This window comes from Dermacentor variabilis, chromosome 11 (assembly GCF_050947875.1).
Source record: "Dermacentor variabilis isolate Ectoservices chromosome 11, ASM5094787v1, whole genome shotgun sequence".
Lineage (NCBI taxonomy): Eukaryota > Metazoa > Arthropoda > Arachnida > Ixodida > Ixodidae > Dermacentor > Dermacentor variabilis.
In genome coordinates this window covers 90,277,943-90,402,684 of record NC_134578.1, presented here as the reverse complement: position 1 = coordinate 90,402,684, position 124,742 = coordinate 90,277,943, and the positions used below count along the sequence as shown (strand labels likewise).

At 46.5% G+C, this 124,742-nt stretch overlaps 2 protein-coding genes and 1 non-coding gene across 3 annotated transcripts; 1 reads left to right on the top strand and 2 right to left on the bottom strand.

The window, feature by feature from the left end:
• Positions 1-33,353: 33,353 nt before the first annotated feature.
• Positions 33,354-93,932, bottom strand: Tudor-SN (Staphylococcal nuclease domain-containing protein 1). Its single transcript, XM_075674493.1, has 17 exons — positions 93,582-93,932; positions 83,497-83,637; positions 80,711-80,828; positions 78,877-78,952; positions 72,114-72,369; positions 70,981-71,234; positions 69,542-69,632; positions 67,219-67,310; positions 63,422-63,640; positions 61,642-61,825; positions 60,531-60,672; positions 58,024-58,322; positions 56,577-56,712; positions 55,374-55,570; positions 49,992-50,102; positions 43,123-43,371; positions 33,354-34,512 (listed from the first exon to the last, which is right to left on the bottom strand). Exons 1-17 carry the CDS (start codon positions 93,645-93,647, stop codon positions 34,447-34,449), a joined length of 2,697 nt encoding a protein of 898 aa, XP_075530608.1. The 5' UTR covers positions 93,648-93,932; the 3' UTR covers positions 33,354-34,446.
• TRNAS-UGA (transfer RNA serine (anticodon UGA)) lies at positions 48,006-48,078 on the bottom strand. The gene has a single exon. It is a non-coding gene; the product is annotated as a tRNA-Ser (tRNA).
• Positions 93,933-94,135: 203 nt separating the features above from the next.
• LOC142563839 (transmembrane protein 216-like) lies at positions 94,136-113,943 on the top strand. Its single transcript, XM_075674494.1, has 5 exons — positions 94,136-94,201; positions 94,341-94,360; positions 102,740-102,833; positions 107,533-107,625; positions 110,376-113,943. The coding sequence occupies exons 1-5, from the start codon at positions 94,192-94,194 to the stop codon at positions 110,576-110,578; spliced, it is 420 nt and encodes a 139-aa protein (XP_075530609.1). The 5' UTR covers positions 94,136-94,191; the 3' UTR covers positions 110,579-113,943.
• The last annotated feature ends 10,799 nt before the right edge of the window (positions 113,944-124,742 follow it).

Here is a 124,742-nt window from a genome sequence, read left to right as displayed (position 1 = left end):
CTACCCGTGTTAAACAGCTGCAGAACCGTGTAATTGCGGAAAGCCGGTGGGAATCTGCGACGCAGAAGCTCGCCGTACTCAACACATTGCAATTCGGAGGAGAACAACACGAAATAACAGTATACGTGATGCATGAGCCGGACAACGCAAGGGACGTAGTTAAAGGGCTCCCACTTGACGTCTCGGACGATGAAATGAAAAAAGTCATAACGCTTGAATATCGGGAACTTCCAGCAGCGAGAAGGCTCGATCGATAAACAGTCACACTCATCACGGTCAAGGGATCAGAGCTACCCAAGAGAGCCCTACTTGGGAGATAAGCCACCAAAATACAGCCATTCCGTCCCAAGGCGATCCAGTGTACAACATGCTTCACCATTGGGCATCGAGCCGACGCCTGCCCCAATGCGCGGAATTTTGTGTGCTGTGAACAATGCGGGAATCAGTTCCCACAGGACGAAAGACCGGGCAGAACACTGCGCGAGTGCGAAATGAAGTGTGCGAACTGCGGCGGGCCTCATGGGGCAAGAGATCCCGATCGTCCAAAGACAAGCAGACCGCATGGCCTGATTGGCAGCCGAAAAACGAAAGAAACACCCGTATAGGAAAGAAAACACCAGCAATCGACACCCGAAAGCATACCGCAATAAGCCACCACCGAAAAACGACACGAACTACCCAACGCTGAAGAGACAGAATCGCTTCGACTGCCTAAGACAACCAACACCTAAGAACGAGCTGAGGCGCTCCAAAACCTACGGCAGCCTAACTGACCTCAGTAGGCGACAGCCACACAAGGGCACTATACCACCAACGAACAACGCCAACAACAAGGCAAACTAGAAGCCTCAACAAGGCGGTGCAGAAGGCAAAGGAGCATGGAGGCCACGGGCCCTGGTAAGTCCGACAGCTCCCGCTCCTCGGGGTCATACTGATGACAAAAACAAAACTAACCCTCCTCATAACCCCACCCAGTCGCATGCACCACCAGAATCATGGTCAGGAAACCTGCATACAGGATCACCAGCAAAACCCAACCCACGAAACAACCAAGGACAGACAGACAGCACGCTTGTCTACATACTCAAAGAAATTGCAGAAATTCGATAATAACAAGTGGATGTTAGGAAAGAAATGTATAACGTGACAGAATAGCAGCGGAAATGCAAAAACAACTCGTTGCTATTGCACAACTTGCCGCTCTAACGCAAAGCGTGGAACCTTTACAACCAACCTTTAGAAAACGACTTCCCACGAGGGAGGAAGCGCACCCCTATAAACAAGGCCTCTCTAACAGTTATGGAGATTAATGACAGCAAACGTAACTCCCGACACGAAACGGCAGTTACCAAATGGCAATGGAATTGTAAAGGAATACGCCGTAAAAAGAACTCTCTAATACAATACCTAACACACACTACGCATAACCCGGACGTAATAACTCTTCAGGAACCCAATGCACCGGTGTCCCTACCGAGGTACACGGCCTACCACAACCCAAGTATTACCCACCGGCCCCGAAGGCGAACCAATGATGATCAGATTAGTTATCCTACAATGACGATGACACTGGTAGTGAACCAACACACAGTCATATGAACAACGGAGATGAGGAAAGCGTATTGGTTATATGCCGTTTCTTCAAACGATACGACGTAACCATTATTAACAACTACCGTACTCCTAAAGGAGGGGCTTATCCCAAAGCATGGACGAGCTTGCTCAAAAATCAGAGCAAGAAGGACTTGCTATGTGTAGGCCACTTGAACAGCCACCATGAGGCGTGGGGCTACAATCATAGTACACCAAATGGAAGGCAGCTCCTACAAAACGCAAGTGATGCCCACCTAACGCTTCTGAATGACATAGAAACTCCCACCCCCATTGGAAATTCAGTGGAAAGAGACACAAACCCTGACCGGACCTGGGGCCGCACAGCTAAGGAAGTGGAGTGGAAAAACAACGAGAACACGTTGGGTAGTGATCACAGCATCAAAGAAATAATCATTCTCACACTACAGAAGCAATACACGACTAAAATAAATCGCACTACAGCCACAAATATCACATGGTGGGATGCTATCAGGACTCTTCTCCAAGGAGGGCGTACTGATAACCCAGAAGAATGGGCGGAAAACTACGCACCGTACAAAAGGCACAACCAAGACCGTACAAAGAACTGAAGACCACCCGCAAATAAACAAACACCTACTTAACCTGCCGGACAATAGGCACAAGCTACTCAGAAAATGGCGAAAGAACAAGTTGAACAAACGCCTAAAAGCCCGTATAGATAGCGTCAACAAGGAGGCGCAAGAATACACTGACCAACTCGCAACTGGCAACTGGATGCAGATATGCGAGCAAGCCGGAAACAACATGTACACAAGCTTAGCCTGGTCGCTTTTTCGGGTGCTTCTTGGGCAACTCAGAAGAAAGAACCACCTGGAAGCAATCCAACTCATGGAGGAAATCGGAGCGTATGATCTCGCAGAACAAATAGCCAACCATTCCTTCCCCTGGGCAACCTTACAGAAAGATCAGCGACAACTACCATCCACACAAGATTGCGGCGAGCTTCTGCAGACGAGCCATTTACGATTGGGGAGCTTAAAGCAGCCATCAATGCAAGCAAACAATACACGGCACATCGACCGGACTTCATTACAAAGAAGATACTACGCAATATGCCAGACACACAATTGGAACAGCTCTTGGTTATCATAAACCAAGCTTGGGAGAGCGGTGACATACCGGAGACCTGCAAAATGGCTACTAGGATCCCAATACCAAAGCCCAGTAAGACCCCAAGCGCCATTAGCCACCTGCGACCCATTCTTTAACATCATGTGCGGGAAAGATTGTGTAACGAATGGCCCTTACACCGACTCCTATGGCAGCAGGAATCTTGCACTTCTGTCGATCCTCGAGTCCTTGGTTTTCGGAAGCCCATGTGCACACAGGATGTGATGCTTGTCATAAAAGAAATTTATAGAGCACATAGTAGCCGCCAACTCAGAGCCATAGTGGGGTTGGATATCAAAGCAGCCTTTGATAACGTTACCCACCAAGCGGTACTCGAAGGACTGCAAACCATGCAACCAAGTCAAAAATTTTACAGCTACGTAAAAGGGTTTTCTACAAACCGCACAGTTACCGTGAACGTAAAAGAGAAAGAGTCCGAAAAAAGGTACCTGACAAAAGTTCAGGTACCTTTTGTCAGGTACCTGATCCCCACGCGTGACACCCCGCCACAGTGACAACTTTCGTATGTTGGGCAACGTGAAATGTTGGCGAAACCATAGGCCGTCAATGGCGGGGTTTGCGGTCGAACACACAGCCTGAGCCATCAACCATTTCCAGTTGGGCTTATGCCATTGGGTCTGAAATGGCAACTTCGGAATTTTGATGTGCCCACATTCATCGGTCTTCGTAATTAGTCAGCGTCGTTCCACCGTCTCGTCACTGCGTTGCCCTCACCCGTTTGTCACGCCGTTGACGTCAGTGTGTGGTGTCTTCATGGTATTCATTAAGTCGTCAGTATGACGCTGGTATTTTCACAGTCTTTAGTAACCGTGATGCAGTAAGATAGGCCAAAATGTAAACAAGTAAGCGACGCAGATCCGTTCACATCGGCAATGTAGGCGTTCATTGTAGGTTTGTTTACATTGAATGTGGATTTAAATCGTCCTTTAAAAAAGGTTCCCAAGTTGTGTCACTGCAGGTCAGTGTAGTAAAGGTTAAGCGGCGGCTCTCTCAGGTCTCGTGCGAAACGTGGAGTTGTGATTACGCCACAATGCAATTATATTACAAGAATGGGCGGCGTTGTGGAATTCCCGATTGCCAGTACCGTGAACATTCACATGGTAAGCACACTATACGGGCCCCGAGGGTTACCACTACAGCATAGCCTACTTCCCCTACGCGTTGAAGCCCAACTATACGTACATTTCAGACGACAGGTTTCTACGTCGGGTGATTGGCGACAGCAACCGATGCCACGGCTGATGTGCCCCCACCTGTGCAACTGTAAACGGAACGCGTGCCCTGATTGGCCAGTGTGCCATAACAGCTCAGCCAACACGGGCCACTCTTACCCATCGGCAGTGTGCTAGAATACGAAGCCAACGCCGACCGCCTACCATTATCGAAGCAGGGACACACTGTGTATGTGTCGCCACGAGAACGGTGAGTGTTGCGGGCGTCGAGCCGTTAATAAAGCTAGTGTTCCTTTCTATGGGGGACACTTCACATCAGCATTCACTTATTCATTCACTTGACTTTTAAGCATTCTTAGTAAACTAATTCACGCACTTTGTGGACTGCCTCTAACAACTATACCGCCCACCAGGTCACCAGGTCCGTGGTTTCAACGAGCCGCTGAGCATGTCATGTAGTAGACGACATCGATATTTTCGCATTCTTAGCGAAACCCCTTCAATCGATTTTCCAAGATGACCCGAAAGAAAGGCCCGAATAACTTAACGATTTACGAAACAACTCCACGAAGTATCCACAAGCAGCTACACACATTAAGGGAAGAGAGGCGCTACTATGGAGGCGTGCACAGACGCACTTTCTCTTGTCCCCACACTTCAAACACTACATACTAGCTTTGCCTTGTAAACCTGCTATTATGGCATGTGGCTGCTTCCCGGATAATGCTCACATTCTGTGGCATTGTCCGGGGAGCCGTCCTGCTATTCAGGCTAGCCTTGCCAAGCTCTCAGCCACGCGTAGACATGTGACACTTGAGAAGTGGCTGGCGGACTCCTCCGACTACGTACGTGCCATGATCGAGCTCATCACGACGCTCGTCTTGGCAGACAACTAGAACAAAGCGGGCGAACCCGGACAGGGGTTCCTGAACTAAGTTTATTCTCTCTCTCTTTCTCTCTCTCTCTCTCTCTCTCTCGCGCGCGCGCAGCCGCTTCAACTCTCGCCAGCGTTAGTCATCAAGAGAAGGAGGATCAAACAGAAAAGCAGGAGTCGCTCCCGCTCGAGGAGGCCGCAGGTGCGCTTCTCTTCTGGTGCAGGCGCTGACTCATGAGTTGGCAAGGTAAAAGGCAAAGAGAAGGGCGCCGCCCAGCTGTCGGAAAGCGAGATTCGCAGTCCAGAGAGAGCTAGAATTGTATCGTTAGAAAAAGATAATAACAGACTCATGGTGGCTGCCGATAGGCTTACACTAGAGCTAGTTGACCTCCACAGAGAAATCACTCGCAACACGTCCGCTTCGTCTGAGCGTCTGTCTGTCGGCTAATGAGGTTCCAAAGTCTATGGAGGTGGTAACGCAGCAAAAGTAGTATCATGTTGTTGGGCGTGAGTAAGTCGTGCTAAAGTGGACTTTTTGCTGAAACCGGCGGCAGTTGGTTGACTTTTTTTGAGCAACGATGAACTGATAGCTTGCCGTGTCGTTGCTTGTTGTTTCCGGGCGCCGGTACTTGAAAAAAAGCATTAACATTTTTGTCGATGACTAGCTCAAGAATAAAAACTCTTAAAGCAGCGGAATGCGGTGAAGCTCGAAACACAACTTCTTCTGAATGGAGACTGGTGCGGAGAACGAAATATTAGATGTTTCTGAGTACTGTTAGTTGCGTATTTTTATTTACCTGCTGACTGCGATGCGTAACTACGCGTCTTTTTATACGTGTTTCTAAAAGGCAAATATTGCAAAATCAAATACCTACGTACCAGATGATTACGATAAATCTTTGAAACCGCAATATTTTACCCTTTATGAGATTATATCTTATTTGCATGTCCTATTTATTGCTCGTGCGGCAATAACTTCTTCATGTAATTTCGCTTCACTGCTGCCACAGACATAAAAGGCGCAGCGCTGGTTATATGCTCTTCCGCTATATGAAAGTGCCGGAAGTCTTCTCTTGCCCACCTAAATAATAACCCTGCAGCTTCGTAGTCTGAATTTCCGCGCTTGAGGCTTGTTCTTAGCTACTTTAGCTGAAATATTTTATCACTTCGTTACATCATACAAGGTTAGGACCGAGATAGCTTCACAACAAAGTTCAGCTCTTCGTGCCCGCTATATTGGTGTTCTTCAGCGTTCCAAGAACTTTTTGTATACCCCACCCCCGTAATTTTATAATTACATGCGCGCGTACAAGGGTAAACACATTGCTGGCGTAATAAACTTGTTTGTAGATTATATATCTTGATGGTCACACGTTTCTGAAAGCTCCGCGCCTAATTTTCGAAAAGCTGGGCGTTTCGAACTTCTCTTCAAATGGCTGAAGCAGGCGTAGTTTATGCGCGCTCATCATTGGAAACCAACTAACACAAACTGCACGGGGACACAAAGACACCTGAAGTGCTTTTCGCATCCTATATATAAACCACATACATCCAAACTGAAATGCAATAAAGACAGAACCTCAATAATACGCCTACAATGCACATTAGCTTATCAGACAGAGCCCATGTCCAAAAGACCACAGAACGGCCCTGCAGAAGCTAAAATCCGTAAGTATACACCAGACCGGGACAGGATATTTGCCATCTACTATCACCACAGAATGCTCGCTTCCCCGCAAGCGTAATTATAAGTGTTGTCGCTTCTTATCTTTCCACCTTGTTAAAAAGCTGGTTTTAACTGCTGTGTTTGCTTTACGCAATGTCACCGATGCAAGGAGTGCCTATATCTAGTGACTTATCTTGGACCCATAATATCAATCAGTCAACTAATTCCTGCAACCGATTACTAGGTTATCTACGCCGTAATTTGTCCTCAGCATCTCCCTCAGTCAAACTACTTGCATATAAAACCTTAATCCGAACTAAACTAGAATATTCTCGTGCTATTTATGACAACCATCAGGCTAATATGATTACAAAGACGGCGGCAAATAAAACAACAACAGTTGTGTGTTGTTTTATTCGGCGCCGTCTTTGTAATCATGCTTAACCAACTAGCCCACCAACACATGCTCAGGCTAATATGATTAACACCATTGAATCGGTTCAGAACCGAGCTGCCAATTCACTCTTTCTCACTACTCCTATGATACTAGTGTTTCAGCCTTAAAATCCAAGTTGCGTTTTCCCTCGCTCACCTCTCGCCGCAAAAGTGCTCGTCTTCTTTTATTTTTTAGGTTCTTTCATTTACAGCCCTCAGGTAAACAAATCATCATTCCAGCCCATCGTCTTTTCCCGCCACACACATCCTAATGCTGTGTATCTACCACACGCCCATTCCACTACGTATCAACGTTCTTTTTTTTTATATACACAGCCCGCGAATGGAATACCCTTCCTTCTGACATCGCCCTCATCACTGACATTTCTCGTTTCAAAGCTGCCATCGAAGACCATCTTTCAAGTCACATTATCTAACCTGACCCGCAGTTTTCTTTTTAATATGCGCCCACCCCTCATGTCATGTCCTGTTCAGGGGCCTTCGATGTACAATAAATAAAGAAATAAAATAAACAAATCCTCCATTTTCTAACGCTTAAAACTGGGGGAAGCCCATTGTTAGCTTCAAACGAAGAGGGCACACATTGCTGGGCATTATGCTTGTTGCTCTGTTACTCACCAGGAGGCAGTATGACTCAATGGACAACTATCGCATAACCAACTGAATGTCGGCCGAGCGAACTAACGCTCAGTGGAATCGACTCTCAATTGAGCGAGTGTGGAGTGTGAATGACGAAGCATTTTGTCAGCCATGTTATTCCGCTGCTGTAACGCCTTCGGGCAAAGCGGCGGAAGTGTCTGAATACAATAAAGCATAGACGTGGCTTTTAACTAACCAAGATGCAAACCACTGGGTAGGGACTAGTTTAAAGGGACTGACAACCAATTTTTAAGGGCCTAATTTTTATGGCGCAAAGCAAAGCCCACTTTTGGTAGTATTTACACCTGCAGCGGTTACTTCTAAAGGCGCGTGGATATTTAGTAAGCAGAATTTTCTGACCTGAGCAGCGCCAAGAAAATTAAGAGTCCCTCCTCCAGCAACGCTGAGAAGTGAGAGCGATGTCGATAGCCGGTCTCGCACATTGTGAAAGCCGCCCATCGTTCTGCTTTCACACGAGTGAGCGTAACTGTGGTTAACCACCTACATTTCTACCTTTTCAGCCACTTTTGAAAACACAAAGCTGGTGCAATAAATTCGCGTCGTTGTACAGACGTTTCTTGTATTCGTCCCGCGTGTTTCCCAAGTACGCGCCTGCGTCATTGCTGGCTGGCGCCCATCGTTGTTCCGTGGATCGACGAGCCGAGCCAACTCATCCAAAACGAAAGCGAAGGCAGCGCCACTTTTCTGCTCACTACAAACGAAGGCTTATCGGTCCATTGTAAGTCGGGAGAAACTTATACGAAGTATACTGCACTTCATTACTAATAAAGAGACCAGGAACCTCGTACATAGTAGAAGGTCGCGTAGTGGGACCTATTATGCAGCTTCATGTTTTTGCTGCATGGGACGCCAAAGGTCATATTTCGCGACCTTTAGGGATGAAATAAAAATATAAATACAAGTTTTTTTTAGAAGAAACACGCCTCGTTTTAGCCTCTACGAAAGGGAATAATTCTATCGGCGGGTTTATCTCGATTCATGTTCTGAGCGGTTGTATGTCCCTTTAGTAGCCCCGAAGTATGCATACGTTACACATATTACTCGCATAGGACCAACGCGCAACACTATGAAGCAATATTTACTCGAGGTAACAGAACACTCCAGCTGATCTGTCTGTTGTTTTTTTTTTTCGTAGGTAAAGTGCTGGAACGAAGAAACCGGATGCGAGGCTGTGATACGTGCTTCCGAGATTGGCGAAAACTTTCGCAAGAAATGCGGACAACATTCAATTTCTTGTCCCAACTGCTCAGCGACAGCTTTGTGCCGAAATGTTTGTGAACACATAGCGTCGCAATGCAGCGCACCATTTTCGGCCACTCAGGAGGAAGAAAAATCGAATATAGCACAAGTCAAAGAATCATTCGACGAGGCAGTGGCTGGAATAAAGACTGAGTTGCAACGAATACTTACTGATAATGAAGCACAAACGGATATGCTCGATGATGTCAGCCACGGAATAAACACTCTGGGAGAAGCAATGAAAGACCAGGTCCCTGAGGCTGATAGACGGAGCTACGCGGATTTTGTGGAAAAGACTGAGATCGTTTGGAATGGCGCGGCGTTATTGAAATCTCGTTGTGCCGCAGTGAGCAGTCAAATTCAGGAAACATTTTTCAGTACGAACACTAACGAAGAAACATTGGAACAGGAAGCTGAAGGCAGTGTTGAAGAAGTACGTGGGAATATGACAGCAAATACAGAGGAAATTTCGAGGTTAACGTTGGACCTGAAAGAAAGCACCCAAAAAACACTGAAACACATTGAAGATGTGCTGCTGCAAATTTCTTTGAATACAAGAAGGTACCATTTCATCATTAGTGATGTGAACTCCCTCAAAGAAACAGTACTGAAGAAAGGCTCGGCGTTGTTCCGCATCAGGCCGTTATGCTTCCGCGGTTACTTCATGGCGCAGGGAGTGGGTTTCAAGAAACACGGTGACTCGGTCTCACTGCATATATTAATTGGCCTGAAGAAAGGTCCATTCGATGAGATAAATTGCTGGCCCTTCGAGTTTAACGTAAAACTCAGCATAGTGCATCCAGATTCGGGGCACGTACGGGCCCATGAATTTAAAAGCAAAAATACTACGTCGAAGCACCTGTCACAGCCAGAAGAGACACGCAAAGAACACGGATTTGTCACGAATGCGTCGTTTTACTTGAAAGACCTTGAGCGTGATGGCTACGTGAAGGATGGTGAGTTGCAAATCATATGGGAAGTTCTTTTATAAGAGAAGCTTGAATGGACACTGATGGTTGTTTTTTCGCTCAGTTATCCCATATCTAGCGAAGAGGGTATTGCAAACTGGAAGTTTCACTAGTCCAGTGCTCTTGAGATGAGTGATATACAAACTAGCTCCGCTGTGCTCTTGAGCTTTTTTTTAAGGGAGATCGTATCACTTGCGTATCTTGAATTTGTGTGTGTGTGTGTGTGTGTGTGTGTGTGTGTGTGTGTGTGTGTGTGTGTGTGTGTGTGTGTGTGTGTGTGTGTGTGTGTGTGTGTGTGTGTGTGTGTGTGTGTGTGTGTGTGTGTGTGTGTGTGTGTGTGTGTGTGTGTGTGTGTGTGTGTGTGTACAATGCAAAATTCGCCCACCAACCATTAGTGCACAACATCAACATTGAATATGCCACACCGAAAAAAAATTCGAGTTGTTCGCTTAAGTGTGCACCAAGCCATAGCGACGGCGCGGAATACCTGATTTGGATCAGCTGTATGCTCTGATGGCTCCATACAAATCTTATACCGGTGTCGCACACACACTTCCGATCGCAATCGGGGCCTATCCGGATCAGATTTCTTGCTCGCAATCAACAATGGTCACTGCTACGCGGTCCAACAATCTGGATCGTGTTATTATCATCTCCTTACCGTTGCCAACTCTCAAAACTGCATAATACCTTCGCTACCAATTCAGATTTGCAAAATATGGCAAAGTTTATACAATATTCAAATTTTACAGCTTACTGTTCCTCATCAAAATGTTATTTAAACGTTCTTTTTTATTGAGGAGCTGCCTTCTTTTGTTCTTAGTGTTTTCAAAATACTGCTCTAAAGGGCACAGACGTCATCATGCGATCGCGATCAAGGGGCCTGATCACGATTCACGGATCGTGATATTCCGGATCCGGATCCTGCGAGATCACGAGCACAAATTAACGTGTAGCAACCTCGATCCTGATCACACTCAATCCGAATCGGCCCCTATCGCGATCAGAAGTGTACGTGGGACAGCGGTATTGCTCTAATGTTGGTAGGACCATATCCTCTAGGTGGGTCGTTCGGCTCTCCCGCGCCATGGTGAATAGCACACACACGCGACCGCTACCACCCATACCCTCATGTTAATATCATTGTTAGTTACGCATAGATTTCTGTAACCCGATTTATATTGAATAAAAGTAAAGCTCATACGAGTGTTTCCATCACTAAAATTACGCACTGTATCTTGGTCCCACAGACACGTTTTTTTTTTAATCGCGTGTTGAAATCACATTGATAGACATATACGTAGCCATATATGAACATGAAGACGTATACGACAACGGCAGCAGTTTCACATACTTTTCAGAAGTGCAGTAAGCTTCTGTTGCTACTCTTCGTTCTCGTGACCACTTTGGGTGTAAGATTCGTGGTTTTGCACAGAGTAAAAGGATTTTAATTAGAATATGTATAATCAATTTCCCAAACCAAGCTGATTGAGCAATATGCTGTCGCGATATGAACGTCATAATCAGCATTACTTTTTTACAGCGAAGCTGTTAGTCTCTCGTTGGTCGGCACTTTTTCGTGTCGTCGTGCGTGGGCAGAGATGTGGGCCGATCCGGGAGGTAATGCAATAGCGGGCCGACCCGCTGCCAAGGTGAACTAGGTTTCCAGCATTCATCAAAGTGAAGCGAAAAGTTCGCACACTCTTTCGAATCAAGCATACAACACAAAGAACAGCATTCGTTTCAGAAAAGAACAAGCACAAAACAAGCATCCGAACCACATAATAGATAATTAGGTGCTCCTGATAACAAAGCGAAGCACGCAGCGCTTCCCGCACACGTTTCCCCGTAAAGATTACTGTTGCGCGAGCTGCCGTGGCGACGGCAGCTTGCGACGTGGGGTGTGACGTCACTAGCCTATCTAATATAAAAGAACCAACCTAGCGACTGATCTGGCTGCTCAGAGACCACGCGATGTGCTGCGCGGGCGACGTGTGTGGGGATGCAGCAGCCCTGTGATGGTGGTACAGGCACCTGTGCCGCTCTGGACAGCGGTTCAGGTACCTGGTCTCACCTTTTCTCGGGATAAGTGTGTGGGGGGGTAGGGAGCCAATGGAGCGATACCTTGGCTAACCGAGCCCCGCGATTGGCGCACGCCTGCCCTTCTACCGCGGTCCGGCACGAGGTCGAGGACACACAAACGATAACCAAGTGTACACTCGGAAAGCATTTGTAGAGTTTGCAACTAAGTCTTTCGAGCAGGCCAGATAGCTATAATTAACATCACTGTGGATCCTCTCAAAGAGAATGATGCGCTAGGTAAAGAAGGGCTTCCGACTTACTAGCTAGGATATGAGCGGCCGCGGCGACTACCACGGCACAAACGCGGGTTTCTGACCACGTACGGGAAAAAATGAGCGGCTGCGGAGACTTCCGCACTCACCGCTTGCTGGTGACCAACAGGGTTGCCAGATTCTAGAAGAGAAAAAGAGCCACAATATTGACCAAAGCAGCCAGAACAGTAGCCAACTGGCAGCAGTTATCTTATTTTGGAGCCAGAAAAGTAGGTAAACGTGATTTCAATTTAGCTGAATTATCACCACGCATTGACACTTAAAAATACAAAACATATATATCAGAACAATGTTTATCACATCATCATCATCAGCCTGTTTTATTTCCACTGCAGGACGAAGGCCTCTCCCTGCGATCTCCAATTACCCCTGTCCTACGCCAACCGAATCCAAATAGCGCCCGTGAATTTACTAATTTCATTGCTCCACCTAGTCTTCTGCCATCCTCGACTGCGTTTCCCTTCTTTTGGTACCACTTCTGTAACCATAATGGTCCAACGGTTATCTAACTGGCGCATTACATGGCCTTCCCAGCTCCATTTTTTTTCTCTTAATGTCAATTAAAATATCGGCTATACCCCTTTGCTCTCTGATCCAAACCGCTCTCTTTTTGCCCTTAACGTTATGCCTAGCATTCTTCGCTCCATCTCTCTTTACGCGGTCTTTAACTTGTTCTCGAGCTTCTTGGTCAGTCGCCTTGTCTCTGCCCAATATGTCAGCACCGGTAAAATGCACTGATTGTATACTTTAATTTTCCATGATACTGGTAAGCTTCCAGTCAGGACCTCAAAATGTCTGCCATATGCGATTCAAGCCATTTATATTCTTCTTTGAATTTCCTTCTCATGATCATGGTTCCCTGTGATTAGTTGACCTAGGTAAACGTACTCCTTTACAGACTCTAGAGGCTGCTTGGCGATCCTGAACTATTGTGCCCTTGCCAGGTGATTCATCATTATCTTAGCCTCTTCTGCATATTAATCTTCGACCCTACTCTTACACTCTCTCGGTTAAGGTCCTCAGTGATTTGTAGTAACTCGTCAGCATTGTTGCCGAATAGAACAAATAGAACTGCTAAGCCTTCCCAGTTTAATAGCTTAAATAGATCTTCCAAGCATGCAGTGAATATCAAAGAAGAGGTTGTGTCTCCCTGTGTGACCTCTTTCTTTGTAGGTATCTTCCTGTTTTTCTTGCATAAAATCAACGTAACTGTGGAACCTCTGTAGACATTTTCCAAGGTATTTACGTAGGCGTTCTGTACTCCTAGATTACCTAATGCCTCTATGACTGCTGGTATCTCTACTGAATGAAATGTTTTTTCATAATCTATGAAAGCCATATAGGGAGGCTTATTGTGCTCTGCGGATTTCTCGATAACCTGATTAATAACATGGATGTCATCCATTGTAGAGTGCCCCTTCCTGAAACCTGCATGTTCCCTTGGTTCATTAAAGTCCAGTGTTGCCCTTATTCTATTGGAGATTATTTTCGTAAATATTTAATATAATACTTGGGGTAAGCTAATGGACCTATAATTTTTCAATTCTTTAACGTCTCCTTTTTTGTGAATTAGTATAATGTTTGCATTCTTCCAGTTTTCTGGGACCCTTGCAGTCGATAGACACTTCGTATAAGGAGCCGCCAGTTTTCCAAGCATTATGTCCCCTCCATCTTTGATTAAATCGAGTGTTATTCCATCTTCTCCTGCCGCTCTTCCTCGTTTCATGTTTTTCAAGACCCTTGTGACCTCTTCGCTAGTTATAAGAGGAGTTTCTGTATACTGTTCATTATTATTTAGAATAGAGTACTCCCGAGTCATCTGGATACTGTACAGGTCAGTATAAAATTCTTCCGCTACTTTTATTACACCTTCGAGATGCTGATGATATTACCCTGCTTATTTTTAAGTGCATACATCTTGGTTTGTCCTATGCCAAGTTTCTTTCTCACTGATTTCAGGCTGCGTCCATTTTTTACGGCTTCTTCAGTCTTTCTCACGTTATAGTTTCGAATATCACTTATTTTCGCCTTGTTGATCAGTTTTGACAGTTCCGCGAATTCTATCTCTTGAGTTGGATGCTTTTATTTTTTGTCGTTTCTTTAAGAGGTCCTTTGCTACTTGAGAGAGCTTGCCTAATGGTTGCCTTGGTGCCTTGCCTCCCACTTCAATTCCTGCCTCTAAAGCCAGCCTATTTGAGGTTTCATTCATTATCTCTAGGTTATCCTCTTCTCTCTGTTCTAAGGCTGCATATTTGTTTGCAAGTACCAGCCTGAATTTCTCTGCTTTTAAACTTACTGCTTCTAAGTTGACCTGTTTTTCTTGACCAATTTTAGCATTTAATAGTAATAATTTTAATAATAATAATAATAATAATAATTTTAATATACATACCAAAATAATCTCCAATACGAAAAATTGGAGGACGCTTAAGCTTCGCCTTCAAGAGTGGAACGCGACAGCGTTCCCGTAGACCCGCCAAGGGGTGTACGACAATGGGCTACGGCGCAGCGACTACGCGCCCCGCATCGGACGCGGTGAGCGTCGAGCAACGCAGCGTTCGGCGCGACAACGAAATGTGCGCCTGAGCAAGCGACGCACGCCTGAGCCTGAGAAACAGCTCGTTTTTAAGGCAACACCGCGTTCACTAGACGCGCTTTTGTACCGCTTTGAAGCATCGAACTCGTGGCTCAGTGGTAACGTCTCCGTCTCACACTCCGGAGCTCCTGGTTCGATTCCCACCCAGCCCATCTTGGAAGTTGCTTTTTATTTATGAAGTGCCTGCCGTGATTTATCGCTCACGGCCAACGCCGCGGACGCCGACGCCGACGACACCGGCTTTTCTGCGACATGAGATCCTTAACGCTATCGCGTTAATAAGGGCCACATTGGATATTTGTCAACCAAGGGAGGCTGGCTTCAGGAAAGGACCCTCTACAGCGGATTACATCCATGCCATTAATCAGTTTATCGAAAAATCCACAGACTACAATAAGCCTCTCTATATGGCTTTCATTGATTACGAAAAAGCATTTGATTCAGTAGAGATACCAGCAGTCATAGAGGCATTGCGTAATCAAAGAGTACAGACCGCTTACATAAATAGCGTGGAAAATATCTACAGAGATTACACAGCCACCTTAATTCTACACATGAAAATAGGAAGATACCTATGAAGAAATGGGTCAGAAAAGGAGACACAACCTCTCCAATGCTATTTATTGCGTGCTTGGAAGAAGTGTTTAAGCTATTAAACTGGCAAGGTTTAGGAGTAAGGGTCGACGGCGAATACCTCTGCAACCTTCGGTTTGCCGATGACATTGTTCTATTCAGCAACACTGCAGAAGAGTTACAAAGAATGATTGAGGACCTTAACCGGGAGAGTGTAAGAGTGGGGCTGAACATTAATATGCAGAAGACAAAAATAATGATACATAACCGAGCAAGAGAACAAGAGTTCAAGATCGCAAGTCAGCCTCTAGAGTCTCTGGAGGAGTACGTTTACCTAGGTCAACTAATCACAGGGAACCCTGACCATGACAAGGAAATTCACAGAATAAAAGTGGGTTGGATCGCATACGGCGGACATCGTGAGCTCCTGACTGGGAGCTTACCGTTATCATTGAAAAGGAAAGTATACAATCAGTGCATTTTACCGGTGCTGACATATGGGGCAGAGACTTGGCGACTGACCAAGAAGCTCTAGAACAAGTTAAGGACCACGCAAAGAGAGATGGAGCGAAGAATGCTAGGCATAACGTTAAGAGACGAAAAGAGAGCGGTTTGGATCAGAAATCAAACGGGTATACACTATATTCTAATAGACATTAGGAGAAAAAATGGCGCTGGGCAGGTCATGTAATGCGCACATTAGATAACCATTCAACCATTAGGGTGACAGGATGGGTACCAAGAGAAGGGAATTGCAGTTGAAGGATGGCAGAAGACTAGGTGGTGCGACGAAGTTAGAAAATTTGTGCTTGCTAGTTGGAATCGGTTGGCGCAGGACAAGGGAGATCGTAGGGAGAGGCCTTCGTCCTGCAGTGGACATAAATAGGATGATGATGATGATGATGATGATGATGATGATGACTCTCTCTCTTCAAATTAAGGTGAATCCTAGCCCTCACTAACCTATGATCACTGAACTCTACGCTACCAGTCACTTCTACATCCTGCACTATGCTGGGATCGGCACAAATTACCAAATAAATTTCATTTCTTGTTTCACCATTAGGGCTTTTCCAGGTCCACTTTCTGTTGCTACGCTTCCTGAAAAAGGTGTTCTTATTCGAATCTTATTCCTTTCTGCGAATTCTACCAGCATCTCTCCTCTAGCGTTCCTAGAATGGACGCCATAGTTGCCAATTGCTTGTTTACCAGCCTGCTTTTTTCCCCACTTTAGCATTGATGTCTCCCATTACTACAGTATAGTGAGTTTGCGCTTTCCTCATCGCTAACTCAACATCTTCATAAAACTGATCTACTGCATCATCATCGTGACTGGCTGTTCGAGCGTAGGCTTGTACTACTTTTAATCTATAACGCTTATTAAGTTTGATTACGACTACAGTTACCCTCTCATTAATGCTGTAGGCTACGAGCATTAAACACCGCAAAACAACAGTACAAGGAGAGGGACACAGACAGCAGCGCTGTTGTCTGTGTCCCTCTCCTTGTCCTGTTGTTTAGCGCTGTTTACTGCTCATAACCATGAAACAACCAGCCCAATGCTGCAGAATTCGTCAATGTTGCCCGCTATGACCTTATGGATTAGGAATCCTACCCCATATTGCTTCTTATCTGGGAGACCTCTATAGCAGAGGACATGGCCGTTATTCAGCAATGTATAAGCCTCACCTGTTCTAATCTCACTAGGGCCGACGATATCCCAAACCATGTCTGATAGTTCCTCAAAGGGTCCTGCCGAGATAGCCTTACTCGACAGAGTTCGGCCTTTAAAGGTTGACAGGGTCAGTTTCCACTGGCGGCCTGTCCAGACCTAGAGATTCTTAGCACCCTTTGCTGCGTTACAGGTCTGACCACCGCTTTAGTCAGATGCTCCGCTGTTTCTGGGGACTGAGGGCCATGGGTTAATTCTAGGCCTCATTTAGGAGGTAGTGGCCGGACACTGCACCAGGGAGGCCAATTCCTGTTCTGGTGAAGGAGTGTCTTTGTTGAAGCTTAGCGGGCCTTCCTAATTTGGTTGTACCTGGATTAGTATAGCCCCACTCGCTCTCGGCATCTTTTGCTGGTGTCAGGCGTCACTCCAAGCCTACAGATGTAGCGCACTGGAGGAGGCGCATTTCAAGCTTACCACCGTAACAAAGTAGAGTAAAATAATGACCAGGTGACTTCCTTAGGGAAGCATTAAGACTAAAAATTACAATTGATGTTGCACTGGTAGTAAAGTGTACATATTCGTGTTCACTTTTGCCAGCATGGCCTGTGGCACTGTACATATAGAGCTCGTAACACCTTTCAGACGTAGTCCAAATTTTATCCTGATGACCGCGAGAAGTTCGTAAGACATTCTACTCCTCAAGTCCCTATTGTGAGAGACACAGCAGAAGACACTCTTTCCACTTCTGCGATAGATATAGGGAGAACAGGATTTTCATTGCACCGTCTGCAATATCTAGTATTGGATTAGCACCTGATGCATCCTAGTAGGTGTATATTTCGGTCCAGAACCCAATTGCTGGCATATCGGCATTCACATCCTCAACTTGACGAAGGTGCCATACTTGCTCCTCAACGCGGTGCTCGGGGCAACCAAATACGCATTTTGGCAAGGTTTTCAAAGCATTCATCGCATTCGGCCCCAAAACAGATGCCGGGCTTATGGCTCTCCAGTTCCGCACCAAAGAAGACGTTTCTTAAGGTCAGATTCCCAAGCCTTAAGAAAAGCAAATAGCTTCGTTTTAGTGAGTGTCGCTCTTCAATGGTGAGGCATATACTGCCGACGTGGCCAGTGAAGCCGCCACCAAAATCTACGTCGTCTAGGCCTAGGAAGATTGATTCAAGGTTCATAAGGTCAAGGTCGCAGATGCTCACTTTATCATGCTGTCGTAGCGCAGATAGCTTTAGTATGCTTGCCGCAACGCGTTTGTAAAGCTTTTGCAGCTCTTTGAAAACGCTCATAGAAAAGCTTCTCATTCTCATTGAGAATCTCCTCATTGGAAAAGCTTGTTCACTTTCTTGAGGTCAGTAAGAAGCAGCTCTAAAAATAGAAGCTATGCGTGGTTCCTCTCCCAACGAAGCATTTCTTTAAGTAGGTGCACACTGCAGGCCTTGTCAGAAGCAGACGCAAAGTGCTTCTTTGGGACATCGCAGTGAGCTAGTATTCTCTCGATACAGTTAGCAATCGCTAGCCACCGTGTGGCAGAGGGCGAAGGAGTCTTTAATGGTTTATTCTTTTCCTGCGCTGTATTGCTGTCGCTGTATAGACTCCTGTAAACAGCCTGCCGTGAGCTTCTGTGTGCAAAATAATTGTGGGTTTCGGGGATCATAAATTCCGAGCTCGCTGGCATCGCCTCCATCGCTTTAGAAGCAACCAGGTCCAATGAGTGACACGGACACTTCACAACTGCAATCGAAGGGTTATCGTCCCTCATTTTCTTCCATAGAGAGTCATTGCGGTCGCACATGGCGTCTGCGCCATCCATTGCAAGTCGAATGCAATGTTTTGGATCTAACTCACTCTTACGAAGCACCCATTGTACTGCATTGTAAATGGTATCTGCTCTTCCATCTTCAGTCTCCACCAAGTGCAGAAAAGTAGCGTGTTTTTTTTCGCAGTTGGACTGTAATACCGTACTGACACGCACACCAGTTTTCTGACTGAGACGTCGGTCGACCAACAGCAAATAAGGCTTCTTTGAAATGTCGTTTCATAGACATTCGGCGAAATATAGTGCGAGGACTCCAGTGATTCGTGCTGTGTACTTTGTTCGGTGCATCACGAAGTCGAACTTGAGCTCTCCTTTGAGTAGATCTGAAAGCTCATACGCACATTTTTATCGGCATGTGGCAAGCGGTGAAAAGAGCGATTTCAAGAGCGCATCTTTTCTTTCTTCGTCAAACGCAAGAGCAGGCGCGAGCACATCTCGCAACCGGAGCTGGTCGCTTGGTGCCAATCCTGTGCGATGCTTTCTTGTTTCGGCATGCTTAGTGAGGTCCGCGTAGTGTGCCCGTACCTCACAGGAGCAAACCTTGCACCTTGCGAAGGCTTGGCCACTTTGTGCAGGGGCAATCCAGTCTGCAGGAAAAATAAATTGCCAAGATTCAACACAATTTTAACACTTAGATTGTCAAGTAATAATTGTGGTTTTACGTCCCAAAATAACGACATGGTTATGAGAGACGTCGCAATGGAGGGCTCCGGAAATGTGAAACACATGTGGTTCTATAACGTGCGCCTAAATCTATGTACACGGGCCTCTAACATTTACCCTCCACGAAAAATGCGACCTTCGAGGCGGGAATTGAACCTGCGGACTTCAGGTCAGCAGACGAGCGCATAACCACTAGAACACCACGGCGGATTTAAATCGTCAAGCTTAGCGTGTAACAAATAATCAGGCTATGCATATGTGCCAATTTTCCCCCTATTATAAAACGAAGCGGCGCGCGCGCTGGCAGGAGCAACCTCGCACCGACGCGTCATCATGCGAGCATATGATGGTGGCTCTCCCTTATCGTGGCTACCGTGTGCTGCTTCGTAGGATCGGAAACCGGGAGGGGCCTCCGCTGCAATATGAGGCCGAGACAGCAGGCAGCGACGTGGACGATGACAGCTACAGCAAGTCCGAGCGGCTTCACTCGTTCTGCCAAGACGCTGGAATGTGTATCCACAAACTCTTAGAATTAAGGCAGTAAGAACCGCCGCGGCGTTTGCTCTCTGACGCGATGCCGAACCACGTGTCTGCCGCATAGTTCTATGCGGCAACGAAAACCAGTCAAGTTCGTGAGAATGAAGTTGCTCGCTTCCACCGAATTTTCCCGGTTCGATGGCAGCATGACAGTGGGCGATGCTTGTCTGAACAAAGCACTCTATGGTCCCCAGAGATCTCTGTTATTCCTATTACAAAATGTTGAGTCCATCTGAACAACTTAAGCTTTCTATTTCGAAGGAATTTTCTTCGAATGCGCTTGCGCCCCTTAAATGTCACGGCATGGCCGGCTTCGGACATGCGACCGGCAGCTGGGAAGGGCCTTAGGCCTAATCGCGTCCATGACGGATACCAATGCCACAAAAGCCCCATAGATTGTTCCAATGAGTATCCGCGAGGGTACAGGCGGTCCCCGCTCGCTGCTCAACATACAGCTTCCGTGCGGACTCTTGGGACTGCGCCCCGCTGACTTCCAAGCCAGCGTTCCCGGCAACCGGTTCCCAGAGCCAAAGATACACCGAGGAGACTATTTACATATGTATACATGGGAAAAATCAGCCACCGCGTCGGCTGCTGCTCTCACTCGCTTCGCGCAGCCTGTGTCTCCCACGCGCCGTAGATTTCTTCGGAGAATACTCGCTGCATATATTAGCGTAATTAGTAAAGGTAAAATGAGACATCCACCCAATCGTGGCAATTGCTACAAAGGAAAGCCATACGAGTTCCTCGAAAGAAAAGGCTTTTCTTTCGAGGAACCTGTATGGGTTCGAGGAACCCGATTGGGTGGATATCTCATTTTTCTTTATTAATTACTTCCCTCTACCTTGCGGATTTCCGCAGAACTATTACGTAATATCTTAGCGTCTACGTGGGTTTCGTGACACAGGCGCAGCGTTAACTAGCACTCAAGAAAGAACATGCCCAACCTAGCTAGCAATCACGCCTTTGGGTAAGGCCTAACGCTGGTCCGGACGAAGCCTTCCTCGCACCGAACTGATCGTCGTTCCGTTTTCGGAGAGCTTGCCCCACGTTGGGAACGCCAAATTTCGGTATAATGAGGAGGGGGGGGGGAGGCAACGGCGCCATGCCTCGGCACACGGAGCCCCTTCGTTGACGCATGCCTGCCCATCAACCGCCGTCCTGTAAAAGTTCGAGACAATGGACAACAACCATGTGTAGATTCGGAAAGTATTTATTGCGTTTGCAACAAAACTCTCCCAACAGACCAGCTAGATGTAGTTGACATCACTGAGGGTTCCCTCGAAGAGAATAATACGCTAGATAAAGAAGGGCTTACAACTTACCAGCTGGGGATACGGGCGACCTCGGTGATTGCCATGGCAAAAATTCACCGACGATTACGATACTACGTAATGCGAAATTTGACCGCAGCTCTATACGTGTTTTCATTTCGCGTGTCAATACTTTGTATTATGATTATAGGTACACTGTTTATATTAAAAAGATAACGCCGTGAGTAGCGTAGCTGGCGCGGACAATCTGCCTCGTGCAGCACATTGCAAACGGAGCAAAGTGTGGCGCAACTGCCCCTCTAATCGGGAGACCGCGGGAGGCAACGCGTGGGTGCGATTCATATCAGCCGCCATGCAGCTCATGCAGCGCTTTGTTTCCACGCAGACGAGGCCCGCTACCCTGGCGCCATATTGTAGCCATCGTCGTCTCACAGTCGACCTTGCGCGGCGCTACGCTTCACTTCACACGCTTTCGTTCCACCAACAAGAGCGGGCCCCTCGTCGGGGGAAATCGTACCGCCAGTGCGAGCGGCGGCAACACCCAAGGGAGCCACACATCGAGCCTTACTCGTAGCCGCTCGCCATGGCCCCTTGTAGGAGCACTGATGTCCGTCACACACACTGGTACCATGGACTCACCTCAGTAGCTGACGCCACAGACGAGCGTAGCCCTCCCCCACAGAATACCTATCCTATAGCGCGAAGATGGGAGGACAGCAGTAGGTAGCTATGGGTGCTTCGCTGCCGAGGCGATTCAGCGCGATATCGGCTGGTCTTCTATTGATGCTAAAGAACCGACCGGCAAGATTTTATTCGACGGTCGTCTCAGGCCAATGAACGATGAGAAGTGGGCCAAACGATGGTTAAGATATTTGCATTAAAGGTGTACAAGCACAATGGACTAGACGGCTATACACTGTTCAGCAGAAGTTTGGCTTCCTCGCTCGTCCCGTGTAGGAGGCCAGCGAACGCAATTGAACGACGGCAGTGGGAGCTCGGATTAGGGGAGAGGAGACCGCACTATGGCAATTCGCAACGCTCTCTAAATGAACGCCGCAATCATACAGGACCCACAAAACAAGCATTGCAATGGAAAGCTATATGACAACAGCAACGGGAGGGGTCTTCTCTGACTTCACAGCAACTTTTCCAGGTGCCCATAATTTTTCCAAAATCGACCTAGCCAAAGCCTACCATCAAATTCCTATGGCTTCAAAGGACATAGCAAAAAATTCCCAGGTGTCCTTAGCGAACACCTAAAATATGCGAAAGTGTAAGCCTTGTAAAGGCTACTGTAATTCACCTTAATCTTCCTTAGTGCAACCTAATCTACATTAATCCATGTTAATCACACTTAATCGACCTTAATTCACCCTAGTCCACCTTAATCTACCATGACCCTTCTTAATACACCTTAACCCACCGTAGTACACCTTAATTCAATCATTGATCAGTCATGAATTAATTTTGCTAATCATTAATCGTCTCTTATACACGGCTGGACATGCTTTGGTTCAGTTCTTACCTGCTTTGGGTCGCGTAATATTTATGTACCTCACAACGCGACCTTGAAACAGTGGTTTAACAGTTTCGTTTTTTAACGCCGTTCACCCTATGAGTTCCTGGGGATGCATTTCGGCCTGAAGAATGCCACGCAGACATTTCAGCGCTTCATTGATTAGGTAATTCACGGATTGCCTTTCGTTTTGGCCTACGTCAAGGACATCCTCGTGCTGTACCTGATTCGAAACGCTCGTTGAGCACTTTCATTCGCCTTCATTGTCAAGGGCTTATCTTCAACGTCGCCAAGTGCAACTTGGATGGTTCTCCGGAACATCGAAGGCATTAGACCACTTCCTTCCAAAGTCGAGGCCATCAGCAACTTTCCTCGCCCCACTTCAATGAAGCAGTTTTGACGTTTCCTCGATTTGGTAAACTTTTTACAGACGTTTTATTCTGTCTTGCGCTGCTACAGTAAAACCTTTGAAGCTCTCCTCAACACCACCGAGCCCACATCACCTTTACTGTGGTCAGAGCCGACAGACAACGCCTTCACGGAGATTAATACGCAACTGGCGAATGGGGTTTTGATTGTTCACTCGGCAACTGAGGCCCCAACTACCATCACGGTCGCACTGCCGTCGGCGCAGTGCTTTAGCAATACATGACTGGCGTTTGGCACCCACTCACTTTCTTGCAAGAAAAAATATCAGAAGCGGAGACAAGGTACAGCGCTTTCGGCCGCGAGCTTTTCGCAGCTTACCTATCCGTCAAGAACTTCCGCTACTTCCTCGAACGCCGCCGTTTCACCCTGTTTACGGACCACAAGCCCCTCCACCATGCTTTCGGCTATGCTAGAATGAGATACTCCTCTCGTGAAATAAGGCTACTGGATTAAGACAGGACAACTTAAATGATTTGGGCAACTGTAATAAGAACTGGAAAACAGTTCTTACAGACAACATATCTGATCATTCGACAAGTGTACTCTGTATATATGTGTGTATGTATGTATGCGTGCGTGTATACATTCATTACTGTGTAGCCATGTTTTATTGTTTTTCTCGATTTATGTTCATAGATTGGCAGCCGTTTGTAAATTAGTTTTGTTGCATTGTTGGATTGCGCACTGTTGTTACATAATCATTATACTCCTATTCAATTACTGTAATGTTCGTACCCTCATGTGTATTTCAAGATAGAATTATTCTTGCTAATTTCTGTGTAATCTTCAATACCAGATGTTTCATTAATTACTTCTAATACGTTGATTGTATTTTCTCGCTGTTCTTACCCTCGTTGCTAATCCTATAATTATATATTTCATACATGTTCTTACAGGAGGTGCCCCTGGCAGTTTTTACTTTAGGACCTCCTTCTGTATTACATTTTCTTTGTAATTGTAACGTATAATAATAAACTGATTGATTGATTGATTGATTGATTGATTGATTGATTGATTGATTGATTGATTGATTGATTGATTGATTGATTGATTGATTGCATCGCCGAGTTCTCGGTGCAATTACAGCACGCCAAGGGAGCATTAAACATTCCAGCAAACGCGCTCTGCCGAGTCGAAACCATTGCAAAGACGGGTGTTTCGCAAGAAGAATTGGCTATCGTGCAGCAAAACGACGAAGAACTTCAGCACCTTCTCTCTTCTGTATAAGACTTGCTTATCTTGTATATAGTTTTTTCAGAAATGTATTGTGCCCTAAAATTCAGCCATGCAAATTTCTTTTCGATAAGCTCTTGATATCAAGTATGTTCTAGTTCACTTATTAAAACCACGGCTTAATTAGTTCTTTTTTTTTTCACTGCGTTTCTGTATTAGAGCAGCAGGCTGAGCGTTCTACAATATTCTTGTTTTGTTTTTTCACTGCATTTATGTATTACATAGAGTGACAGGCTGAATGTTGTGCAACATTGTGGTCTGGGCAGGGATAGGCGTATTGTCAGACATTCAGTTGCCTTTTCGTCACCCCTTCCCGCGGTACCACTGAATAAGATATGTGCACTTGAATTGATGATGAAATAAATCACTTCACTTCACTTCACCTAAGATCAACGCCAAACAGCTTCGGCCTGCGACATTTTCTGTGAAAGAGCTGGGGCCCCGTCTCTCGGTCTGCCGTGACGTCACACGGCCACGTGACGCGCAGTTGTGTAAGGAGGCGCAACGACCACCGATGGGCCGAAAGTGCGAGCAGTATTGCTTTCGCAATAAAAACATTCCACCAAAGGTGCTTACGTGTTCGCATTCCCCCACATGAGCAATCTCAAGCGTCTATGCCGAACTTTTTCATTGTGTTATCCATCATACAGAAAGGACTGTAAAAAAAAGTTGTCTAGCTTGGCTAGTTCACAGTCCTATAGAAAAATTTCGGAGTGGTAAAAGCACTACGGTAATTGAAAATTCGGCAGAAACACTTAAGACTGCTTACGTGTAGGAATGCGAAAGCATTTAATCCCTTTGGTGAAACGTTCTCTTTTTTTTTTCGCACGTTCTTTGTCCGCGAAAGCTCTCCCCTGCGTTGTAACTGCGCCTCGGTAAGGTCAAATGAAACGGCACCAAGCGTCTCAACGCGCTCGCTTGCCCGCGAGGAGTTAATACGAGGTATGAGCTCGAACGACCGCTCAGCGGCGTTCAACTGGACATGAACTTTTTTAGAACGCAGCTTTTAGGCGACCGTTCCTGCGTTGACCATCGGCAGCCCTCGGCGTAACCGAGCAAACCAGCGCCGCGAAAGATGAAAGATGGAACGTGGAGCGCAGCGGGGGATAAAAGACGACGATAGCGAAGAAAGCGCGAAGACGAAATCGGAGGCTACAGTAAAAGCATGAGGCGGAAAGTGGAGGAGAATATGGCGAAAGGGTGGGTAGGAAAGAAGAGTGCCGCACGAGAGCACGATATGGCGCCATAGTATTTGTAATCTCATTGTATGCACGACGCGAATTGTGTCGTACTTTTTGGAAGCCTCGCGAGCACCAGCGATTACACGCGAACCTTCGAGAAGTCGTATAAAAGCTGATGCGCTTGACCCGCAGATAAAATGTTTGATGATCGCCGACTCCGCTCGCCGCTATCGTTGTGCTTGAATGTTACTTTTCGAGCACAGCTCTTAGCGCCCGTTCCTGTTTTGAGCGTCGGCGTGTGTCGGCGTCGCCGGGCGTAACCGAGCGAACGAGCCCTGAGAATGATGAAAGAGCGAATGCAGCATGCAGCGGGGGACGAACGACTGCGATAGCTAAGAGAGCTCGAGCAGGAAAGTGGAGGAAGCCACCCTGAAGCACCAGCAGATGGTGCTCACGTCCGCGCATCCGTGGCAGCGGCGGCACCGACTGTGCAGGGGAAAGAAAGAAAACGCAATTTCGCCCGAAAAGCGAAGCATCCATTGCAATACCAAAGGAAGTACAGCTATACAAATTAAGGATAGTAGTTTTATCGGCTGTATGAACCTGCAAGCATTCGCTAACTAACTTACCAAGCATTGTGTGAGCGCGCGCAGGCAAACATGAGCGCATCACACTCGATGAGCGCGGACACTCTGTCAAAACGCTGGCGTGAGGAAGCGCGGCAGCAGCAGCGAGCGAAGTGACCTTCGGGCTTACTATCACTTCAACGAAACCTGAGCGGCGGGAACGCAGCACACACGAAAATATTGTTACGGGGAGAAAAGACGCTTGACGATACATTTACAACATACATACAACGGGCAGGAGACAGGCATACAATATGGAAGCCGTGCACACGACTATCGGCGATCGTCGTCTTCATCAGTCCTCTCATCATCGTTCGCTTCGGCAGCGCCTCGTAGCATAGCCCCCAGTGCCGAAGGCGCTGTCCCGGCGCTTGGCAGGTTTGAGTGGTAACGCTTCAGACGAGCGACCTGAACGATATCAGAAGAGGATTGTGGTGCGAAGGTATTGAGAGGTTGTAACTCGTAGAGCACGTCAGTCACTTGACGCAATGCACAGTATGGGCCTGAGTAGATTGAAATCAGCTTCTCATAAAGACCAACTCGCCGTGCTTGTTTCCAAAGAAGCACGATGTTATCAGGGTTAAAAGTGGGAATCGCGGTGACGAGCGTCATATATGGGTCGTTGTTTTTCTTGTGAAGATGTAAGACGCAGGTGTGTAATCTCACGTGCCTCGGTCGCTCTAGATATGGCATTTCGGGCATATACAGGGTGTCTCAGCGAACACTTTCAAAAATCTTTAAAAGTTGCCTCTGGCAGATATCACAATTCTAGTACATGAGATGGTCTAATCGAATCGGCGGGCAATACTTGCACAAAAAATTGAGATGCAAAATCGACTAATAAAAATCAACTAATTAAGTTTTTAACTAATTACATTATTGCCCGTATTGCAATTTACAAATTCTAGCCGTGGAGTTCGCAAGGCGGATCCACTTGGAACGAATTTTCAAGATGAGACCAGTTTCGAGATATAAATTGCCGAACTTTGCGGAGAAATGCATTGGCGTTCCAGTTAACTTATTAAAAAAATCGTCGTTTCATGCACTGAAGCATACAAGTAAGTTGCAACATGGGTCATAAGATAATTAGCTAAAAGTTAATTAGTGGACTCTTGTTAATTAGTCGGGTTTGCATTTCAATCTTTTTTGCAAGTAGTGTCCGCCGCTTCGAGTAGACCGGCTCATAAACTAGAATTGAGCTATCTGCCAAAGGCAACCTTTAAACAATTTTGAAAGTGTTCGCTGAAACACCCTGTATATATTATGACGTTGTATCGAGAACGGCTGGGAGGATCGTGGCAAACGGTAGTATAAGGTCTCGTCCATACAAGAGAAAAAATGGAGAGAAACTAGCAGAGTCATGGCGGGACGTATTGTAGGCGAAAGTGACGAACGGCCGAGCGGCATTCCACTCACGGTGGTCGGTAGACACGTACGTAGCGAGAAGGCCGTTGGTCTGAGCGTGATACGCCGTTGTAAACCTGTGCTTTGGAGCGCAGGTGTGCAAGATGTTGTGGACAAATTGTGACAGAAAGTAGCGACCCCGGTCAGTAAGGAGTTGTCGGGGAGCGCCGTGGTGAAGTATCACTGCGTCAGAAGCAAGTCAGCGACGTCGGTTGTACAACTGGTAGGGAGAGCGCGCGTGATCGCGTACCGGGTGGTGTCGACCGTAGCAACTGCTATGCTACGGTCGACACTAAGCGATAGAGGAAAAGGGTGAAGCAGGTCAAGACCAACTCGAAAGAATGGCGAAGATGGTATTTCAAAGCCTGGAGGCGGCCAGCTGGTAGGGCTGCTGGTTTTTTGCGGTGCTGACAAGATTTACAGGAGGCGACGTAACGGCAAACGGAACTGCAAATACCAGGCCAGAAGAAACGACGCCGAACACGGTAATATGTATTTGAGACTCCCAGATGACCAGCGGTTGGGACATCATGCAACTGTGCAAGCAGTCGGAGTTGGAGAGGTCGATCTCGCCGCTGCCACCAATTGAAGGGGTTGTAGGTCGTAGGGAGGAACTTGGAAGGACAGGACTAGGCGAGCAGGATGTATTTACAGCTATTTACATTTGAAGAAGAGATACATTCGACAGTCAAGCGTGGCTCCCAAATGGAGCACGCAAGACGAGCATACAGCACACAGCTTACGAGCACACCGCTCACGAGCACGATGACGAGCACCTTCTCAAGCACGCCTAGCAGCCGACAAACAGCCGCTTATAAACGTTCCGCTCTCCCTAGATCCCTAGGTGAGGGAAAAACGGCAGTTCACCGCCGATTCGCAGCGTCAAACGTCAACGCAGTCGACCCACCGGTTGTCCATTATCTTGAGTCTTGAAAGGCGCGTCAGTTCCCCGAGCTGACCTCCGCAGCACGGCCGCCGGTTGCCCATTGTCTTGCGCCTCTAAATTCCAGAGCTGCCTTTCTCCTGTAGTAGCCACGAGTGTCAGCAGACTGTGACGAGTTCTGAGGCCCACGTACCGCAAAGCACCCTTTTGTTAGGGAAGCTCTTCTTGGTGCTGAGAGAGACCATGAAGACCCGGCAAATCAACCAACAATACGTTGGGCGCCAAACCTGGCCCGCCCTGCTGCCGTCACCGATTCTAGGAACGAGACGCATGGTGGATTAACGCTGCCGTAGTCCGCAGTTCTCTAAAGGAAGTTCATGGTCGGTTAGCGCTGTCGTCCTCGCTGGTTCTCCGAAGGGCGCCACCACCGCGGGTCGATCGAAGCACGTGCAGCGGGCTGAAATAGCTTTGCAGAGCAGTACCCCTGCAGGCCGATCCTAACAGCTCCTCCGTGGCCCGGAAAATCTCGCCTGGCCAGTGCTGACAACCGCTGGGCAGGAAGAGAATGGATGGCGAGCAAGAACATGGCTTTGCTCTCTGCAACCCCTGCGAACTTGGAATGCCTTCAACCATCTTACAACAACTGGCACAGAAGAGTCGATCCCGGCAACACAATACCACTCAGCGTACAAACGCCCGGAATCAGCTGTTAACCCAGCAGGCTCCCTATCAAAATTTCAATGCAAGCCACTAAACTGGGAACCCGTAATTTTGCCCCAAAATTTCGTGCCGCCAAAGCGAGCGTTCACGTTCCCCTTTGAGTTCGACCAAACCTGACCGTCGCGCTGCATAAGAGTAAAGGTATACGCAGAGCTAAACCGAAGGCTCTCAACCACCGTACTGAGTACCCAAACATTACTTAAGCAGCCTAACTTCACCGACAGCCTGTTCTTACCCTATCGCAGTGGCGTACTTATCTCACGGACTGTTGCCACTGAACAGTCTGGTCAACTCCACAGGTACGCAATCACAATCGCGCTAGCTTTGTGGTCCCTATTCCGAACGCGTACTTGCGTCGTACGTAAGCATTTCATCACGCTTACTCACATTTGTACCTTTAGTCCATACAGGACACGTACCTTAAACGAACAACTAAGCTTGTGTAACTTACGCACTCTGCAGAACCCTTTAAAAAAATGCGTCTTCTAACAAGTAGTTCTACGCACGCGTACTAGAGGAGTCAGAACACAGCCGCCCTAAACACACACGAGCAACCCAGTCATAAACCTGCTGCTTCCTTCCGTCCGCACAGGACACGCGCTAATGGAACTAAGAACGCTTTTCAGTGCAAATTACGCACTTACTGAAAATCTACGCGCTTAACTTTAGAAAATTCAAAAACACTTATAAAGAAAAGAAGGTTAACTAATACTCACGCGCGTTACCATAGGCCTACCAACGATAACCTTGACCTTCAGGTTACTCACACACAAAAAAAGAAAGTCTATCTACACAATAATCAACACCTCGCGAAACTAAGGTTTTACATAAAACACCTTTTTCAAACTTCGGAGCTTCTCAAACAAATCATAAGCAGAGCTCATACCTTACTTACTGAAAGAAACTCTAGTCTCACATCGCGAAAATTTTGAAAATGCTCAAAAACAACACAAAATAACACGTTTTACTTCTACGGAAGCTGTCTTGGCCTCCCATTCCAAACGCTTACGACTGACTCATACTTTTGAGCCGTACTCGAGGTGGTCGTGGTTCGAAAGCCATTGCGAAGTGTTTTGTCACTCGCAGAGGCAAAATTTTATTGGCAGTGTTCGCGCAATGCGAAGCAGTGTTGTGCAAAGTTGTTCACATTGCGTTTCTCGACGTGGGTGTGGTCTTCCGAGCGTATACAAGCTGGGGTGCTGGATCTGGGCGGAGCTTAAGTGCCGCTTGCTCCATTCGGATGCGTATACCGTGCCCCGAATCGTCGTATGCGGCATGCCGGACCATGCATCGCCGCGCGTCGGATCGAACCGTGTGTCTCCTGCTTTGACCCGCTCCCCGAAGTTTCGATTTCTGCCGTTATCGGGAAGTGAGCGTTGGGCCGGCGTGGTACAGTTTCATGGTCCTCACTCACTGTGTGCTGGCGCACCGCGATTTCACGGCTAGCACTATTTGTGCATCGTGCTATGGTGCACGAACACTTCAAGAACAAGTCCTTCTTTTAATGTGAACTTACTTTAATTCGATCAAATTTTCGGGCCCCTTCGAGTTCGAATTATCGAGGTTCGACTGTACCACAAGAGCATTTTCTTGCCGGATTTGGAATTGTACACGAAGTTTCCGGTTAAATGTCTCCGGCCGACACTCAATTAACAGGCAGAAAATGTCACTTGTTGGTTTAGGGCAGGAAAACTGGATGAGGAAACAGTCAAAACTAGAAAGCATGGCCAGTGGAGACAAGACAGATGCAAGATGCTGCAGTGGTGTGACACACGTGATTTAAAGAAAATGAAATGTACACCTATGTTTCGCATATGACGAGAGCCGCCTGCACCAATTCCAAACAAATAAGCCATGGGTGGATTGGGGTGAAACCCACTTCCAGTTTTCTGCCAGAGTTTCCCGTTATTGCTCAAAAGTTCCCATAATATTCTTTTTTGTTTTTTATTGATTACGCTTATTCTCTCTTTTGAACATTTAGATATAAAGCAAATCATCAGGCACCATGTAAGCTGCCTTATCGGGAGTTTGGTATTGGTGGTTGTGTAATCTCGAGTTTCCGCTTCCTGCTGCCAGCGCTTTTCCTGATAGCGTCGTCCCTTGCGGGCGACGCCATCAACAGTGGGTGCGGAGTGCACGCGATCGCATGGCTGGGTTCGCTTAATTCGTACAGACTATGTGAAGATATCATCGACGTGGCATGAAACCGTATCATTCGTCGCCAACTCCCAAATTTACCAAAATGAATTTTCTCACTCAACTTTGCGTTTTTAGATTGCCCGATATTTCGGAAATTCTGCGGCCCCTTTCCATGCAAAATCGATTGGCGACTGTACTTATTTGCATAAATGGTCAAATTTCAATAAAACGAAGCAAACTGCGCATTCTACCGGCTTCGTTATATCGAGGTTAAACTATAACGAAATTTCTGGCGGGGCCTGGTGAAGTGCCCTTCAAAGTGCTGCACGAGGCAGCACTTTGAAGGGACACTAAAGGGACACTAAAGGTTACTATGAAGTCAAGTTCAAGTGATAAAGCAATATTCTAGGACGTCTAAGGCGTTCTATAATCGCGAACAGAGCTTTAGTAACCGAGAAATTGAGGTAAATGCATGACATGATTTTATACCCCCCAGCGACATTCCGGTACTAGACCGATGACAAAGGCACTCATCATAAATTGTCACTAGTACTCAACTACTCGTATTAAAAAGATCATTTCGTTAGGTTATAAGACGGAAGAAAATGCTACTTGTCTACTTCTCTTCATTTCTAAGAAAAAATAACATTTTGACGTTACCCTTGAGTAGTACGGGTGGTCGGAAGGTTTCGTTTTCGCTCGACTCTCCGCCGCGCGCGCTTCGGAGTTCCAGTTGTTTCGTTATCGCGTCGTGCTGCGCTGGTTCTGCTGGCTCGTGAAACTTACATTTGGAACAAGCAGCGAGATTGCCACGTCCATGCGATGTCGTGGGATGCGCGAACGGTCCGCGGAACTTGGCCAAGGGTTGTTGCAGCGGAGAATCCAACGTTACTTATCAGTGTGTGCCAACGAGTGAACCTCTCCGTTCGAAGTGGTTAAGTGCCGTACCTCTGCCACAGCGCATTGGCAAAGAGCCGAAAACTCGCATAGTGTGCTCGCTGCACTTTCGTCCAGAGGATTACGAGTTCAACGCCGACTTACTGAAGTCGTGTGGAGTGCCTTTGAAAGCAATGCGTTCCCGTAGCGCTGTTCCGTCGGTCTTGCCTGCATTCTACGAAGCGCAAGAACTGCAAATCGAAGACGGGGCGGTGAGTGCGGCATTGGGTTTTCACGAAGGAAAAGCTACAAATGTGCGAATATGTACAGCCATGAAATACAGTTGCCGTCGTAGTAGTACGCAACGACGCCGGCAGCGCGAGCCTTCAGCAGTCACGTTCATCAGTGCTTAAATCGCTGAAGTCGAGCCCAGCATTGCGAGCCAATGTGTCGTCAGGGTCGTCCACTGCAGCAAGCGTCAAAGTTGGCGCCATAAAATAAAAAACCAGCTTATCGTCGCGCGCTTTCCCTTCCGCTATCCACCATAGTCCTGCTTTCGCGCTGCTGTCGGCTCTGTCTTGGCTGTTTCTGGCCGCACGTTTGCGTTTTGCGCAGAAAAGACATAGCGCCGTCTGCGGGTGCCGTTTTACTCACCGACGGCGCAATGTCACCGCTCCTCGATCGGAGGGCGGGCAATTTGAACTGCACTCGAGGTACGCGTACGCTTCAGAACGCTTTTTCTCTTAAAACAAGTCTCTTCTTCGCATGAAACAAGCGTTTCGAGGTTTCTGGGATGGCATTTCAACATTCCACGTTGACTTAATATCAACCTTTAGTGTCCCTTTAAATAAGAAAACTACCTGTTGCACATACGAATGTCAGATTCTAACCCACACATCCCAAGTGATCTTCCTTAAAAATAAATTTTGTAAACCCTATCATTTTGCTCACGACTGTATCAAACCAGCTGCGAGTTATAAATTTCTGCTTCAGCAGAGGACACAGATCAACAAGAGGAAGAAAAGAACATACCAATACTACAGCATCAAAGTCAACTCCTTTATTTAAAAAAGAAATAAAGGAAAAGAGGGGGCAATGTTTCATTGTCAGGTATAAGTTCAACCAATGTATGAGAGAATAACAAGAGTAACACTATATTTAGAAAAAAGAAACCACGAAAACAAAGAAAGAGATATCGCAATATAACACCATCTGTATGTACTGCCACAAGGCAGCCATTTCTTTAATGTCAAAAGACACTTTTTCGTTGCAGAGAACGCACCATACGAGGGTGGGTCTTTTCAAAGCATACTAAAACCGAGCAAGAGGAGCCATGGTTTTTACCAGACTGCTAGAAAAAAATGCTTGCTCCCATACTGGTGCTTCGTAGGTGGTTCGAGGAGGAAGCCCACGGGCAAATCAAAAGCCAGTGTTGACAAGACTAAAGTTAAGAAGTCACTGCCACTTATGTCACACTTGCATGCATATATTACCCAAAACAGCGCAAGGTTGCGTGACACTGTCTGGTACAGCCGGGACACCCAGCCAGCACTGTTGCATGCTTCGTGTCCAGGCTGTTTTATGAAATCCGCAATGATCGGGAGACCACCACGCACTCAACGATGCCATGAACGTGGTATTGATTACATGATCTCGAAGCCTTTTGCTCCACATAGTGTAAAGAGGTGTAGTGAGAGCCAGTGCTACTGCTATGGGTGGTGAGAGTTCTGTTCTGTGCTTAACATTCCCAAGCTCTCTGTACAATGGGGTATAACACCTGGTACCTGGCACGCTGCCCGACAATTGAGTGACGCAAGGAAAAAAAGAGAGAAAAAAAACGAAGAGCGAGACAGACACATGTCGAGCAGTGCACCTTCCCCTCCCGGGCGAGTGTTCACGAGAGTCTTCACGATAAAATGAGGCGAGGAGGCTGCACCCCTCTCTCCCCCGTGCTTCAGCCGGAGCGCCCCGCCTCCGCCGCGACGGACCTCCTTGACAACGGGCAGAGAGCTGCTCCTCACTCCTCCATCACCAACAACAACCTGAACCCCCTCTCCCACTCCCCAACCCGCCCACACCACGGGTCCCGGGGTGTGCGCGCGCGGGGCAGAAGTTGACTTTGCGGCGACAGGTCCTCCTCAGCGGCCCCAGCCAAACTCCTTGGAGTCGTCCTCCGTTACGTCGCCGTAGCACCAGAGGTTCAGCTGCGCATGGGGAGATGACAGGAACACGGTGAGCACAGGCATACCCGAGTACATTTTTTTCTTAATTGCATCAGCACTGTCAACAGCCATTTTCTGGCAGCCAACATAGGCAGTTTCGAGGGGTATTCGACACAGCAGAAGAATCCAGCGGTTTGCTTGCACTCTCTTACCTGTGCCAACTGAACTCATTTGCCAACAGCAACGTATCGCAAACCTCCACGTCACCCATCCGAATGAAACAGCAGTGGATGTACTTCCACACTGCGTGAAGTCATGCGGAGCTCATAATAGATTTCTCCTTTTTCTGAATACCCCTCCGGTGTTGACACGCAGTATTATACTACACTCAGAACAATATTATGGCCATCTTGGCCCTCAAAAATTATTGCACTATTATAAGCAAACAAATAGGCAGCCTGACATTCATTGGTGAACCATTTCAATCATGCATACAGGTGATGGCAGCAACTGGCAGTAGGCGCGGTATGCGTCGAAGCTTTCTTATGGACACAATCTCGCCTGCACATGCTAGTGCTGTTGGTTCCATAATTCTGAAAATAAATGGTCACGAAAGGTTCCACCACCAAAAAAAAAGGTTCATCATAAAAGGTTCATCATACGTGATGCACGCCAAACAGAACACACAAGGGGGCAGACAACAGCAGTCACATCATGACGGATCTAGAGCTCAGACCATTTGTAGCGTAACCAATTATACGGTCAATAACAAATTTTTCAGATTCCATCGCAGCATCACCACGTATCCCACATAGCCAATGGATAACAATGTCTGACAGTTTGGATGCTAAAGCTGCTCGCCATCCGATTTTCCGGCCTTCCTGCAATGACTGCAGGTGCGAAACAGCGTTAATCGAAGTCACCACTGCAGCCATTTTGATTGGGTCGCAGCCCAAAACCATCGCTCTCGCACGCAGATCCGCAGGAAGCCGTGGCCACCACGGCAATGCTAGGACAGGCTGCTTCGACGTTTTCTACCATAGTTCCTGCTGTTCGCTGCCGTGGTTTTCATTGACAGAATTCGTCTCTGTCAGCAACGGCACCAACTCTGTCTTTGTCATCCTCACCGATGGCTTTGAAGCACGGAAAGCACGGCAAGAATTAAGCATTGCATAATGCAGATTCTCACATCAGCTTTGCTGCAGTACAGCCATGTTACGCAGTGAAGCATATGCAATGCATTGCGGTAAGCACATGCCAAGGTTGCAAAAATGACGCAGATCCCATGCAGTGTGGGAATCGATGTAAGCGAAGCTTCCCATGCTGGATGATTTGATTGACGATAATTAGTGATGATGTGAACGGCTAAAGGTTAATTTCTTTAATGCTTAGGCTAACACGAGAGTGGTGAGTTGATGTTAAACATTATCTTGTGCGCACCACTGCTGTTTCTCTGCGTAGTACACTGAACACACGGGGAGAGGTGTTTGCTTCAGGCATTGTTGAGCGCCATATTTTATAACCTCTGAGAGGGTTGAGCATTGTCATTTTCTCATATGGCACATCACATTGTGGCAGAAGTATTAAACTTGAATTGGATTATGGGGCTTTACGTGCCAAAACCACACTCAGATTACGAGGCAAGCTGTAGTGGCGGACTCCGGATTAATTTTGACACCATAATGCCCTTTAACGTGTCCCAAATCTAAGCGCACGTGCGCTTTATATTTCACCCCTGTCGAAATGCGGCAGCCACGACTGGGATCAAATCCCCGACCTCTAGCAATGCCAAAGCCGCAAAGCTAATGCGGCAGGCACAGAAATGTTGATTCGACGGCCGGACGCTTCTGCAGTGTCTCCTGGACCCTGCGGTGCGTTTTAATTAATGCGGCTCTGCTTTTGCACACTGTGCGTAAGTTGCCTGGCATGACATATTTGCATGGTGATTATTTTTCAGAAATAGCAACAACAACTGTATCGTACCTTGAACTTAAGCTTATCCTGCTTCCCTGCAACCGCTGCTGTATAGTAGTGGGGTTTCCTTGCCTTCTCACGTAACCTCCCCCCTCTCTTATATGAAAAATGCCCTTCTCCCTTCCTTCTCCTCTTCTCCTCTCTACAGTTCTAGCTGTGTCCCCTCTGGCCTGGCAGGTTAGTAGAAAGGGAAGCGCTGCAGTTTCTGCGATGCTTCTGAGGGGAGTCACGGATAATTACAGCTGTCAAGCGGCTAATGTGGCAACGGCCAGGGAGCTCCAGAGGGCATTGTGCACATTCAATATGGTGGGGTGAAAACGAGTTTCTCCCGCCGCCTTTCCTCTCTTACTCGCGCTTGTCATCTATATACACGCTTGTCATCTACAGTGGAACCCCGTTCATACGTTTTTCACCGGACCGGGGAAAAAAAACGTAACAGCCGGGAAAACGCAACAGTGAGGAAAGCTCCGAAAATGAATGAAAAAAAGGGCAGCTTCAACTATAGACAATTTATTTCCACAGAGTGCGCTTAGGACTTAAAAAAGTCTAGAATGATGGCTTGCCGTTTCTTTCGCTCGCTAGAAATCGCCACACGTTTCTCAATAGCCTGGAAGGCCGCATTGCTGTCAGCGTCGCTGTGAGGTGCGACGTACCTGCGGAGGAGGTCAAGAGCCGCGACGGCTTCTCCAAAGCTAGGATTTGGCCACTCCCCGGCATCATGCGGCTCGTGCTCCTCGTCGTCACCGCGCCACGGCAATGGCAACGGACAAAGGAATATCCGCGGGAAATTTTGCCCTCTTTGGCGTAATCATGCTAACCTGCTAACGATTGTTTAGTATTGCTGCGGAGCACGCGCGCGTCCGAGCAGCCCGGTTGCGCGCGGCGCGCCGTGGGAGAAATGTAAACAAGAGAGGAGAGCTGTCCCGGTAGGCGGAGCAACGCCACGAGCAACGCCAACTTCCGGTTTCACTTTTGCTTCACAAAGAGTGACGCGAGGGCCTCTCCCGAGTTTCCTTCCTCCGTGAGTCGACCCGTCCAACAACTATGCGGTGACCCTAATCACAGTGATGATAGTGAGAGCATTTTTCACGAATGGCCACTTAGTGGCGGCCTCTCGAACTGGCGTGCGGCTTCTTGCAGCTGTTCCATAGCCAAGCCCGGCCAAGCCCAGCCAAAACTTGTCAAAAGCCAAAATGGCGGCTGGAGCGAGTTGCCTATTTCAGCCCAGGCGGGCTCGGAGTGCTAAGTTGCGACGTATCATGCGGGAACGTTTTCACAGCTACGACGTAACAGCGGGGTTCCTTATACATTGGATCCTATGGAAGCTATGCCGGGACCGCATGAAAACGACGTAGCAGCCGGGAAAACGCAGCAGTGAGGAACGTAACAGCGGGGTTCTACTTATATACACACTCTGAACCTGCGCGACAGCAGCAGCAGCAGAAGTGGCAAAGTCGAAGGAAGAGGCAAAGAAAGCTTTGCTTTAAAAATGAAGTTCAAACAAAATTCCTTTTTTTTATATTTTACAACTCAAGCACCACGGAAAAAAAGGTGCGCGGCGATGAATGCGTTTCGTGTGCACCCATCATGAGCATTGTCGCGAAGAACAGATATTGTGCGTTCTACCTGGACTCTAAGACAGTGTCAGCTTGAACTTTGTTGCACACATTTATCGCTTTGGAATGTTATCCACACGTAAGATTTAGTCGTCCCTACCAGTACACGCACATACAAACTTTTGCTGTATGCATTTCTAGTAGTTACTGACCATTCCGCATGCACTGTGCCTGTGGTCTCGTGCCAGATCGATGTGTGTTCATCTTGCATAACAAGATATTGTAGGAGTGAGTACATACATATGTCAATCAATTGAAGAATACATTTGAGTGGCAAAAAGAAAACAAACAATAGAAAAAACAATATCAGGAAGAGCTAGTTGATTAATGAACATAATTAGGTAATAGGTTGGCAAATACATCACTTGGTAAATCGCGCAAGTACCCCTCAAGGCCATTCCAAATCGCAATTGTATGCGGAAAAAAGGAAAACCTAAAACAATCAATCGTTGCATTCAAAGGAACAATGTTAAGACGATGACTTCTTCTGGTGGGCCGAGAAGGGTTAGCGAAAACAATAGTTGCATTGACATAAGTTTTCCCATGCGCAATTTTATGTAGCAGAACAAGACGGTCACAAGTAAATCTATGGGCCAGAGGCTTTAGTAGCAGCTTACTAGCATGTGATGTCGGAGAGAAATGGCGGTCATAACGATTATATATAAACCTTATGGCCTTTTTCTGAATAGACTCAAGCATATCTATGTCTTGGGTATGAACGTACATATCAAGGGCGAGCTTCCCCGCATTGGCATGCTGCCCCACACCCCTGTCAGCTAGGCATAATCAGCGATCCTCGTCGGGACTTGGCGGCCAAAGTTGTCATTCGGTGCAGAGTCACTAAAATGCTTAGCAGTAGTTGTGCAGAACTTGAAAATCGGAGGAACTACTTTGCCAACGAAAGCAAGCGCACAACAAGGTCGCATGTTTTGGTTCCTGGACATATGCCGCTACTTGGTCTACATGTTTTGCACATGCAGACCCTTTGAGATGTTTTGGCTAAACTGCGATACCACTTAATAGTGCAGAAATTTGAGAATCCAGCTAATTACGTTATAAACGGTGTATGCTGTATGCCAAACTAGCCGAATTTTTCTTTTTTTCTTTTTCAGAACAGGACGCTCGGCCATTGTTAGTTTTTGCCGTTGGAACATACCATATAGACTCACATGAGGGCTGCACTTAATTTTTTTCTCACAGTTTGGAGGAGGTACAGGCCCTTACATGGGACCAAACCTTTTGGCCAAAATGATGCCAGCACAGCCAGCAATACCAATATAGACTCACATGAGGGCTGCACTTAATTTTTTTCTCACAGTTTGGAGGAGGTATAGGCCCTTACATGGGATCAAACCTTTTGGTCAAAATGATGCCAGCACAGCCAGCAACTTGTGCGCACCCCAGATCCCCGGATACACCGCTACATCGGAAGTCAACGCGCAGCTCTCGCTACCTAGCAGGCGCACCTGCAAGTACGCAGCAGGCGTTCGCCAATGCGTGGCGAGGCATCGGAGTACCAATCGCAATTGCTCCTCCGCTGAAATTTTTTTCCCCAAAATTTTGCGCTTCCATGTTGATAGTGCAGCCTTTACATGAATCTATATGGTAGCAATCTGACTCTACAGAATTTGCAATTTGGCCTTGAAACTAAAACTTATTACAGTAGACTTCTGTTAATCGGATTTTTCGGTTCATTCGGTCTCAGCCAAAGGTCCTGGCCAGCGCCCATGCATTCCTATGGGCCGAAACTGTCGTTATTTCGTTGCTACAACTGCACACATACAAATTATCCCTATGGTAACCCCAATGGCAACCCCTCTAAAGGCATTGTTGTTTTTATGGAACTTCGGCTTTACAGCACGTCATCTCTAAACGAAAACGCCTATTTTTGGTCTACCCTAACAAGATTTTCAAGCAATAACCATAGCTCACAATGTTTGATTACAGTATGTACCTGCTTCTAACACGCACCTTTGAGAAGAAAATTGGACCATAAATTGCCTGCGCGATGCAACACGAAACCAAAACCACTTTCACAATGGTCACATGCTTTACCACGTAATGTATGTATTACGGCAAAGCTGACTTTATTAAAGAAAAAACGTGTGGCAAAGCTGACTTTAGGAAATCGACCACCATTTTGCAACAATCGTTCTTACTAAAAATTGCACATGCGTCAGATTTTTACTTTGTTTAGGAGCTTTAAGGGGAGACCCCGCTCTTTGGAGCCTAAAAGTGGCCCACAGTTCTTTTGTGTTGCGTTGCTATAGAATAGTATAGAGCATTTACTATTTTCGCTTGCTTGGCTCCCCGTACGATCCTTGATTATCCTTTGCCATAATCATCATAAACATGTTGCGAACCGTTTTCCCTCGTTTTATAAAAACATCATTTCTGGCTGTGTCACTCTTTTGGAGTGATGATATCTCTGGTTTTACTTATCCTACTGCAAGAATTCTTTTACTGTCAGAGAGGTATACTGTTTACTGCACTAGGCAGACAGATATTGTGGCAAAAATTTTCAAAAAGTAATGGTTTGTCCATGGTGTTATCATGTGTTCATATGTTAACAAGTCTGACATGCTATAACTTTGGCTCAATTAGTCTAGAGCATTTTCTTATAATACTGCACACTCTGATCATTCAACACAATTTTTATATGTCAATATTTATCACAACATACATAGTTTATTAATTAGGCCACGTCCAAGCAATTTATCAATTATTTGAATTTCTGGAAAGTTATTCCCTATGCAAGAAAACTGAATGCATATCTTAAACTAGCACTTGGAAATACATAAACTCAGCAATTTTCATCAAAATCTACTCAGAAATTAAAGAAAAAGTTCTCTGGTCATTCATTAGCCTTTCTGCCATTTCTACGTTAGTTTACTACTTTGGACACTTCAAAAATAACACGCGTTTGATTCAGGGGCGTGTTATAATCGGGCAAATACAGCAGACTTCCATTAATTTGACTTCAGTGAATTCACTTTTTCGGTTAATTTTATCTCGATCAAAAGTCCTGGACAGCACCCAAACACTTCTATAGGCCCAAACTTTCATCATTTCGATCTCAAAATTGGCCTTCGTTGCATAATTCAAAACTGACTGGTCAGCTTCGCCGCTATACAGCCGCATTATGCGGTGAAGGATACGCAACTGAAAAGCGGCGAGTTGGGCAAGTTTGTCAACGTTCATGATTTGCGGCAGCACACGTGGTAAAGCATGCCAGGACTGGAAAGGAGCCACTGTTAGAGGACTTAGTACACATTCAATTATGTAGGCACGTATGCGCCATCTCCAGTCACAGTACGAGCACTTAGATGTCCAATATATATGAGGGGCTGACATTAATTAAGAGCAGTTTCTGATATTGCTGTGGCGATTTGAGCCCTCGTTTTGCCCACCAGGCGTTTTTCGTATACGAGACCATTAAAGGGACCTAGTACACGTTTCTCGATTATATGCGTGCGCACGTGCCGCGCACAGAGAAGTGGAGAAAAGCCATTCATATTTTGGGAAAGCTAGTGAAAAGGGAGGCAGTAGGACAAAAAAGCTCGGAAAGTCAAGGGGTCATTTAACCTCCAAGAGTAAATTTCTTTCATCAAATTGTTACTGCAGACTTTAAATCTTCAGAATGATTTTTACGGCAGTTTTTTTAGAGTGACGACAAGGTGACAAAAGCAACATTTTCCATAGGTAAACGTGCATTGTTTATTCGTGAGTACAGATGGCCTTCTATAAATACTTATTATGAGAATAAAAAAAGTAGATACACTAAGACAGATATGTTCTCCTTCTGGAGGAATCATGGCTTGACTCACTCGCAGATGAGCAACCAGCATGAATGCCCCTAGTGCAATCGAACGCTGTATGCGAGCGCGCACAAGGAAACGCTATGGTTGTGTGCCCGTCAGAAAAACCAAATTAGTCAGAAACTTGCAGTAATCCTTCATTCCGTCACAAACGAGAGGCAGTCAGTTTTCACGAGCCGAGCTGTTTGCGAACAGACGTGATCGCACCCCTGTGAGTAACTGACGAGTGAGCATCTAGCAGTGACCCTCTGAGAAATTAAAAAGCAGATAGACATCACATTTTACGAGCGCAATTAACGGAAACAGCCCGTGAGCCGAAGCCAAGACAAACCGTTGCGCACCCTCGCCCGAGCGGATGCACAAGCGGTCACTAAACTGCAAGCGTAAAAAAGTAGTGCCAAGAGACGAAGAAGCAAGAAAAAAGAAAAAGAAATTCCTTTCATCGACATGGAGTGCCAGCACTTTATGGGCAACAAATAGTTGAAAAATTGATGCGTTTTTGAAACATGCGCCATAAATATACAGCATCAACCATTTGGGACATGTTCGCAGCACTGCACATTTACAGCGTTGACTCTCAACAGGTTAATGCCAACAACAGAGCGGGGGTGTATCTCAAACGCTGAACGCCTGGAAGTAAACGTATTAGGTGTGCCGGTGCTCGTACTTTGATCAGAGATGGCACGGCGCAAGTGCATTTCTAAATAAGGGACACATGCGATGTCCCCCGCAACAGTGGCACCCTCACCGCTTGTTATGTTTGACCGCATAACATGGCTGTAGTGCAGCGAAGCCAACTTTAAAAGGCAATACAACCAAGTAAGTCAACAGCATGTTTTGGCATTTTTCTCCTTTTGTTCAATTCAACCCACCGGACAATTAGACCACATTCATTGATCCTGTCAGGATTTAATCAATGGAAGTCGACTGTACTGCAAAATAAATCGGCGGTGTGTTTCCGCGTTTTTTTCTGCGTCCCATTTAATTTGACCCACCAGATAATTCGATCAATCTCATTGGTCCTATAAGGGTCGTATTAACAGAAGTCGACTGTACTGATGCTGAGCAGTAGTACATAGACTGCACGAAAGCATAGACTTTAGACTGCATAGACTGCATGAAAGACGTCCATTCACACAAAAGCACTGATCTGCACAAATACGAAAGGCTGGGGGGTTTCAACAACTCTGCGCACACTGCGAATTCTGCCTAGGAAATGGTAACGCGAGAGGACGGTGACCAACCCTCTTGGCCTTAGCCGAGTCCCTGGCCGCCGTGTATTCCTGGAGCAGCTCCTGCAGGTGCCGGTCGCGGCGCTCCTCGAGCAACACCCAGCCCTCCTGCAGCAGAGCCTTGCCGACGTCGTTGCCCGACGAGGTGAGCAGCGTGACGTACTCCTGGCCGCCCACACGGTACTCCACGTTCAGCTGCAGCTGCGGCTCGCCCAACACTTCCTCCTGGAACGCGTGCACTGCCTCCTGGGCCTGCTCGGGCTGCAAACAGCGCAGAAGGCAAACGGGTGCTGCCGTTCACAAACTGCCCCCTGGGCCACTCGGCCAATGGCATCTTTAGCACAACAGTGCACTGAACAATGTAAGAACACACACACACACATAGAGCTTGGCGTTTTAGGATCTGCACAGATCCTTTGTTCACAATGAGCCTGTCATTGCAAGAGTTGTTTTTACGAAACATGACAGCAAATGACGGCAGCCCTGACGGGATTCGGTGAGATCCGCGTGCTGTCGGAAGAGCTAGGAAGTGAACAGTTTGCTGTGCACTAGCGTAGGGGCTGTGAAATTCCTTTTGCTGCTGCCTGCCTGTAGCAAGGCCTGTGTTATCATCTTCGTACCGACATCCCCAAGACTACGTTTCCTGTTCCACCGCGACATTGCAAATAAGGAATGCTGTCATTTGATGAACACCCCTCAAGCTCGTAACTCGTTACACTCGGCTGACAAAAGTGGGACACAACCGACCCTCACCGGCGTGGCCTACGCATCTGACATCCCCAATGTTGTCCACATGTCAGTCGTGGCAGCTGCCTCTTCAACAGTTTAAAACCCTTTGAGTGGTCACACACATGCCCCAAGATCAAATTTCTTTGTTGCAGATTTATTACCAGAGCAATTTATTTCAAGAAAACGAAAAGAATTTTGAGGGGTCAATAGGATGACAAAACTTTTTTTAATGTGTATGTTATTATGTATCATCGTTTATTGTAGAACAGACGAATAAACTAGCACACAGATAAACAAATGTTATAAACTTCCAGATTATGTTTTATGTAGGTTTCACACACCTGAAGCCAGTCTCCGGAAACATTCCATTTAATTTTTTGCTTTTATCATGTGCCTGGCTCAAGGTGCGATCCTTGGAAAGGTGGCAGCGCAGCTGCTTCCAGGTGACATTCAAACCAATGAATAAAGGCCAGAATTCGAACTGGAAGGGGATCATTAAAGAAGAAGGCCCCAGGGATACGTAGCGATTGCAAAAGCAAGGCATGCTATGCGAGCGCCCACAAGCAAACTCAGCGGTATGCACCCTTCAGAAATGTGAAGCGAATGAGATGCTTGCAGTAATGAATTGTTTGATCCCTAGACAAGATTCTACGGTTGCCGACTAATAATTTGGACTCAACAGCAAGCACCAGAACGTCCATATAATTGAGAGCCCGAAACACCAGATCTGGCAGAAAATAAGAGACTACTTCAGAAGTGGCCAAGACAAGGCGTACCATATTCCATACTCTGTTCTCAGTGCGGTGGGAAATGGTGCGAGTGCAAAGAACAAAACAGTGACGGCTGCGGCATTTCCAGATGCAGACAAGGCGGTGTTTGCGTGGTGTTGTGAAAAGCTTGCGAACAAGGTGCCAATGTCTGGCAGAGTGCTTCAGCAAAAGGCGCTGTACTTCACAAGCATGCTCGGGCACAGTAATCCTAAAGCAAGCAAGCCCTGGCTGGTTGAGCCGTTTCCAAGCCAACCACAACATAGTGGCCAAAGTCACTTCCGGGGAGGCAGCAGCCGTCGACCCTGCGGCAAGGTCGTCGCAGTTGCTGACCAACAAAGAAGTACTGGCCCAGTACAAGCCCTCAGATATTTACAACAGGGATGAGACGGCCTTATTCTACGAAATGCTTCAGTCGACAACCATGGACTTAAAGGGGCAGAAACGCCATGGCGGAAAACACAGCAAGCTGCATGTAACAATTTTGTTGTGTGCTAACATGGACGACTCAAACGACCACTGCTTGTAATCGGCAGGAGAAAGAAGCCCCACTGCTTCAAGGGAAATCTAAGGCTGCCCATACAATACACCGCGAACCTGAAGGCATGGATGACCCGGGTCATATTTGGCGGCTGCCTCGAGGCCTTTGATGCCCGCATGCGGAAGGCAGGCAGTTCAGTCTCCCGTTTTTCGGATAACTGCAGTGCCCATCATGTTGATGACGTGGAGCTCGGAGACGTGCGCTTGTTTTTTTTATTGTACCACCAAACTGCCCTTCCAAGATGCAGCCGCTCGATCAAGGTGTCATTCGCAGTGTCAAGTGCACCTACAAAGAGAGGCTGATTCGGCGTCTGCTGCTGAACCTCCAGCTCAAGCGTCCCACCGATGTGGACATGTTCATGGTGCTTGAAATGGTGGCCGCCGCATGGGTTGCGACATGTCCAGCCGTGATAGCAAATTGTTTAAAACATGCCGGCTTCATTGCCATTCAGCAGGCATCACTCGCTGATCCAGCGGCACAGGAAGAAGATTTGCCCGAAGCTGCAGTCGATGACAGTGCTGACGGTGCAGTGCCACCATCGCTGACCGATGAATGAGGTGAACTTGGTGCCATGGCAAACAGTATTCCAGATGGCCTCAGCGTCGATGAGTTAATTCACGCAGATGAAGACGTTGTTGTGCACAAAGAGATGACTGACGAGGCCATCTAAGTAATGTATGAGAAGCTGACGATGCCAACGACCACCAAAAACCAAATCAATGGAATACGACAAACCTGCAGGATGTGTCGAATGCCTTCGACACAATTTGCTCGTTTTTCAGCGAGCACAACAGCGACGCGGTGATGAACCACTTTCTGCAGTGCTAATTCAGACCTGTCAAATTGCTGCAAGGCAAGGCAAAGTAAGCTTACAGACTTTTGGCGATCATTTTTTTTTTTTGCGAGCCAATTTTTTGCCTCATTCTTGTGCCAACGAATTTTGCAAAACCGAAATTTTTTGCTTTCCTTGGCGATTTCGTTATGGTCGACGACCAATAATTTGGACTTAACGGGGAACATGAATAAATAAGTCCGAACTATAGAATGTCCAAAAAAAAAACGAACATATCCAAAAAAGATTCTTTTATTTACGTTTTAAGGCCCCTGTGCAAGGAAGAAGTGGTCGATTCATTGCTGCATGCACTTCCGCTTACGTGCAACCAAGTCCACCTGTATTCCTGCCAGTTTTGTGTTGTATCTGTTCACTGATTCAAGGACTGCAAAGGCTAAGTCAGATGCGCATGTGAATGCTCCGCGGCACACGACACATCATCATCATCCGACTCGCAGTTTGACGGGAGAATTCGCTAATTGTTTCGTCATCGTTCAGTTCGGCAGACAACAACACTGCGCTGTTGACATCTGCAAAGTCTTCAAATGTAACGGCAGCAGGAATTGGCACACTGCTGCCAAGCAGGTCATTCATGTCTGCATTTGAGCTTGTGGTAGGCGGAAGTCCAGGCTCTTGAGTTTCCAAGCCGGGCTCATTCGGACTGCGACTCAAGACTCATTCGGAGTCGGACAGCGAGGGCACCGTTGGTGCCATTTGACGCGAACTGTCAATAACTTCTCGAGAAAGACTTCTTAGAGCCAGCAGAGAGCTGTCTGGAATGCATACTAAACACACACTGTTCGAAAGGCAAATTCAACAAAGAGCGGGCTATGAGCGGTGGTGCCGAAATTGGATGTAAATATTGCGATGTTGATGCGACCTCACAATTCAGGCAAAGCATCCAAGATTGGCATTTGCAGTTAAATCTGAGGCGCACTGCTGCGACCAACACAAGGCCTCAGAGATTGCCACATATCCTGTAATCTCTGAGGCCATCTTGTATGTCTCGTCGAGGTTGCCAGAGGAGATAATGTCGGCGGAACCGGCGTACGCTAGATACAGCCACAGACGGAGTCAGAATAATCGTATGTAGAGCCGGCAGCTGTCCGAAATATCGGTCGTCTTTACACATGAAGCCTATGGGGCCATTGGTGGTGCCGCAAAGCTGTCCGAATTACGAAGTGTAATGAAGAAGAAGAGCACAAGGACAAGGCCAGCCAGATCGTCTGTTCCGTACCTGCAGTGGAACCAGTGGGCCAGCCGGATCGCCAGTGCTTAGCACGAGCACGAGCCGTTCGGGCAACCAGCTGTTCCTGCTCTGCGTGACCTTCCTTCTCGATTACGAACAGACGCTACCAACTGAACTGTTTAAACACTCCATTACAGAAGCATGTACGAATTGCCAAGCATGTCCGGATTATCGAGCATATCCAGATTATCCGATTTATCGATTATCCGATTTATCGGTCGGTGGCTGTATTGCGGGTTTTGACTATATTTGCACGCTCCTATTTATGATGCAAATGCAATGGAAATGATGTTTATGTTTCAATGAAGGTATATTTCAATGTGACAAGTGCACATTAAGTTTATTAGATCTAACGCACGTGTCTGTAGGTCTTTTGCACAGCGCATTACAGTCGCCGACCGATTATCCGGACCAAAAGATAGTTCAAAAAATATAATAGTCTGAAAAACTCGTTGACCCCTCAAAATTAAATTTAATAGGCTTAAAACGGTCTTAAAAAATCTAATGCCCTGCCTGATACTACGCTTGGAGGCAATCTGATTTGTGTGGATCCGTGCAAGAATGACGCCATCTTCATATACAGTCTGACAAGAGTGTCACCGCATTGGCGATAAAAGAAACGAGCTCTATTTCTTCGTACCACTTGGCTCTCGTGATAGCAGAAGAAGCCAACAAACACTGACACCAAGGGCAACATAGGGGAAATTACTTGTGCTTTAATAAATGAAGTAAAGAAACGATAAATTAATGGAAATTAAAGTGGATGAAAAAACAACTTACCGCAGGTGGGAACCGAACCCACAACCTTCGCATTTCACGTGCGTTGCTCTACCAATTGAGCTACCGCGGCGTCGTTTTCCCATCCACTTTCTTGGGTATTTATGTGTCCTAGTAGAACCCTGGGAGTGTTAGCCAGCGCCACCACTCACAGACCCTGGTGGCGGATGTGGAACGTCCTTTTTTGCCACAGGCGTCACGAGAACGTGACGCGAAATGCGAAGGTTGTGGGTTCGGTTCCCAACTGCGGCAAGTTGTTTTTTCATCCACTTTAATTTCCATTAGTTTATCGTTTCTTTACTTCATTTATTAAAGCACAAGTAATTTCCCCTATGTTGTCCTTGGTGTTGGCGTTTGTTGGCTTCTTCTGATATGACTAATAAAAATCGGGCCCCTCAGTTAACCACCTTTCTTCTCGTTGGCTCTCGTGATGGCACACAAGGTGGTGCACACAAATGTGAAGCCGCATAAGCACACACAAAGATGCGACATCATCTCCGAGATACACCTGCTATGTGGACACACCACGTGCAAATAGAAACCAAAACTTTCATATACCTGCATCACACGGCCACTTTCGATCTTGGCTGACCCCGATCTGGACGGAAATTCTCAACTGCGATTGGTTCCCTTCTGCAGATTGAGCAAAGAAGCGAATTGCGGCCGAGAAATTCAATCCAGATTGGGGTCAGTCGCAATCAAAAGAGCGCCGTGTGACACCTGTAGAGTGTTTTAGTTGAGCGTGTTTATGCTCCGCTCACATGCTGAGCGGAGCAGAAGCACAAATGCGCATGCGCCGTCCCATTAGCCATAAGCGGGTTAGCGGAGCAAGGAAGACAGTCCGCTTAGAAGTTGCCTGAGCGGAGCGCGCTGCGCAGCGCTTTGGCTAGCGTTGGCATCCGAAAAGATTGGATTGGATGCAGAAAGCAAGCTTGCTGGCTATCACGTAGCGTTCCCCAAGACAGCGCTTTATTTTCCACTGGATAAAATGGACCCCGGTAACGCATTACAAACCCACGTCTAGATACGTCGACAAATTATTTATATATATATATATATATATATATATATATATATATATATATATATACACACACATACACATTTTACTATATAAAAGTGATCAATGGGTGTTTTTCTTTCATTACCCTAAATTTGGCCAGAGTGCGCTGCAACTACGAAAGAGGTCCGCTCTGCTCCGCTAAACGTATAACTAAAACGTGAAAATTGCCCGCCGCTCCGCTTTGGTTTAGCAGGGCAACTCGGAGCGGAGCGTGCCATAAAAACGCTCAACTAAAACATTCTTGTATCAGATTCTACGACGTCGCCGAGGGACACTCGATACACACACCACGTACACAAAGCAACCGAAACTTAAAAAAGAAATGTGTCCTATATTAAGTGATTATGACGATAGTGCTGACCAAAATAAAGCAGGACACAAGAAAAAGTACTGTCCCTTCGAGCGTTTTGTCAGCCAAGGAAGAACGGGCATGGCCTCCGAAGCTGGAGGATTTCATGCTCTTTCTATTGAAAGCGTGTGCCTCCCTATCTTGTAGGCTATAGAGTGGGCCACTGGAAGCCAAGCCAGCAGAAAATCCAACATGGTGGCCATCAATATCTGGTAGCGTGGCTCGGAACGAGCGATTTAGTCTGGAAAATTGAACATTGGGGCCTAAATTCATTCGAAAAATCGGTCGTGAAAATGCATTAGCTCTATGGGCACCTTGACAGTGCTTTTAAGTCTGGAATATCCATGAAGTGCGAATTTTTGGAGACCGAAAAATCCGTCGGCGACTGCATTAGCACCCCTCACAGAACAGCTCCTTCCTATAACACATTGCATGCATGCATGTTTGTTGGTCTCATGTTCTGCATTGGGTGTGCTGCACCTAAGAGCCATAGCATAACGTGGCTTTATCAATGAGTAGCTGTGTCGTCTGCGCCTACACCTTGTGCATCTGGAACAATGGGCAGACCACTCACGTCTTTTGGCAGGGCCACCAGAGCCAAAGTGTATTCCCTTGCAGCTGGCGGGACGTCTCGAATGCCGAGGGAAGGCAAGGACGCCAGGGATGAGGGATCCACCGTGTCTCTCTGCATGTAAGAACCCGACAAGCATCACCGAATGACATATTCTGCCATAACATAAATTTATAAATGTATAGCGGTTTATCTTGAAGTTTCGTTAGGCATTATGCCACGACACACGCATTTGTGTCCGTGCGTGCTCTGTACTGCTAGTACTTACCACTTCTCTGTAATATTTCTTTACGTGTCACACTTACACTGTTATACGCTGTTTTACTTTTATTTTCGAAGTTTCCATGTCTCATATGACAATCAGCGATGTTATATTCGCCGGTGCTTTCCTTAGTGGTTTTTAAGTCACTCTTTTAGCTCACACAATAACTAGTGCTTTCTTACTTCTAGATTGTTTGTTCTTTAAATTGCTGATTGCTGCCAACATCTTGTAATAATTATTTTGTTATATGGGTTCTGTTCAAGCTACTATACATGATCTAATGCTACTAATTGCATAATTTTATATCTCTGCGATAAATTGTACAGTAAAACCTCATTAAACCATAGCCGCTTAAAGAGTAGTTTCATTTTAAAAGTAGTAAAGTCAGATCCTCAACGCAGCGGCTATTGAACATAATGCATTCTATATCCACATAAACCATACCAGCTTATTGCGTACGTATCAGTCAACATGTAGTGTTTCCACTTTTTGTTGTGCAATCACAGTGGGAGATCGGCCCGGCACAACGAGTGTCAGAGATCAGTATGGCCTTCAAGCGCAAACACAGAGTGCTTGGAAGAGTGAATGCACATCAAGGGAAATTTCAAATGCATCAAATGGTTTGGACAAATTTTATAGAGGCATAGGGGACAGCTGCAGTTAATCATTCACACCCCAATTTATGTGAAGAGTCTTCTATTAAGAAAGCTACGAATGATTACAAGTTACCCTCCTCTATAGCCATGCATTTTCTCCTCACTGCCGAGTGATCGGGGCTAAGCTCTGCCTTCCCTAGCTATGCGCCATGATGGCACATCGTGTCGCCTACTTCCGGTCCTCTAGGAGCGAGCGTGCGAGGCCTCTCCAACCTCTCCGCCAGCCGCCTGGCAGTCTACCCAAAGCGAGAGCTATCAGAGCAGCGTGCATTGCAAGCATTCCGTCGCAGTTACGTGTCCAGTATTCTGGTAACCACAGGTGAGCTGGACATTTTGACTTGTGGGTGAAGGCTTAAACTCAAGCTGATAAAGAAGCTTTAGCGTAGACGTGTGTGAGTGGCCTGATCGGTCTGCACGATCCAGCCATCTGGTGGCGCAGAACTTAACTAGCCAAACAAAGAGGTAACATTGCTTTAAGCAAGTGGAAAAAATTTGAACATTTACAAAAACAATGTGTTCATGATTATGCTCCTGCGAAAAATTTGCACCAGCAGCAAAGCAGAATACACTTCGATACTGCTACTGTGTTTGGTTGAGCTCTGTACCACCAGGTGGCTTGAATCTAACGCGCACTTTTTTTCCGATAAAACGGGTCCAAAAATTGGGTGCACGTTAGAATCGAGAACGACCCTAAATCTGCGTTACCACATCGCCATCGGCATTTCAAAATGGCCGCCTCGTGTACGCCTCAAGCATAGCTGCCGCAGCTTCCTCCATGTGCCGTAGTACATGTGCTTAGGTTAGTCGACCGTCCGACTTCCCGTTTTTTGCGTTTGCTCTATCAGCATAGAAGTGCCGACTGCAATAACACGCCAAGCTCATCATGATGCCGCGATTAAAAGGAAAGTGGTCATGCGTGTGGAGACAGACAGAAATTGGGCCACATAACGGGCGTTTGGAGTTCCCGAAACTTGTGCGCGGGACTGGCACGAACAAGAGAGCCGTTCTACTCCGGCGGTGGCGGCTGCGTACGGCGCGACACTTATCTTGAAAGAGATCTGAGATGGAGACAGTCTACACATCTAGGTGCATCGCTGTGTTGTTCTTTAGGCCGCATTGAAGCGAGAGGCTGCATAAAGATCACTTCACCCATTCCTGCTATCGCACTTCCTCACTCCAGTGTTATGATAGCGAGTTTCCGCTGTCAATGAGTGATGCGTGTTCATGTTTGCTTGTGCACGCGTGACCCACACCATGCTCGTTAATTTAGTTACTAAGCTAATGTTAAACATTTTATTTGGCTGATAAAACTGCTTTCCTTACTTTTTGTATAGCAGTCTACTAATTTGCTATCGCAATCGATGCTTCGGCTTTGGGACGAAAATGCTACCTTTTTTATTCATTGCAGCTTTAGTGCATTGGGAGTAAATCTTCATTTTTCCAAATGAGAGAAAGGTGTATTTTTGTATGAAAGAATGAGGTGCACGATAATGTAAAGGACTGTCCTTTTTTAGGTCATGGCAAACGGGTGCGCGTTATAACCGAAAGCATGTTAGAATAGAGTAAATACGGTAAGTGAGTTTGAAGCTGCTGCTAGGCCATTACAGCATCAAACGAAAACAACACACTTTTGTCATATGAAGTGAATAAATACTGCATGTTTCTTGCCCTTTCATCGCACTCTCTCGGAGTGTCGCTTTTGACAGGTAAGTGGGTAATCTCACGCTATTTCAGTTCAGCAGTACTAATGTTTAGTACAGTCAAACCTCGATATATCTAATTATTGCCTATATCGAACAATTTCTATATCAGCTGAAAAATCGCACGCATTTAAATTTTTTTTTTTTTTCGAACTGGGTCAGACGTAACATGGATATATCAAACTCCACCACCCCAGACTAGGTGTGCTCTATTGAGAGGTGGTGAGCTTTCCTGCAACACCCTCAAAGATAGCTAGCGGTGGCGCAATGGGTGCTCCCGACTGCAGTGCTCTATAGCTGCACACATCGATTGCGCCAAGGGCGCCATTTGAACGTACAGTCGCCGACCGTTTATTCGGACCTCACGGGGACTGCGGAAATGTCCGAATAAACAGGTGTCCGAAAAAGCAGATTAAGAAAAAAAAATGAAATCCTCTATTTCCACGCACTTATTCGGGCTCGGCAGTAGGCTTGAAGAAATCGTGAATGCGCCGTTGCATGCGTGGCCTGCTCACAGCGTCGTGCGCGAAGAAACAAATCAGCTGCTGGATTGTCTTGACATGGCTTACTAGCCGGAAACCGGAACCGCTGCAGAGCCACTCTATCGAACCAGGCAGAAACGATGATGAGCGGGGATATCCAGTAGCGCCACTTCGTGAGGCAGCAAGGAAGCTCCGTTCAAAACAAAAATGGCGTTCAGCAAGTCCAAGGAGGTGATATAAAAACTTGAGCAAGTCGAACCATGCACCGGTCAGAGTCGGTGCATGGGGCTCTCGACCGAGTTGGCTCAAGGAGTGTCCGAAAAATCACACGAGAGGTTGCAAGGTGTCCTAACTTTCGGCAGTTGTTATACATTATGGTCTATGGGGAGAATGGCGGTGCCGCGGAGCTGACCGAATAATCGGGCATGTCCGAATTTTTGGAGTCCGGAAAATCGGTCGGCGACTGTAGCAGCCTACGCACGTGGCGGCTTGGCTAGTTCGACGTCAATGATGCATTGCATTTGCCACACTGAATCCTCCTCGGTGCCATGTTCTGTACCTGCTGCACCTCGCAAGGACTGGCACTTTGCGTTCACAATGACGCGCGACAGCCTGCGCTCACTGGGCTCACTCATAGACGCCTTGGCAAACGCCACTTAATACTTTGTTATTGACAGTGTTTCAAAATATTTCAATTTACGGACATAGAGATTGCAGCAGAAGCAGCAGCCAAATGAAGACACTGCCGAGGTTGATCCCGAAAGCGCTGATATTGCCCCGCTCCCAACTTAAACTGAGGCTGTAGCTGCTTTGGCCCTTCTACGCCACTACTGCGGCGCCATAGAAGGCACCGGCCTATCGCTCGTGGATTGTTTAGACTAAGGATGTGGCTGCCAATAAGAAGCAGGCTACACTGCTGCAGTACTTTCAGCCAAATAAATAAGCACTTTGTGTGAAGCTTCAAGTGAGTATTTAGTGCGCCGCGATTGCGGTGCGATTGGGGATCGTTGTTCGGAGTGCACGTTTGGTTGCGCAGCGTGCGATTGCCCTAGGCAGCGCCGACTTCACACAGCGGACGAAGTTGGCGAGGCCTAGGCCAACGCCTCCTATAGAGCTGTTGCCTAGGCTAATTGCGTGTGGCGCAATCGACCGCGCACTCCCGGCTGACAAAGTTGGCGCGGCCTAGGCAACCGAATACACGCTCTGAACAACGATCCCCAATTGCGCCCTTGGTTTATTCATTGATTTGCATCTGTTTTTTTATGCGTTTTTTAGGTTGTGGTGGTCTCACGGTCGCACAGCAGCAGCCAGCCACCCTTTCCCCTTTTGACTCGATGAAATATTATCGCGGAGTGTGCGGGAAAGTGAAGTGGTGCGAGAGTGTGCAACAGAGCCGTAGAGGCTGTACGAACACAAAAATAATGCGAGTTATTGCTTGTTCTTTAGGGACGCATCACTTGCTTCTTTCAGCTGATTTCCAGCTGCGCTCGCGTCCCGCACTACAACGTGATTTTCTATACCGAATTCTGGCTATACGAACTTTTTCGCGATCACCGCGCTGTTCGATACATGGAGGTTTGACTGCACATACTTTTTCCAAGCTTCGGCCAACTACTGTTGAACAAGGTTTCACTGTGCTGGTCTCAACGTAACCAGGGCATTACATTAAAAGATCCAATGTCTCCTTCCTGTCTGTCTTGCCACAACTGTGGCATTACACTCGCTGTTTCGAAGATGAGGCTCATCAGGTGAGTCAAGGCAAAGTGATTGGGTGAAATCGTTTTGAGTCGTGTAAAAAATACCTTGTAGTGTACACTTTCTGCTATGGTGATCCCTGTGTGTCATGGAAAACTGCCCTTGTGGTCGAAATGTGTTTACAGTATGGCATTGAGGGCTTCATTGATGATGCTGTGCCGATGAGGGGCCGACCAGCAGTCCATACTGTGAGCTCGTGCGACTTGAGAAGAAGGATGTCGGTAAATGCAAACTACCTTTATTCTTCCTACTTGCATTTCAGCAACGGTTCATCTGTACACCGTTTACATAGATATGATTTTCTATTCTTGTCAGTTGATGAGCTGTACTATAGTTTCCATGAGCAGAAAGTTTGCATGACTCATAGGCGTCATTATGCAGAGATGTACCGCATTTTTCTGATTCTAGGCATCCCCCTTCACTTTGGGCATCGCGATCACAAAAAAAAGGGGGTGCTTAGAATCGAGCAAGTACGGTACTCCTGCAATATCAGAAACAAATGGATGAGAGGAAGGAGAAACACGACTCACGTTCCCGTAGTCGATGAAGAAAATCTCCACCGAACCGCTGGGCTGGACTTTCTCGACGCGTGCCCTGTACCACTGCTGGTCCTCTGAGAACCTGGCGGCACACACCTCACCCTTCTTGGGCGTGTAGGCGCCCGACACGGGTGGATGCTCAGCCAACTCCTGGCGCAACAGCTTGGTCATCTCCTCCAGCTTCGGGCCTGAAAGGGGAAGGTCAGTCAATTGGGTTTGCTTTCCTGATGGTGTGTGGGGTTTGATGGCCAAAAAGGGCCAGCTTTGCCTCGAAGCCAAAACTAGTGAAGCCTATTACTGAAGTACTATAGTGCCAAACAGACGACACAAGAAGAAGAGACACGGACGAGCGCTTCTTGTGTCGTCTGTTTGGCGCTATAGTACTTCAGTAATATGCACCAACTAGCCCAACAAAAAGTTCTGCTAGTGAAGCCTAGTCAATCTAGTAATCGCCGTTCGTGCCCAATCTGCTGAACCAGGTAAGTAACTCAGTCGTAAAGGCTGTATTTGTGACCTGCGCCATTTGTCGTGAGAGTTTCGTTCTGCTCCTGTCATTCCCATTCATGGCCGGCTGATCCTGCCGATAACGCGGGTGTAGTGTCGCTCTGAACCCTGACGAAGTGCGAAAAGCGTCAAAAGGCGTGCTAGAAAATCTTGGCCACAGGCTGCCTAGGCCTAAAGCAGACGTATCTGCACACAGCCGTGCATTGATGAACTTGGGCCATCGGAAGATCACTTTCGGAGATACTTTCACCTTCACAATATTTCGTGCGACCATAGCAGCAGACATGCTGACTGGCGGCAGCGTTTCCACCCTTCGGTAAGATATGGTGCTTTGCCCTGTGCCAAGAACACCGTTGCTCGTTGATGCCGATGCACTTTGCGCTAATCATATGACAGATGGTATGCTTCGAACCATGCCCGACAGTTGTCGCTCGTACTCGACGATGCATTGCACCAGTAAGTGAAATTGAAGGCATCCCCAAAAGTGACCATATGAGAATACAGCAAATTCTTTTCTTCGCCACTTCTGGAATAAAGGTACACATTTTCTGGGGAATGCGAAATTTCGAACTCTCAATTATTTGGACGTTCTGGTGGTGCCCATCGAGCCCGAATTATCGGTTGGAGACTGTATACACATCAAAGCAGCAAAAGCCAGACACCACGGTGTGAATCGGCAGGAGTGCTCACCGTCATCGAAGAATTGGACGTAAAAGGAGAGGTCCGGCTTCACTTCTGTGACCAGCACATTGCGGTAGTTGCCCTTGCGGTCGGTGATCACCTCCTGAGGCTTGGTGTCTTCAGTCTCTTCATAGTCCTCCCAGATCTGCACACCGTAATAGGTCAGGACAGAATTTTTTTTAAGAATCTTTATTCTTTGAGTTACACGCTGAAAGCATTCATTGCAAAACATTTTGCAAAACATTCATTTAGCAGATTTTGCTAGTCAAAGAAAATAGCTTCTGCATGGTTTGAGGAACTAAAGAAGACCAAGTTTTTCCTCTGTCTACCCTACAACAAAAGCTGCGAGATCTTGAAGCTAAGTTGACACTCAGAACAATGTTCTTACGGAATTCTGCTTTAAAGCCCCAAAACTATTGCAGAAGCCACTGATACCTTATTAGTGAAACCTGAGAAACAAGTTTTTCGCAAGCTTCTCTGGAAAATGAAACAAAAGAAGCTTGCATAAAGCTCGAACCAAACTAAACACACGAAAAGGTGCCTCTATTTGGAATAAGCATGTAAAATTCCATCTACCTAAGGCTTTTGAGCGCCATCCAAATACTGATTTTTAAGGATTTTTTTTCTCTAAGACTCAACCTTCCCTTTTAAAAAAGCCTGTTTCACCAGCTGTGATTCCGCGACATGAAACATTCGGATCAAGGTGTCGCACTGCTACCGCAAACAGTTTATGTTTCGCACATCTTCCAACTTCAAGTGTCTGCTAACGCAGCGAACGCCCCTCCTAGCAGCGAAGAGAGTTAACGTGCACGTGAACACGCACGTCACAAAACACTGCAATGCTGCTGTTGGGCAAACGTATTACTACTGCGAAAATTTTTACTGTGTCCAGATTCCATCGCTCGCCAGCATAACTGGTTTCTGCAGAGGGAACCGGAGAGATGTCGCAGCTTCAAGCACTCTGACTACCTCAACGCTGCACACAACACATCTTTGTTTATCTCGTGCCTGACTGAGTACAGACTCATAAAATCCTTGGTAGGGTAAAGTTTTCCGTGGTATGGCAGAGTTTCCTACTAAAGTTACCTAAGGAAACTCCGGCCCCAGTGCCTGCGGCAGCTCCAAGCATGGCAGATGAGGGTTGGTACACAGATTTGACTAATCTTTGTACTTCTGGCATCAAACGGCTTTGTGATCTTGTAACTTGATTACCTTCAACAAAATATTGCACTGTGGATGCAACCATTCACAGTAAACTATAATTTCCACGCTAGCTGAACAATTGCAGCATTTAGAGCTTCAAGTAATTTTGTAGAAAGCCATGTTTAGTCAAATTTCAGCTGTTATCGCGTCTGTTACCAAAGTGCAATAAAGTCTACAGATACCAGAAGGCAGTGGCCCTAGACATTTTGGACGACGGCGTCACATTGAGAGGAGCTGGCATCGAGTTACTGGCCTTGAGCCGCTGCTGCTTGGCCTGCTCTTCCGCCAGCTGGAGGGCCCGGTAGTGGACCGACCGCTCCGCCGTGAAGTGGACCGTGGCGAGCCCTTCCTTGACCAGCGCCACCGACAGATTGACGCCCTCGACGGTGAGCCAGCCAATGAAGTTGCCCGCCTTGTCGATGCCGTCGGCCACAACCTCGACCTCGCGCTGTAGGCACAGCGACTTGGTGAACTGCAGGGCCTCCTCGCCAAACTTCTCGCCGGGAATGGTCTGGCCAGCCTGTTGGCGGCCCGCCCGGGGGCAGGAGATGCCTGCGAGGAGGAGACCACGCTATCTTTTCCACGAGACTTTAGCTGGGAGGCTTCCACAGTACTGCAGTCTCTTTATTCACCATGTTTGCTCTAACGCGCCGTCGACTGAAACATGCACCCAGACTTTCCTACCGAGAAAAAAAGAATGAAAAAGAAAAACATAATACCCTTGACTGTTCCTGACCAGATTTTTGAGGACAAGAACGACAAGGACTTCATCTTCATTTGGGAAAATGCGATTTAGAATTCTGCAGCCCAGTGATGACAAACTTGGGATGCTCGCAGGAGCTTACAGAACCAGTAAAATAGCAAAGCTTGGCCGTTCAAACTGAAAGAGGGCAATTTAGATGGGGGGGTGAGTTAGATATTAGCACCGCATATTGCTATCTTGGTTTCATGCTCAATTCTAATGCACGTCACATCTTCAGGCAAAAAAAGGAATGCGTTACAATAGAGCAATATGTTGCCTTCTGTGCCCAATGATAAACATAATTCAACAAGGCACTAAAGAGAAACGCTAAACCAATGTAGACCAATAGAGCACTTTCAATACTCAATTTTCATTATTTTACAATTAAAAGTTGATTGCTAAGTAGCTCAAGCTTCTTTTATCTGAGTTGCACACCAGAACTCCCCCCATTGATGCATCAGTGCGATGTTCAATTCAATTTATTCTTTCTTTTTTCATCATCGAAAGATACACAACCTCTGTCTAGACCCACACCAAGAGGCTAGTAGGGGGTCAAGTACCGTATTTACTCGCATAATGATCGCACCCCTGAATTTTGTTGTAAAAATTTTTTTTCTTTCCCGTGTAATGATCGCACCCTGAACTTGTTGCAGCGATATGTCGTGTGCCAAGTCTAGCTAATGATGATCACGCTTACCACTTGTCGAATGCTGTCACATGCTACACAGATGACTCTTGGGAAGACATATCAAGCGGTCTGCACACACCAAACATTCTTAACCAGATGTGCCATTTCATTCCTTTCATCACTTTCCGCACTTCCATGAAAAAATTGCCTTGCCTTGGCTTTATTACTTGTACGCTTCATAATGGTTTTGGCCAAGAACAACGACAAAAAAGGCGCCTTTCGATTCTTCTCGTCTGCACTCGTGGGCACGCAACAAATCGACGAGCGGCAATGATAGTGGCCACGTTTGCACTGATGCGTTAGAAGTGTACCCTATTCATACGCCGACGCTTGTAATGCAGCTAAGATATTCACCCACCCTTAGCGGAAACGTGCCGTATTAGGATAGCAGTGAAGACAAATGCCGCAGTTTCCGCAGCATGCCCACCATGTGTTTCTATGTCACTGGCAGCCAAGCGCGCCCATCTCTCTTTCTGCCCCCCGTCAAAGTGGACATGGCTATGTTATTGTCGCAAACATGCCGATATTAACTATATTATTCATCACTGATACGGAAGAAACTGTTTCAATGTGCGTAATGTACCCACGAGAAGAAAAATAATCACTTTCGGCGCATTTTGCTGCTCCGCCGGTCGCCATTTTTGTTTTGGTGTACCGCACTGACAGCGGCAGCCGCCTGCTTGTTGACCCGTTGTCATCCCACAGCAAACGCGGCATGAAAAAAGAAAATGTTTCTTTTCGCGGGAAATTTAACCCGCGCAATCATTGCACCCCTGAATTTGCGTCAATTTTTTTGACAGAAAAGTGCAATCATTATGCGAGTAAATACGGTAATACTTCGCTACAGACTATGCTTCAAAATGCTTCGATTGAAAGACGTGGAGATCGCAGGGGAAGTAGCAGCCAAATGAAGACTCTGCGAAGGTTGATCCCGTAATCGCCCCCCATATTGCCCTGCTCCCAACTTCAACTGGGGCTGTAGCTGGCTTGGCCCTTCTACGTCGCTACTGCAGCGCAATAGAGGGCACCGGCCTATTGCTTGTGGACCATTTAGACCATGTTGAGGACTATTGTGTTTAAGCATGCGGCTGCCAATAAGAAGCAGGCTACAGTGCTGCAGTACTTTGAGCCAATTAAATAAATACTTCGTGCGAAGCTTCAAGTTAGTATTTACTGCGCCACGATTAGTTTATTGATTGATTTGTACGAGTTCTTTACGAGTTTCTTACATGATTTTATGTATCGAATTGTGGCTATATTGAATTATTTCACAATCACTGCGCTGTTTGACAGAGCAGCTGCGCGCAACTTGCGAAGGTGCGGCACTCACCGGCCAGCAGGAAGGTGGCGAGGCAGTTCTCTCGGGGAATGTAGAGCCGGAGCCGCGACCCGCTGGCCACGAACTCCACCACCGCCTCCATCTTGCCCGCCCTCTGGAGGAACGGCAGGAACTGCTTGGACTTGGCCAAGTCCTGAAACACAGGCCCGGGCGAGAGAGTTTGGTTATTTGACTCGCTTCCAACTGTCTGAGGACACTGCGGGAAGGAGTGGGGAATTGCGTGCACCTGTGCAGCAGAAAATAAAACGACTTCGTCGTCAATTGCCAAAACTAACAAAAGACGTCGTGAGAGGCAGCCCTGAAGCTTTTGATGTCGGCGGTGGAGGCGGTTTCCTGACAATCCTGGTTTTCGGGATCAAAGAATTGTTACGCGCATCAATTCAGCGAAGTGGCCCACAAGCTTTAGAGTTACGGCCTCAGCACAATGCTACATTACACGGGAGGAAAAAGAAAGACATTTAGAACTGATTATAGTAGATCTTGTGGAACAACGAAAGGCAAGAGCATTCACATCACAATTAGAGGTCAGGTAAGGCGAGCGTGGGCTTCCTGGCTGAAACACTGGCATGACAACAGTAAGTTGATCAAATAAAATGAGCAGTGGAATTCTGGATGGATTCAAAAACAGCAAATAGTGTTATATGATTAGGGTCCTATATACGTATCACATGCATTTGCCTTATGCAGTGCACAGTATGCAGCTGCTTGTATGAACAGTGTGCCTTTCAAACAGGCTTACTTACTAGTTCCTAACGCACACCCTAGATCTAGAAAAATCAACAAAAAAAGAACTGCAACGGAGACGAGCTATCAATTGTTGGCATTGAAGACTAGACTTCGAGTGAAATAGAAGGTTTAACAGAAATGCATGGATGGCCCAGAGCTGGTTGAGCGGTGCATGTTTTGCCACGGCAGCGGGGCAATCGGCAGTGTTCATATACCACCACATCCTGAAGCTTCTCTGACACAGTTTGTCCGTTTTTCCCTTCGACTATTTGAATTGGTACACATGAGAACAAATTCAAGGTTCGTACACACTACCCCCCCAACCCCCCCCCCCCCCTTCCCCAACAAAAAACAAGCAGCGCTAGGGAGAGCGTACCCCAGCCAGGTCGACAACCCTGTGGACAGAGGCGTCCTTCTTGGAGTGCAGTCCTCGTGCTGACTTCTGCGCCTTCATCTCAGCGGCCAGCAGGTCGTTGTAGTGTGCTGAGCGTTGGTCGTCATCCTGCCGGTACCGGACCACGGTGGCCAGCCCCTTGCCTACTAGTGCTTCCGCAACATTGCTGTGTGGAAGAGAAGCCGCACATTAAATGGGCACCGAAGAAGAACAACACTAAATCAGTTTAGAAGTGATAAACATTGGTGGGTTCACGTGAAGGGTGAACGAAGCACCGACAGCGACCGCAAGGTTTAGCGTTGCCTTTGAACTAGTCGGATGGCATTCCCACTACTATATGCAGGGGCGCCGAAATTTCTGGCATCTAGGTAATCGACCGAGACATGTGGAGACTTCAGATGAGCTTGAGATAGGCATATCTTATATTTTGAATTATTGAGATGCAGTAGGCTTTCGTTAGGTCAGTTTTTCAGTTAATTTGATCCCAGCCAGAGGTCCCGGCCAGTGCCCACGCATTTGTGCCCACGAAAGTTGTGGGCCAGTGCCCACAACGTTCGTCATTTCGATGCTAAAATTAACCTTGAGGTTTCATTTTCTGCCATTATCGGGAAGCGAGCATTGGCCAGCGTGGACAGTTCCAGGTTCCTCGCAGTGTGCAAGCACACAGCGATATTTCACAACTCGCACCATTCGTGCACTGTGCTACCGTGCATGAATACGTCAGGAACAAGTCCTCCTTTTAATTCAAACTTCTTTTAGTTCAAACAAATTTTCGGGCCCCTTCAAGTTCGAATTATTGAGATTCGACTGCTGTCATTTCTATGTTAGTTTCTTCACTTTAGACACACAAAATGTGGACGCGCATTTGATTGAGGAGTGGTAAGAATCGGGGGAACTACTGCCAGATGAATCTGCGATATGTTTGGTGTTCGTTCTGCATCTTGTTCACTTCAACCCGCAGGATAATTCGATCAATTTCGTTGATCGAAAGTTAACTGTGTCGAACTATTTCACGATCACCTTCGAGTTCAAACACGGGGGTCTAACCCTTACACAAATGTGGCCCTCACCTGTGAATACTGAAACAAGTTTAGTTTGTTCCGAGAGTTGTTTGGCTCTAACTCCGTCCTGTCTTCAGTTAGTTCCGCGGCTATTCTTTTGTCCACTTTTTTTAGTGTCCGTGTAATGTGTACTCGACTAGCCCTGGGAGTGCTAGCCAACACTGCCCACGGCAATTGCGGCAGACACGGAACACCCTTTCAAGCACAGGTGTCGTGCGTTACGTGAACTTAAGAGCAGACGCTGGCCAACAAACCCTCGTACACTACCCTATGGCATCAAGGCTGCCAAATTCAAGGCCCCTCAGTTTGCAAAGAGCGAGAAGAAATGGGCGGAACCGAGGTGCTACACATATGTGGGCCACAATTACCCAAAATGACAGATAATGAAGCCAGAGAAAGCATAGGAGAAGTTAACCATTGCGATTAATCGAAATATGTAGAAATAATAAGGTAAAGAGATATGAAAGTGGACGAAGAGACTTGCTGCAGGAGGGGACTAAACACCCCTCTACATTACGCACGTGGTGCTCCACCGATTCAGCTACAGTGGTTCCATTTGCCTATGTCACTTTCTTGAGTGTTTCTTTACAAGACTGGCTCTGGGGAGTGTGAGCCAGCACTGTCCACAGCCAAGAGGTGGTGAATGTGGAACAACCTTTTAAAAAGTGCAGGAGTCGCGCAGCGGATGAAATTGCACTCACATCCCGCCAATTGTGACCGTGCAGCAGGTCTTCTCGGGGAAGGAATTGGACGCCGGCTGCTTGTAGTCAATGCAGACCTGCACCTGCTTGCCAATGAGTTTCTTGCGGAGGAACTCCCGTGCCTCGTACATGAACGGGATGTCGTAGAGGGGCCGGAAGTTGCGCTCCTTGCCGCCTCCGCCACCGCCCGACGCCGGTTCCTTGGGCTCCTCGGGACGTCTGTGGCCAAGAAGAAAAAGAAAAGGGGTATGACGTCATAACAGAAAGTGTAGATTCCCGCGAGATCGACTGACAATTCGTGGATGATGGGGGACAGTGGTAGGTCCTCTTAAAATACAAGTCCGGTGATTTGACCTAGGTCGCATCACTCGCTTGAGCTCGCATCACACTGGCAGACCACTCCAAGCATGCGCGTCAAAATCTGGCACTGCTAGGTCTCGGCGCCGTCACACAACACGCCGCAACGACAGCATCGCGCCCGATACAAAATGCGCCCAGATGCGACAAGGTGCAAGCCAACGCATTCCTACGTTTGTCTGATTAGGACTTTATCGTGCCCAAAAAACTGCAACCAACTACAGTAGAACCCATTGATACATTCCTCGCTGTTCTGTTTTCCCAGCTGCTACATCGCGTTTTCGTGGTCTCGACCTCTAAATACCATTGGCTCCTATGTACTATGCTCGCGCATCTTATGTGGCATTTGAAAGTGGCCGCCACGTAAACACAATGGTGCAGGAAGAAATTGACTCTTGCACATTGCAACAGGTGGCCAATTCGTTGCAGCAAGCGACTGAACTCTGCAATAAATTAACAAAGTTGCACAAGCCAGGCGTGGCACAAACATTGGGAGAAAGCATGCATAGTTGGAAAAGCATTTGAAAAATGCGCACAACGATTAAAATCTACCGGGAACCACGTGCACTAGTGCCAATTCCGCCAAGTACTACAGAGTTACATTTACTTTGCATCTGTCTTATTAGCATCTTACAATTGCCGATTCTCCTTGGTCAGCTTCACAGTGTTATGCAGTGAATCGTACACACATTATTGCGGTAGGGGCCACTGTCACAGAACGCCGTACGTGTCCTTTAATTGTACACGCATGCATCTGCCGTTCCTGGTCGCAGTATTTGCACCGAGACATTTAATAACTGCCCTGGCAGCCACTCTGACTGTTTCTCATGTTGCGCTGCGGCAATTTGTGCCCTTCCTCACGGTTACGTTTTCCAGACTTTTTTTTTTTCAATGGTCCCTTTAAAAACGTATTAACGGGGTTCTACTGTACTGAGAATGTGGCACCAAGTGACCCTTGGTTTTGGCTTCCCTAGGCACAAGCACTGAAAAAAAAAAATGGCCGTGGCTTGGCTTGGTTAAGCCTGGTGATTGCGAAGCAATAGTGACCGTAGCGCCCCTGGTGAGAGGAGCGGGAGTTAGGCCACCGTTGGTGGCTACCGCCTCGCCTCGCGACGGCGTGAGATGGGACCCCGTTTTTACACAGCTGGTTGACGTCACACCGACCGTAGAGCCCCTGGTGAGAGGAGCGGGACTTAGGCCGCCGTTAATGGCTACCGCCTCGCCTCGTGATGGCGTGAGATGGGGCCCCGTTTTTACACAGCTGGTGTGACGTCACTCTAGGTCACGTGGTGTGACGTCACGCAGCGAGGTCACGCTAAAGGTCAATGGTGCCTACCACCGCCTCGCCACGGAACGGGCTGAAGTGCGACCTAAAGTAGTATTGCTTCGCAATCAAAAATTACAGTAGGCGAGGTGTGCACAAAAGCTGCCAAGGAGAGCAGTCGCACTGGCTAGGAGAAGTCCCCTCTTCAATACGTCAGCTCCAGCCTGAAGTTTCTCGTGCGGTGACAAATTCGAAGTAGCCATCTGACTGTGACACTTTTGCAATGTTCGGAACACAGCTTTGATGCAGCATGAAATTAAAAATGAGATGTTGAGTACTAAGCATGTCATACGGCACAGTCTCTTGCTGCACGGCCTGCATTTTTGTGCGTGTGTGTGGGCGGGACAGAAAGGAAGGGGGGGGGGTCCACATGACTTTGACCCCACCTGGAGTTCTTCAATGTGCACCTTAAATCAAAGCCCATGAGTGCCTCTGCATTCCGCTCGCACTAGAATGCAGCCACTGTGACCGGGAATCGAACCCAGGACCTCGTGCTGAGCCACTAAAACCACTGTGGCAGGTACAGTGCAGTCCTTAGCACCTTTCCTCAACCTTTTTTGGTATTCTACAAGTTTCAGCTCAAATGAGTCATTACTGCACTGAACTGATAACCCCTGCCAGTCATGCATAAGCTCTAGTCTATGGAGTCCTCCTTGAGGTACAGTGAAACCTCGTTAAACCGTAGTTGGCCGGAGCTCGGGAAAGGTACGTACTAAACGGTAGTACTGTTTAACCGAATAGCATGAGATCGCCCACTTACCTGTCGAAAATGGAACTCAGAGAAAGTGCGATGAAAGGGGAAAAAACATGCAGTATTTATTCACTTCGCGCGACAAAAGCGTTATTTTCGTTTGATGCCGTGGTGGCCTAGCACGCCGACGACAGCGGCGTCGAACTTACTGAAGCTGCGTGCCAGCTTTTCAGCCAGCCCCCTCTTCTCAGCAAACACTCGCATGACAGATTCCTCGTTGGCGTTACGTATTCACCGTGCACGTGCGCAGTAGTGCTGCAGAAGTCCCGGGGGCGCCTTTTTCATTACGGGTGCCGGAGTTTGGAATAATTTTCATTTGGAATAGAGTTACGTTATCGCGCCCCTATTGTCGTCGCGACGATTGCATTCATGAGGCTGACGCAACGCGCAGCTTATGCCACTGTCGGGCCTGAATCGCTCGTGCTATCGCTTTCCGTGTCGTCCTCGTCACTGTCGCTAGTCGACACTTCGGCAACAACAGAGGCAACGATGGCGAAAAGTCGAACCTCGTAGCCGACATATCTTCGCAGTCGCAGCAGCGCTGCCGAGCAACTTCTTCGCATTCCAAATGCCACACACTGTAGTCAACAGCAGATCCCTGTTGCATGTCAGCGCCGACTTCTTCGTGTCACGTTCGATAGCATGGACGATGTCTAATTTTTCTTCTATGCTGAGCACCCGGCGTCTTTTTTATCCAAGCTTCGGAACGACGCGAGTACTCGCTTGCACGACGCCATAACGCTCTCTGGCACCGCGTCGAAATGATGTTGATGTTGATGTGGCTTCACGCGCAAACGCACAGGGCGCTTGGAGGCCGTTGTTCCGATCTCTGAGGCGTGTTGTTCTGCCGGGCCACCCGATGGAGACGGCGCAGCGCCGTATTTGCGCGACGAAAAGTTCAAACGCTACGTTTTAACCGATGCGTACGCAGTAAGCTGGTACGGTTTATGCGGATAGGAAACACATTATGTTCAATGGCCACTGAGTCGGGGATTTGACTTTACTACTTTTAAAACGAAACTACTGTTTAAGCGGGTACGGTTTAACGAGGTTTTACTGTATCAACAATATGGTCACGGTTTCAATTCCTGCCGCCGCCGCAGCAGCAGCATTCCAGTAAGGACGCAACGCAATAACACCTCTGAACTGCGCATTGATTGCATGTTGAACCCCAGGTGGTCGGAATTAATCCAGAGCCCTCATCATAAGAGCCCCCCCTTCACACACAATCATATCGTGGTTTTGTCAAGTAAAACCCGAGAATTAAAAATATTTTTTTTAGGTACTGAAAGTGGATAAACAAGAAATGACACAAGAGCACAGCACACCAAAATGTGCAGCCAAGTTGGAGGGATGCTCGCTCACTTTGGCGGCCGTATGCTGGAGAGGAAGATCTTGCGCAGCTCGTTGTCGCCAACCTTCACCACGAGTGCGTCGGCATTGATGACCTCCATGACCTTGAGGCACCATGCAAGGAAGGCAGTGGCCACAGTCGGCAGTCAGGCACACACAGAAGGCAACAAAACACTCGAGTACATGATCAGAGCACAACACTCGGGAGTCATTAAGGAGAAACATTAACCATTTCAATGTTTAAACATTTTTTTAAGAAAACGAACAAAGCTTCAGGATTCTTTCTAAAGGGATACAGAATAAAAATCCAAGAACATTGCGAAAGCACCACAACTGCATTCCTAAGACATGATTGCTCTTGTATATAGTCATTATTCGGGTTATTTTTGAGCAGATGGCGTTTTTCTTTTTTTACGCTCTGTGAGCGCCCACCAGGTCACACGCAACGCACTCCCGTCAACAAGCCGGCAGACCGGCTTGTTGACGTCGAACCCAGTTATAACAATACCAGTTTTAGCAATGTATCGGTTACAACAATGAGAAGCTGCTGCACAGTCAACTTCTGTACATTTTCCATAGTGAAATAACCCGCTTACTACAATACCCAGATGCCGCATTATCAGTTATAATGATGAAGTCTGGCGGTTGGGCGGCAGAGCCAAAAGGTAGTGAAATGCAAAATCCTCGAAGAGAAAAAAGAAAACGAGAAATTCAAACCGCTGGACAATGGCCTGCTGCCCCAACAGCCGCCGCGCGCTCATTTTCCAGACATCTCCATGCGCCTCTCCTCCGTCGCCCTTCCACCCCTCCGAACACGAATAGGCTGCGCCCAGAGCTCTGCACCGCGCCACCCTCCGAAACATGAATGCACCATGCCAACTGCCCTGCTCGCAGATTGCTCGCGTGTTGCTCGCTGGCTCCTCATTCAGTGCAGTTGCAAACAGCTTAATCGCTCACGTTCGTCTTTGTTGTTTGTGTCAAAATCGTTCCTGGCCACGTGGTTTCTCAGCCTCGTTTGACTAACAGTTGGCTTGACTCCCCGCCGAAACGGAAGATGGCTGTTGCGCCCGCTGATCATCGGCAATGCATGAAGTTGCCAATGAAAAGAAAGCGCACGGCTATAGAGTTGGAAACTAAGTGCTTCTAACCAATGAGACAATCGTCGCGAACATGCTTGCATTGGATAGCGATGGCAACGACACCAGCGATGACGTGGTAGGGCAGGCTGCCTCAACACTGTCCTCACAGGAGGTCCGGCAGATGATTATCTTCTCCACAGCTTCGTTTTCACAAGGAACCTTCCGCTGCACTACTTGGAACACCTGGATGCCTTGGAGAAGGGTGCTGGCAAGCTTTGCGTAAAGCATGCAAGGCTGACAGACAGACATAAGCTTTCCTCGTGCAAGCCAGTGAGAAGTACGTGGCGAGATGCTTGTGGCGATCTCTCCTCAGCGTTTCTTCTGGATTTCTCAAGCTGACAGATTGCCGCACCAGCCCTCTCGCAATTTTTTAGAAGGCCCCTTTAGGGGCCACCAAAGCGATGCCTCGGTGGTGCTTGCGTATCGCTTGCCACCATGACCCCTCTTTGCAGTTGTTATAGCAGTTTAATTCTTTAACACCGACAGCCGGAGCTTGTTACATGTGATCGGACCGCCCAGGAAGCAGTTAAACGAGTGAACACAATCAGCAGCCAGATGGAGGAAGGTGGTGGGGAGAGGCACTGGACTCCCCGCCATTATAGTTTTCTCACATCATGTCTGCCATCCCCCTATTTTGATTTTTTTCATGCAACCTGGTTACAACAATTATCGATTATAACAATGGAATTTTCTTGGTACTTGACTATTTTTATAAATGGGGCCAACTGTATACACATATCGCTTACAGTGCAGCCGCGCGAGATGAAATACCAGTTATAATGCAGCTGCTGGAAAATCCCCAACTCATCAAGCGGCTTTCTCAAAGGGGTGCACCATCTGGGGAAAATTAAGAGGAGGAGGCGCGGAACGTCCACACGAACGAACAAGGAAAGCAAAAAGCTACAGCAGCACAGGCAACTCCACATTGCATGCATGCTCTCGGCAGACACACGTGGGTTGCTTTTAGGCTGCCAAGGCAATGGCAGCCGGCCGCGTGCACACCGTCGCTGTTTGGCTCTTCAGTTCGTGTGCGGACAATAAATAGCTTTTTACGACTCCCGCACTGCGAAAAAGATCTTTTCCAGAATTTTGCTGCACGCTGTGGAACGAATCTGCCGCTCTATGATTGCAGAGTTATCCCGACATTTCCATCCTAGTGCCCACAAAACCAGTGAAGCCCCCATCTGAAGACGCACCTTTCCTTCAAACCGCTGCTCCTTGGCGTCAATGGGGATGCCTGTGGGCTTGTAGTCCTTCCAGAGCCGCAACCGCTTCTCCTTGGCCTCCCTGCGACAGGCACCATTGCAGCAGTCAGCACTCAACACTTGTTTGTTACCAAAACAAAAAAGTAGAAGCGTGCGAAGCCTAAAAAACTTTCTAGTGCAGCCCCGGCCGTTCGTGGTTGTCAGCACGGCCGAACACGTACGCACTCCGTACACCTTGTTTCAGAGGTAATCTGTCATATGTGCAAAAAGCAGGCGTGCTGAGATGGCATGGAATCACGTGCACCATCTTTGCACGCTTTTACTACCAGAACTCACGTTATCGCAACTTTTGAAGGCGCACTGAAGCAAGAGGCAGATGAAGCATTCGCCTCCCGCTGCCGGCACTTTTCATGGGGGCGCCGTCCCACTGCGGGTGGCACTATCAGCCGCGGGGCGGAGTGGATGAGGAAACAAGGCTGGCTTCACTTCGTCCCACCAGTAGAGGACATCGCCAACTCTCAAATTCAATCAAACGAATTTGTTAAAAGCGAAGCTTTGCGAACCTCGCCGGGTTTCGTGCCCGTGGGAGCTGCGGCCTGGCTGTTCTCTTGCCAAATAGGCCAACGAATCCCTGCGGACTATGTGTGTTGCTGGGTTCCTTACGCTACCACCAGATGGCGCTCGCCTCCATGCATCCGTGGCAATGGCGGCACCGACCGTGTGAGAAAAAGAAAAATAAAGTACCTGAAACCTCACCTTCGTGCATCTATATGCGCACGATAATGAAGCAGAGGAAGTAAAGGCTTCTTGCGGATAGAATGAATGCAAATTGCACTACGCACAAAGTGCATGCTGCCTCGGATTTGAAACCTTGATGTGTTCAAGGCGTCCGTCGTACTCACTAGTAGTCAGCAATTACGCTTGACAAAAGGTTCGGTATAATTTGAGCACGACCGCGCTTGTGTATGTATATATGTGCGTGCATGCATGCACTTGTGTTTGGAATAAGTGCTCTCACACAGCTTTACTGTATATATATATATCTGCTGCATTTTTCTCATTCAAATTTGCTTTCTTCAATTGCCTGATAATTCGGTAAATTTTGCTGCCCCTTCCTCATCGGAAAAATCCATCGGCAACTGTCCTTATTCGCATAGAAGGTCGAATTTCAATATATAATGAAGTAAATTGCCAATTTTCTGACTTGGTTAAATACACAGCGATTTCACTATGGTTTAGATCCTCTGGTGTGTGCAATGAAACATAGAACTGGAGCAAGAGGACCATAAATTTCGTGCTGGTGGCCACAGTAAATGTAAAGCGCAAGTTATGTACAATGAAGTGCGCTACATATGTCGCTCGGGAGCCTGAAAAAAAAAAAGGCATCACTGGCGACCATAGTGCTAAGCATTTTCCTCGTGCCAACTCACTTCTCGGCAGCTCGCAGGCGATCCGCTCCACCAGTGACCGAGGCGAGGCTCCAGTCGACGCAGCGGGCAAATCCCACTCTCAGCAGGTGCTCGGCAATGTTGCCGTTGGGATGCAGCACGGTGCCAAAGAAATTCTGGTTAGTGGCGCCCTCTAGGACTACCTCGACGTCCCGCTGCAGTAGTCTTGACTCGGTGAAGTACTTGGCCTCCTCCGCGTACTGGGACTCTGGCTCCCCAGGACGTGAAGACGGACACTGCACACAACACCGTAGAAGTTCAGCCACAGAGCTTCCTACGACAGTCACTAGGGGGAACCCTGGCGCTAGTTTCCATGGGAGCTGCAAGCACAGTCCGGCCAGCATGGAAGCAATGAGTAGTTACATGGATATGCGGGATAAGCCTGCAGCCTTGGGCGACCTGTACCTTCACACTGCCTGTCTTTTCAAAGTGAACAAGGCGGCGAGAACACAGCACTCGCGAAGCTCTCGGCTCAAGCCACACCCTGCCCCTTTCATAGATAGCTTTCAAGACGTGGGCTTGCGTGTCTCTTCAGCGCGCAGCAGCGGAAATGCATCGCGTGGAGCTATTAGCAGTCGGCACTTTCTTTCCGCATCGCAGATCGTTTTCAAGATATGGTCCACGTGGCCGTGCCATATGCGCAGGCCCTGCCGCTGTATGCTTGAGCTTGGTTCATAATGGTTCAACGCGGATGGATAAGGAGCAGATGGATAAGGCGTTAATGATGAAGGCCCTTCATGATCTGATGCAGCGTGTGCTTTCAGTGTCATGCGAGCTTTCGCAGAGAGGTGGGGCCTCGTGGACAAACTCGCTTGCGGCCTTAGCGAGTTCGAAGATGCCGCAGCAAGGCCGCCATGGCAGCAAGTGAAGGTTGCTGACTTTTTGCTGCCTACCCAAAAATAAAGCCTGTCTGAATGTGTGCGTTTGAGAGCATCGTGACATAGTACCTTTCCGGCTGGTAAGTAGCATCTGAACTGGCATTGGTAGTTAATTCATGCATCGTTTAGTGCGCACCTAAACATTGTTCCCGGCCGACTACGCATTAACGAGATTTGACTGTAGTCAGTTCACCCAGCTCAAATGGTCCCCGCGGCCCGGAGGGACAGCCCACTCACCCTGATGCCCGACAGCATGAGCGTGATGTAGTGGAAGTCTGGCAGCAGCAGCACCCGCACGGTGGAGCCGTCCCGCACGTGTTCGACAACCGCGGGCACGGGGTTCTTGCCCATCCGGTCGGCAAAGGTGCGTGGGTCCTCGCCGTCGCGCAGTGTCCATTTGACGTCGCGCACGTGCGACGCTGCGTCCGGGCCGTGCTTCCCTCGGCCCGCCGCCTGCGCTTCCTCATGCAGGTCCCGCAGGCGTTGCTGAGCCCTGCGTGATAACATTGCACCCGAACAGCTGACGTCCCAGCTTTGCAGAATGAAAAAAAGGAACGCTGTGCAGTTTACTTGCAACCACTCTTGAGAGACACTCTAAGGTCATGACCCTTGTCAACATTCCATGAAAATAATGTTATGTATCATACTTACTTGACTCTCATGCATCCTGGATTGTAAAACAGACGTCTATTCTTATAACCTGCAGCAGTTAGCTGTCTGCACAATGAGAAGAGAAAGACCACGATGCTTGCCGAGGGAATAACGTTGGTGAGAGGTGTACGCACCGAGACGAATGGCACTTAACCAAGCATGCTTACCCTTTAATGACAGCACATTAAAATATCCAAAATCAATGTTTATTTTCTATATAAACATACAAAACACACAGTAAGCATAATCAACGAAAAGAAAACATTTTGCGGGAACTTTTTCAGCAGTAAGGGGGTACCTCAGGCTGAAAGCTACAAGTGGGCTTCACCCTAGTCCATCTAAAGGGGCATACACACTAGTGGAAAAACACAGCTGCGGCAGGGCAACCGCACCATTGGCGACACGCCACTGCGGACAGCACAGCCTCCTCACCCCTTCTCGAACTCTCCATGTAAACTCAAGATGTCACTCACTGACTACGCAATGCAGCGAGAGCTACGGGTTGTGTAAACACATCAGAAGAAGCACTCCTCTATTGTCGGCCCCAAATCGCTCTCCGCGTGAAGCTGACTACATGGAAGCTTCATAAAAGGTTCAGTGGCGCACAGCAGACAAGCCCCTCTCTGTTTTCAAAACACACAGTCAGCTCTGGTCATGTTGGCACTGCTGTCCCTTGCAGATCGACCAATGGCCCAATTTATCTCTGGTGACGCCAGTTGAAATGCACTGTTGACGTCACCATGTGCCGAAAGGCACAGGAAAAGCCAGCAGAGAAACACAGAATAGTTTTTCATGCTTAGGATTCTTTGGATACTTCGAGCACTTTCCAGGGGCTATGCTTGTATCCGTGTTTGTACCTAAACGTCTTCCTGCCTACTTAGGCCATAATGTAGACCGTGATGAAATGTGCAGCACGTAGCACTGCTAAAAAAAACATTAAATTATGGGATTTTACATGCCAAAAACTACGATCTGATTACGAGGCACGCCGTAGTGGGGGACTCCAGAAATTTCGACCACATGGGGTTCTTTAACCTGCACCTAAATCTAAGTACACGGGTGTTTTCATATTTTGTCCCTCATCAAAACGCGGCCGCCGCAGCCGTGATTCGATCCCACGACCTCGTTGCTTGGCAGCCCAACACCATAGCCACTAAGCAAGCACGGCGGGTGCATCGCGCTACTGTGCCGAGGGGACAGGGTTCAAAACCAACGATCAGACCAACCTGGGTCGCTGAGTATGTGGCAATGTGTACATACGTGCCACTATTCAACGAACCTCTTCCACGCCGACATGGGTCACTAGATGCAGGACTGCATAGGGGGTCTCTGTTCGAATAAACTCTTTGATGCTGACTTAAAGTACTGGGTATGGGCCCAGTACTTTTAAGTACTGGGCCCATACCCAGTACCCAGTGTGTTGGTCTCCAATGAACCTCTTCGATGCCAACTTGAGTCAACGGGTATGTGCCAGCAGGTGTGTGCCGCCCTTCAATAATGACACTGACACCAACTTGGGTCTCTGGATATGTGCCGCTTTACGACGACGAAATGGATCTCTCAAATTTCTCCATTTCTGAGCAGAATCGAACCAATATCACAAAGGTTTGTCAAGGACAACAACCCGCCGCCTCACCAGGCTGTGCCCCAAATGCGCCGAGTATGTTCCGCTTCACAATGAACGCCTTTCACGGCAACGCTTTAGCGAGCTGCACCACGAATGCACTGGGCATGTGCGACCGAGTATGTGGCCAAGCGAGGGAACAATTCACACCGTTCATAGGCGCCAGAGCGCCACGCTCCTGTTCTTGGGGGCCACCGATGGACTACATGGACTACACTAGACGGCAGGGCATGTCCAGAGAGAAGCGCAAGAGAAGAGCCCGATTGCCACATGACGCCTTTCTGAGCCTTTGCACGCACAGGCACGTCGCGCATTTCGGGAGCCACGCACAGGCTTCCCGCGACGCTAGAAAGCACTAGATGTCCTTAGGGAACCGTGAAAGAGGATTCCCACTGTAGAACACGCCTCATACATAACTTGTTTTGACGGTGGCAATATGCTGTGTCACTATAATGAATCAATGCTAAACGCATTACGGTCAAAAGTTATCGTGAGACAGGCTGAATTTCTTCCTTTTACAGGGAATTGCAGAGAGGCACTAAATCAGTTTGACTTGATAAAGCAACCTTTCAGGGCTCTGGTTTTATTGATTTGTGGTGTCAGCATGTAGCACTACCGCACTCGCCAAGGATGATGGTCACGGCATTCTATACAAGATGTGCGCATTTTAAACGTATAAAGACATTTTAGAGGTTGTTTAGGGCGCCTTTTAAGGCTTCACAGCCCTTACGTCACAGTGGCACATCCCTTCTAGGGGACTGTTCAAGAATGGGCATTTACCGTACTTACTTGCATCTAATGCGCACTTATTTTCCGATAAAACGGGTCCAAAAATTGCGTGCACATTAGAATCGAGTACGACCCTAAAGGCTAAACACCACGCCAACGATTTTGTGCGCGACCGCAACGAGCGATGGATCAGGCCGTCGCTCAAAGTTCTGCCCAGTTCTGCCCCCCCCCCCCCCCCAAATCTAGAATTCGTCACTCATCGCCCGGAAGTGCTATGAGCAACTAGCCAATAGCGCGAAGCCGGAACTGGATGTACATCACTCAAGTACTACCGATTGTGGCACGGAACGAACAAACGATTGAGTTCTTATGGTGCAAGGATAAGAGGCTCCTGGAAAACCTTCAGAAATATTTTATGCTGCTTTTTACAGTAAAACACATCAGCTTAAGTTAATGAAGCACGCGTCCTGCTAGTGTCAGCACCTATATTGCTGCTCTCATACCGGCAACACTGGGGAGACTTCGCTCGAAGTCATCGCTCGCATGGGGTACGACTTGTAGGCGACGAGCGAACGCGACAGCCATCTCCATCGCGCCGCTGTCACGGGCAAGATCGCTTGCATGGGGTTTATACTTAAATCTGCATTACCATATTGCCATCAGCACTTCCATGTGGCCGCCTCGTACGAGCTTGGAGCCTAGCTGCCATAGCTTCTTCTATGTGTTGCAGTACGTGTGCTTAGGCAATGCTTCCTTTGGCTTAGGTTAGTGTACTGTCAGTGTTCCCATTTTCTGCATTTGCTCTATCAGCATGGAAGTGCCAACTGCAAGGACATGCAGAGTTCATCGCGATTTCGCAATTAACCCTTTGATGGTCAATGACATAAATATACGACGCCGCGAACAAGTCCGAAAATGGTCGATGCCATATATTTACGGCACCGTCTGTATGTTTAAAAAGCGCGCCAATTTCCTAACTTTTTCTTTTCTGTCATGTGCTGCCACTATGTGGGGATACACGGAATTTTTCTCACGCACCTCCCTCTCTCGGTTTTCGTTGCATGGTTTGTTTTAGCGCTAGTTTGCTCCCGTACGTCTATATACTACCGCTCGCGCATTGACATGTACGCGGGCGGGCGGCCATTTGGATTTTGTTTCGCGGACGGTTTCGGCTTTTTGCGCTTGAGAAATTTATGGCTATCTCGTTCCTAATCGCTCGTTTAGTGCTCCCAGGGGTGCACATAGGAAGGATGCCCCCATGCATGCCTTTCCATTTCTTTTCTTTTCTTTAAGACTCCCGAAAACTAGTTGCCCTAGCGGGTTGGCGATAAGATGAAAATTAGCTGAAGTTTGTTACATGGTGTTGCTTTTTTTGATGGGCACACAACCAAACAGTTTTCTTGAGTGCACGCACCTATGCAGTTCGATTACGCTATGGACGCACGTATTAGTGTAAGAGCAGGAACATTTGAGGCTTGTGAAATATTCTCGCATGCAAATTTACAAAGCCTTGAACTATGTGCATAAAAATGCATCAAATTTTTAATTCTGATAAGTTTATTTCCTTTTTTATTGTTGTTATTCATGAATGAAGAGTGCATATATACCAACGCAAAATATTGTTTTCTCACTTTACAGTCACCCTAGAAAAATTACGGGAATTTTTTTTCGAAATAACTCCTTATGAAGAATCGGAATCTGCAATAAAAAAGTCAACCCTGGGCGGTCGCATATGAGACCCTCAAAAAGCGACCCTCAAAGGGTTAAAAGCAAAGCGATCACGTGTGCAGAGACGGATGGAAATCGGGCAGCATCACGGGCATTCGGAGTTCCCGAAACGAGCGTCCAGGACTGGTGCAAACAGGAGAGGCGTTCAGTACCAGCAGCTACTATGTAAGCGGCGACCGTGTGGCCCCCATCGTGAAAGCGATCTGCAGTGGAGACAAGAGTCTACGCATCTAGGTGCACCGCGCTGTGTTCTCATCACTTAGTTCGCGTTGAAGCGAGAGGCCACACAAAGGCCGATTCCTGCGCTCCTGCCACCGCACTTCTACGCTCCAGCGTTTTGACAAAGTTCCCGCAGTCATTAAGTGAGACATGTTCATGTTTGCTTGTGCATGTGTGACACCATGCTTGTTAATTTAGCTTATAAGCGAATGTTTAAAAGTTTATACAGCCGATAAAGCTACTATCCTTACTTTTCACATAGCTGTCTACTAATTTGCTATCATAATTTATGCTTCCCCTTTCGAGCAAAACTGAGAATTTTTTTATATATTGCAACTTTAGTGCATTGGGAGTAAATCTTTGTTTTTGCCAAATGAGAGAAAGTTGTATTTCGGTATGAAAGAACGAAGTGTGTGGTACTGCAAAGGACATTTCATTTTTAGGTCACTGCAAACGGGCAGCGCATTACAATCGAGGGCACGTTAGAATCGGGTAAATACGGTAAGTGTGATGGTGCTTATGCAAGTACACAGCACTAAAAAATTTTTAGAGCGCAGCTCTCGGATACCCACCCCTGCGGCGAGCATCGGCCTAACTGCGCGAACGAGCACAGCGAAAGATGGAAGAGCGAATGCGGAGTGCAGCGGGGAATGAAAGGCGTGAGGAGGAAAGCAGAAGAGGATGGTATGGCAAGAGGGTGATAAGTGTAGTGCGGCAACGACGGCTACAAGACGGCACCAGAGTAGCATGCTGCAGTTGAAGAAAAAAGATGAAGAAAAAGAAAGAACAACGCTGTAGCGAGATGATGCATAGTCTAACTAAAGAGCATGCAAAGCAAATACTGCAGTAACTGACACATACTACTTAAAGGAGCACTAAGGGCAAATGTGGACTGTTAAAACACCATTCCAGAAACCTTGCAGCGCTTGTTTCAGGCCAAGAAAAAAAACCTAAGTTAGGAGGAAATCGCATTTGAAGGGTCCACATACCTCTAGTGCAATTCAAATCATCCACCCCTGAGTGGGTGATGAAATTCTGACATTGCATGTGCCATCACAGCTGTTTGTAGCCATCAGTGAGTAAAACAGAGCCTCACAGCCAGTGCTACGGTTTCTTGCGCAAAACGCAGAAGTGTGACCAGAAACAGCGCCAAGAGAGAGCCAACCATGTGATAGAGGAAGGCAAAGCAAGTGCACGCCAAATCGTAAACATAACCTGCAACACTCGTTGCGATCGGCCTCAATGTCTACTAGTGGAAGTATGCGAGTTTCGGGAGCTGGCAAAACCAGCACAGCACTACGCGATAACAAAACTACTGAACACGAAAGTGCAGACAGCGCAGAGTCGAGTGAAAACAAAGCTTTATCGCCCACCTGCGTCGTCAAGGGTAATGTCCAAAAAGTGATATTTTCTGCAAATCAACAGAAGGAGACAAGCAGCATTTTCCTTCGTCTTATTAAGCAATTTATTTATCTTTTTATTATTAGTGGTCGAGAACTAGTGACAGAATTATAATGAGGTGTCGCTACATCATTGGGCTACTACTTGAATGTCCCGGTGGAGTCTAAAATCGTGTTCTGCATTTACGTAAATTTCTCCATTACTAAAGCTCTGGCCTCTATGTTACTGACACTTCAGATGTCCTCGAGCATTAACATGTCACTTTAGCTTGACTTAATATTTGCCTTTAGTGTCCCTTTAAACTGCTGGTGTAAAGCACTGGCCGAGAGGTAACCGCTAATTTAAAGCACTTTTATGACTTCTGCTTGATGAGAACACTGACATAACAGAAATCCTTCTTTCTTTACAGACATTGTAGTTAGACAAAACGCCACAAGATGTAGCTACCAAACGCCACAAGATGTAGCTACCAACTTTGCTCTCCGGTAATTTGCAAACGGTAACAATTTAACGGACAAACTAAAGCCCTGTAACAGAGAGATGCTTCACAACAGGCTGGCCATTCGCAGACATGTCGTCTGCACGTGGCCACGTCATCTGCAGACGTGCAGCCTGCACAGGGTGAACCAACAAGAAGCGAGCACTCACTCTCCTTTGCCGCCAGTACGCACATCGACAAGGCCTGCACGCACCAGGGACTCGGCCATATTTTCGCCACTCGCATCTGCACAGAAAATTGGCATTGCCTGTCAGCGAGTACGGCGTGCATGCAGAAGGCTACTGACCCAAGCTCTTGCAACAGGTGCGGTACCAGTTTAATATACATCAGAGAGCTTTACCGTGTCTTCCAAGGCAGTACGGACTCGCAGAATACAGGAAACACCGGTAGTCGTATGCAGCACTGGTGGTACCGTCACGTGAAGTCAATGTCCACTTAGGGTTGCCAACCAACCCAAATTTAGCAGGACAATCCCAACTTGTGGGTAAAAAGTCCCGACTCCCAACTTGACCAAGTCGAGAAGGTAAAATGCCTTGACTTTTGCTTTCTTTTCTACTGAATACTTACTTTTCGTAATGCTTGACAGCTCTGTTGCACATTCTTCTTTTTTTTACTTATGTTGCTTTGTCAAACAACTGTGGTTTCGTTTCTGTTATGGTTGTAGTTATGTTGAAGGTACTAACTGTTCACAGAAGCCCCATCTCTAGTGGTAGCTGTGTGAGTCAGGCATATACTGCACTTTCCTTGCTGAAATCGCGACATGGTAGGACAAGAAAAATTTATGCAACGCTGTCGCACGTACAGACTGGCGGCTCCTTGTACTGACAGCCGCAAGTATGGCTGTTCAGCCCCAATGGTAATGATGAGCAGTACATGCATGCGCCTGAACTTCCTGTTTCTGGCTTCAAATGGCTTTGTGACTTAGCAAATGGCTCCTCTTTAACCAAATGTTGCGCAACACACACAAAAATTTACAATGACTACTAATGCGCACAGAGGCCAATCGCCTTGCTTCATTTAGAAAATCAAGTGCTGAGAAATTTAGAAAAATGAACCATGGTAAATAAGGTCGCAACAACATCTGAAAACCACAACCAAAAAGACAAAATAAATGCATATGCTGTATTTATTTGAACATAAGGCGAGGTTTTCTTTTCCCAGAATCCTTAGTCTCAATGTCACCCGCTGCCTTATATGCGAGGATAATAGATCCAGTTACCGTTTCAATATGGTGGCTACAGCGCCATATTTGCAGCAACCCAGATTTAGGATGGCAGCGTGAGTTGTAGCAGCCAATACACCTGAGCAGGTGAAGCTGTACTGTATTTTTGCGCATATAACTAACACCGAGAATTTTAAAAATTTTAAGGTCAAGATGGGGTGCAGGTGTGGCTTCACGTCTGTGGGCACCGATAATTCAGATTACTGCGGGAGGTGCCGATTATTCAGCATTTTGGGCAATCCCCACCGACTCTGAACAGCCTGTCAGCTAGTCCGTATAATCTTATGTGCATAATCTCTTCTTCTCGGCTCACCAAACTGCACCCTTGCCATATAATCAAACAAATACAGTACTAGCCACCATTCCAAAATGATCCGAACGACTGTAGCCCCTGAGTTCTCTATAAATGAGAAGGGGAACTGAAACGCCCAACTCTTTGTTACACACAGCCACATGAAGCGAAGGAAAGCAGAAGGGAAATGAACTGCCAGTTTTAACTGAAATTTCAAAAATTTATCCGGTAAAGGGAAGTAAAAGTGGACAAAAGAACAACTTCCCACTGGTGGGAGTTGGAACTCGTCCACATCATGCTTGTAATGCTCTTTCAATCGAGCTATGGCAATGGCTGTCTTCCTATGTGCTTTCTTCAGTATCTGTCTGTGTACACAATCTGCCCCTGGGAAAGTTTAGCCAGAGCCCTTCACGGAAACCTTATTTCCCAACGGAAAAAGCACCAGCCCAACACGGCTCGAGGAACATACCTTTGCCCAGGTAGAGTGTGACGTAATCCCTGTCGTTGACGCTGTACTCGATAGAAAAGACTACCTCCTGGCCGACCAGTTTCTTCCTCAAGAATTCACGGGCCTCCCACGCAAATGGCTGCACAAACAGACGATGAACACAAATATGCAACCCGTTCGCATCTCAATATATTATCCGAAACTTGTTGAACACATAACATTCACACAAAGTAGCATGATTCAGTAGATACTGCTGCTGTGTTGGCGTAGCGTTGTTGATCACCACGCAGCATTTGTTTATCTGCGCTATTTTACCTTGAACATGCCACACTTCCACAAATTAAAATATACTTTTCTTGAATATGACTGCGCTACCGAGCAATGTGGGACGTGACCTGTAATAAATAATTGATGACCTGAACTGGCAAGGCGTAAGCGTAGAGTTAAAGATTAATACCTACAAAGGACACTAAAGCAATATTCTACAGTTAAGCAAAGAAGCAAGAGTTTAAGATTGTCAGTCAGCCTCCTCAAGCAGTGAAGTCCATCCACTTAGACCGAGAACTGTATTTACTGTACTATAATTTGCATTTTATTTCCCCCGAAATGTACAAAAAAAAATTACATGCACGTTAGAATGGAAGACCAAAAGCACAATAGTGGCAAGCTATCATCGTTGCCACTGAAAGTTTCTGTAATCCAGTCCAATCCACACGTCACTGCAGCGGTTGCAGCTTTGTGCCAGCTTTATAAATTCGTTGGGCTGCCACAGTTTCCAAAGCATGAAAGACGTGTTGTACCCAAACTGCCATAGATGGCGCTGAAAATTAGATGTTCTGGGCTGTCAATAGTAATCAGGAGGCCTCCAACAATGACTATGAGTAATTAACGCCAAGTCGAGAATAAGCTTGGACGCGAAATATCTTTTTCCAAGTGGCAGCAGATTTCCATTCTTGTCTCTTGATAGGAAAAACTGCCGGGTAAACAGCCACGGGGATTGCACTTACCTAATGTCTTGAAATACGAAAACCAAGGTGCCCAGCACAATCGAGTGCACTGCATTTTTCATTTCAGGCTTCGAGAATCTGGTGTGTGATACAACAGACCCTTTTTGCGATTCGTAAGTGCACTTCCTTGGACTTCACATTTGCCCAGCTAATGGCGGTGCCACTCATCATTCAAACAAATACAAAGTTGCTAGCTGCACATTTGGGGCCTGTCTTTCGGGCATGGTTTCATCGCGAGAGCCACATCGACATTTTCCACGCTGTAGTATACAAGGAAACTGTGCTTGCACGCACTGTTTGCAAAAATGACTACACAACCATTATTTGAGTGAATTGTATCGCAGGAAAGCTAGCCTTAGTTATTAAAGGGTTCTGTCGAGGGCCAGTTAGAGTTGAGTAAACAAGGTAGCTTGAGAGCCCCAGCTCATGAGAGCCATACCTGCAGAACGTCGGCAAATGCGCAACATGTCATTACGTACAGCCCAGTGCAAGGACAGCATGCAGGGCGGGCAAGAAGAGACAGTGCTAGTTACAGCTGAACCTTTGCTGGACACTGTTCGTCAAAATTACGCGGGCCACATCCTGGGAGTTATGGGAGAGACAGCAGCAGTGGTGAAATGATAAGAGCGTCTGGCTCATATTCGGAAGGTACTAGGCTCGAATCCTGGTGCCAGTGGAAACCCACCATTTGTTTTTTTCTAATGGGTAGAGATGTACCACGACCTGGCACTTGGTTGTTTATAGTATGGGCTCTCATCTTGAAACGGGGCCCTAGGGAGATTTGCGAGGGCGTCTGGGGGCCCCCAATCTCCACCACAGCATTGGTGAAACAGTCGAGCATCTGCCGCTGTTATGGGAGGCACACAAGAGCTGCTGCCGGATATTTACGAGTAAAATAGGTAATGGCATGCTCCCGAATAGGTGCTCGGCACCTACGGGAGTTCCACATGCTTGAAAGGACACCCACCTATTGGAAAGTTGCCGGCATGGGACCGCCAGACTCCTTTCTCGTCACAACTTTTACTCCCTCTTAAATGATGGAAGTTTGGTCATCATTCCAACAGGCTGGTGCAATGGAAAGGCCGTGCTGGACATCAGTCCGTAGACCTCACTTACTTATTCAATCGGTAGTAGTGACGAGCAGTGTGTGCGAAGGGCAGGGATGCCTATCAACGTAACCTTATGACTCGCGCTTACTGGGAATTCCTTGTTCAATGGGTACAATTGCAAACCTCTATGCCAATCTCAAAAGAAGTTCCACAGGTTACCGAGTCTTTTCGGACTGGGATAAAGACACGCTGCTTCCTTCAGTGTAGCATGCCTGCGGCCACGGACGTCTAAGGGCATCACAGACCTGTTATTGCTCTGTTTCGTGTGGCTAGGAGCCACTTGCCCCTCTAAGAAGGTTGTACGGTGCTGGGAACCCAGCACCTATTTAATAGGCTTGAGTCTCATTCGTTATCGGAATTAACCAGACAATTCATAACATCAACTAAAAGCGGCCATGCACCATCATCCACCGAATCAAGAAAGAGCTCTTAATCTGTTCTTATGCTGTTTAAGAGAGTTACTGTTATGTGCCATGGAACCACACCAAACAGTCAAGACACATATGGCGAAGGCACAGAGTAGCCCGTACACTTTCAACAAAAGCTGTACATGAAACAGTGCCACTGTGTAACTTCTTGGGGTTTCTTTTTTTTTTTTTCTAGTTTCACATCCTGCACGCTTGCTTTTCGCCACACTAACATACACCAACCAGCCCTCTAGCGCGGCCTTTTTTGACAACATGTCACACACCTCATCTCGTGTCTCAGTAACCGTCTCAGTGGGACGCTTGGCAAGCTTAGGCGCAGTGATGTTGGAGATGTAGATGGTCTTCTCGGGGGGAGGACCTCCGCGAGGCTGCCCGCGGATCACTACGGTGTCACCCGAGAGCACCTGCAAACACAGAAGGACATTTGGCCGCATGTACACAACGACGACTCAACCCAGAACCAGGCATCAATAAACCACAGATCAATCAAAGAAAGCACACACACAAACACTGAAAAAAAAAAAGGAAGGAAGAGGGCCTTAAAGTGACTGACAAGTAAAAGAAAACTCAGAAGAAATGGTAGGAGGATGATTCTTAATGGCAAGTGATATAGCTTCCTGGTGGGTCGACTTATATATGCTGCTGGGACATTCATCACACATCACACCAGCTTGCAAATCCAGCTGCACTCTTTCTACTAGCTCTACTACAAGGCGTGTGGTGCCTGTGACGTATCATATTTACATGTCTGAATGTAGGTGGTCTTTAGCCACGCCTTGGAACAGTATGAGAAACAGGCCGATATATTCATTCTCCCAGTACCTATGATCATACCATAAAATGTGCTGTGGCCAGTACCTCATGAAGTGCTGCCCATGCCGCAAGAGCTCAAGCACCCATGTAAATGCTACTGCAATAACATGCAGCGCCTAACACACCTCAAAGGGAGTAGCACACACCACTTTTGCGCATTCACCCACTCTCGCATTACGGGTGCCCAATTCTCATATCCATTTCAAGTGCCAATTACGGGTGTGCTAAAATTATTCGCATGTTTCTTGCATCACCACTAAAACCGTATAGAAGCAGAATAGATTAAGTATTTGAATTCTTCAGCTAATTTTGCAGCACCCAAAAATGAGGACTCCACACATGGATACACAATCAGTGATTCCCCAAGCAGTGTACCTAAAGAACATGAAACAAATTTGCCTTATTTATATTGTCATGACAATATTGTCATATTGTCATGTTTTACTGAGAAGTGCTTTGCAGCACTTCTCAGTAAAACATGGAACACTTACGTGGCTAACGACAGCACAGGAAAAATAGTGTGGGAAGAACAAGTCACGATGGAGTTACAGCTTGCCCATATATACGTAACACCATTTACGGAATAAACGAATACCGATCCATATCTTAAGCCCCTAATAATGTGACTAACAAGGCATCGTCAAGCACATTCATTAACCCCATCCTGCTCTAGAACAAACATTTTTAAGCACTCTCTCTTTCCCGCAATAGTAACTACCTGGAACCAGCTTCCACCATACTTACTAAACAATACCGAGAGATTTGATAATTCGCCGTCATGATTTTGTTATTTTTGTGTACCAAATATTTTGGGAGGTTTATTTCATTGTATTGTACTACACCCTCCCTTTCCATTTCGATAGACCTGTAATAACTTGCTGTCGCTATTTTTATGTACTGAATATTATGTCTCAATTTATTTCATCGTATGTCGCCCCCCCCCTCCCCCTCTCTATCCCCTATGGTAACTTGGGGTTGCGATTTTTGTGTTATTTTGGTGCGCGAAATATATTTCTTGATTTCTTTCACTGTGTATTGCACCCCCTGCCTGGGCCTGACAAGGGCTGGAAGTATTGTATCAATAAACAAAAGTAAACAGAATATAGTTGATGCAGCATAACACTGGTGGGACCACCTTGCAATGCTGTGTTAAACTAGGAGGCGGAGAACTGGGGGGCCCAATATTTTTTTAGTCACAACCTTATGAAGCCAGCAGATAATGAAGCCAAGGAAAGCATAGGGAAAATTATTTGCTCTTTAAATTAGAATGTAGAAGTGATAAGGCAAAGGAAAATGATTGTGAACGATGAAAACAACTTGCCGCTGATGGAAGCCGAACCCACGCCCTCCCGTGCTTATTATGTGCATTTTACACAACTGTCACAGTTTTTATTGCTGAGTTAGAGTTGTAAACTTCGTAGACGAATTTTTTTCTATTATGTGCATTTCAACATTTCTTTCTTTTTGACAGGCTAAACTAAGAATTGCCTTCCAGCGATCCCTAGACTAATTTGTTCTTTTAAAGCAATAAATCTCAATGGTGCAGTGGTTGCCGAGGAAAATTCTTTTTTTCATTCCCAGGTATTTAGGTAGGAGCCGCCGAGCTAAATAAAGCGTCCTCGTGGCATCAACAACACTATTGTGATGTCGTGACACTGAGCTAATCTGCCGACATCATGTCCCAAAGAAGCTAGGTACAATGTCACTTATGAAATTTTTGTACAAAAATGCTCTGCACATTTCTTCTGGCTGCATGCGGGTGTGGCAATTTCAGCAATGGTAGAAACAAGGCGAGCCAGTGCATGTGTTAGACGCTTCCCCATGCGGGTACTAAAACCAAAACTGGGTCACAGTAAAATGTACTGCAGGGAATTATTTAAGCCACTCCTACATTCACCAGTATTTTGGGGGCTACTGCCGCCTGTATCGCCAGTGCTACAGACACACCAGAAACGCTTTAATCTCACAGCAGTTAACCGAGAAGAGAGGACAGTGTCTGACAGTGTCAATGTAATCAGTGTCAATGTAATCAGCTGTTTCTCGTGAGGACTGTGTCGAGTTGCTGTACAAGCATGGCTTATTTCTGCAATAAATGCTGTCCAAAAATAACGCTTGCACCATCTGTCCCTTTCTTTATTCGCGTTTTATCTGCACTTTGCAAAATTTAGTTGTCCTCGTAAACTTGCACTGCGATGCCCACTCGTTTACAGGGCAAGTGCAAATTAGTCATAGAAAGCATAATCGGCTACTTCTACTACTCAGACTAGCACAAATATCTTGGTACACCCGGAATAATGTGCAATCGTAATTTTCTTCAGAGCACAGAGTTTTGTACCAAACTACAGTGGCAAAATGTAGCGCAAGCGTCCAGTGCAGCTACAAGCACAGCGATTCAGTTAGCATGGGAGTGATGACTAGTACATAGATATGCCTGAACAACGCTCTTCTGGCTTCAAATAGCTTTGTTTGTGGCAGCATAAAAGCCCGTCGCGCACCCGGGGGCAAAGCAATGAGTCTGGCGCTTCGTATTCGCAGACGTCTGCAGTCAAGTCATCAGAGCACACAGTGGGTTCACAAGACAGGCAGATGAAACAAAACACACTGCGAAGGCTGTCGAACAAGGTGGGGAGCAGCAAAACGACAGATTTCTCCGACCAACTACACACCTTCGCCGGCCTTCGGTACCCATGCCGCAGGAATACACGCATCCGACTGAGAACTTGCGCGCCACCTGGTGCTGTCATGAACTACTGCTGCCTGCGCAGCGCGCCCTGCTGGCCGCAAAGCTCCCACCTCCCCTTCTAGTCACAATAACTAAGGTGAGACACGTTTGACTGGTACGGGAATGATGGATGCCACTTGGTCGCCGACCTCAACGCTGGGACTGAGAGACTCCAGTGAAAGTGGATTCTGCACCACTCTGTTATGGTTGCTGCCGGCTGCCAATTGACAGGCAAGCCAGCTAACTGTTCGGACATCCCAGAAGCCAAGACAAGCCTATTGGGCAAAGCATGACACCTGTCTACAAGCATCTCCTCCTTTCTCTGGGGCAGTGAACTGAGTGCACCTGGGGGTCTTTCTCCAATTACGTTTCGTGGAAAAAGGTGCTGGAGTGATTGCGCACAACCTCGCCTCAAAGCAGAGCTTTAGGAGACCACGAATGCTCCGAGTGGAGGAAGGTGTGACCGCGAATTTCACTGGCCTAGGGATCTAGGGAGAACAGAGGGTACTTAAGCGGACTTCTTCAGCTCCTCGGGTGTGCTCTGGTGCCCCGTTGTGTCCTGACGTGCTCTCTGAGAAAAGATGCAGTGTGCTCTGACATGTAGCTCATGCTATCAGAATGATGTACTGCGCTCTGTGTTCTGGCCTGTACGAGTATCCCTTGTGTTGTAGATAAGTTTGCCCCTCCTATGTAAACAAACCCCCCTGTTTCGTTTCTCCAAACTCTTGACCTCGTACTCATCGCTAAAGAAGCAACCCTCGTCAAGCGGACTCAGACAACGGCATGGGCCCGCTTAGACTCCGTGTGACGTCGCGGTAGCGTAGGCTAGAGAGTGCCTCGCAGATGACGCCAGACTCCAAGGCCACGATCCCCAAACACTACAGTATTCAGTAGGAGCATGCGGTTGGTTATGCCATGAAGCACAACACTCAAAATTAAAGATACTTTGTCGGATCCCTTCTGAGACGATTATCAGAAGACACAGCTCCTAATGTGCCAGTGCTGAATCTACCATGTCGTATTGTAGTAAATCTCACTTCCAGGATTAATTTCACTGATGTTCTCTATAAATCATTTGAGTGCCATGGTGATTTACTTTGCACAAGCTTACTGCACATGGTTGCTTTATAACTGTGCATGTTATATCCCAATAACATGAGGGCACTAACTATGACGATCTTCAGTTACTACCTGTCGCAGTTATGCTTGATTATAAGCAAAATTTGCCCTTACTCATAGGAGTAGTCAACCTAATTAAAGAGTTAGGTTTGTAAGCCTAGTATTCTTCAACTGCAGTAGGTGACAACTCAGATGTAGCTTACTCACGATTAGCGTGCCCGTGTAACAAGAGTATAACACAAAGACATTCGACAATGTTGCTTTATCATGTCGCTTTCATTTGTCATCCTGTCCACACTAAGCTTTATCATGTACAGGAAATAGCATGCAGGCTAAAACTGATCATACACTTACAATACATATAACTGACACTGATCATACAAAATTTTCAGGAAGCTGTGTTCCAGTTAGCCAGCTTCCCCACAAGGGACCCATGTTTAACTAGAGCTAGACACAACAAGCATAGATGATAAATAAAAGGAAGCTACAGCGTCCCGACCACCACCCAACTCAAAGTAGCTCCTCATGTAGATTAAAAATACATTTTAATAACAAATTCTAAACAAATTTTCTGTTTCCGAGTTCCCAAGTGAACTAACGCAGCACAATTAAATACAGCTACTCGAAGTACAAAGAAAAGAAATTAGATTATGGTTCCTTCGCATGCTTATTAATAATGTACTAGCAAATGAACTCTCACCGTTCCTGTCCCTCTTAAAGGAGTACTGACATAAAATTCTTTCGGCTCTGTTTTTTCGCATTTCATCAATGCCTATTGACCCAGTGACCCCACTGAACTCGTTTGGTCCAGTGCACGACAACTGTTTAGTTATATCCTGGTATCTCACCAATAGTCTTAGTTTTGATTTCAAAGCACATTTCATATCTGTGATGCAAGAGGCATGCTTGTAAGCAGCGATGCTCATGCGATCGCGCAGTCCAGTGACACACGCTAGCGCACCGTCTATTATGCAATCTGTGCTCCTATTCTGTCTGCTAGTTTGGTGGGAAGCCTGTGCCTTGCTGCCCCATTGTAATGCTTCATAGTACAGAAGTCCACTTTGCAGTGAGATCTTGGCATCAGAAAGTTGGCCACCTTTTAGCACGTCTGCAAACTTCCTACCGTTTGCAGTTTGTTGAGTAACTGAAGAGGTGTACTACAGATGATGACGACAATTTATTGGCACCCCTTTTGAAATGGGGCAGTGACAAATATTCGGCTAGCCTAGCACCCAGTATGAACAATGCTGGTAGCGACATCTGGTCACAGTTTCTAACCAAAGGATACACAAAACTGATACAGCAACTTACACGCTCTGCCCAACTACTGGTGTAAAGCATTAGAAGAAAAATAATCTTTATTGCACCGCAAATTTATAATTTCCTTCTACAAGAACACAGACAAACAAAAAAGATATAAGTGCACTGTAGTCCGACAAATCATCACAAGATATCGCCACCAGCTTTGCTCTGCTGGTAACCTGGTAATCCGTGAACAGTAAGAAGTTTGCATGTATGCTTCATATAAGTGCATGCACATATGAGATATGGCAGAAATGTAATGAGACTGACTTTTTTCCAAACAAAATCTCTTATTTTTACACAGCGATGTTATCTGCTTCAACTGGAATACACTCCCTTGGATGTTTTCGACACTACCAAAATGGTGTCCTTTCAAGTGGGTTTTGATCCTGGGGAACAAAAAAAAAAAAGGTCACACGGAATAGACCAGGCAAACAGGTGGGGCTGAGGAACCACTGGAATTCTTTTTTTCGTCAAAGACTGTCTGATGGGGATGGCCGTGTGACAGGAAGCGTTGTCATGGTGGAGCATCCAAGTGGCCGAAATGTCCTGTTTGACACGAAGCATCCTCTTTCTGGGCCTTTCAAGGACTTCTTATAAAAACTTTATAAAAAACTTGGTTGACAGTTCATCTTCCGTGCACAATTTCTGTGTGAACGATCCCCCTACTGTCAGAAAAAGCAAACCAGCATCGACTTGATTTTTGGTTTGCCCTTGCTCATTCGAGCCTTCTTTAGCCAAGAAGCGTCAGTGTGCCACTCTTGACTGACGTTTTATTTGTGGATCCTACTCGAAAATCCACAATTCATCACCAGTGATCACATGACTAGAGAAGCCTGGGTCATTTTCTATCCTGTCGATAAGGTCAAGGCACACATTCTTCCAATTGTCTTTCTGTTCAATGGAGAGGTTTTTTTGGCACCAACTTGGCACACACCTTTCGCATGCCCAAATTTTGAGTCAAAGCGATCCAGATTTAACACACTACTAATCAGTCTCAATGTTAGTCGACAGTCTGACCTTTCAGGAGTCCTCAGTCTTTCCACACCTTCCTCAGCTTTCGATGCTGGAGGCCTCCCTGAGCGAGGTTCATCTTCCACTGTTTCCTGGCCCTCCAAAAATGTTTGTGCCATCAAAAAACTTGTGCTCTTGATAGGGAATGTTCCCCAAAGGCTCACTGCAGTGTTTAAAGCAAAGATTTCTTTGCCTCTTCCTAGGACTTTCCCACTGCTGCTGCTGCTGTAGGCTGCTGTGGGTGGCTCAGAACGTGTATATAGATGACAGGCGGGAGTCAGAGAGGAAAGAGTACAGGATAAACTCATTTTCATCCCACTGCGACAAATGCGCACAATGCCCTCTGGAGCTCCGCGGACGTCACCACATTAGCCACATGACCGCCGTAATTATCCATGACTTCTGTCAGAAGCATTGCAGAAACTGCCGCACTTCCCTTTCTACTAACGTGCCAGGCCAGAGGGGACGCAGCTAGAACTGTAGAGAGGAGGAGAAGGAGAGGGAGGAGAAGAGGCACTTTTCATATAAGAGAGGGGGGAGCTGAGGTGTGAAGGCAAGGAAACCCCACTACATTACGACAGCGGTTGCGGGGAAGCAGGATTAGCTTACGTTCAAGGTATGGTACAGTACGTTGCTGCTATTTCTGAAAAACACCATGCAAATATGTCAAGCAGGCAACTAACACAGGGCGTGCAGAAGCAGAGCCGCATTAATTAAAATGCACCGCAGGGTCCAGGAGACACTATGGACGCGCTCGACCGTCAAATCAACACTTCTGTGCTCGCCGCATTAGCTTTGCGGCTATGGCATTGCTAGAGGTCACAAACTATGTGAGGGAGCGTCTGCATCGCTGCCAGATTGCTCCCCGTGTTGCCAGTCTCATTACTTTTCTGCCACACCGCATACTCTTCATGTACAGTTAATGCAAGGCACCCCAATGCAAACAGTGCTGAGACATCTCCCAAACAGCGAGACAAGTAAATGACATCGCACATCACCGAAATCAATTGCCAAAACTCGGGACGTAACACTGTTTACAAATAGGACCTAGGCTAATAACTACATCGACAGGAGCTGCACTTTGCAATTTGTAACTTACACGAACTTCAAAATTAAAGTGTGTTCTAAGCTGCATTTGCTATTGATACTTTACAGATGACGTCTGTGAGCTCGCAGCAATGTAATCTACTAGTTATATTGAATTATTATCTTTGCGTCAGCACCCCTTTAATGATTACACACACCCAATAACACATTGATAATGCGCTAACACATTACTTTGCACAAACAAAGACATTTTTCTTTGAACGAAACATCTTACAGACGAGACACTGCGAGTAGCAAACAAACACATAGTGCCAAGCTCCAAATTATTTTTATATAGTTACGTTCAAAACTATTGCCTTGCCAACCAACTTGGATTCAGACCTATGTGAAGAAAATTGTTCTTGTCTTCCACATACAAGATATAACTGGAATTCCTTACACCAAACATTTTGACAAAATAACTGTTTTTATTTATTCCCTTACACTGTATTTGTTCCTTTATGATGCCCACCTTGCTAACCCGCCGTGGTTGCTCAGTGGCTACGGTGTTGGGCTGCTGAGCACGAGATCTCGGGATCAAATCCCGGCCACGGCGGCCGCATTTCGATGGGGGCAAAATGCGAAAACACCCATGTACTTAAATTTAGGTGCACGTTAAAGAACCCTAGGTGGTCCAATTTTCCGGAGTCCTCCACTACGGCGTGCCTCATAATCAGAAAATGGTTTTGGCACATAAGACCCCACAATTTAATTTAAATTTGCCCAGCTTGCTAGAACCTTGAGTCCACAGTGTGTATTAAATCAATAAATGACACTTCTAGAAGAAACTCTGGCACTGTGATCATTCACCATCATGGGAATAATGGGGTCTGTGGATTTGTCTAAATCATTGTGCCCTTAGCTTCAAGCTTCTTGTGGCTCCATTTATCACACTTTATCTTCCTTATAGTGGGCTAAATTTACAAGCAATCATTTTTCTATACACACAAAAGCAATAGGACTCTGCACACATGCGCAGTCATCGCAAGTCGTGGCATTATTTAATGCAACATTTTGCCGAATATGAGCAATCTGCGAAATCGCGAAGTTGTTTGAAGCCAGAAAGTCAATGTATTTAGGGAAATCCACACACTACCCCGTCATGCTTGCGACGCCCGTAGACGTTAGCGCTAGATTTCCATCTCGGTACGTTTGTACAAAGTTCTAGTTCGTAGCACCCAACCACGTCGCGAGTAACGTACCTGGGTGTTACAAATGCCATCCACCACGAGATGCAGGGGGCTATAAGGCTGGGCGCAGCCACCGAAAGGGCGAATAAGGGTGCGGCTACTTCGCGGCTAAGCACAGCGTTGCCCCCTCATTTCAGGCAAAAATAAATAAATAAATAAATAAATAACCGAAGGTAAACGTGAAGCAAGGTAACCGCCTTCAGAGTCGTGGTATCGTCGAGGCGGCGAACTCGGTGCGGAGGGCAGCTTCAATTGCGCTGCCACAGAGGGAAGGCGAAACAAGTTGACGGCGGCCGCCACGAAAGAAAAAGAAGGAAACCGGGTCAACACTACGCCACGACGACGCTACACGGAAGACGTGGTCACCCCGAAGCAACACCCCCCTCCCTTCTCTCCCTCGCTTGACCGAAACCACGCCGTCGCCGCGGCAGTTCAACTGCGATCGCAAGAACGGGAACCTTACCCAAAAGCCACACCGGCGAGAGCGGACGTCGCGCTATCTTCGTTCGCGTCACAAGGGGAACAGGGAGTCGAAAGGTGTGGGGAGGGACGGGGGTGCAACAGACTCCGGTCGCGCCGCGCTGAAAACGTGAAGTAACGCCGCTAGAGCGGTGTAGTAGGAAGCCGCGCAGGCGCTACGGGCACCCGATCAACAAAGGGCGACATAAAATTTAAAAAAAAAAAAAAACGAACAAATGCGGGAAACACCGAGGTCGCGACTCCCGCTCGACCACCGCGAACGGCGGCGAGAAACACCAAAGAATCGACGCGATCCGCCGAGAAAACGTACGCGAGGCCGCAGGTGTGGAAACGGTAGAGGCCCACCGATGCTCGGGGTTGAGACCGCGGGGACTGAAGCAGAACCGGCGCTGCTGCGACACGATCTCGCGAAGCGCGACCCGGCTTCGCTAATCGCAACCGGCGCCGTGCGCCCGAAGTCGCGGGACCGACCGATCGGCGGCCGAAAGCGTTATCGCGGCGGCTCCAAACCCACGCCTCCATATGGCCAGGCACGCCGCTGCGGCTTGTCGTCGCCGCCGCCGGTTCATCGCTCCTCGCAGCCAAGCTCCGAGGGCGCGCGCTAGCGCTCACCAAGGCCTACCTGCTTGACGATGCAGCGGTGGAGCGGCTGCGGCTGTTGCTGTTGAGGCGGCTGCGGAGCGGACATGACGGCGAGAGGCTGGCTCAAGGCAGGGACATGCAGAGACGAGGCTGAAGTCCACACGTGCTAAATGCTGCTGCTGATGGCAAGCGAAATGGAACCTGGTTCCGTCGGTCGCCGGGTCTTGGGTCGGGCTGGCCGGGGTGAGGGAGGATCCGCAACGTGGGGGCCGCACGGACGCGTACACTTGCGCACCTGAGCAAGGGCTCAAACTCCGAAATACAGGGTCCAACACGGGTACACGACTCAGGCCGCTTCAGCTGATGTGGCCGGTCCGGAGGGAAAAGGACCCGACGGATGCGCGCCGGACGCTGCTTCGCACCCAACATTTGTGTCCATAAGCATTTTATTTCAACGTAAAAGCGCTTTTCTTTTAAAACATTTATTGGTTTTATGAAAAATAAAAAAGTTTGATTTATGCGTATATTATTGCCTGCAAAATCTTGAGTACTAAACTGATGACGTCACGCGAGTATGCCGAATTAGTACGCGCATTTTGTTTACAGCAGCCTCGCATCGTGCCTCGCGTGCCTCGCACATCGTGGCACGCATGGCGAGCGGTACGTAACATTGGATGCATTGCTTCATAGTTGCTTTTCTTTGCTCGTACTCAGAATTAAAGCACTGAAATAGCCTCCAACAGTGATTGTCAAGGTTACGCTGTTTCATCCTAAAACGCTCGTTTCGTTTTCGTTTCAGCTCCGGACGGCGATGAAATCGTATCCTTTTCATCTGGTCGATGATAGGTGGACCTGATGATCGTGGACGTGATGTAGGTCGAGTGCCTAGGCTGAAAATGCTATGAACTCCGTCTATCGTCGGGAAGAAGCCTACCACCCGTTCTAGTCGTAGCCGTGGCCGCCGTGGCATACTTCTCGGAGGGTCGTGCTTGTGGGACCGTACCCGTATTGCTGCGCGAGCGCAGCAGCCATGGCAGCACCACTGAAACCGAAAATATCTGCACTACGCGCGGTGGCGCTGACGGCTGGGAGCGCTTTCCTTCAGTCGGATGGTTGAGTGTAGTACACTGCTCGATCGTGCTCTGTGCGTTCGTACTCGTAGTACTTATTTTTACTCTCGCGTGATCAAGGCAATTCCCATGCATGCAACAAGCGCGCCGCCCTCGGCTGTTGCCCTAACGTGCTGCGAAATGTTGTACACAAGCCGTTTGAATTTCGGCGCGCCGGTATCGCTCAAGCATGCATGGGTCGGGAAGTTGAAGTTAGCTCGGCTATTTTCGCGGCAACGGAAAGACATTAATGTAGTGTACCAGGATATTCTAGTGCACAGTGTACCAGAATATTCTAGTGCACTAGACACATTAAACTCTTAGACAATATTGCAGTGAAGGAATTTTTCCCCCTCTCTGTGATTTGTCCCGCACAACATCAGTCATGCAATGCTATTTCACTTGCAGTTTTATGCTTCCTCAGAGCAATTAAGTGTTTACTGGTCCGTATCTTTCAAGAAAGTGCTGATTTGGGCAAAATTCTTAAATGTCAACAAACTGACACATAGCTTGCAAACTGAATTACGAAGGAACAGTGCCAACTAAGACGATCACGAAAGGGAGAATGACACAGGACAAGCACCAACTTGATCTATCTTTATTCACCGAAAAATCAGCAAATATAAGGAAGAACACAGACATGCGCACAAGGACCATAATGCATCATCTCCCAAACCGTTCAAGATAGGACATTTCGCTTTTGAAGAGGGTCACCTAAGTATCACTAACACGGTGTTCTCCTCTCTTATTTATATGGAATGCTTCCAAAACCTCACGTGCCTTTGTTTCTCTGCTTTTGCTGAGAGTCTGTATCTCTTGGAACCATGGTTCACACTTCTTGCAGTAGAGGCATTGTTTCCGTGGTGAATGTTCTGCCGCTCAGCCACATGCAGTGCAAGTTGTGCAATGTTGCGAAAGATGCGCACCTCCTCCTTTCAGCCACCGCACATGTTCAGCTGCACAGTCATCTACCCATTTTGCCCACATAGGTTTTCCCGCAGGTCAACGGTATTTCATACACCACACCGGTGCAGCACTTTACAAACTGCTTTACATGTTTTTTGGTGCAGCTGCTCCTCGTATCCCTCACTCGCGATGCGGGCGCAGAGCTGTGCTTGTTTCCGAGGAGCCGAAAACACGACTGGGACGCCATGTCTGTTTGTCACCTTTTTCATATTGTGGGCTATCCTATATACATACGGAACCACTTCCGACTTCGCAGCTTGTTTTTCTTGTGCGCACGGTTTTTTTGACAATGGCACTTTCAATTTTCTGCAAGATCGCTTCAGCCACTGCTGTGATAACCGTGCCTGGGAACCCCGCCGAAACCAACCTATAAACTTGCTCGTCAAAGATCGCATGCATTGCATGGTGACAAGATTTCACGATAGCATACTCAACACAAAGTTTAGCAATGGAACATGTTACAGTTTTTGAATGCGCCGACGCATAAGGAACAAGCTCCTTTTGTGCTCGAGGTGCGTACTGCCAACATACATGCTCTTCACCCCAAGGTAATATTAATGTCTAAAAACTGTAATTGCACCTGCAAGGGTAGTTCATGCGTGGGTACCAACCCCCGTCCCTTCTCTTTAAAACTGTCTCGGACAGTGCTTACACCATCTGTGCAAGTCAAAAAGTTCAGTTTCTTAAAACCTGTTAGAAAACCGTCAACATACCTGAACACTCCTAGTACAGCCTTTCCTGTTAAAATTGGCTCCAAGGCGCTGTCAAAACAGGTTAAGGAAATGTTAGGAAGCACCGGGGCTACGCAGGATCCAATACAAATCCCTTGTCTTTGTCAATAAAACTTGTTCTCAAAAGAGAGAAACGTCACACCAAGGTGACCGAGTGTCAGAACATTCACCACGGAAACAATGCCTCTACTGCAAGAAGTGTGAACCACAGTTCCGAGAGATAAAGATTCTTGGCAGAAGCAGAGAAACAAAGGCACGTAAGGTTTTGGAAGCATTCCATATAAAAAAGAGAGGAAAACACTGTGTTAGTGATAATTAGGTGACCCTCTTCAAAAGTGAAATCTCGTATCTTGAACGGTTTGGCAGATGATGCATTATGGTCTCTGTGCACATGTCTGTGATTTTCCTTATATTTGCTGATTTTTCAGTGAATAAATATAAGATGAAGTTGGCGCTTGTCCTGTGTCGTTCTCCCTCTCGTGATCGTCTTAGTTGGCGCTGTTCCTTCCTAATTCAAGTATGCACCATCTAGCCCAAATGAGTGTTGTCCTGAACCTTGCAACCTGTTCCCGAATAACCATTCATGTACCATAAGTGACCATGGAACACATTTTAAATGTTGCACACATCCTTTAGATATCTAAATTTGTCCAAACATTACAAATACATACCATGGATAATCTAAGTGCCATCCAGATCACGTCGCTGTGACGTTGCAAGGATATCGCAGCTGGACATATGCAACCTCTAATAGATGCTTACTTTAGGCATGCAGGGGTCTGCAGAACATCTAGTGGATATTTGCCAATTCTCGCTAGTGAGCTGTTTGGTCCCAAGAAAGGCGTTTTGTCATTTTGTTACAACATACATGTCATGTGATCAGCAATGGCATAGTCTTGGGCTACCACGTTCTGGAACAAAAATTTTCTGGAAATTTTCGCCGGGTCTTCACTGTCTAACTTGAGTCTACAGTTCCACCCTTCTGCAAAATTTAAGCTTCATGCTTAACATGAATGACATTTCATGCATAATAAAGCTTGGGGAAATTAGCATTTTAAAAGATCTAGTTGCATAAATTGAACTACAAAACTTTTAATTATACCCCTCAAGCGATACAGCATCTGAAATAAATCTTCAAGAAAACTTAAAATGTAGCCAAGCCATATGACATAGCCCATACTTCTCTACGATGCCAGTGTAGTCCATAAAGAATCTAATTATAAAGTAGAATGAACGTCAAGAAGACATCGGCTACTTGATATTTGCAAAATACATTTTAGTAGGATGTCCTTTAGAGGTTATGACGTGACATGGACAAATGGATCACACCTGGATTTTCATAGCATATCGGTTGTTAACTAGGTTGGCACGAGAGACGCGATGTTGTAATGGTTTGTAAAGCAAACAGTTCGTTTGACCTTGCTAGGTTGGTCACGATTGTGCTTTCGCTGACAAAAACCCAATTATGACCAATCATGCAAGGAAAAAAGGGTAAAACAATGGTTCGCTTTCCAAACCATTACAAAATCGTACCTTTAATACTGATTGTTGCATAAGTATGAGCGCCGGGTATGCATGAGCCCCCCAAGTAAACCGCTGTCCAATTACCACCCAGATTTTGCACAGAGGCAGAATTTTCCAGTGGATTAAGTTTAATACAATGTTTACTTTGCCTGTTCACAATAAAACCGAAGTGCACATCGTCCACGACAACGCCACGCAATAAAACAAATTTTTGTTCAACAGTACAGTGCCGCCATCTGTCACTGCTATGATGCAGCGCATCTTGCCGGTAACAGATTGCGCCGCCATTACGTTGCAGCAAAATAACCATCTTTCAGTAATGTCATCGCAGGCATGATAAGCAGTGACCAAAGCAATAAGAAATTCGTTCAGAGAGGCACATGGCAGAACTCCAGATCAGTTTTTCGCAGCAAATATAACTTCAGATACAGTAAATAGGTATGCAGAAGTGTGGGTGTTTGAGGAGACCAGCTTTGTGCAAAGCAGTCCTATCTGTGCAGCAAAAAAAAAAAAAAAATTAATGCACTTTGTAGTAATCATCATTCCCATACCTGTATTCTTTTTCCTGCACTGTGTGCCAGATACTGCTTTCTGTCCTGCACAGTGTTGTCAGGGCCAATGATTACAAGTAGACCCATGATTACAACGTGCAGAAAAAGTATTGTTGCAACAAAGTAGCTGCACTCTTGGAAAAGATTGTGTTCAACAGTGACAGAAGCAAGCTCGGTTCTGAACATGAACCAACTAATTATGCCTTAAACCAGCAGGGATAGTTGCACAGAATAATGGGAGGCGATGTTAGTTTGTGTGTCATGAAATTTATCACCACTGTACTCGGCATGCGACTTCGTCATGTTGTGCCATATTGTCAGCTTTGATTTGCTCCCACGGCGACTGAAATAGAAACATGATGGAATTCCACACCTTCCACTTCTAGTCACGCTAAACGAGCGTGCTGTTCTAGACATTCTGTCAAATTCGATCGTACTGTGAAATTCACCATCTTGTCACCTCATATTGCCTCATAGCGCAGCTCAAACACAAACAAGGTGGCATATGACAGTGTCAAGGATGTCACCTTTGGTCCGTGTGGCTAGAAATGTGAAAAAGCACCAGAACGTTTCACGAAGATCCACGAGAAGGTGCGTTGCACATTGTGTCGAGCGGGCGAATGACACAGCAGCTGACTCTCCGGGCGGGCAAGTGCCCAACAGGGTTTATTCCGCCCTTATATGGTCGTAGATGCTGTGCTGCCATCCAGCGGTACTGCCGTACACTACACATTGGGCAAGATTAGGCACTGCTGTCGGTGGAGCCTTTAGAGCGTCGCCATGGGGGTGAACGTTGAAGCTAAGGCCCACTTCCAAAGCTGCAACATAAACCGTGTTGCCTTGCTGGCTCCTGCCACATGGTGGCAAATACTGCAGTCTGCTTAGTGTCCTTAGAATAAGTAACTTCACGTTTTCCAAATTCACACAGTGCTCACGAACATACTGGCGGGATGACGTAAAGCTAACATCGAATCACTTCACAGCTACCATTCACACAACACGGGGGAAAAGCAGATGATGCAGACCCACAGTAACCCCGTTCTCACCCTAATAACATTTCCCAAAGCAATGGGTGGCAGTGAAAATGCTGCACTCTTTTAATTGTGGCCATCCAGCTATCAGCTTCAGCCACACCTTTCTGGGGCACACATTTCAATTTGATGAGCAGCTTGAATTGTCTTGAAGTATGGTTACTGCTAGACCTGCTAGAACACTGCTAGACTGTAGTATTTCAATGGCAGTATGGTATTGGTTTTTCTCACTGAAAATCCCAATGGTGATTTGGCCTTTGGCTGTGTCTAAGCAAGCAACATGGGAACAGGTGACGTATGATTCCGTGATGCGCTATCCTGAAGCCCAAATTGCGAAGCGGTCTGTCCTGTGAATCCAGCAATGTCAAACATTCTTTTTAAGCATGAAATGCTTTTAACTCCCGTTGTTGGCGACCTTCAAGTGACCTTAAGCCAAATGCCAGAGCCGTTATCTCGGCAGTCAAAATGAGAACATCCAGGCAAGTTGTGAACACAAAATAAGATCAACCAGGCGATCAGTCAAAACTCTTTAAAAAATTTGGTCTCCGGCCCACAACCCTTCATACAGGACTGCATTACATATGCTAGTTACTGCCAGAACAAGTTACAAAAAATATTGCTTCCGATTTCTTCCTAATGTTTGTTCACAATATCACTCAATCTGTAATTTCTAGTACACTGAAATTTTTATTTGTCATTTCCACTAGCGGCGTTCAGTGGGCAGGATACCATACACTTGTCATCTTTTGGCGTTGAGACAGGGTTGCCTGTTCAACGCCAGCGGTCTGCGAGTTCCTCAGCTTGAGAGATAATGCCGCGCTGCATGACCAAACTGGCAGCGTCCAGCGCGCTGCGTATGGCTGCTTGGCCAACATGGCACTTACGATGAGATTCAGTTCAAAACAGGTTCGTGTGCTGCGGTGTGCCATTGCAAACATGCATATAGGCATTTTAAGATTGTGGCCAGTATCATCTCCAAGCAATCTGCTTTGCCGGTAGCCATTCCATGCTTAGGTCTACTCTCGATTACGGGAGAGTCGATTACGGGAGAGCCATTATTATTTTCCTTTTTTTTCTTTCTGCGCTTCTGCGTATTTAACACGGGATAAATGTAAATCCCTACTGTCCCTTCTTTTGAAATGTGGAACACCCCTTCTTTATCCTTTTATCTCATCAACATGCTTGATACATTCCGCTTTCGGTGAGGTGATGATACCTTGCAACCCCTGCATCGGGCTGACCTGCGAACCGATCACCAAGTACAAACTTCAGAACATATCTGTCATGGGATGGCAGCCATCACTAAGTCGTTTCGATTAGCTTTTCTCAAAATGCCTGAGGATGCCGCGTACGTCAACACTCATTGTTCGAAAGAAGTCCTGGGCAGTACGGGACAACACATTGAGGAAAACGAATGAGACGAGAGCACGTGTGGAGGTCTTTAATAAATCGTGTTTCAATGAGGTGGAAATTTGGTCTTGGTGATCGTGGAGCCATTTTTACGTCAAAAAATGGGTAAAAGGAAGGGAGTGTTTGGCAAAGTCTGGCTCACTGTGTTAGTTTCCTACTCGAAGCTACATGGTGAGTGAATTGTCCTAATGACATTTTCGTCTGCGATGAGTGCCATTCCCATTGAAGATTGTCATTGTCGAAAGTGTCATTGAACACTTTTGTGTGGGGGACCTGTGTGTGTAGCCACTATGGCCTTTTGGAGGCAATTTGGGTGTTCCTCGTGGTATTGCTCAAGGGGCTATATCAAGCAGAGATGTGGAACTTTCTGTACTTACCATCTGTTTTTATCCGTGGTGCACAAATTCAGCAAAAAAAAAAAAAAAAACAATACCTGTTCTTACCTGTGGTTCACGTTTATATAGAAAATGAGCCACTTTGTGCAAGTTGTTGGCAGCGATTCACTGCTCACGGAGCATAACACGTACAAGCAGGGATGCTTAAAGCATCCTACTTGGAAAAATGCTAAATTTCGGGCACATCGTTTACGTAGCAGTTCATCTGTCAGCTGTTTTGAAAGAAGGCCGTATTATTAGGGACATCTTTTGGAAGGGCTAGGTGAGCTGAACCTAAAAAAAAATAAAAGAAGAAAAAGGCCTTCTACCGTTCGGATTTGCAGAGCAGATGGTTGCCCTTAACTGATGGATGTGAAAATGTGGACCCTCTCTGTTTCCACTCCCGATGTTCCACTGCCATTGCTGTCAGCCAGAGACTTGGGCATTATTGCATGCTAGGAACAGGCATAGGGTACGCAAATATATCAGCACTTCCTTTTTATGTTACAATGCAGGCTGTAATATTGAGGATTTTAAAAAACAAGTCAACTGCAACACAAATTTTATGCCGTGTAAAATGCCTAGTTTCAAGTATACTTTCAATATAGAACAGCCTCCGTATAATGTTTTAGGTTTTGAGCACAAGTGTTGTCAGAGGAAGCTAGCAGAAATGTACGTTTTCGATGCCAAAGCTTAAAAAAAAATGCCCCCATTACCACTCCGCGGAAATTATGCACAGCCTGCAACGTTGATAACCAGCAGCATTCCTTTGCATAATCTTCGAGATTAGTAAGCGCCACTTGTGGTGCTCTGAAAATCTCTGAGCCAGTGTGCTGGGATTTGCATATCTGCTAACCACCAGGTTTGCCACCAGGTTTCGCTTGTCTGCTTTGCTGCTGTTTTTTAATAACTGTTAGTAAGAAAATTAAACAGTTACCAGCAATGCAGCATTGCCAAGATTGCTCTAACAGCATATAACCACTCATTTACAAGCGCTCATTTATAGCCAATTTAGCCAGAGTAAGATGCAACTGAAGTTGGGATTTAACTGAGTACCGAAACATAATTTTTGAATTTCTAGGAACCCTACCACATGCTTCTCGCACATAAAAGGGTGGCGCTTTGAAGTACAAAAGCTGGGAAACGCTTCTCGGGTATTTTGACTTCATGCTGTAAAGTTAGTCTCACAATGCCATACCCTGTGTGGTTGACACATCATAGCACAGAGCAATATTTCATGACATTGTGCAGCAATAAGAGCAGATGTGCTTATGGGGCTCACGAAAACATAAAGAAAGGCGCAGCGCATATTTCGTCTTGCAGAACTTGCGTGTTGCATCTGCAGCAATCACAAGAACAATGTAAGCCAATGTGTCGTGGCATCTACCTCATGGGTACCGAAACCACCACGTTGGTTATAGCATCGTCGTTTGACTGTGTTCTGCATCACTTCACTCTGCCCCGTTGCCACTGTGTTGGTTTCCTTGACGGTCACCCATCAGCTCTCATCATTGCCATACCAGGTGCTGTTGGTGTTTGGCGGTTGGTTCTATGTCCTGTTTGCAGCCGTGGAGCTGTTCCTCCTGCTTTTCAAAGGTAAGCAGACGTATCGCTCCGCTCCGTGCCGTGTTATATGCAACAAATTTGCAAATGATGAATCTGTGCAAGTGACTAGGGGCCATGTTCTCGATCTCGCTCTGCCTAGAGAATCTCGAGGAGTGTAGCCTGACTGGATGAGGCAGCACAAGCAGATGAGCTGGCTTAGCTGCTACTGTGAGGTTCAGCGGCGAAGCAGGTCTGGCCTGGTCGAGCTACTGAGGCCACTCGAAGACTCCGGTGCGACCATAGTGACTGCCGGGAATTAACTCTCTCCTTATTACTCTCCAACAAGACACATGTACACAACACGGAGGGGGCAACATGCCCCTTGCTTCAGTGATAATAGCAACCTCTAGAGCTACGTGCAGCATTGGTGCCAGCAGTGTCGGCACTGCATTCTATTGTGGCCTCTAAGATCAGCCACCGGAGTGCATTCCCGCTTGCCACCACAATTCTGTAACCTCAGCACGGTTTCAAGAAAAGTCACCGTTGGAAAACACGCTTCTACTGTTCTGTAGAAGCTGTGGTTGAAAATTGATTCGAAAGTTTTTTTATGCATCTGGAAGAAGAGCAGCAGGGATAGGCTTTGGACAGTTGAGAAACAAAAATTAATAAGAAGGGTTAAAGAAATTAAGTCCTACCAGAAGATTCTCATTTACCGTAATATCCTGAGAGATGCCTCACCCCCAAAGAAAAACCCGCCCCCTTTTGGGGCATGATTTGCCATGTTTTCCAAAACACCGAAAGATAGCCCACTTCTCGTAATCCCTGACACAGGTGTCGCACGTGCTGCACGCCGACCCACCAACCTGGGGACACGAGTTGCATAAAACCGTTTTAAGACAGCCTCCGGGAGACATGGGCTAGCTTCATCTGCACTGGGGCAGTAACGCCCAAGGGTAATCTCAAGAAACCCTCGCCTCAAGATGACGTGAACTTCGTGGCTGTGGCTTGGGCATCCGTGTCTGAGGACATTGTGTCCCAATCGCTGAAGCGCTGTTGAATACCACTGCCCCTGGTGGGTCCAAAGACGGCGAGCGCCACGGGCGAGCAGCATTGGTGGCTCCCCTTTCCGGTTACCTGCCGACCGCATCTGACTATTTATTTATTTTCAGTACTGCCAGTCTCTTTGCGAGACCATAGCAGGTGGGCGTACAGATTGTACATGCAGGTATAATAATACGTCAGCGCCACACAGCAAAACAGGAATCCGATGCAGTGACAGTCGTCACAAAGGTTATAAGTGCTAAAGGTACACGCAGCAAGTTTCCTTAACGATAATTAGGAATGAATGCCGAGCAGAAATTCTGTGAACAACACACTTCTAACGGTTATAACTTATAACTTAACTGTGTGCGCAATGAAGTCATCGACATTTTGTTGGACAGCGTTAGTGACTGTTCTTTTGAAGGTTTTGAGGAAGACTGAACGAGGGCACATAAACAAACGTTCACAACATTTAGCTATGATGTGTGTGGTGTTTTTTTTTTCAGCTTGATTGTACATCAAAGTTAGTCCACCCCTTTTTTTTCAGCCGATTCCCTCTAGATTTTAGGTGGGCTATCTCTTGGGATATTACGGTCAGCATAAAAGATATCAATGCGAAATAGAAGCAGCGATTACAAACTCTTGCTGAAAGTTGAGAGAGAGATTGACTAAGTATAAATAATGTATCAATGCGAAATGCAAGCAGCAATTACAAAGTCTTGCTGAAAGTTGAGAGAGAGATTGACTAAGCATATATAGTAAAATTGACTGTAATTAACCGTAGTCAGTGATTATCTAAGATCCCAGTACTGTATTATAAACTCCACCCTCATAAATGCAATGCACCTGCCTGTTACTTCTGAAAGAGAGCAGAGCCATCTGGAGTTCGCTCACAGCTTAATGGCTACTTTGCTAATGTAAATGCTAGGCTATTTGGAAAATAAAAACTCGTTTCAAACTACACTATTACCTTTGGCTGAACACTGATATTAGGATCACCCATAAAATTTGCCAAGGTGTTCAGGTTTCGCCCTAAAACCAGTCACACAAAGACAGATATAAAACCTTGCACAAAGATCTGTGTGGAGAAAACCACCGTTTTAAACATGCAATACCGCTTGACGTCAAGTAAATAAGCAAATTTGATTGGCTGGCACATCTATGAAAGTTCTGTTTGGGTTGGACAGCGCACATATAACCTTTTATTCTGAGGTTGCCACTGACTGTAGGGTTGATAGTAAGTTAAAGTGAAAACAATTTACGAGAAACACAGCTTCTAAGAAAAATAATTGGGTTGGGGACATGATTATCTCTGCTCCCATCAAGTGTAAAAAAGTAAAAGTTAATGAGACAGACTACTGTTCAGAACATGAATCGAGGTGGCACCCCTGACGGAAAGATTGTGTCTCGTATTGACTAAAGAGAGCACTGTTTTGCTCATTAAATGAGGATTTCTTTAGAGCAAGTTGCAGAAAATTATTTTGCCACCCCCCCATGCGGCAAAAGCACGACAACAGATAAAATTACCTGTCACATTACCTTTTATTAGTGTACGCGGCTCCTGGGCCTTTTTTATAGTGCACTACATCACACTACATCTTATTGCAAGTTATTGTGTAGCTTACAATGCACAGCTAAATGTTCCAATTATTACACAAGTAGAAAAGTGGTGCCATGGCCTCCGTGATCGGGTGGTGCACGGTGTAACTCGATCTCAACGGCCATAGCGGCACTGTGAGGACATGGGGGTGCGAGCAGTTTATTGCAGCAGCTTTCACAGCGAAGCTGTTAGCCTCCAGTTGGTCAGGATATTTTGTGGCGTGCTCACCCAAAATATGGCAGCTGGAAAAGGGCTCTGTCTTTCAGTCTCTGCGTAACAGAATTATGTTTTCTCGAATATTCGAATAACAGTCACAGGCTATCATGTCTGCAGCTTGCGTGTAAGGCGTACTTCATACACTTTCTGATGCAATGTACTTTTAAGCACTAATTTACTTCCATAAGGCACTTTTGCTTGGCGGATAGTGAGGATGTATGCTGCACTTCTACACACATGCGCATATGCGAAGTACAATGCCTGGGGTGGTGGTGCTTGTGTAACGTTGTCTAACATCAGTTGTTAACATCAATGCCTGGGGTGGTGGTACTTGTCTAACATCCGCACCAGCTTAGCTCTACATCCGCTTTCACTGGGTGGAATGCAGGCGAATTTTTGTTTATTTTCGGAAGCGGCATTTAAAAGGTGAAAATTCGGATGGTTAACGAAAGCTGCACTTGCTGCTGTGAAAGTAGCCCCCCGTCCTGCCTTCCCAATTTGCGAGGTGGGCTATCGGCATCGCTTTCAGTTTTCAGAATTGCTGGTGTCGGGACTCCATTATTTAAGATATTTCTCCGATAAAAAAGTTCTGCTTACAAAACTATCATGTGCTTCTGGAAATAGCTGCTGCAGCTATAAACATTTCTGAGGACGAGCTTTTCGTAGCGTCATAAAAAAACTGAGTCCTTAAAGAATCGGTTGTCAGTTCCTTTAAGCAATTGATTGTAAATTACTTTATTGAGCCAATTGAGCTACTATTCATCCCAGTCCTCATCAGCAGCCCTTTGGGTGTACTGTCAGAGCTAAGTGAAATCAATTTGCACTTTCTGAATGAAGTCGAAGAGGCTGTCCAGTGTTTTCTTCTGCTCCAGCGTCCATCCTGTGGGGTGAATCCACTCCCAGAGGGAAGAGAGTTGTTGCTCCCATAGGGAATATCTTCAATTATACTTTGTGGCAAATATCACCAAGAGCCAGGCGTACCCATGTAACGTGTTCCAGGTTTGCTTGTTCTACTGGGACTGGTCATCAGCGTCGTGCCTTATCCAGGTGTGTGCATGCTTGTTTGTCTTGTCTGCAACATCCGCCACGCTCTGCTGATGTTAGTTGGCCTGCAGGTGGAGTTTCATCTTCCTGCTAATTGGCTTGCTGCCCGTGAAAACTGAAGAGTGCTCACCTGCGAGTGTGGTAAATATTAAGCGCCGCTGTTTATACCATTGGTATGATGAATAGATTTGAGAGTCCCTTTCAAAACACTGATGCCCGCTTGTTGCTCTGTGTTGAACTTACGGAGGTCTCATGGCTCAACATATTTTCGCTTGGTGTTGAAGGTTGTTCAGATGGATAAGATGCATCTTCCAATGCTCACTGCAGTCACCATCATCATGAACTTGCATTAAAACACTTAAACACGTTACTGCATTAAACATTACTGAACATTACATTACATTAAACATTACATTACATTACATTAAACATTACATTAAACATTACATTAAACACGTTACTGATTGGGTCCTCAGTTGTGAATCGCCTTAGCCTTGACTAAGAACAAAAGTTTGGCTGTTTCTTTAACATTTTGACCTGGCAGGTTAAATTGTTCGCTCAACGTTTTAACGCGAGGCATTACGTCTGCAACAAGTCTTTGCCAATAGCGTCTGCCGATTGTTCAAAAGTGCTCCCAGGTTAAAGGCAGCGTTCAAGCTGCATTTCACAGACAATGGGGCTGTGGCAGAAATGTTTCAGTTTTACAGCCGCTATTGAAGAAGGCTCGATTATTTGCAACACGGTTTAGCTGCACCATTGTATGACTTGTATGAGAGCACTCTCAAACGACCTTCTGAAGATGCCGTAGCAGTGTCGACGGGTAAAATGTATCTCCTCTTCTTCATGCAGGGCTGAGCTTTCCTTACCCAAGTGGCAACATGGCCACCGAGGTGTGCCTGCTGGCCTTCCTGACGGTCATCGAGAGCGTCCGCATCAGCCTAGGTTAGTGCGCGGTGCTCCTGAAAAAAAATCTTGGCTGTTGCAGTGGCCTGACTTTTACAGCTTCTGAGGAGTATTGGCACAACAAAGACAAAAGGGACACACACACACACACACACAGATATGGTAGAGGAACACAAGGGCTGCTTACAACTGTTTAACAGCCAGAAAGCTTTACACGCACAGTCAAACCTCAATTTTAGGAACTATAACAAAATCCTCAGTGTGACAATGTATTTAACTATTTTTTAGCTTCGTATCCATAGAACACCTTGTATTTTTCACCTCAATATAAGGAAGGGTATTCATCCACCATTTCAGTGTAATGAGTTTCACTTCTCGCATGAAGGAAAGCAGAGGCAATAAGTGGAAACTACTGTGGGCACCATTGGTGAAATGGCTGAATTGCGGGCGCTTGTTTTTGAACACACTGGACAAATTGCAAGCTGTGTGACAGAACTGCTACGAAAGTGGAGCGACGTCTTCGCCGGCAGTGGCAAACTTGGCTGGTCAACTCTTAAAGATGCTGGTTTTGTTCTCTTTGGTGATGTTGAAGTGTTCCTGCATTGATTGGGTTAATCACATTTGTTTGATGTGTAGCTCAGGAGTAATTAATCTTATTGATTCATGCCCCAATCCTCGCCTCTCTGTCATTAACTGAGCCAATGTGCATTGAACAGAAATCAGCAAAAATATCTCGTTTTATACTTGCCAATAATTCAGACAGCTTATCTGTAGGATATCTAAGAGAATGTGGAAACCAGAAACCACAAGGTCACTCATGCAAATTTTGGTTTTGTCGGTTACCATACGAAAATAATTTGTTCTAAATTTGTTTTTATGAAGCTATCTATAATGACTTATTTTCCTTCCAACATGTGAAATACTACCAACAAATCAATTAAAGAAAACAGTAATTTTTTAAGAACAAAGTGCACAGATGTATCTCAAGATGTGGTTTTGGTTTTCGACTAGCCAGCACAAATCATCACTTAACAACTCCCTAAAATGACTAAAAATTGGGACGAAAAAAGTTATTTCAACCAAAGAAACAGGAACAGAATCAAAACACACAGGGAATCGCAGTGACGTCGGAACTGCCTACCTTGCAGCATTCTGCAGTGTTAAGTGTAACATTTGCTGCACTTATTTGTTGAACATGCTAACGCACTTATTCCCAGTGTTATTATTGGTGCTCATTTCATGAAACAAATACGCTTACCATTTCACTCATGAATGAATGAGGTGAGATCATAGAACTCTGTAGTGTATACTGCACAGTTGCATGTGGACAGGTTCGCCACGGCAAAAAAAGAAAAATGAAATTTTTGGAAGTCTTTTGTATCAAGAAAAGAGGCATAGATTGCATCCGTGATACTTCTGTGTCTCCTTTAGAGATGAGGTTTTTATTTTATTTTTTTTGCAGACGAACCTGTGCACATGTACATTTTGTTGTGCATTTTTATCTGGTCTTCTAGAGAATTGCGATAAATCACTTGTGAGTGTACTGCCTGTGGTGTCCAGCAGTCTGTTTCTTCTGCCTTCTCTCATTTGTGCTACATCGGCTTCGCTGAGTGTCAACAAAGTAGCCCGAGAACAAGCTATCTTAAATATATTAGCCCATTTCACTGCATTCGCGAGTTAGTGGCAGCTCTAGACTGGCTGAGGCAGCGCCTGCTATTTTTGCTGATGGCTGCAAAAAAAATCGTACGAGCCTAACATAGAGACAATAGTAAACCCTCGTAACATGTATGCATGTTGCGAAGCTATTATCAAACCAAAATAATACCCTCAAATGGCTATCTTGTAGCTTGTACATTGCCTATACACTCGCAGCAACAGAGCGTGGCTGCCTCTTTTTTGCTTCGTGTAGCACAAGTCAGGGAACACTGTCCATTGTACCACCACATCTGCATCCACTGGGCAAAGTTTGGCGTTGAAGTTCACTCCAGTAGCCCAGGCTTAATGAAAAAAACTGTAGAAAAGAGATGTGGGAACACACTGGGTTCAAATCAACCAATCGACCAAATGACTATATGGCCAGGGTGGTGGGACATAAGCATAGCCGCACGGTGCAAATGTTTAAGGGGAAATGCTGTAGAGTGGTGTTTAATCACTTGTACCTGTTTCATTTTGGTGCGCCGACACTAAATTGTTGTGAGAAAGCATCGTTTGAGACATCCTCTATGTCTGCTCAGTAAACTTGGGTACTACTGAAAGCATTTCATTTCCCTTAAAGAAAGGAAAGGCACGCAATGTAGACAAGAACTATTCTTTGGGGATGAGGTAAGCTCCAAAGTTTGCAAACTTGAACTTCAGAGCATTGCATGTATCATGCAAAAGTTGTGGGTTGGGCTTTCAACAGTGGCAAGTTGTCTTTACTGCCAATTGAACTTCTCTTTTATCATTTCGTTGCCAGCAACAAAAATTGGTGACCCGTACATCCTTTGGACACGATTGGTGACGTCAGCGCAGTTAACAGGCTATGTTATGATAGATGTCTGACTTGTGACTATGTGTTTTACATGTTACAATGATAATTATGAATAGAGGGACATGCCCAGTGGCAAGCGCCCGGTGACCCAAGTTGGTGTGAAAGGCCAATGGTTAGATCAGAACATAGATGGACGTTCGAACGTCCATGAGGTATCCCGGGAATGCCAGTCACATTGACGAATTGAGTCCCTCACTTTCCGCGATTCTTCTTGCTTGATATCTCTTACGGGTACAACAAAAGGTGTCCCATCTTGTAGGCAAGCGGGGAAACCTGACAGAGCGCAGCCCCTGCCTGGCCCTCTCGGTGGTGCTGACGGTGCCGTCGGTACTTGGGGCGCTCTACTTCCTGCTGTGGCAGACGTACGTGCTGCGGCTGGACTGGGTTCTGGCGGCAGGGCAGGTGGCGCTGCAGGCACTTCAGACGCTGTTAGCCATCACCACCATGGTGGCCACCAAGTGAAGCCCCCGTGTGTTCAATGTTCCCTTTCACCAAGTGACCACCAAGCGACCACTGCACTTTCCAGGGGCAGCCTTCTCAATCGATCACTTTCCGAGATACTATCCACTTTTGTGCGACACAGCACACCGGATGCGTTGGCATCTATGAGCAACAGCGTACCTCGCACGATGCCGGACGCGCTGTCCTGGTGCCAGAAATTCCGTTGCTCAAAGGCGCCGATGCTTGCTGCTTTAGCTACGTGAAAGTGATAGCATCCCCAAAAGTGATCGACCAAGAATGTTGCTCCAATGCTTCTATTGGTGCACACTCCAAGAAAAGTACTCCATTCTAAAAAAAAAAAAAAGGTTGTGCCCTTTGGGACTTATCTTGTCCGCAAACAATAATCGTCATTTATCTTGCATGCCTTTCCTTACATTAATAAATAATAAGGTTGTGTACGCGGCACCTCTATGTCACAAACAGCATGCATATTATCAGTGTGACATAGCATTCATGACGGGAGAATAGCGAGTGCAGAGTTTTCAGGGAAACGCAAACTATACAGATAATTATTGTTTGGGGCCAGAATAGGCCGCAGAGGGTGTGTTTAGGGTGTTTAGGGTGTGTTTGTTTAGGTGTGTAGGCAGGATGCAAAATTAGTCCTTTCATTTATTGTTATTTTTTTTGTCCTCAATCAAAAACTTGTTGGTAACTTCGAACTGATTGATCTTGAAGCAGCACTATGTCAAAGACAAGAGACACAAGAATGTGGATGGTGCAAATGCTTAAAACGGACAAGCTTTATTCCTCAGAAACTCAGGTGTACAGGTTGTCTAAGCAAGCATTAGCCAATATTCTAAAATATTGTCGTGCGCTATAGGAGAGGGCGTTGCTAGATTAATTAATTTTGCAAGTCTTACACGTTTAGAGACAAATTGATCACGATTGACAAAATGATGTATTATAGGTACAATTTGCAATGATTATGCATGTCTGCAGAGTCTTATAGCCTTCCGAGTCTATGAAAATGGGAGCACTTGGAAATCAAAGTGGATTTGCTCTTGGGCTAGTTGGTAAATTTTAATTTAGAATAGAAAACTGTGCAAAGAACTGCACAGCAAAGAGGGACAGACACCTTAGCAATTGCTGCCAATAAAGGATAATAAAGACATAATTCCTGAAGCCACAAGCATCAAGGTTAGACAAATCAATGTAGTGCTAACTATTAATGCCAGTTTAGCTGAATATTTGCAGTGCTAGAGTTCCCTCTAGTAATTCCACCAGGATACCTTATGCTTGCCAGTCACCTCATTGGCACACACAGCCTTCCTTCACAAAGAGTTGCATTTAGCCATTGAATGGGAAAGGCACATGACATAATGGAGTAATATCAAAATTTGCATTACAACACTTTTCAGAGTAATGGTGTTGCTAACTGTGAATTGCGTGCGCGTGTCACTTATGCTCTCTCCCGTCGCAGCAGTACAAATTTGTGACAGGATGCCTTGAGAAGCAGTTTTCTTCAATGACCTCATTAATTCATGTATCTTCTATTTGTGTTTTGCAAATAATGAGCCAGGTTCAAAAGGTGCACAGTCAGCGAAAAAAAAGATGTATAACGCAGTAAAAGTTCTAGGAAACTGATGAAATTGTCCGCACGGGGGCTTTTCATGCCATTTATGGAGTTGCAGTAGATTTCCTTCAGCTGCTGCAGTAGCTCAGCGGTGACGTCGTTCTGCTGCCGAGCGTGAGGTTGCGGGTTCGATTCCAGACTTCGGCGGCCTCATTTCCCCGAGGACGATATGCAAAACGCTCACATACTTAGATATAGGTGCACCCTAAAGAACCCCAGGGGATCAAAATTAGTCCGGAGCCGTCCTCCACGGCATGTTTCATAGCTGCTGTGTTGCTCTGGGACACCCTGACTCAGTCAATCTGTAGATCACCTTCAAGACTGCCTCTTTTATGACAACTTCTTTGGTTAGCTGAACATTTTGAGGATCTTAGTTTAGACTTAAGTTAAATCATTGCACTGCTGTGTTTTACCAAAAACTTCAACATTGTGTAAGCCAGAACCGATCTCTAAAAGTCCATTAGCGCCCTTTCTGAAGGTACATTTAAGCAGGTCATTTATAACAGTAAGAAATGTTTAGAAAAAATAATTTTTCGGTTTAATTATTGTTTATCACCGCTATATCTGAGCCGATTTTATGCATCTTAACTGCACGATGCTACGGACAATACCAGCGTCACACACCATGGGGTCACACACCGGGCATGTGGACCCACTCCCAACCTTTCTGTGTTAGTATGCGACCTTCCTAGCCCCTCTCGCCCCTTTTTACCTCTCGCCAACCCTGGTCAAGTGGGTGCCTCCTCCCGAAAAAATGTCTGCCTATACTACTGAATACCAGTTATAATTGGTAATTACTGTAAGTGGTATATTGTTGTTTGAAGGCTGCAGTGTTGTGTAGTGGAGTGTGCGTTGCACGCTGTTGTGGCTGCACCATTGCAATTCACAGGTCTGTAGATTCCTGTTTCATCACAGAGTCGCATTGTAACAAGTGTGCAAGTTCCAGCATGTCACCACTGATTTCACTGGTCATCTATCATGAAAGGAGAGCGCAAAGTGCAAAGCTAAATGCTCAAGGACGTCTAGGGGCTGTCATTATGATCTCTAAGCTCAGTGCTCATCAAGAAAAAATATATATATATTGCACTCTAATATAAATCTTGCATCATAATATCTAGTCATGCCTTTTTTACTTGTTTATATAACTGGATGTGATATTTACTTGATATTTTATATATTATTTATAGGTGAATTGGCCTTTGTCACCGAAGGCTTATGTGTTTGTGATGTTGGTCTGTTCATACTCTTGTAGGCATTCTCTTTTTAACTTATTTTTGCTTGTTTATTGCCTCAGAATTTTGGGTCCTTTGTTAGGACCCTGCGAGCTTTTAAACTGCTTCATACACACATCTGGGAAATGAAAAGAGTGCACACAGTGCTTATTCACATAAAATTGTATGTATGAGTTTTAAAATAAAAAGATGTTTACTATTTTGTTGCCCTGGTTGTTGCAGCCCCCCCCCCCCCCCCAACTACCACCACACCTTTTGCCTAGTAATATATTTGTTGACTGCTCATTGTGCTTTTTGCTGGGTTGATCAAAACTGAGACATCTCTTTTTCTTAATGCAAAAGGATATCTCAATATTGGCAAAAAAACAGCTTGAGTTGGTAAAGAAATTGGTAAAAGAACAGTTCAAGGTTTGTTGCTAGGTGCAACAAAACTCAGACTGTTATTGCACTCATGTTTGAGCAATAGCTGCTTATTGATGTTCTATACCCTTGGGTGGCAATAAATGTGATACCATTTGCAATTTCTTGCTGCTTCGTCCTATCTGCGTATTTATGTCAGGCCTTTTGGGTAACTGGGACATTGTTTTGTTTAGGAATGTGCAAATATTATTGCGATTGTAATTATACGGGTACTCCAGGTGCATTTCTACCATCGTTGTTGTTGCCGTGATGTTCTGTATAAAGTTCAATGGCAATAACATCATCACCGTGTGCCATATGCTGTATGTGTGAGTGAAGGTGTGCAAGGGTGAGCTGACGATGGTGGCTCAATCTTGCATGTGCAAAGGAGGAAAGCGGGAAGGAAGTGCGCTGTCTTCCATCACACGCAATATACTGGGGGAGGGACATTCACCACCACAACTGCGCATGGCACGGCCGCGCGGGCTCCGTCTTGAAAGCGCTCTGCGATAGGGACAGATTGCGCCGAGCGCTGATAGCCTCATGTGTGATATGTTCTTGCTGCTTAGTTCACATTGAAGTGAGGAGCAGCCTGAAGGTTGATCAATTCACTCGCTGCCATGCTTTCTCACTTTGGAATTTTGACAGCGAGTCTACGTGGTCATAGAGCGAGATGAGTTCATCTTTGAGCGTGTGCGTGTGACACCATGCTTGTTTATTTAGTTAGTAAGCGGATGTTTAAAATGTTTATACGGCCGATAAAACTTCATATAGCTGTCTACTAATTTCCTATCACAATCAGTGCTTCCGACCTTTTGGGAAAAACTGTGACTTTTCGGAACTTTGGAATAACAAAGTGAGCAGTGTCCTATTCGATTCAGTATTGAAACGAATAAGTCACTATTCGTAAATATGAACATCTTTTTTAATTGTTTTCAAATATTTTAAAACATCAACTCTATCCATGCAATGAAACATAAGCTGGAGCGAAAGTGAAATAATTTTCATCTCTGCAGGCATAATAAGGCATAAAACTTGAGAACTTGCATATTGCAGTATGCTACATCACCCACGGAGCCAGACGGCCGACTTTACAGCAATTGTTCACACTTTCTGAAGAGCACTGCGTATGCGAACAGCCTGCTTAGCTGTTCCTAATACTCCATTTGCGTATTTTCTAAACAACGCTTTATAACATGCAACGTAATGACAGAAACTTGCTAACATTACGGCTACTTGGATGTGGACATAATTTCACATCGACTGTAAATGGCTGTACTTCAATGTAAAAGTTATCTATCCAATTAAATTCGCTTCTGGCATGATTTGATTCATATTCAATTCATTCTCAAAAATTCGCACACCCCTAGTTTTATTCCCTTATGCCATGTGTCTGAAAAGCCAAGGACCCAGAGAGGCTAACTATATTTTGCATAGTTAGAGATATTTTTATGTGAAGCGCACTTTGCCTCATCATTGTCTTCCCGTGACCGACACACTCCACTTGCGACACTTGTGTAGTTCACATAAACACACAAGCCCCTGCTAACAAAAAAAAAATACTGCTATGCACGCGAAGCACTTGATCACCATATGCGCGATTCAAGACTCAAAATGTACAAGTCTCCTTGTCATCATGTCCAAGGAAAATATCCCAAAGGTCCCACCTGTCAAGCAATAACTTCATGAAATGAACCATTCCAACATCAACTGAACCAGATATCTTTCTCAATTAGAGGACACGGGTAAAGCTGCGATCACATTGTTCAAGGAAGTCACGCCTCTATAGTTCAGTCAAAGTCCAATTTTTCGGACTCCCAGGGGCCACGAAACGTCCTAAAAATCGCTGAGTACGAAAAAAATGAATGCATGCCTTTTATTGCCCCAAAGGGCTCAAATCGTAACATAAACGTCCGAAATATTCCTGAAGGCCTGCCGGTATACACATATTAGGTGTATCAGTGCTCGTGCTGCGACAGAAGACAGCGGATGCATGCGTGTATAATTGAGAAGTTGAGACTAGCCCGTGGCATTTGCCCCTTCCCACTCTTGGTATGCTTCACCTCTATACTTCGCGGATGCTTCGCCGCGTAGGCTGCTGTATTGAGGCGAAGCTGACCTTCAGAAACCGGCATTATGCAACGCATCGTGCTTTCCGAGCTTCAGCCACTGGCGAGAATTACAAAGGCGGAATCGGCACCGTTGCTAAGAGCGGCGAATTGCATTAATAAAAAATACTGCACCGAACAGCAGGAAGCTTGGTAGCGATCGTCGAAGCAGGTAGGCCTGGCGTTGCCGCGGTTATGGTGGCGCTGGTGGCTTCGATTAATGCCGTTTCGGACAAGCACTCATGGCGAAAAGTCACGATAATCTTTTTGCGTCCGAAATTACATATGTTCTTATAGATTGACTACATGGGGTACATGGCAGTGCTGCAACGGCGCCTTAATTAACGGGCATGCCCGAAAAACCGGGTGTCTGGAAAATTGGTCATTGACTGTATTTTACATAAAAGCAGAATTCCATTGTTCTTGAAGGTATTCTTGATTCAGGCATTTCCAAATCAAGTGAAATCGTGAATCTGGATGGCACAAAACATGTAATGGACACTTAGCTAATGGGCAAGCTGCTGTGCATGCGTGAGCATGCCGCTCGCGAGCACCTCCTATGCGGTTGGAAAGCTAGCAGACGACTCTCCGCCTGACTGGGCATTCCGGCACGCTCAGGCAAGCTCCCGGGTCCACATTTCTGAAGGCCATGCCACCCCACTGCTTTGCATATAGATGTACGAATTATAACTGCAAGAATAACGTCATTACTGTTATTTAGTTGTTTCTGTCCAAGTAGCGGTACCCCCTAAAAAGAGTGTCGTGGGTGAACGCCGTAACGAGGTTGAGTGTGGACGGCTCAGTTTGGTATCTCAGGGATTTGGATTCGCAGCGAGCACTTTTAACAACTATGCGTCATGAATTTTGGCCTGTAATGAGCCCTTTGTGTTAATAGCTACCCTTCTTCAATTTTATGCCAGATTCAAACTTCTGTAGCCAATCTGACTACATGCCAAATATTTTCACACACACCTGAACTTGCGACCAGGCTGCAGTGCAGCGGCACAGTCGTTGCATAGATAAAGAGGCATGTAATAGCACGTTCATCACAGCAAAGTAGGATTTTGGCAGCATGAGTAGGTAGCATATTTCCGGCTTAAACCGTACACGTGTGCACACGCCAGCTCATGCACGCATTTTCATTGCGAGAGAAAATGAAAATCAAGGGCTGTTTTTGCTAACGGTTATTTTGAAAATCATGTTATACCGTCTCGCACGTCGCTACACATTTGTTAGCGCATAGATTGGCTACTTGATGCGACAAGTTATATGACATAAATGCAGTCTGTTGGAAAATAGGATGCAGTGTCCGCAATCATTCTATGCAGCCAACCGAAGTGCGAGATAAGTGAGCGATATGAAGCAAAGGCTAGCCGACGGAATCTTTGACAGCTGATGATGCAACAGGTTGTATGGGTTAGCGTCTACCCGAGCCACTCGATCCAGTCCATCCCTGAACTTCATTTTAGCTTTGTTTTAATACATACATGTAACAGTTTGCACAGCGCTAAGTGTGCATTGTAATGCATATAGTTCAGCCTCTACAACACTACAGGAAGAGAAAACCAAGAGTGAATCTACAGACGTCAAATCCAATGGGGTAGGTGCAAGCTGCCTGAACAAGAAGCACTTGTGGGTCACTGACGCCCCTAGATTGAGCGTAACGTTATTCACATAACCCTCTTTTATAAATGCCCAACTATGATAGGCCTGACGCAGGGTCGCAGTTGTTGAGTGCAGGGAGCTCCACACCTAGTCGCTGGCGATCGAGCGTTACAAAAAGTTGCAAGTCCATCCCGTGTCCAAAAAAGAAAACGGAATGCAGTCTTCCTCCATCATTTTGACACCAACTTAAGAAGACTAAACAAACAATGCAAGCTGAATTTCACACCATGAATATCAATGGCACAGGTAGCAACGAGGTGACACCGGGAATGTTTTCCACACAAATACTCTTGCACCCAGTGCCCCTAACGCTTCCTCAGGCCTACGGCAGGGGGCGCTCACTTTCTTGCAAAGTGTCCGTTACATGTGTTCTATTACTCAGAACCATGTGATCAGTAATGCAGAATTTCTCTTGAACGGCAATCCATACATGACAGGCAAACGAGACGAGGAGTGCCAGGAGGGGATTTGAATGAGGCGCGAGCTTTCACAAATATCAATAATATTATGAATGTTTGTTTTTGTCAGCTTCAAGCAACTGAGCCAACGCATCTTAGTACTATCCTTTGTGGGCACCAAACATGGTGGCTCATTTTTTTTCCAACAATGGTGAGCATCCTCGAACGTGCTAGCCGCAATTCGCTGAGGCACCCGATTCTTACAGGATTAACTCTTGCTTCCTCATATAGAACTTGTACACTGTATCTCGGAGACTTTCATGGGCCTGTCTGTGCTTGCCTTGTGCTCATATGTGGAGCTAAAGGGCTCTTCGCTGCATGAACAAACCACTTCTACAATATATTTGTCCGTGACTGCGCCGTTACAAGTTTTGAGACAATCCTTGAGAGGGCTTTGTGACCGTCACTGCACTGCTATACGATTCCCCATAGATGGAGCTTGTCCATTCGGAGTGTGCATGTGAGCATGTGCTTCATCTATACATTTTATGTGAAGCCGCTTCCTGGAGACCCACCTTTTCAGCCTCCGTCTCAGCACTCTATCGCAGATTTGTCGCATATAGTCTGCCACTCTTGAACACACTTGACCAAGTCTACCTCACACAAACCTGAACACCCTGCCTCTGTAACTGTACAAGTGCATTAAACTCATTTTGGGCCGCATGTTCCCAAATGTGGGGCAACAAGCGGATTTGTCCTGTTTGTGGACACCATTGTGATTATTGGTTCTTTTTGTGATTTAGTCGCTGCTGAGGCAGAACTTCAGTGCATGGAATAAGAAAGCCGTTCGTGCAAACAGTTAAGCCATTCCTTCACTATACGGCACAGCGACGAGGACAAATTCTACAGCTTCACAACTGATGAAACAAAAAAGTAGAAATCTAAAAGTCAAAAGATGAACGTCGGAAGTTGCCTGCAATTTCATGCAGGCAACTTCCTCCAAATTTCACTGGAGCAAAGAGAAAGGCTAGGTGGGCAACCGAGGTGGCACCGGGAGTGATTTTAGTGATGGCAGTGCCGCACACGGTCGAAGAAGTCTTCTGGTTGTCCCTAGGCAAGGACCACGATTTCACGGATGCAGGTGGAAGTTCGGCTGTGACGTCACCAGCATGAGTAGGTAGCCTCGGCATGGTAGATGCCTCGAAGCAGTATACCAAGTCCAACGGCTTCACCTCTGCTCTAAGTGCTGTGCTGGCTTTGTTTCTCCGACGCAGCTGGGCTTTTCCCTCCTGCGACCAGAAGAATTGTTGAAGATATTGAAGGAACCTGATGCAAGTTTTATTAGAAATACTGTTTTGCCTGCCAAGTATTACAAGTACAATTTGACACACGATAGAGTTTCACTACCTCAGTCAACGCATGAGTGTTGCAGTAAGTTGCAGCTTGATATGTAACAACCTAAAGTTAAAGACAATTTTGGCATAAACCGAAACGAGAGCTTCGTGCACTCCTCGTGGCAGTATGTACACGGCCGCTCAATGGAACGCACTTGGTGCGGCCCGTCGCGTCGGTCAAGAGAGGCGTGATGCGCCTAGTTCCCATCGCCACCGCCGCAGCGCCACTGCTCCGGGACAGTTGCGGGGGGAGAGCTGTGCTCCGCCCGCCGCGGCCGCGCGGCCAGCGCTTGATTTGTTCCGATAAAGAGCTGTGTAGCGGTGTTTCACAAAATATGAATGGTAATGTCAACTGGCGATTTGCTACTGATAGCAGTACGTCAGCATCGCTGCAGTTGTCAGCGACAGTTTGTGTCGGAAGTCACCTGTGTTAGGTGCGCTTCTTCGAGCGTTTGACACACACGAAGCCGGTTATCCGCTATATTAACTTGTTGCATATAATTAGTTGGTTAGCATAAAAATGCTCGTTTTAAGAAGTCCGAACTCTGATCAGTCTGGTCCACAATTAGAGCCGATGATTAACGCTGTTTTACGTTTCTGGACATGCAGAAATGTGCTGCATTATAGTTCAGCCGGTTCACGGGTATATGCGAGAAAAATTTTGCAAATGGGCACTACTAGCCTACATCAATGTTCGGAGAGAAAACAATAAAGCCAGAAGTCAGTAGGTCGAGTCCAGCTTACACAGGCCAACTGCTTCTATTGTTGGGTACCTTAGCCATCCATCATCAAAGTTGCGGATCAGTCTATAAATTACTTCAGCTGGCCTCGCTGCTTGAAAAAGGAGTTTGCAGGAATTACAAGCCACCTGAAGACGAGCATAAAAATTTAGCTTGAAAAACGGTACTAAAAGAACATAATCTTATATATTCGTAATGAAATCAGCCACAGACATATCTAAATATATATATATATATATATATATGTGTGTGTGTGTGTGTGTGTGTGTGTGTGTGTGAATTAGTCGCTTAAACAAAGGACAAAAGAATGCACGCCTAATACAATTTTTTAAACTTGTAGAACAACTGCACCTTTTCCTCACATGCACGTGCAACGTAGCCGGCCAGGTATACGCAATTCGTGCTAACTCTATCAGCTACTAGCTCACTCCACATAGTGATGAATTCAAGCTCACTTGAGAGCTCACTGGCTGCAGATGAGATGGCAGCTGGCAAGACAAGTTTCACCATCCTGAATGGGAAGTTTAACGGCTGTTTTCGCCAAACATGGCGAAACCATGTTCTTCAACCATGCTTCCCGCCGTTGAGGATCGCACGGAAATTCATAATATCGTATCGTCGGATCTTTCCTTGCGTTGGTGCTGCACAGCGGCACACAGCAGTTGCGCGGCATGGCGCCGTCTGTGCTAACGTCTGTTCACACCGTACACGATCACACACGTGCGCAGATCCAGTAGGGCAGTCGTATATCATAAAGAAACCAGCTGCGACGCGTGAGACCCACTGGCTCTGCGGCGCTCGGGAGCTATTCCTCCTGCAAAGCGTCCCGGAGCAGTGGCGCCCCGACGGCGGAAACTGTAAACTCTCGCATCACGCCCTCGCCCAGTAAAACCGGCGCGACGCGACGGGCCGCACCAAGTGCGTTTCCATTGAGCGGCCGTGGTATGTATAACAGTAGTGTAAGCACCTGCTTGAAACCACTAAGTCATTTATGCAAGCATCCACTTTACTGATTTTTGAAAAATGAAACCTAAATTGCTGTCATGGCCTCCGAGATGAGGCGATATGCAGCCATGCAAAAAGGACAAAAGCATACCGACACAAATATTAGCAACAGGAAGAGGCACGTGCCTCCAGCAGCAAAAGTCCGGAGACAACTCAGCAGATTGTGAGGGAATATGTCAAGGTATTGATCCAGCAAGACCCGTAGGAAACGTCCTCCTTACAGAAGAGTTGGGATTCAAAGCGAATGAATGACAACCAATTTTTAAGGACCTAGTTTTTTATGATGCAACACAAAGCTCACCCTCGATAATGTTTACAGCTGCGGCGGTTACTTCCGAAAGCTTGTGGATATTTTGTTAGCAGATTTTTTTTTATCTGAGCAGCCTATAAGAAAGAAAAAGTCCCACCTCCAGCAACGCCGAGAAGTGAGAGCAATGCCGATAGCCCGCCTCGCAACTTGTGAATTCTGCCCGTCATGCTTTCACAGCAGTGAGTGCAACCGTGGTTACTTGACCTATTCAACTACTTTTGAAAATAAAAAGCTGGTACAATAAGTTTACATTGATGTACAGGCGTTTCTCATATTTGTACCACGTTTTTCCCCAAGTACCAACCTACTTCATGTTTGGCTGGCCCCCCCCAGTCGAAAAAAACAATTGAAACCATTTGGAAATATCAATGGGTCCAACTGGAAACGGCAATTTCCAATTGGACCAAGTGTTATCACCAACCGGACCATTTGGACCAGTTAGAACGGCCAATTGGTTCACATGGAAACCCTCACTTCCAATTGGGCCAGATGGAGTCTCCAGCAGGACCATTTGGGTAAATCTGAATTGCCACATGGTCCAAATGGAGTTATCAAAACCATTTGGACAAAATTTAAGTGAGAAAATGTTAATGTCTCTTGTGTACAAAATTTGCAGATTTCTCTTTTGAGATTTGGACGCGAGATTCGAGATTGGATTCGTGAGATTGGAAGACACTATTTGGCATTTGGAGGGCAATTGTAAATGTGGAACGACCGTAAAAAAGAAGTGGTCGGTCTATTGATCATGTTAAACAGTTAAAAAAAAAAACTTGCACTGTTTTATGTGTTTCTTAAACACACGACTCAAACAACTTTTAGGCATAAAACAATTCGTAATTTAGCAATATTGTTAAAATTTTATATTTCATATCTATGAAATAATTCTTGGAAATAAATTTTCTTTCAGCGTCATTTTTTTCTGGCGACCGAACGGGACAGCATAATCGACATCAACATTAGCAACATGTGCTCGTGTGTGCAGCAACCATGGCAGTAACAAAAACAGTCGTTGACAGTCGTGCATGCGTGCTGTACTGCATTCTGCGCTTTGTCCTGATCGCCTTACGTGCTTCGTGCGACCGTCTGACAGCACTATCATCACCCACGCGTACGTGCGGTACGAAATCGACAAACATTTGGCAATTGTGCCAGTGACAGACATAAAGAACTTCAAGCCTGACGACGACTTTTCGGCAGCTTTTTATATGGTGAAGTGGACGGACGCGGCCGGCACGTGTGCCCACTACCTTGCCAGAATTTTGCAGATCGGAGGTAAGTTTCCGCGTTTCCAAAGCTCTTGTAATTATTTTGCATTACTGCACTACACGAGTGCACGGGTCACGCACACTCGTTTGAGTTAAATGATTGCACACATATGTATACGCTTTTGTGTAATGTAGCAAATGTGCATGATGCACTGAACTAATTTTGACGAAAAGGTTTCAAGTGTATTGCTTGAGCGTTTATTTAAAAGCAAGGTTCCCCGAGAGCGTCGTGACAGCACTGGTGAAACGTATGAATCACTACGTGGGGGAGAACATTGCTGACATTGACAGAACAGCGAAAAGGTACACTGATTAGAACAATTTTCTTGCATTTGCTGCTTGAACCTTAGCTACACAAACCGCAAATTGTGACTCTCTTAAGCCTGGTAGAATTGCTGAATATTAAAGTTGAGGTGCCTTTTTATCCAATATCAGCTTGCCTGTCTTGCCAGCTTTTGAGGGCGACAGGTTTTTCAGGATTCCATACACAATGCTGTCTTTCTTTTTTATCCATTTCTGCAGGTTGTGGCGCGACTAGACCGGGGACCATGAACAGTATCCCGCATTGCATTTTTCTTATTAATAAAGCTTTAAATCCTACTTTTCACGTGTTGCCTCATTGTCACATGTAGTTATCATCTTAAGGAAGTAGTGGCTCTTGTTGTGTGATATGATGTGAAGCAAGAAAAGCATGGAAAAGAGCATTAATGAAGAGATTCGCTTTTTGTGCTGTTCATATTGTTTTGCATCATATTAGATCACAATGTATATGAACCAACTTGCCGAGCCACATGTAACGATGTGGTTCCTTATTGCTGTGCTAGTTTGCCAGATTCACACAGCGCAGGCTGTGCACAGTCAAAACCATTTGACCCGTCGAGCAGCTCCATTTGGACCATTTGGTTCCATGCCAATTAGCCCAATTGGTTCTATGCCAACTGCACCATGTGACCCAATTGGCAACAACCAATTGGTTCTATGCCGACTGCACCATTTGATCCAAATGGTATACAACCAATTGGCCCAATTGTTCCAAGTGGCCCAATTGGGTACTAATACACAAATGGAACCAATTGGAAACAAGTGGAAATTTTCCAATTGGGTCCAATTGTTTTTTTTTTACTGGGCCCGTTGTTGTTATTCTGTCGATAGACGAGCTTAGCCAACTCAACAAAAACGAAGGCAGTGCCACTTTTCAACTCGCTACAAACAAAGGCCTATATCTGAAAATTGTAAGTTAAAGAAAGCTTATAAAAAAGTTATAATGAATTTCAATACTAATAAGAGTACCAGGATCCACATACACAGTAGGCGGCCATGTGATAGGCCGCTTATGCATATTTATGTTTTTGCCGCATGGGGTGCCAAGGGTCATTTTTCGCGACTGTAAATAATTAGAACCATAAATATACGTTTAATGAGAAAAACATGGCTCGTTATAACTAATACCACAGGCAATTTTTCCATCACCAGGGTTATCTCAATTCATGTTCTGAGCATGTCTCACCCTTTAACTGGGTGGCTACCGAGATAAGCAAGAGACATTCAGAGAATTGCTGTAAAAAGGCAGGGAAGATATCGATACAGCCGGAGTCGTTACAGGCATAGGTAACTGTACAATAGGTAGTGTTGAAATCACGGTTATGATGGCTAGAGGAGTAAGTGTGCCGAGCGACCCGTCTGGAGTGTAGTTCACCACTTCTCCACATCACGACACAAAGGTGGCGCTGCGCCCAGTACAACAGTTCTCAGTGGCAGACGTCATCTGGTACTTGTGGCAGACGGCACGTAACAAATAAAGCAAGCAGAGGGAAAAACTGTCATCTGCAGCCATCAGTTTGTGCTATGAGGAGACATAGGTCTCCATTATTGCGGGTTTGCAAGTTGCTAAAGTATGTTGACACTTCTACAATGAAAAGGTGAGTGGCATGGTTAGCGGAAGCTCATCTCCACTGGCAAATAAGCGGTCCACACCAAATAGTGGCAGTATTTCTGCTCCAGAGGAGATCAACAATTGCACTTATTTCTTCGCTCTG

What these genes read in the sequence shown, in the direction of transcription:
- Tudor-SN (XM_075674493.1), bottom strand. Translation starts at nt 93,647, where the DNA reads ATGTCCGCTCCGCAGCCGCCTCAACAGCAACAGCCGCAGCCGCTCCAC. An exon ending in CGCCACCTTCCTGCTGGCCG is followed by an intron (nt 58,323 to 60,530) that starts GTGAGTGCCGCA and finishes TCCTCCTCGCAG; the next exon opens with GCATCTCCTGCCCCCGGGCG. An exon ending in CCAAGCAGCAGCGGCTCAAG is followed by an intron (nt 56,713 to 58,023) that starts GCCAGTAACTCG and finishes TACGGTGTGCAG; the next exon opens with ATCTGGGAGGACTATGAAGA.
- LOC142563839 (XM_075674494.1), top strand. An exon ending in GTTCCTCCTGCTTTTCAAAG is followed by an intron (nt 102,834 to 107,532) that starts GTAAGCAGACGT and finishes TTCTTCATGCAG; the next exon opens with GGCTGAGCTTTCCTTACCCA. An exon ending in GAGCGTCCGCATCAGCCTAG is followed by an intron (nt 107,626 to 110,375) that starts GTTAGTGCGCGG and finishes CCCATCTTGTAG; the next exon opens with GCAAGCGGGGAAACCTGACA.